This window comes from Oncorhynchus gorbuscha, linkage group LG19, assembly GCF_021184085.1.
Source record: "Oncorhynchus gorbuscha isolate QuinsamMale2020 ecotype Even-year linkage group LG19, OgorEven_v1.0, whole genome shotgun sequence".
NCBI classification, from domain to species: Eukaryota; Metazoa; Chordata; class Actinopteri; order Salmoniformes; family Salmonidae; genus Oncorhynchus; species Oncorhynchus gorbuscha.
This window is the reverse complement of record NC_060191.1, coordinates 25354183-25498361: the sequence shown is the minus strand read 5'-3', so window position 1 is coordinate 25498361 and position 144179 is coordinate 25354183. Positions and strand designations below refer to the sequence as shown.

Here is a 144179-nt window from a genome sequence, read left to right as displayed (position 1 = left end):
ATAGAGTCAGATGAACACATGAATACCATTTTTATGTCACTGTATCCAGTATGAAGGAAATTAGAGGTAGTTTCGCAAGCCAATGCTAACTAGCGTTAGCGCAATGACTGGACATCTATGGTATCTACTTGCATGCTAGCAGTTACTATAGACTTCCAGTCATTGTGCTAACGCTAGTTTGCAATTGTGCAAACGCTAGTAAGAATTCTGCACGCAGAACATAAAAATGGTATCCACAAGTTCATCTGACTCTGGGTAAGTAAATAAAGGGCTTATTTGCCAAAATCCTGAACTCTCCCTTTAAGAATGTATTCCTATTAACACAGAGTAATGTAGGTACAGTCAATCTAACCTATGGTAATGTAAATATGCTTTCTGATTATAAAGGAACAATACTGTAGGCCGTCCTTGGTCCCTCAGAAGGTTGCTCCATTAGATTTGAATACAGTGACACCCAGTGACACCCTGGCCAGGAGAAATGTGAGCTCCTTGGCTCAGCAAGCGTTCACATCCTTGGTTTCATATCATCTTCAATTTGAATTCCATTACCTGCTTTGCCACATTTCAAATAACGGTAAGCCTTATTAATTACCAAAGTATGGGTCTAGGGTAAAGGTGAACGTGCAATTACAGAATTAAATCAAGCCGCCGTTTAGCTTGTCAGTCCTGACAGAAATAATTTGGGTGAATTATTAAATGCCTCTGCTGGTCTACTTAGCTTTATCGTCAGACATCCCCACACTGCACGAGTCAAAGCAAAGTATTTTCTTCCCTTTAATGAAATAAAATGAATCATGTTTTTTTTCTCCTATTAGATTTATACAGTCTTCCGAAGTCGCTGAAGTAACACCAAAACAAGGCTTTAATGTGACTTATTTGAAAAAATGTATTTTTTTACTGACCAAATATATCTTGCAAAGGGGGTTCGGTCATCTGTCGTTCATTTCATCTGAGGCGATTGTGGGCCTTTAAGTCTAATATTTTTCCAAATGGCAGATTGTCATGATTTTCTGTCCATTTAATTGCTAAATGCAATTACTGCATCTACACAAGGTACTACCATAGGAAAGCACTGTCATAGGAAGCTTGTGGATCACATCACATTTGGTAACAAAACAAAAAAAATGGTGTATATTTGGGAATTATGAAAATTGTGCGCACCTATGATTACTCAGCTTTTTACCTCATTCTTACCCATTCGAATATGAAAGTCAGGGCCCGTATTCACATTATTCATTCTGAAATTAAAAGCTAAACTGATCCTCTTTCAACTGAGATGCTTTGGCTGCAGTTAGACAGGCAGCCCAATTCTTATATTTTGTTCCACAAATTGGCCTTTTGACCAATCAGATCAGCTCTGAAAAAGCTCTTATGTGAAAAGAGCTGATGTGATTGGTCAAAAGACCAATTAGTGGAAAAATATCATAATTGGGCTCCCTGTGTAAACACAGCCATAGTCTGTAATGATGATCATTTTTATCATATTCCTTTTATCATTTTTATCCTGCATATGTAAAGATTGTAACATTCCACATTCAAAAGACCTGTTCAATTCAAATCATACTTTACAGCTTACTTGCATGTAAAAAAAATGGACGGTTAAAGCACATATATATAGAACACTGTTTAATATCGATGGGTTAAACCACCACAATACTGCCGCTGAGCACACATTTCTATCTAATCAGCTGGTGTAATGAAGCAATTTGCCTAATGGTTGAGTAAATGAAATGTTTGGGTTCGGTCTCCATGACAACCAGCTGTCCATAATTAGTTCATCAAGACAGGCAGAGTTGAGGCTAGAGTGGCTGCATGTCAAGAGGTCGTAAGGTGCTTGAATCATTTGGTCATCAGGTAGTTTGGGTCCATACCACTGAAACAATGCATCGAGCTCTGCCCATTTATCTAAGGTAATGTTTGTGGCTCTTTAAAAATGCTTATCTTACTAGATCATGCATTTGTATTGAATTTCTTTTCTCTTGCAGTTCTCTTTTGATTGGCTCTGTCTTTGCTGGAGGCTCCTGGTGTGCCAACACAGCAAGAGGTACCCTGTGCATTTCCTCCATGTTGTTCCTTCATGTCATTTTTGCGTAAGATACTTACACTAACATTTCTGTTTTGTTGCTGTCTTTTCACTAGCCCGAGCAGCTGCCCTGGGTTTGGTTCTCCCTAGGACCCAGTTTGTCCCATACAGCCTTCAACCAACACACCATAGGAGTTTTGATCCCAGAAAAACCCACTATGAAAATAATGATGGGCCCAAAGAGGCTGAGTTTGAGCCTAGCCTTCTGCGCAACAGTAAAATCCAAGGGGATGGCTATCCAACTGACTGGGCCTATGGACAAGTCTTCGCCAGAGGCTTTCAACCCAAACCGTATTCACCAAACTATCACGGTTCTGATCCCAGTGTGGCTGACTCCTCTGTCAGCCATTCTGTCTACACTCCCAAGGGAGAACTTGTTAGCAGCCACAAGCCCGACTTTGAGCAAGTCAAGAATTCTGCGCCTCGATCAAATGTAATGGTAGCCCCTGGTCAGTTTGAGTACTCAGACAAAGTGCACATTCGTAATTACTATAAGCCTGTTGTAGTTCAGCCTTTCCCCAGCAGACGTAGAACAACCCAGAGTGTGGTTCCACGACCCCAGAGCAGAGGTGCTGTACCCTATGGAAAAAGTATCCTATGGTCCTGGCCACAGTAGAGACTTATCCTCTCCACCATCCCAGAGTGGACTCATCAGCCTCCGAGCTAAAGAAAAATGTTGCCAGACCCTGGTGTTGTCCATTCAGTGATCAAAGAGACAAAAATGAAGTGTCAGAAAAAAACAGATCCTGTTGGTTAATAAGCTCCTAATGGACAAACTCTCCTTTGCAAACCACCTTTGGCTCCTCAGACATGCATACCAGTGGTGAGCAAATCCGTGACCTTGTGCACTTTTAGGGGCAAAACATGTAAGCTGTGTTTGAAGTCATTACATTTACTTATCCATGACCTCACTGTTCCGAATCACTATTTGTTTATATAATATATAATAATATATGCCATTTAGCAGACGCTTTTATCCAAAGCGACTTACAGTCATGTGTGCATACATTCTACGTATGGGTGGTCCCGGGGATCGAACCCACTACCCTGGTGTTACAAGCGCCATGCTCTACCAACTGAGCTATGGCTCTTCCCCCACTGCCCAGTGTTTATCCTTCAAATAAAATGTCTGTTTTTCAGATTGTGTTATTTAAATGTATTACTAGACAAATCAACTGATAGACCAAGTAAAGATTAACAATGTGCTACGTTTATAGAATTTTGGTTTAAGACCAGTTATCCAGTAGCCACTCACCAGAAGTGTATTTTAAAAGATACACTTTCAACTGAAATGTCATTTTGATAAACTGTTCAGTTTGCTTTTGACCTACAACTTTTGATCACCTCTTGTGATTTTATGTCCCTGTAAACCAATTTGATAGAAACTTAACCGAAGGTTGTCTCCAAATAAATGTCACAACTACACCAAAGATTGTGGATGAATGAAGAATGGTTCACCTAAGTTGTTTAAATATATATTCCTGTAAGTGGGTGTTCCTCTTGCGTGAGCATGCTTTCCTAGATGAGCTTACAGTTTCTCCATATTAGAGCCCCACAATTGAGGTGTCATAATATCCATAAAACCTAGAGGTCAAACAAGGAATGGTTCCAATTGTTTTTCCATATTCATTTCTCCCATTTTGGATTTTAGAATTACTTAAAATAAGGGCTGTGTTTTGTGTAGGCTTACCCTGGTGTGACATTTTGATAACTATGTAAATCTCTCTCGGACAAGGTGACTTATCAATATATTTGACTATTTACTCTGGTTCGAAAATGCTAATTAGCATCAAAGTAAAGTAGACATGCAAAACTGCAAATCCCTGCAAGCTCATACACGTCATCTCTAGCCGGCATCTTTAGCTAACAGCTGTTGTGTTTAAAACTTGCACAAGATAGTTCATAGAATTGTCCATTTTAAAGAAATGTAGCCGATTTATTCATTGCTAAATTTAGCGAACAGATAGTGGTTGTAAAATAAGTAAGGAAAAATACTTTAAAGTACTACTTAAGTCCTGTTTTGGGAGATCTGTACTTTATATTTTAAACAACTTATTTTATTTCACTACATTTCTAAAGAAAATCATGTACTTTTTAATCCATTCCTTTTTCACTGACACCCAAAAGTGCTCGTTACATTTTGAATGCTTAGCAGATCAGGAAAATGGTCCAATTCACACACTTCCTCCTTTGATCTGGCAGACTCACTAATCACTGTTTTCTTTGTTTGTAAATTATGTCTGAGTGTTAGTGTGCCCCTGGCTATCTGTAAATGTAAACAAATCTAGAAAACTGTGGTGTCTGGATTGCATAATAAGGAATTAGAAATATTTTTACTTTTGATACATAAATCTATTTTAGCAATTACATTGACTCGTGATACTTAAGTATATTTAAAACCAAATACTTTTAGACTTTTACTCAAGTAGTATTTTACTGGATGACTTTCTATTTTACCTGAGTCATTTTCTTTTAAGGCATTTTTACTCAAGTATAGCAACTGGGTACTTTTTCCAACACTGATTAGATAGTTAATTCAGAGATTCTTACCTTTGCCCCGATTTTGCAGTCTCCTCCAGATCATCGTTGCATTTGTAGTTCTTTCTGATAGCCATATTTGCAGCTAATTAGGATTTCCATTTTTGGGGAATAAATACAGGTGAGTACATTGATAAAAGTCACCTTGCCCTAGACCTAGAGAGATTTACACGGTTATCAAAACTTCACGCCAGGGTAAGCCTACACGAAACACAGCCTTATTTTAAGTGTTTCTAAAATCCCCTATGGGAAAAATGAATGGTGGAGAAATGATTTGAACCATTTCCCTATTTGACCGCTAGGTTTTCTGGGTATTATGACTCATACTGTGGTACTCTATATCTGTGATGCTAACACGAGAGAAGGAACAGCTGGCTCTGGTCTACTTATTGTTCCCAAAGTGGCCAGAATATCATGTGCATCACACTTATACCTGTACACTCGTAACAAGCCAAGCAGTACAAAACGTATATTAAATCGAATAAGTGCCACGTATCAAAATAGCAATACATTATTATCTTGACTAAATTCAACACTCTCATTGGCCCACATACAAAAACTCCTCACTTGCTTAATAATTCATGATCTGCTTAATGTGGGCAGAATTTAAGCAGAGTACATCCTCTCTCTTAGCCTCTTCCTCTTTGCCTACACTTCATTAACCTCAAGATTATTTGCTGTAGGACTCACATGATCTACTGTCAAATGTGTCCAAGCTTACTGATCTCAGAAGGCTTGCTGCTACCAGAGTGCCATCTATTGGTGCAAGCAAGCTGGTGCCATATTGGATTGCAATGTTGTCCAACCAGTGCTGTGAATCAAACATATTATCCCCTGGCAAATACCATAATCTCAGCCTCTTGTTTTACCAACAGGATTATGATGTTAATTTCACCAAGTAGACTTGATCTTTCAAAGGCTCAATGTTTGTTTTCTGACATTTAACACTTGAACTAAGGCATACATTCATTTGCTTTGCAGAGGTCTTTGGAAATATCTTACGGTATTTCAAGATGTTTAGGCAGTTTACAACATGTTAAAGGGACATGACATTCCAAAATCAAACTTTGCCACTTTTTTTCAGACCTCAAATTTGGTCTTCTGTTGATGTAAGTCCACTTCCCACTGGCCAAGTGTTTAGTAGATCCTGGACAATATATAGTGACATTTAGGACAATATACAGTATGCACATTTCTTTCTGCCTTTTGAATGGAGAGCAGGCATGAGAAACCCAATTGAATGTGCCATTGGTGAAGATGAATTAAAGCAAGGCTTCCTTTGCCTTCAGTGAAAGGATCGCACATGTCACTCTCGGCTTTCATCTCTCCCTGAAAGGCAGTTTGAGGAGTGCAAAGAGGGAGAGAAGAATAAGGTTACACAGAACGCGCCATAAATCAATCTCAGACGCGCAAAGAGAGCCAGCTATGAACACTCGTCCAGAACGCAAATAGGAAAGTAAGTGACAGAGCAAAGTGAAGCAATTAACTGGGTTTTTAAAAGAGGTGTGGGCAGGAGAGTGTGGTGATACATCTACAGTCAAATGGGTGGTGTGTGGGCAGGCGTGAAGGGGGAGGGGCCTATCATCCACTAGTGGAATACACCTGGTGAAGGTTCACCTGGCTCAGAGTTACACGCTTTATCATCTCTGCACCCAGAAGCCAAATATTTTGTGTACGCTGGCCAGCTACCCCATGTTAAAGGAAGATTACATTCCTAATTATACCGACAGTATTTTGATGGCAAAAAAAATTATCAACCTCTTAATTGTTGTCACTCACAATATCATTTCATCAAGCTTTTGCATCTGTGCCTCTCATGTAATCCCAATTTATCAAGCATGTGGGGGCAGAGACTTAGACTTCACATTCTCTAATTGAAGTGTGACAACAGCTACACTGTCACAGAGAGTATCCCTGGAACAACACACAAGACACAGCAAAGAAAATGAATAATTAACTACAAATTGTCTAATCAATCTCACAGCAATATTAGCACCATACAGTATTTACTATCCGACACCACCGGTATGCTTCTGTTTCCTCTCGGTCAATGAATTAATGACCCGGGTTAAGCACACTTGTTTCACAAACACGACAAACACTCTTTGACTAATACTGCGACTCACTCTCACCCACCATGTGACTCATGCTTCAGGGGAGCCCTCCGTATTTGTGTGTGTGTGTGTGTGTGTGTGTGTGTGTGTGTGTGTGTGTGTGTGTGTGTGTGTGTGTGTGTGTGTGTGTGTGTGTGTGTGTGTGTGTGTGTGTGTGTGTGTGTGTGTGTGTGTGTGTGTGTGTGTGTGTGTGTGTGTGTGTGTGTGTGTGTGTGTGTGCACACTCGCTCTAGTGGGTGTTTGTGTGTATGCATTTCCAGAGAGGTGACAGGTTCTCCAAGCCCTCCAGTGGAGCACCTCTCATTCCCATAACTAGGGAAAGGAAAAGGTCAATATTATAGACCGAGCTTATTATGTAAAGGATGTTGTATTTTCTACTCTGGGCAGGCACACAAGTGGACATTGCCTGAGAAGGAGGCTACGTCCCAAATGGCATCCTATTCCTTATATAGTGCAATACTTTTGACCAGAGACTCATGGGCCCTGGTCAAAAGTATTGCATTATATAAAAAATCAGGTGCCATTTGGATGCTGGTGGAATTTAGATGGGCCATATACACTGAGTACACCAAACACTAGGAACACCTTCCTAAAATTGAGTTGCAACCCCTCCCCCACTTCCATCACCCTCTTTTGCCCTCAGAACAGCCTCATTTCCACAGGGCATGGACTCTACAAGGTGTCGAAAGCATTCCACAGGGATAATGGCACATGTTGACTCCAATGCTTACCACAGTTGTGTCAAGTTTGGCTTGATGTCGTTTAGGTGGTGGACCATTCTTGATACTCACGGGAAACTGTGAGAGTGAAAAACCCAGCAGCATTGCAATTTTTGAAACAAACCGGTGCGCCTGGCACCTGCTACCATACCCCATTCGAAGGTACTTACATTTTGCGTCTTGCCCATTCACCATCTGAATGACACACATATACAATCCATGTCTCAATTGTCTCAAGGCTTAAAAATCCATCTTTAACCTGTCTGAAAATCTGAAGTCAGTTTTGCGTTGTAATCAGTCATTGTTGCTCTGGTGTTGGGCAACATTCTCTGACATAGTTGACTCTTTGAATGCGCCTTATCTTTCCTGGATCATGTCGATAAACCCTCAAACACCTTTTCAAACGTAATTATCTTCTTAACACATAATCCCAGGAGGCACAGTGTGGTTAATGCGACTGTGGTTACCCCCTACCATCCATCCCTCACTCACTACCTCCCTCGTCCCCTCTCTCCTCCTCTTGTCCTCCCTCCCACAGCAGCCTCTCTCTGTGAGCCCACTAGGCTGCCAGTGCCACTGACCTGTGGTAAGAGGGAAATCAATAGTCAATTCCATTTTGCGGCCAGCGTTTGACAGGTACTAGATAGGAGTGGATTGGGTGCATGTACGGGAGCAGGAGCGTGAGTCTGAGCCTGTCTGACCCTCCCCCCCTCTCTCTCACCCTCCCCATTTCTATCCCCAAGCTTCTCACAGACAGCTATGAAGTGCATGCAGCCACAGTCCTATTTCCTTTAACTATTGCCAGTTCAAAAACACTATACCAGCCAAGCAGCAGGGGTCGGGGGGACAAACTGTGTTGATGTCAAACAAGTGATTCACATATTGTAGATGTTGTACAGTAAACATGTATAGGTAAATCCATGAGGGAAGCTTCAAATGTGTATGGGTTTATCTTGAATACGTTATGGGTACTTCACTAGTTGCAATAAGAGCTTTGACGTGTATCTATTACAATATACACTGAGTGTACAAAACATTAGGAATACTGTCCTCATATTGAGTTGGACCCCCTCAGAACAGCCTCAGTTCTTCAGGGCATGGACTCTACAAGGTGTCGAAAGCATTCCACAGGGATGTTTTGTACACTCTGTGTATTTCAGCAGAAAAGGGTCCTGGAAAAGATATGGTGCCGAATATTTACCCTGAAATGGTAAGTCTCTGTTAACTTGCGTAAGAAGCTAAAGGGGAGAGACCGTCAGTGAGCAGTACAATAGAGGATTCATACACAGGATTCCCAATCAAGCGAGGATGGTTCATCATCAGCCCGGGTTCACTCGGGGCCCCGAGCTAATTTTACTGAGATGTAACATGTAATACCCAATAGATTGAGAGCACGCCGTTCATTAACGCTGATTAAAGGAAATGATCAAGCAAAATATGTCAACTGCACGATAATCAGTTAATGCATTTTTTAATTAGTGTCTACTTCTCTTTTCTCTGTTGATTTTCACCCAATGACTTGGTTATGTATTCCTTTAATTCTCTCTCTGGCGCCCTCTGATTAACAGTTAGGTTTCATTATGGTTTGTGAGGACGCAGGAGAGTGGGAGAGTGGGGATATGGTAGTTAGATGAAAATTTGAGTGGGTGAGCCTCTATGTTTGAAACCGAGGCCTCCAAAACAAAATCATTTTACAACTTAATAAGCTAATAAATGTGACATGGCGACTGGCTCCGAGTGCCCTTGAGAGTCAAGGCACAGTTTAAAATCACATTTAAGAGCTGTTTCTATTAGCAAAGCAACAAAAGGTTAGACAGACAGAGAGGGGCAACTACACATTGGAGAAGACAGTGGTGTATATAGCTTAAAATGGAGGAAACTCAAAAACAGGAGGTCATATTCTTATGTTGTTCCTAGATAAGGGATCTGTAGATATGCAACATAGTCTCATGCACTATAAGTTCCATTTTAACGTATTTGCTAAATAGTTATTTATGAAAATGTGTGTTTTTTGTTTGCAGTAAAACTTTGCATATGAACAGATTTCAAAATGTATAGGTTTCTATCAGGGTTGAGATATTGTGTTCTGTACAATATTACTGGAATCTGAAGCCATGTTTCTTTATGAAAAATATAGTCTTAATGTGACGAAGAGGAAGAGCTTTAATGGCCAGTCAATAGTTCTAATACCTCATTCCTATTTGTCTTCAGATGTTTCTCTTTGGGAGCAAATATAGCAGCCTTTTACCAGGCCATTCCAGAGAGGAAGAGGCAAAGCGAGAGGATTGACTCCGGAGGCATTCGGGAGGAGGATTATACTGTAGCGTTAAGAAGACCAAGTGAAGTGTTATCATATACATTCGTAATGTTTATGTTGTCATTAGTGTATTGATATGTTTTCTACAAAAGATCATTGGTTAAATAAAGGTTACATTTTTTCAAAATCTAAATAAATTGACTAGAATTCTCCCATCTGATCTCACCTTCTCCCGCCTGCCCCGGCATGTGTGTGTGTGTGTGTGTGTGTGGGTGTGGCCATCTATTTCCATTGTTAGAGCTTTTCTATGAAAGAGCTCAGAACAGGTTTTTGGCTGTCATTTATAAGGGTTTGCTTGTAAGAAGTAGATAACAGGAAATGGCAGTTATTTCCACTGGATAAATCTAACAACCAAGCAACTGTGCTTTCACAGGTACTTGACCTGTTAATGACTGAGTTCACCAAAAGCTAACCAAAAACAGGGATACACAACCTATCTGACAAAAAAAGAGAGTGAAAACAGTCAGCCACTGCTTTGAAGCTGGTCCATTGTTAGGCCTGTCTAACATGTTATTTTTTTAGTCTAAATTATCATTATTTGGCTAATAATGGGGGCCTCAAGGGGGAAGAAAATGGGCTGGTGTGTTAGAAATGCCGGGTACGATTCTGTTTTCAGTCGCCACTTCTTTTAATTAAGCACATACAGTAGTATTGCAATTTGAATACACAACGGAAAACAATCACGTTTGGCTTAGGAAGACGGGATCAATATGATGCTTGGAGCACAAACAACATATCTTCTCAGAACACTCGATCAGACCTCAGTTATTTCTTCAAAAAGACTGCATGGAACCCAAAATGGTCGCCTTCAGAGAAAGCTTTAAGAAGTGCTTTTATATGCCTACATTTTACAGACTGTTCTATGAAAGAGCTCAAAACAAAACCATTCTTAAGTAATGCATGGTATCTGTAGATACCACACACTGATCTGTTTCACCTGTCCTTGTGATTGTCTCCACCCCCTCCAGGTGTCGCTTATTTTCCCTGGTGTATTTATCCCTGTGTTTCCTGTCTTTCTGTGCCAGTTTGTCTTGTATGTTTTCAAGTAAATCAGTGTGTTTTCCCATACCCTGTTTCTATTCTCTTTTTGCTTGTCCTCACGGTTTTGACCTTTTCTTATTTTCTGGACTCTATTCCCGCCTTCCTGACCATTCTGCTTGCCCTGACCTCGAGCCTGTCTGCCCTTTGGTACCTCCTACACCCTGAACTGGTTTTGAGTTTTTGCCTGTACACGACCATTTTTTGCCTACCTCTTTTTGGATTTAATAAACTTCAAAGACACTTATCATCTGCCTCCTGTGTCTGCATCTGGGTCTCGCCTTGTGCCCTTATAAGATAGCATAATAATCAATTTGACAGTCTTTAATTTACTTTCCAGCTCTCAAATGTCAAATTTGTCCTTCACAAGAGTTGGATTTAGTGTGCCTTTCTTTGAAGATGGCTGTGACAATTGACACCTGTGAAAATTCTAAATACTCAAACTTAAAATGTTTATTTCAAATAGCTTGACTAATTTATTAATCACGTGTGGACAAATGCACATAACATCGAGCATCTGACTCCATTACGTGAGATTTTTCCTCTGGGTTTCTCTCAAGGCATTTAACTTAACTTCCCTATCTCTCCTGTTATGTGCCCCACCACCCCACGTCATGTTAACTTTCCTGTATATGGTGAATTCAAAATAAGGATGTGGCTGGCTGTTCAACTCAAGTGGCCCTGGAACCGGAGTTCCATTTCGCCACTCTGTTCCATCTGATCCTGTCTACACCAGAGTCTAATGAAAGCCTTTCTGGGTGCTGAGGCTGTGTGGTGAGTGGTGTTGCTCTCTAATTGATTTTCTTTATCTCTGAATCATGCTACCTACCAAACCTTCTGATTCACTTGAATCTAACAGAGGAGAGGGGGCAAAACACTATCTGTTATTGGTGAGTGAGTGAGTGAGTGAGTGAGTGAGTGAGTGAGTGAGTGAGTGAGAAGCTCAGACAAGGACATTTAATCTCCCTGTTCAACTGTGTGGATATGTCAAATTATTTACTCATTGGTAATTTAATAGGATTTAGTGACATCATCAGTACATGTATCTAACTTGAAAAGTTTTGAATCCAACCTGACATGACCTTTTCAGTTTTAATGTGACAATTATACAACAATTTTGGCATCACTACTAGCTGATCACTATCTGCACTCATACTACTTACACTCTTTTGGAATATTAATGGGAAAAACAAAGTATATCTCTCATTCCTGGATAGGTATAAGATGTCTATGTGCTGTCAATATATGCAAAAGAGGATGTGAAAGAGTTTGTTTTTCTCTTTCTGCTCTTTTATTTTTATGACAAAGTATTAGTCATTGAGAGGTCTAGTGTCTCAGGTCACCTTCCAGCAAAGAGGAAATCTCTAATCGAAAATTAAAGGGCAGATTGTCAAATAGTGATTTGTACATATCTATGATTTGTACATATCTATGTTTACCAAATGAACTAGAAGTACAATTGAAGCTTTGCAGAGAAAGAGAAACAAAAGGAGAAATAGGCAAAGATTGAACTTTGTCAGCCTGTTGGAGGATATTGTTGGAGGATATTGCCTAATCGAGAAAGAGGGACTGTTGTAACATTTACCACAATGGCTTAAGAGAAGAACACGTTTAAGGGGAGCCAGAGGAACAAGGTATAGAACATGTTGAAATATTGTATCTTTGCGACACATCCATTACACAACAAAGGGTGTCAAAATCCCTCTGAAACAATAACATACTTTTGTGAGAATAATGTGCCATTATAGGTAGTTTGGGGAACAAACTTTTCGGGGAAAAAAAAGTCCACTCCATACTTGTAAATGACATTATAAAATCCAATCATTCCATGGAATGCCTGTAGACATGGCATCTAAAGGTACTCAAACATTTGACATAAATTAGGAATGTTTATTGACCATCCTGACATATTTGTATTACAATGATAAGTTAGCCTATAGAAGGAAAATATATCCTAACCCTGCTTTCCTGTAATCGAAAACAGGAAATTGGCATTCTCATTTGCGTTTACAAGCATACTAAATAATGACGCGAGAGAGCGACATGCTAGCCGGTGACAAAATAAATCACTCCAAATGTAATAACTTTTTTTCTGTCCGTCTCCCTCTGTCACTCTCTCGCTCTCTCTCCTGTCACGCTCTGTCTGTCAGTCTATCTCTCTGTCACTTTCTCTTTCTCTCTCTCAAGGCAGCAAGGGACATTTAGGAGCCATAGGCAATTAGCTCCCTGCAATAATAATAATAATAAGGTGAAACTCTGCATAGGGAGGAAGAGCGAAGTGGAGGCCTTTATGCAGACAGATGATAAGCAGTAAATAGAAGGAGACTTCAATGGCCTCACATCACACATCCACTACATTGGTTGCGTCCCAAATGTTGGGAATAGGGTGCCATTTGGAAAGCAGGCGTCTTTTCTGTCCCCTACTCTAGGCCAAAAATATACAGGTTAGGACAAGGGGATTCTAATATCCCATAAATCTTTGCATAATTGCGGAAAAAGTCAATACAATGGGATCAGCAATACGAGCAAAAAATGACTGGAAGTTAATGTTAGCAGTACAGAAAATGTGTCATCAAAGTGAAAAATAAACATAATTATAATGAATTTCATCTAACTACTCAGCAAACAACATGGCATAACTGTTTTACTGTCATTCTATTCATTTAAACATTTTTCAGATTATCCACAGACTATGTATTACATAATTTTCAGACCGCTGAATGGTAACCAAAGGGTAACCAAATTCAGAAACACATTTCAATTTCGACTGGTCTATCGCAGTTATTTCCCTATTTCAGTGATTTTTAATATTAATTGACGATAAATAATTTGTCAACGTTTCAGAACCTGCAGAGCCTTGGTAGACTGGCAGAGAGACAGGCATGTTTGAGAGAGGGAGGGAGGGAGGGAGATGGAGAAAGGAGAGAGAGGGAGAGATCTCAAGGATGTAATATAATAATAATAATAATAATATATGCCATTTAGCAGACGCTTTTATCCAAAGCGACTTACAGTCATGTGTGCATACATTCTACGAATGGGTGGTCCCGGGGATCGAACCCACTACCCTGGCGTTACAAGTGCCATGCTCTACCAACTGAGCTACAGAAGGACCATGTTACCGTCCTCAAATGAGCAATAATCGAATTCCCAACACACACTCTCATTGGTCATGGCATCCTCCATCTTAGCTATTAGGGCCTAGTTACATTTCACCTAGTTGGCATATGTATTCTAGCCAAATAACAGTAATGGGGGCAAGGCTGTGATTGGTCCATCGCCAGAGGGTTGCCAATACGTTTCACAAGGATGTCATTTTCTCAGTTATTTTCCTATTTCAGTGATTTTAGATATTAAGTGATACATTATTTGGCAACTGTTCAGAAACTGCAGAGCATGGCATTTTGAGTGGCGCAGTAGTCTAAGGCACTGCATCACAGTGCTAGCTGTGTCACTAGGCTCTGTCGCAGCCGTCCGCAACCGGGAGACCAATGGGGCGGCGCACAATTGGCCCAGTCTCGTCCGGGTTAAGGGAGAGTTGGGCCGGCAGGGATGTCCTTGTCACATCACTCACTAGCGACTCCTGTGGCGGGCCAGGTGCAGTGCACGCTGACACAGTCGCCAGGTGCACGGTGTTTCATCCGACACATTGGTGCTTCTGGGTTAAGTGGACATTCTGTCAAGAAGCAATGTGGCTTGGTTGGTTTGTGTTTCGGAGGACGCACGGCTCTCGACCTTCACCTCTCCCGTGTCCATACGGGAGTTGCAGTGATGGAACAAGACTGTAACTACCAATTGGATACCACAAAATTGGGGGTAAAATAAAATAAAATAAGAAACTGAAAGGCCTTGGTCCACTGGCAAAGAGACAGGCAGGTTGAGAGGCTTGCAACTGGAGAGAGAGCAAGAGAGAGAACGAGAGAGAGAGAAATCAAGGATGTACATGTCAACACCCTCAAACAAGCTATAATCTAATTCCGAACACACACACTATTTGGGCATGCCATTCTCCATCTTAGCCCTGAGGGCCTAGTTACATTTCACAAGAGGTTTCACAAGGATGTGGTTTTCAGTTGCCTGTCACCAGTATGTGCCTGCTCAGCATGGAGATAACACAGAGGTTTTAAAAACAAGAGTCATATTCATTAGGCACCAAACGGAAGAAAAAGAAGAGAGACAAGCTGATCTTGTCCAATAAGAAGCGCTCAAATTTCATTTTGCATTGTGTAGTGTTTTGCTACAGTGTACCTGAAGGGGACAGTCCCAAATGACAGAGAGGAAATAACCGACCTCTCTTTTTCCTCACAGAACATATAGAGACACAAGCATGACCTGAGTGAATCGGCTGATGGCCATCTCGCCATTGGTGATTGGTGCACTCTGATCTTTAGACTTTAGAATCAGTCGTTAAGTCATTAACAAATTTCCTATGACTGAGGAATTGTGAGTATCCCAAGTGTTTCTTTGTTTTTCAAAGACAGCTGTCTAATCTTTATTTCCCTCGTAATTTCCGTGTATCAGTTGTGGATGATGCATCTTCGCTCAAGTCAGCTTGTACTGTCAAACAGTATATTCATGAAAGGTTATAAAAATATATAGTCCTTATCATTTACATTACAATTTATACACTGCTGTCCATAAGAGCTCTGGAATTTCAAATGTTGTTTTGATTCCATTGAATGCAATGTACTTTCACCCGTTCTTCTTCAAAATCACTCGTTTCACATCTTCCCCTCTCACAGGTTTGTATCACCATGGCATCAGCCTGGATAACAATATTTGCCACGCTGCTGCTGGCTTTTGTGAACGGAACGAAAGATGGTGAGTGCTGTCTTTGTAATAAATAACCTTCTCTAAATGGCAACACCTTGCCAGCAGTAGCACAGATAATAGAATAGACACTTCACATACCACTGTCTTACAAATGTTGTTTTGAAATGTGAATCTTGAAGTGATCAGTGTCATTTGAGTTTCACTGAGACATGCGAATATACAATAGGCAAGAAATATGGAGCTGTATCTCACGATAAGTATTTTATTTGGTGGCTTAAAGAGCCCCTTTTCTACCTTCTCCCTCAATGTAGCTGATGCATTGATCTGCTCTTGGCTCTCTTTCCATTCCTGACAGAGGTTCACACGTCTCCATCTGTGCGGGTACACACTTCCACCCCTGTGGTGGCCTTGGGGTCACCGGTGACTGCCTCTTGCATCATCAGAGATGACTGCCCACTCATAAAGGGGGCAGTCTGGCACCTCAACCACATTGTCTGGCACCTCAACCAACGCCTTATTCCCAGCAGTCCTGCAGCAGCCAATGGGAGTGGTAGAACCTCTGCAGCGGCCAATGAAAGTGGCTGGATCTCCACCGTTTTATATTCTGTGGCCAATCAGAGTGGCTGGAACTCAACAGTGTTTATACCTAGCTTCACAGACACCAAGGGATATCTCACGTGCTGTGTCCTCCACACCATCCCATGTCAGATCGTAGGAGCAGTGGAGATAAGAGCTGGATGTGAGAGACGTTTTTTTCATTCTTTGTTTTATTTATGCCTGTTCAGTGGTGTGCTGTATGTGTGTTCTACCATAGCTCCATTGTCATTCATAGTAAGGGATATCCCTGACCCCACATAAAAAGATTACAGATGGGACCACGGTAAAGAATGGCATTTCTTCATTTTTTTTTAATGTTGGAATGAAAAAAAATGCAGGTTTGTCTTGTAGTGCCACACCTCCCTGGTTTCCCTCATGCCCAACATCTAGTACTGAACACGCTGTACTTTCATTTCAAAGAGCAGTTCTGGGAAATCTGAGCATAAAATAAGAATTCATTCTAATGTTTTTAAAGGTGGACTTGGCTCTCACACAGTCGCGCAGTGTCTGTGCATGTGCACGGCTTCGCCTCACAGCTGTTGCAGCGTGGTAGCCGCGCGACCGAAACAGCTGTGAAGTTGAGCCTCAGTGCTTCAACTCTCTTAGTTGTTGAGAGAATTGACACACTATACTGTTTACTTTCTGCGTCAACCTCATATCGCTGAGTCAACCTTTACATGTTTTAAACATACGTTTCACCTCAGATAAAGAATTAAAAACCTGAACTGATAATGAACAGTTCAGTAATGCAGTTCTGAAGACTTGATTATTTTCTGTTCCAAAATCAAATCAAAATCAAATCAAATGTAATTATCAAGCTCTTTTAACATCAGCAGATGTTACAAAGTCGTTATACAGAAACCCAGCCTAAAACCCCAAACAGCATGCAAGAAAGATGTAGAAGCAAGCTGGCTAGGAAAAACTCCCTCGAAAGGCAGGAACCCACCCAGGCTCTGAGTGGTGACTAAATTTGACACTGTTTTGCTCACCCCAATAATTGTTATTTTCATAGTTCCACCCACAGCACCACAGAACCTTAGCTGCCTGACTAACCTGACCAAGCCGGAAACCCTCTCATGCCAATGGGACCCAGGACAGGACACCCACCTGCCCACACAGTACACTCTCTACACTGAGATCAGGTAACAAGTGGCTATTGGTGGAGGACAAGTGCATCTGTTGTATTTTTAGATTTACATTTACATGTCAAATGTAAATGTATATTGTAATTACGATGCTATTTTTTAAATGCCTGCATATGTGTGGTGGTTATCCATAGAGAACCAGTTTAGATGCAACCTCCTAATATCACTGTGCATAGGTGTGGAGGTTATCCAAAGAGCTTAAAGGGGAAGATGCGTAACTGTGATTTGCTCAGGAAGTTGTATTATTTCTTCATCTTAACAGGGACTTACCAGAGAGCAACACGTACATGCTGCCGCCAGGGGTACATCACTACAAGATACCACGGACCGGCTTTGTTCTCTTCTCAGAGATAGAAATATATGTCAAGGCGGTGAACGCCTTGGGTCAAGCCACCTCAACACCTTTGCTTCTGGAGCCAATGGAGTCAGGTAAGGAAGTAGTGATTTGGGCCGTGATTTACGGAATATGGTTGTTCATATTAGGACAACCTCCGTCACACCGACTTGGTGTCACTTGTGACTCTGAAGCTGTCCTTATGCAGACACTGTAAAAAGATAGTCATTTTGAAGCTCACTGTATTCTTTAAACCTAAACACAGAACCGTATGCACAAGTACTTTGTGGCATGGTATTGAGATTAAGCTATTGACATCATAGGAGTTCTAATATAACTCTCATATTGCAGCCAAGTTTGACCCTCCAAAAGTTCTGAAGGTCCAAGCAGAGCCAAACAGGTATGGCTGCCTAAGTCTCAGCTGGGGTCTCTCTGAACAGCAAGCGTGGGTGACCACTGTGACCTTGGAGGTGCGACTGAAAACCGCAAACAGGAAGCAGTGGAGTGAAGAACCAGTAAGAGAATGTCCATTTCCTAAGTGTCCACATACTGCAACCGTTTGAACCAAAATTATTTTGATTAAACAGAAATAAAAGATCATACCAACTATACTAGGTAACCATAGAAATAATGACATTACTGTGAGTGTGTGTGTGTTTGTGTGTGTGTGTTTGCGTGTGCATGTATGTTTGTGTGTGCGTGCGTGCGCGTGCATGTGTGTTAGGTCCCAGTACAACGCTTAATGCGCCAGAGACCCATGGAGGTGTGTCGTCTGCTCCACGGGACAGAGTACCACATCCAGATACGGGTCAGGTATCAACAGAGTCCATGGAGCGAATGGAGTAACAGCAATACTGCAGTCACACTTGAGAGGGGTATGTCCTGCATCAATTCTGTTTTAATATAATGTCATTTATCACTCCCATGGTACAAATCTTTGAACCTATTTCTTATTTCTCCGTTCATTGGGCTTACTTTTCACTCTGTGCTAATGAAATGTCCTACATTTTCTATCCCTCTTTTTACAGCTCTGGTAGAATGTATGTATTGACAAACACTAGGCTCTTTGGAAGTGAATTTATAGCCTACACCTGCCTAGTCTGGAACAATTCTTTGCTTCCCCTCACAACTGAGAGGGACAAATGTGACGAGTTTCAAAATGGACACTTCTGTTTCTTTTCAGCTCCCACCGGACGACTCAACTCTTGGATGAAGGAATCTAGGGAGCAGAGGCATAAGTCTCTCAGTCTACACTTGTTTTGGAAGGTGAGAACGACACACAGAACACATTCAAATTTGACACATCACAAACTTTGTTTCCTGTGATAGCGGTCCACACAACTTGCCTTTCCTCATTCATCTCCTTTCTGCCTTTTGTAGCCATCGAAGCAGTTTCGTGCCAATGGCAAGATCCTGTCCTATGTTGTCTCGCGCCAGAGACAACCCCTGAAAAAGGGACAGCTGTGCATCACATTGGATAGCCACTGTGTTTTCCAGCTTCCCAGGGGCACAAGGAAAGTGTTCCTCAGCGCTGGGAACGCTGCAGGGACATCCAGCCCTACGGAGGTGGAGGTGTTTCAACACAGAGGTAAAGCTTTATTAATAGTTAGATTGTGTATAAAGGGATATTTTACTCAATCTTTTAGCATTTTGTGTATTAGTCCACTGTTAATAAAATCCCAATAAATAGTATGTCAGTAGTACATTTTTCAAGATAGAGCACTTCCAGTATAGAGCAAAAACGAAATATCCCTGTTGCTGAATTCAAAACCATCCCCATACATGGTAGGCACTCCTGTAGATCTGAGAGGATTGCATATATATCCGCATTATGGTAATAGCTTCCTCTGATTGGCTGGGTGGAAATGTCACCATATTTCGTCCACCTATGCAAACCTCTGATCTAGGCCTGGGGTCAATTTAGAAATCATAATATATGCATTAGCAGAAGGTGTTATGTGTGTTATGTCAGCATCCCTAACACCCACATAGTGCACTATTTTTGAGTCCTATGTGCACTATACAGGGAATATGGTGTCATTTGGGACTCAATCTATGGGTGTTTAAGCTTACCTGTGATATATTGTGTGGTAAAAATCTCTATCTGTCTCCAGCTCTGGCAGCAGTCTCTGACGTCAATGTCCTTCCTCATGATGAGAGATCTCTACTGGTCCAGTGGACAAGCATACATTCATCCAGTGTCACAGGCTATGTGGTGGTGTGGAGACCATTGTGGAAAATGGACCCTTCCCTCATCTTGTTTGACCACATTGACAGGAATCAATCCAGCGCTCTAATATCAGGTATGGTTTATGTCAGTTATAACGGTATACATTCATAATGTACACTATGTGGTTTCATTCACCTGTCATGTGTCTCCAGTTCTGTGTTAGAAGTTTGTGGGAGGACTATGTACTTCTTTGATGTACAATTCTCCTGGCTGCACAATTCATGTATCTGCAGGGACAATAACGTTTTCATTGGATTGCATCTACAGTATCAGCTTATGAGCGAGTGTGTTCTCTAGTTTGTTGTTTGAGTTGATTTGTGCAGACTTTTTCTTCGCAGGATTTATCCACATACTATGCATTTATGAACTTGGATCCACTGTTATCTCTTGTTATCTCACTGTTGTCTCTTTCACCGTCTACAGAGAGCATTGAGCCATACAATCCCTATGAGATCTCTGTGTATCCAAAGTATAAGAACGGGATTGGCCTTCCTCAAACTGTCGAGGCGTACTCTAGACAAAAGGGTAAGTCGGTAAACACTAACCCTTATACCTTGGACTTTGTAAGATCTTTACAAGATCAAGGGAGTTGTTGCAGGCTTCCTTTGACTCAATGGGGTGCGAATTAGCTACAAAACAAGCTGATGAAAGGTGTTACAATGCCTCCCTCTATTGGAGACATATAGCAAATTACACTTCCACATACTGCTACCACCATTACTATAAGCCTATTCTACTCTATTTATATCAAGCGCCTACGTTGTAGCTCTTTGTCAGCATGACAATACCCACAAATCAAAGCACCATTAGGTTTATGACATTATATCATTGATATGGTAATCACCACTACTTTCATTGCCTTTTAATCCATATAATCCTTAATGTTCTCCGTTGTTTATGGCAGCCCCATCTGCCGCCCCAGATCTGAGGGTGAGGGAGATTTTGCATTCTCGTATTGAGCTTACTTGGGAGGAGATTCCACTATGCCAGAGGAATGGGATCGTGCAGAGCTACCAGATCTTCTACTGGGATGAGCAGGGAAACACCAAAGGTGGAAAAATACTTATTGTGACGCTGTTGATGATTCACCGTTGATGATACAACTATAGATGACTGAAAGTTCATACAAAAGCCTTATTTTGCCAGACTGTCATTGTAAATAAGTATTTAGGTCACACTGTATTTGGATAGTCTAGATGCTCTACAGATGGTCATATGATCAACTACTTTCTAAGGTTATGGTTAGGTTTAGAATAAGGGTAAGGGTTAAGTTTAGGGTTAGGATGATGGTAATGGTTAAGGTTAGGTTTAGAGCTAGGGTTAGTAGGTAGTTAGTGGAGCATCTACAGATGGACTATCCAGATAAAGTGTTACCAGTAATTATTCCCAACTGACTCGCCTGGTTAAATAAATGAACATGTAAACTCATACTGCAGCTGCTGTGTCACTCTTTTACAGTTGTGACTGCTGAGCTGGAAAAGAGGAGGGTGGTTCTACGAGAGCTCGACCGTTCCTCCTCATACAAAGCCTTTATTATGGTTAGCACAGGTGGTGGGAGTCTGAACGGATCAGAGGTTACACTCAAAACTGAACCAATGGGTTGGTATTAGAATTTTGTCAAAAAGTAAAGTCAATCAGTGAAGTGCTTTTAAATAAAAGTAATGTGCGGTGTTATCTGAGGACTAGTCTCGCTTGCCAGGCTCATGGCGCTCCACCCTATGTGAGGTCAGATACTGTATCAGTAAATTGTCTAAAACATATGTCCTAAATCTAAATCTATATATTTTCAGACGACTTGGCTATCATCTTGATAGTTATTTCCTCTGGTGTTGGGCTGTCATTGCTTATCATTATCTCCGTTCTGGTCTGCTTCTCAACACATGAACGGTGAGAACTCAACATTGACTTCATGTCAGTAAATACTTGTATGTTTGTGCTATTTAAAAACAATACAAGTTTCTGTTCTTATCCAAAGGTTGAAGATGTGCTTTTGGCCCAAGATTCCCGACCCTGCCAACAGCAGCATCAAGAGGTGGAACACATTGGATTCAATGCAGGTGCAGTATTAGGATTATCATGACAAACCATGTATTCAGTGTTTTCAGTGTGTGTTGATAATCCCTAAACACAAGGGTTAGGCATTTATGCATTTATTCTATTCTATTTAATGTTTCTGTGGTTTGACAAAGGCGATACATGTTTATTTTTATTTTTGAAGGATACTCCCCCTGTTGAGGACATGCAGGAATCCAGCCTGGTCTATCTCTCAAATCTCAGCCTCCTGGACCTGCCCAACAAGGGTCTTGAGAAGAGGGGTGGCGAGATCACCGATGACCCCTGGTGCCGCTGCAGTGACACCAGTGATCTGGGCGAGTCCATATGTGGCTCCCCCCAAGCACTCAGCCCTAGCTACATAGGGTCACATCAACACTCTGTTCCGTATGCCACTGTGGTCTTTGATAGCCCGTACTCAATTCAGCCACCAAGCCAATCCCATGCCTACCTGCGCTCAGAGTCCACACAGCCACTCCTGGAGGAGGACCTCGAGGAGCCTTCGAGCCCAAAGGAGTACCAGAATGTTCCTGTCCACGGGACATCCGGGGAGCAAGTTTCCTTTAGAGAATGCCTGAATGACGGCCCAGGAAGGGGAGAGTTATGCATTCTTTGGGATGACTTTCCCTTGCTTAGGGCTTTGGCAATGAATGATGTTCGAAGTCAAACCTAATCAGTGGTATTGAGATTTTTAAATGTTTGCAAGTATTGTGAGATGTATGTCACAGAATGGCAGATACATGTTCAACACCAATGATGTTTTCAAGACAGGGACAACATGATTATCCAGTTTGGGAATGTTAGTGCTACAAAAAAGGGCACTGAAAAATAGCAATTAATAAAGTTCATGTGTGTTCATGTTGATCAATATTTTGTCTCTTCTGGTCTGACGTTAATCATAAAATAAATGTCTGATCAATACATACAACTCTGAACATATTGTAATTTATAATACTTTATAATGCAGTACATTCCCTCTTAAGTTTGATCGATTATTTACATTTTAGGATACCTTAGGTTGGATTTGGAACGTTGTTTGAGATGTTTGGACCAGGTTTACAGGTAACTTATTAGATCATTTTAGTCATATTGGGCGAGTTGGAACCGGTGTATTTCTGAATCAAACGTGCCAAATAAATTGACATTTTGAGGATATAAAGAAGGGCATTATCAAAAAAATGATGTTTCTGGGACATTTTGAAGTGCCAACAAAGTTAAGGCATTTATTATATCGTTATTTCTGACTTCTGTGTCGCCTTCTGCCTGGTTGAAAATTAATATTCATGTGTTTGTATGCGTGGCGCTGTCCTCAGATAATCGCATGGTCTGCTTTCGCCGTAAAGCATTTTTGAAATCTGACACTGCGGCTGGATTAACAAGAAGTTAAGTTCTTATGGCTACCCCTCGACAACATTCTGCTGAAAAGGCAGTGCGCAAAATTCTAAAATATTTTTTTGAAATATGTAACTTTCATACATTAACAAGTGCAATACACCAAATGAAAGAAACTTCTTATCTGATTTCAAAAAGGCTTTACTCGATAAAGTGCGTATTTATATCCAAAAATCTCAGTTTACATTGGCGCATTACATTCAGTAATGTTTTGCTTCCAAAACATCCGGCGCTCAGATAACAAATCAAGCAATACAGATATCTGCCATGTTGGAGTCAACAGAAGTCAGAAATAGCATTATAAATATTCACTTATCTTTGATCTTCATCAGAATGCACTCCCAGGAATCCCAGTTCCACAATAAATGTTTGATTTGTTTGATAAAGTACCTCTTTATGTCCAAATACCTCATTTTTGTTAGTCAAAAAGTTCCATTACTGTCTGTAGAAACATGTCAAACGAAGTATCGAATCAATCTTTAGGATGGTAACATAAATCTTCAATAATGTTCAAACCAGAGAATTCCTTTGTCTTCAGAAATGCAATGGAACTCAAGCTAACTCTCACGTGTACGTGCGTCACAAGCTCATGGCACTCTAAGAAAGAACTTGTCACAAACCCAGCCATGGTCCCAGCAATTTTGAGCCCTACAGGCAATATCAAATGAGCAAAAATTAAGAAATAGTTTAAATTACCAGAAGTTCTCACATGGCCCTTACAGTGCCTTGCAAAAGTATTCATCCCCTTTGGCTTTTGTCCTATTTTGTTGCATTATAAACTGGAATTTTAATGAATTTTTATTTGGATTTCGTGTAATAGACATACAAAAAATAGTCCAAATTGGTGAAGTGAAAAAAATTAAATAAAAACTTCAATAAAATGTCAAACGGAAAAGGTGTGCATGCATATGTATTAACACCCTTCGCTAGGAGGCCCCTAATTAAGATCTGGTGCAACCAATTACCTTCAGAAGTCACACAATTACTTCAATAAAGTCCACCTGTGTGCAATCTAAGTGTCACATGATCTCAGTATATATACACCTGCTCTGAAAGGCCCCAGAGTCTGCAACACCACAAAGTAAGAGGCACCATGAAGACCAAAGAGCTCACCAACCAGGTCAGGGACAAAGTTGAGTAGAAGTACAGATCAGGGTTGGGTTATAAAAGAATATCCGAAAGTTAGAACATCCCAAGGAGCACCATTAAATCCATTATTAAAACATTTTAAGAATATGGCACCACAACAAACCTGCCAAGAGAGGGCCGCCCACCAAAATCCACAGACAAGGCAAGGAGGGCAAGTGTAATTTCTTCAGTGTTGTCACATGAAAAGATATACTCAAATATTTACAAAACTGTGAGGGGTGTACTCACTTTTGTGATATACTGTATGTCCATAGGACCACTTTAAGCCATACACACCATAGAGCTGGGCTTTACAGAAGAGTTACAAGATTAAAGCCATTGCTTGAAGGAATAAAAATAAGGAAACATGTTTGGTGTTCACCAAAATGCATGTGGGAGACTCCCCAAACATATGGAAGAAGGTACTCTGGTCAGATGAGAATAAATTTAGCATTTTAGCCATCAAGAAAAACTCTGTGTCTAGCACAAATGCTCGGCTATTACACAGAACCCAAACCTGCTGCATGTGTGTGCCATCGTGCGCAAATGTATTTTGTCCCCATACACCAATAAGACACCAGGTTAAAATATCAAAACATCAAAACAAACTCTGAACCAATTGCATTGATTTGGGAATAGGTCTAAAAACATTAAACATTTATGGCAATTTAGTTAGTTAGCTTGCACTTTCTAGCTAATTTGTCCTATTTAGCTAGCTAATTTGCCCTGGGATATAAACATTGATTTGTTATTTTACCTGAAATGCACAAGGTCCTCTAGTCCGACAATTAATCCACACATAAAACGGTCAACCGACTCGTTTCAGGTTCTCTCCTCCTGCCAGGCTTTTTCATCTTTCAACTTATATGTTGATTGGCATCTAAACTTTCATAGTATTACTACACCGACCGGCAACACAGTTCGTCTTTCAATCACCCTCATGGGTATAACCAATGAGGAGATTGGAGAGGCAGGACTTGCAGCATCGATCTGCGTCAGAAATAGAATGGAGTTCTATTTTAGCCCATGGCAATGTAGACGCTCGCGAGCAGTGTGGGTGCACTAACTGAATAACACGGATTTCTAAATTTATTTTGCAACTCTCGCGCATGCGAAATGAGCGGTGTGGTCAGCTGATTAAACTATTCTTTAGTAAAGGTTGAATAGTCTATTGTTCAGCTATTAACCCTCCCCAAATTTTAACAAATTGCTGTTCCCATCTCATTCCTTTCCCTCTTTCATGTGTCATCATTCTGCTCCTGAGTGGCTCGCTTGTGGGTGTTCTGGCAGGATATGGCAGCATCTTCAGGTGTGCATCAAGAATTCTGCATACAGTAGCACGTTTGTATGAAGGTATGGTTATTAACAGTTCAATTGTTATATGATATGGAGGTACATTTGTATCTTTTTGTCGAGAGCCAAACCTTTTTTATTTTCAATCAAAAATAATTATTCTGAAAGCAACTCTTTTTCAGACACAAAGGAAGTCAAAGCGGACAACTACGAAGACGGCATCTCAGGTAAAGCAGCACCGGGCTGTATTGACGTATCCTAAAAATGACATCGGCTGCTTTAAATTGAACGGTCTTTCAGAGAGCGAGCTGATCAAGGGGTCAAATGCAGATATTGCCAGATGTTCACTGTCCGAGGAACAGGCTGTGAAAGCTTTATTGCTGGCAAAAGTCTCCATAACCAGAGGTAATTAAACTGTTCTGTGTTCTTTTTCTCCAAATCTGCCGGTCTTCTTGTACATGGAACCTGTCTCGCATGCATGCATTTTTTTTTTAAACTCAAGATGTCAGCTGCTAATTTTCAGATTTACACCACATAGTCCAGTGAAAATGTCTGTGTTTATCTGTTGCTGCCAAGTCATGATTTCCCTGGGGGTTACCCTTGTAATAACCAAGTGGTGAGACACATAGCCCTCTGTATTTAAATGTTTCAGGTACACTCCGATAGGTGTCTGCATATTGTCTTGTATTGACATTATCTTCTATTGTTTGTCCTAATGTGTCTGTTTTGTGCTCTGTAGCCACTTAGTGTGGAGACCACACACACTAAGTCACTTCACTTCATCTCTCTCCTCCTTCTTCCTAAATCCTCTAGGTTATATCAGCTGTTTTGGTGAACCCCTCCAGCATCTGAAATGGCTGAAACAGAGGGCACAGCATGATCATAGGTGAGATGTCACTTGGTCGGGTCAACAGGAAGTATTACTAAAGATATGCTTTACATTGAAATACAGACCAAGTTGTAGTAGTCCCAGAGTTAATGATCCAAGGTCAGTTTTGCATTTCACCTCCTGATTTGAGGTGACTGATTGTGGTAGAACAAAAAAAAACAAGGCTTAATCATGCTCTCTCTCTATCCATCTGTCACTCGTCTGCAGGTATGTTTTGATGTGAGAGGAAGCCAGTCCCGTCATCGCCACCTCATAAACTCTTCCACGCCTTCTGGGGGCCCAAGGCTGGTTAGGAGACACCGCAATTGTGATGAACTGAGAATTTTAGGGTAGCACTGTAATTCATGAATCGTATGTTGTCTGCTGCTGTTCTTACCTCTTTCCCTTTGTCTTCTACACCTCTCTCCCCACCTTGACTTTCCTCCTCATTTTATAATGCACACCATACAGTTTGAACTTGTATTTATAATATTACAATTATCATAATTATAATGAATTTATGAGACCTGGATAATGAACTTCTTTCAATAGTGTTTCACATTCTCCACTGGTTGAATTTAAGTATCTCATTGAAATACTATCCTGTGTCCTCAGATTAATGCAGATGAAGGGAGTTAGATATGCATAGTTTTTTTCAGTATATATGAATTACAAATCAATTATGTTTCTAGTCTATTGCATAGTTACAATGTGTAATCATTGATGTTCCAGGAGCGGGAGTGGTAAATGCATACATGCAGACACGGCATCATTCAAATAATGCATTTTGATATGACAAAGAATGTCTCAGATTCATACCTGAACCGCACCTTTATTTGCCAAGGAAGAGTACATGATCAGTGAATATATTCAATGTACAGGCTACAATGTGGGAATGTCATGTGTGGTAATAACTACAGTACTTGCATCCTTGGCACAATACAGTTATATTCTACTCTATCCATATGCTTCATAATGCCATTCAGATTTGAAGTTGATACAACTATGATAGCTGAGGTTCATAGGTTCCAAACTAATATTCATTCCAAACGTTTTAGGGTAGCTATAGCTAGCTACACATCCATAGGCATACAGTTATTTTTACCCTCCACTACACAATAAGTAGATAGTTAGCTAGCTATGTTACTTCAGTAGCATTGCAAGGCAAGCTTACACAATTGTACATTCAAGTTACAGTAAATGCTTTAGCTAGCTAGATTTTTACATCCTGTTTCACAAGACGACTGCCTGGTTCTCAGGAGTCCCTAAAACATTAAACAACCCTTATTACAAATATATTCTCCTAACACTAGCTAGCTGGCAATGTTAGCTAGTCAGAATATGCTAAATTTACATTTACATTTAAGTCATTTAGCAGACGCTAGCAGACGCTCTTATCCAGAGCGACTTACAAATTGGTGCATTCACCTTATGACATCCACTAAATAGTGATTTGTGTAAATTAACTTTAACAAAAAAATATGCACAAATGTTTGTTTCTACATTAACTAACATATTCCTCTCAATTGTAAATGTTTTGCTTGACTCGTTATGACCTAACTTACATTTAGTTCCGCCGTAATGTTTTGTCAGCACTCTTTGTTGAATGCCACAAGGCAAGGGTGGCTCGCATCAAAATTTGTCATTGGAACAACTCGATGTGATTGGTTGTATAAAGAACTTGGGATCCAAATGCATAATGAGTGCTGTAACTCCCCCTTGTGGTGGTCTGGAGCGATGAAGCCGTAACGCTGGATACATTTAAGTCCCGCGTTGCTCGTAACTTTTATAGGAGGAACCACTGTAGGCATGTTGTGTAAATCAACTGATACAATCCCCCAAAAAATAGATTTTAATATCAGGTTGTAAGTCAACAAAATAAGGAAAATGCCAAGGGGGGTGAAGACTTTCGCAAACTATATTGTATTACTAGGATATGCCAGCCAATATGCTAGATGTAGTTAGAAGAGAGACGAGTTGGAGAGACTTTCAATTTCTCTTGAGCTATTTTTGTAGCCTACCTTTTAGGACATTGGAAGATTTTCAGACGAAGAAATATGGGCAATCAATATTTAGGCCAATTTATAGGCTATGTAGTAAACTACAAATCAAAGGCCTATTTAGGAGGTACATCTCCTTGGAAGGATAACTGCTCCATGCTTCTTTGCCCATGCATAGGCTATAGCCTATTCTCTTCAATTGAGACCACACGCACACCTGATCTCGCAGGTATGGCTACTGAACTGAAAGCAGCAAGAATGGCAAAGCGACACTTGCTACGTTTTGCATAGGTCTATTGGATATTGCCTATCTTTTAGAGGGACAATTTGCAGGCAAAGACAAATAAATGGGTAATAAATACTTATTGACAATGAAAAGACACAACGCTCGCTCCCCATAGTAGCCTAACCTATATGCACCTTGCGCCCTTTTCAATTATTATTTTAAAAAATACAGTTGAAGTCTGAAGTTTACATACACCTTTGCCAAATACATTTAAAGTATTTAAATACTTAAAGTATTCAGTTTTTCACAATTCCTGACATTTATTCCGAGTAAAAATTCCCTATCTTAGGTCAGTTAGGATCACCACTTTATTTTAAGAATGTGAAATGTCAGAATAATAGTGTTAGGAATTTTATGAATAATGACTAAACAATATCTACATTTAAATTTAACTATAACTAATTAAACTCTACCCTGTTTTATTATATCTGATTAATAATGTTAATTCATAAGGAAGGGATTATGTAGCATGAACAAGGATTAATTAAAATGTAATAAACACCATTCCAACTTAGTTGGAGAGGTATGTGTTGTGGGTTTTTAAGTAAGCAAAAAGGATCGTTAACCTATGGTTGAACCGACTCAACTTAGCTCTGGGATGTTTAGATAAGGCAGTGAGTGCCTCCCTAGGTTTTCCATTATCTGGAACTGTCTTCTAAATAGTGATGGATGAAGGTGAGACTTCAGGAGTTAAATTTTGATATAGTGTGTGTCTGGAGTGAGCTAGGAGGTTGGAATAAACTTTTGAACCTGTTTTGTCTTGGTCGAGAGGAGGAGATTCATTCTATAACCAATGACGTCATATTTTGTATACAAACTGTTTTTGGTTCCATGGCAGCGAGTTCTGAGAATAAATACTATTATCTAATTTTGATAACATTTACATTACATTTAAGTCATTTAGCAGACGCTCTTATCCAGAGCGACTTACAAATTGGTAAGACTGGTCTCTGTCTATTTTATGCAAATAATAATTTTACAAATTCTTACAAATAAGACAGTGATTTAATTAATGTACACATATAGGAATTTTGAAATTCCGATGACTTAGAGATAATTATTTATTTCAGATCTTATTTCTTTCATCAGATTGCCAATGGGTCAGAAGTTTACATACACTGAATTAGCATTTGGAAGCATTGCCTTTAACTTGTTTAACTTGGGTCAAGCGTTTTAGGTAGCCTTCCACAAGCTTCCCACAATAAGTTGGGTAAATACATTTTGGCCCATTCCTCCTGACAGAGCTGGTGTAACTGAGTCAGGTTTGTAGGCCTCCTTGCTCGCACACACTTTTCAGTTTTGCCACAACTTTGGAAGTATGCTTGGGGTCATTGTCCTTTTGGAAGAACCATTTGCGACCAAGCTTTAACTTCCTGACTGATGTCTTGAGATGTTGCTTCAATATACCCACATTATTTTCCATCCTCATGATGCCATGTATTTTGTGAAGAGCACCAGTCCCTCCTGCAGCAAAGCACCCCCACAACATGATGCTGCCACCCCTGAGCCACCCCTTTTTCCTCCAAACATAACGATGGTCATTATGTTCAAACAGTTCTATTTTTTTTCATCAGACCAGAGGATATTTCTCCAAAAAGTACAATATTTGTCCCCATGTGCAGTTGCAAACCGTAGTATGGCTTTTTTGTGGCGGTTTTGGAGCAGTGGTTTCTTCCTTGCTGAGCGGCCTTTCAGGTAATGTCGATATAGGACTTGTTTTACTGTGGATATAGATACTTTTGTACCTGTTTCCTCCAGCATCTTCACAAGGTCCTTTGCTGTTGATCTGGGATTGATTTGCACTTTTTTCACCAATGTACGTTAATCTTCTAGGAGACAGAAGGTGTCTCCTTCCTGAGTGGTATGATGGCTGCGTCATCCTATGGTGTTTATACTTGCATACTATTGTTTGTACAGATGAACGTGGTACCTTCAGGCATTGGAAATGGCTCCCAAGGATGAACCAGACTTGTGGAGGTCTACAATTTGCTGTCTGAGGCCTTGGCTGATTTCTTTTGATTTTCCCATGATGTCAAGCAAAGAGGCACTGAGTTTGAAGGTAGGCCTTGAAATACATCCACAGGTACACCTCCAATTGACTCAAATGATGTCAATTAGCCTATCAGAAGCTTCTAAAGCCATGACAATATTTTCTGGAATTTTCCAAGCTGTTTAAAGGCACAGTCAACTTAGTGTATTTAAACTGACCCACTGGAATTGTGATACAGTGAATTGTAAGTGAAATAATCTGTCTGTAAACAATTGTTGGAACAATTACTTGTGTCATGCACAAAGTAGATGTCCTAACCAACTTGCCAAAACTATAGTTTGTTAACAAGAAATGTGTGGAGTGGTTGAAAAATTAGTTTTAATGACTCCAACCTAAGTGTATGTAAACTTTCAACTTCAACTGTATATTTTTCTTCGGCTCACGTTGGTTGATCGCCCTCCACTTCATTCCATTATCAATATTTATTTACAGACACTGTAGTAAACTAGTCTAATCATATTTAAGTTAATTTCATATTCAAGTTAAGTGCAACGTGATTCTCCGCCCATGTAGGCAGCCTACTCTATTCAAACAGACCACACATAATAGGCATACTTGATCTCTCATGCCCAACTTGGAGAGGTCGGCTACTGAAGTTGAAGCAGCAAATTCTAAGTGTGTGAAAAATGCAAAAATGTGTCCTTTTAATACAGTAGGTAGGCTAACGCATACAAAGCAGACAATATTTTCATCCCAAAGTCGTCTGTCTGACCTCCTGCTCCTGTCTGCAGCATGAAAAATGCCGCCCGCGCCGCAATGATCTGTTGGGGCCGCAGTTCCCGCGGGATGCAGCCCTCTAGTGCAGTCAGTACACAACACTATCCTCATCATGTCTAAGCAGGATCAGATGGTGATAGGGGTCCCAGCCGGATCAGACAGCCAGAGAAGACCAATCTACGGAGCTCGGGTGAATTTTGCAGTATATTAACAATATCAGTGAATGATACAAAGTTCCATCTGGAATTGGTGGGTAGACCTACAGTAGCTACAGGACAGCATCTTAAAGCTACACTCTGGGATCTGGGAATAATGGTCATTTTAATGATTGAACCATTGATTCTATTCTTGGATAATATAATGTTGAAATGTACACCAAGGTCATTCTTTGTCATACCTCATTGTAAGGGGATCAGATGGTGACAGGGGTCTCAGCAGGGTCAGGCAGACAGGGAAGACCAGTATGTTACGGAGGTGAGGTACATTTTTGCAGATGCAAAACTTTATTCTCTGTGCAGCAAACACTGGACAAGCCAGATGCTATTTTTAGGCAGTCTAACAAACCTCCAATGTTGATTTCCAAACTGTATCAAGAGTTGATAGAGGTTTATCTCGATGACACAAAACATGTCAAACAAAAATGTGAGGAAACCAGGTAGAAGCTATTGATGATAATGAATGGATAAACACATGTTTGAATACCCAGTCATGTTCATATCATCTCAGACAAAAAATTGCTGCAGTTACTGAACATACTATATGCCAGTGAAACTGATTTACATGCACTAAGAAATGTAAGTCCTCTGCTGGAGGTGTAAAACACAAAAGGGGACATGTTTGCATTGGTTATGGTCTTGTGAAGGCTGGCTGAATTCTGGCAAATAGTATCTCAGCATGTGTACAGATGGTCCCTTCTCCCTGTTTTTAGTTTGCTTAGAAATGTTGATACTGCAAACTGTTATCTGAGGAGACTGTGTAACCAAGCATTTATAGTGGCTAAGAAATGCAATAATTAACGTTTCACTAAGATCTAAAAGCTGAGTAGGGTGTGTTGGGTTGGGGCGCTGCAGGGTGGTGGACTTCTAGGGACAGGACAGGCGATACAGATATATTGTGTGCAAGTAAAAAGTGTTCTTCAGTACTATTAGTCCTATGAGATTAATTATATGGAGGATTTGCTGATCATGTTATTGAATGTATATTTGAGGTATGTGTTTTTTAAATTTGTTTTTGTTTCCAAATCTTTTCTTTTTTTTGAGTGAACTGGGAAGGAAATTGTGTTGGGAGAGAGAGTTGAGTAATTGACTAGACGGGTGGGGGTCTGGCGTACTGGTGGCGTGTGTGAGCAAGGAGGCCTACAAACCTGACTCAGTTACAACAGTTCTGTCAGGAGGAATGGGCCAAAATTCACCCAACTTATTGTGGGAAGCTTGTGGAAGTCTACCCGAAACATTTGACCCAAGATTGTTATGCAGGTGAGTGAGGACCCAAAAGCGGTTTTAACAGAAACAGAGTCTTTTAATGTTCAAACACAGGGAAAACATAAATCCTCTTCAGATGTATCGGTTGACTAGTCCCCTTCTAGCAGCAGAGGAGAATAGCAGGGCTAGCGGCAACAGACTGCAGGTCCCTCCGGGTAGGCGCGGGCCTTAGAGGACAGAGGCACCTGATCAAACGCAGCATCTAATGAAGAGGCAGATTACGACAGGACAGAACAAGGGCGAAGCAAACGAGAATCCGACAAAGACAGAAGCAGAAACAGAGAGAGAAATAGAGACCTAATCAGAGGGAAAAAAGGGAACAGGTGTGAGAGAGTAAACGAGGTCGTTAGAGGAGAATGAGGGACAGCTGGGAGAAGGAAAGGGAGAGAGAGAGAGAGAGAGATAGAGAGAGAGAGATAGAGGGAGAGAAGGTAACCTAATACGACCAGCAGGGGGAAACGAAGAGAAAGAACAGGAACAAGACATAACATGACAATACATGACAGTACCCCCCCACTCACCGAGCGCCTCCTGGCGCACTCGAGGAGGAAACCTGGCGGCAACGGAGGAAATCATCGATCAGCGAACGGTCCAGCACGTCCCGAGATAGAACCCAACTCCTTTCCTCAGGACCGTACCCCTCCCAATCCACTAGGTACTGATGACCACGGCCCCGAGGATGCATGTCCAAAATCTTTCGGACCCTGTAGATAGGTGCGCCCTCGACAAGGATGGGGGGGGAGACGAACGGGGGCGCGAAGAAAGGGCTTGACACAGGAGACATGGAAGACCGGGTGGACGCGACGAAGATGTCGCGGAAGAAGAAGTCGCACTGCGACAGGATTAATGACCTGAGAAATACGGAACGGACCAATGAACCACGGGGTCAACTTGCGAGAAGCTGTCATAAGGGGAATGTTACGAGTGGAGAGCCATACTCTCTGACCGCGACAATATCTAGGACTCTTAGTCCTACGCTTATTAGCGGCTCTCACAGTCTGCACCCTATAACGGCAAAGTGCAGACCTGACCTGACCCTCTTCCAGGTGCGCTCACAACGTTGGACAAAAGCCTGAGCGGAGGGAACGCTGGACTCGGCGAGCTGGGATGAGAACAGAGGAGGCTGGTACCCGAGGCTACTCTGAAAAGGAGATAGCCCGGTCGCAGACGAAGGAAGCGAGTTGTGAGCGTATTCTGCCCAGGGGAGCTGTTCTGCCCAAGACGCAGGGTTACGAAAGGAAAGACTGCGTAAGATGTGACCAATAGTCTGATTGGCCTGTTCTGCTTGATCGTTAGACTGGGGGTGAAAACCGGAAGAGAGACTGACGGAAGCCCCAATCAAATGGCAAAACTCCCTCCAAAATTAAGACGTGAATTGCGGACCCCTGTCCGAAACGGCGTCTGACGGAAGGCCATGAATTCTGAAAACATTCTCAATGATGATTTGTGCCGTCTCTTTAGCAGAAGGAAGCTTAGCGAGGGGAATAAAATGAGCCGCCTTAGAGAACCTATCGACAACCGTTAGAATAACAGTCTTCCCCGCTGATGAAGGCAGACTGGTAATAAAGTCTAAGGCGATGTGAGACCACGGTCGAGAGGGAATGGAAAGCGGTCTGAGATGGCCGGCAGGAGGAGAGTTACCGGACTTAGTCTGCGCGCAGTCCGAACAAGCAGCCACGAAACGACGCGTGTCACGCTCCTGAGTGGGCCACCAAAAACGCTGGCGAATAGAAGCAAGCGTACCCCGAACGCCAGGGTGGCCGGCTAACTTGGCAGAGTGAGCCCACTGAAGAACGGCCAGACGAGTAGGAAGGAGGAAAGGAGTGCTTGCTTTACCTGCCTCTCAATTCCCCAGACAGTCAACTCGACAACACGCCCCTCAGGGAAAATCCCCTCGGGGTCGGTGGAGGCTACTGAAGAACTGAAGAGACGGGATAAAACATCAGGCTTGGTGTTCTTAGAGCCCGGACGATAAGAAATAACGAACTCGAAACGAGTGAAAAACAACGCCCAACGAGCCTGACGCGCATTATGTCGTTTGGCAGAACGGATGTACTCAAGGTTCCTATAGTCAGTCCAAACGACAAAAGGAACGGTCGCCCCCTCCAACCACTGTCGCCATTCGCCTAGGGCTAAGCGGATGGCGAGCAGTTCGCGGTTTCCCACATCATAGTTACGTTCCGACGGCGACAGGCGATGAGAAAAATACGTGCAAGGGTGGACCTTGTCGTCAGAATGGGAGCGCTGGGAAAGGATGGCTCCCACGCCCACCTCTGACGCGTCAAACTCGACAATGAACTGTCTAGAGACGTCAGGTGTAACAAGGATAGGTGCGGATGTAAAACGCTTCTTGAGGAGATCAAAAGCTCCCTGGGCGGAAACGGACCACTTAAAGCACGACTTGACAGAAGTAAGGGCTGTGAGAGGAGCTGCCACCTGACCGAAATTACGGATGAAACGACGATAGAAATTCGCGAAGCCGAGAAAGCGCTGCAGCTCGACACGTGACTTAGGGACGGGCCAATCGCTGACAGCTTGGACCTTAGCGGGATCCATCTTAACCTGTTAGTCCTACCCACACCGTATTCGGTAGCGTAATCATAGCCTCAATCTCATTACCATAACGCAACGTTAGCGATTTCTAAAAATCGCAAATGAAATTAAATAAATATGCCTATCCTCAAGCTTATCCTTTTCTTAACAATCCTGTCGTCTCAGATTTTCAAAATATGCTTTAGAACCAGAGAAAATCAATAATTTGTGTAAGAGTGGTGATAGCTAGCTTAGCATTTAGCGTTAGCATTTAGCACGCAACATATTCACAAAAACCAGCAAAGGGATCAAATAAAATAATTTACCTTTGAAGAACTTCAGATGTTTCAATGAGGAGACTCTCAGTTACATAGCAGATGTCCAGTTTTTCCTGAAAGATGCTTGTGTAGGACACAACGTTCCGTTTTGTTACTATGCATTTGGCTACCGAAACTAACCGAAAATTCAGTCACCTACACGTCAAACTTTTTTCCGAATTAACTCCATAATATCGACTGAAACATGGAAAACGTTGTTTGAATCCATCCTCAAGGTGTTTTGTCATATATCTCTTCATTGAAATGCCATTCCTGGAAGCCTGCATTGTTCTCAGATTCGGATGGAAAAATACTGGTAGGTGACTTTTGCGCACCAATTTCCACGCAGACACCGTGCGGGACCCCTGGTAAATGTAGTCTCTTATGGTCAATCTTCCAATGATATGCCTACAAATACGTCACAATGCTGCAGACACCTTGGGAAACGATAGGAAGTGTCCGTTCATTCCTGTCGCATTCACAGCCATATAAGGCGATCATGGAAAACGTGCCATCAGAAATCCTGTTGATTTCCTGGTCGCTCAAATATCTTGGTTTTGCCTGTAGGTTTTGTTCTAAGGCACTCACAGTAAAAATCTTTGCAGTTCTGGAAACGTCAGAGTGTCTTCTTTCCAAAACTATCAATTCCAAGCATAGTCGAGCATCTTTTCGTGACAAAATATTGCGCTAAAACGGGCACGTCTTTTTATCCAAAAATGAAATACTGCCCCTAGAGTCTTAACCGGTTAATGCCTTCAGCGGAAATAACAGAACCGAGAAATGTGACGGAGGAGACATGAAAAGCGCACTTCTCAGCCTTCACATACAGACAATTCTCTAAAAGGCGCTGGAGAACACGTCGAACGTGCTGAACATGAATCTGGAGTGACGGTGAAAAGAATCAGGATATCGTCAAGGTAAACGAAAACAAAGATGTTCAGCATGTCTCTCAGTACATCATTCACTAATGCCTGAAAGACAGCTGGAGCGTTAGCGAGGCCGAACGGCAGAACCCGGTATTCAAAGTGCCCTAACGGAGTGTTAAACGCCGTTTTCCATTCGTCCCCCTCCCTGATGCGCACGAGATGGAAAGCGTTACGAAGGTCCAACTTAGTGAAAAACCTGGCTCCCTGCAGGATCTCGAAGGCTGAAGACATAAGGGGAAGCGGATAACGATTCTTAACCGTTATGTCATTCAGCCCTCGATAATCCACGCAGGGTCGCAGGGTCCCGTCCTTTTTCTTAACAAAGAAAAACCCCGCTCCGGCGGGAGAGGAGGAAGGGACAACGGTACCGGCGTCGAGAGCTACAGACAAATAATCTTCGAGAGCCTTACGTTCGGGAGCCGACAGAGAGTATAGTCTACCCCGGGGGGGAGTGGTACCTGGAAGGAGATCAATACTACAATCATACGACCGGTGCGGAGGAAGGGAGGTGGCCCTGGACCGACTGAACACCGTGCGCAGATCGTGATATTCCTCCGGCACCCCTGTCAAATCACCAGGCTCCTCCTGTGAAGAAGGGACAGAGGAAACAGGAGGGATAGCAGACACTAAACACTTCACATGACAAGAGACGTTCCAGGAGAGGATAGAATTACTAGACCAATTAATAGAAGGATTATGACACACTAGCCAGGGATGGCCCAAAACAACAGGTGTAAAAGGTGAACGAAAAATTAAAAAATAAATGGTTTCGCTATGATTACCAGAGACAGTGAGGGTTAAAGGTAGCGTTTCACGCTGAATCCTGGGGAGAGGACTACCATCCAAGGCGAACAAGGCCGTGGGCTCCCCTAACTGTCTGAGAGGAATGCCATGTTCCCGAGCCCAGGCTTCGTCCATAAAACAGCCCTCCGCCCCAGAGTCTATCAAGGCATTGCAGGAAGCTGCCGAACCGGTCCAGCGTAGATGGACCGACAAGGTAGTACAGGATCTTGAAGGAGAGACCTGAGCCTGAGTAGTTGCGCTCACCAGTAGCCCTCCGCTTACTGATGAGCACTGGCCCTTTACTGGACATGAAATGACAAAATGACCAGCGGAACCGCAATAGAGACAGAGGCGGTTGGTGATTCTCCGTTCCCTCACCTTAGTCGAGATGCGAATACCCCCCAGCTGCATAGGCTCAGCACCTGAGCCAGTGGGGGAAGATGGTAGTGATGCGGAGAGAGGGGCAACGGATAACGCGAGCTCCCTTCCACGAGCTCGGTGACGAAAATCAACCCGTTGTTCTATGCGAATAGCGAGTTCAATCAAGGAATCCACGCTGGAAGGAACCTCCCGGGAGAGAATCTCATCCTTTACCTCCGCGCGGCGACCCTCCAGAAAACGAGCGAGCAAAGCCGGCTCGTTCCAGTCACTGGAGGCAGCAAGAGTGCGAAACTCTATAGAGTAATCAGTTATGGATCGATTACCTTGACATAGGGAAGACAGGGCCCTGGAAGCTTCTTCCCCAAAAACAGAACGATCAAAAACCCGTATCATCTCCTCCTTAAAGTTCTGATACTGGTTAGTACACTCAGCCCTCGCCTCCCAGATTGCCGTGCCCCACTCACGAGCCCGTCCAGTAAGGAGAGATATGACGTAGGCGATACGAGCTGTGCCCCTGGAGTACGTGTTGGGCTGGAGAGAAAACACAATATCACACTGGGTGAGAAACGAGCGGCATTCAGTGGGCTCCCCAGAGTAACACGGCGGGTTATTAATTCTGGGCTCCGGAGACTCGGAAGCCCTGGAAGTAGCCAGTGGATCGAGGCGGAGATGGTGAATATGTTTCAAGAGGTCGGAGACTTGGGCAGCCAGGGTCTCAACGGCATGTCGTGCAACAGACAATTCCTGCTCGTGTCTGCCTAGCATCGTTCCCTGGATCTCGACGGCTGAGTGGAGAGGATCCGAAGTCGCTGGGTCCATTCTTGGTCGGATTCTTCTGTTATGCAGGTGAGTGAGGACTCAAAAGCGGTTTAACAGAAACAGAGTCTTTTAATGTTCAAACACAGGGAAAACATAAATCCTCTTCAGATGTATCGGTTGACTAGTCCCCTTCTAGCAGCAGAGGAGAATAGCAGGGCTAGCAGCAACAGACTGCAGGTCCCTCCGGGTAGGCGCGGGCCGTAGAGGACAGAGGCACCTGATCAAACGCAGCATCTAATGAAGAGGCAGATTACGACAGGACAGAACAAGGGCGAAGCAAACGAGAATCCGACAAAGACAGAAGCAGAAACAGAGAGAGAAATAGAGACCTAATCAGAGGGAAAAAAGGGAACAGGTGTGAGAGAGTAAACGAGGTCGTTAGAGGAGAATGAGGGACAGCTGGGAGAAGGAAAGGGACCATAGAGAGAGAGAGAGATAGAGGGAGAGAAGGTAACCTAATACGACCAGCAGGGGGAAACGAAGAGAAGAGAAAGAACAGGAACAAGACATAACATGACAATACATGACAAAGATAAACAATTTAAAGGCAATGCTACCAAATACTAATTTGTTTGTAAACTTCTGACCAACTGGGAATGTGATAATAGAAATAAAAGCTGAAATAAATCACTCTCTACTATTATTCTGACATTTCATATTCTTAAAATTAAGTGGTGATCCCAACTGACCTAAGACAGGGGATTTTTACTAGGAATACATGTCAGGAATTGTGAGGGGAAGAATTAGTTTAAATGTATTTGGCTGAGGTGTATGTAAACTTCCAACTTCAACTGCATGTGTATGGAGTCTAATGTATTTACAGTTTTATTCACGATTTCAAGTACTGGTGACAAATAATGCATTCCGATTATTGCAAAGATTGTAATGGACACCTATGGTGTGTGTAAAATACTTTTTTGAAGGTTGTATTGACTATGATGAGCTAATGCTAAGCTATTTGCCAGTGGCACCATGTTTGTTGACATTATACAATGCATTCTGGGTGTCACGCAAATATAACATATACGCTGGGAGTCAGGTGCAGAAGGTAAAGAAACGATACAGATAAACAGAAATGAGAAGCATACAGAACGTGAAAGAAAACAATACTACTTCATGACTGATGTCAACTGAGGGCTATATAAAGGGGGAGTAATCACAGACAAAATTATGACCAGGTGTGCGTAAAAATAGTTGCCAGGACCAGTGGTTAGTAGACCGGTGACATCAAGTGCCGGAGGGAGGAAGCAGGATTAGACATGACAGTTGTGGGATTCTGTGTTTTACATTATAGCCATTACCATATATATGATTACATATCTGATGTTGGCTGTGTGAGGTATCTGCATTTGTGCACTTGAGCATCATCATGAGATTAAACAACTGCTTGCTACATCTGCTTGCCTGTGTGTGTGTGTGAAAAGAACTGAGCAACATGGTGTGACTTGCATGTTGCAAAGCGGTGTACTGTTTGCCACATTTGTCTTGCCTGTCTGTGTGTGACAATATTGAGCACATGGTGTGATTTGCTGCATGTTACAAAGTTGTGGTTAATCAGGTACAGGGAAGGGAGGCTCATCACGAGGTTTGATTGAAATGGAAAAATACTGAATAACACAATAACAGATAATAGGACCTAAGTAGTTGCAGTAACTAGGGTGTGATACCTGAACAGTGAGAATCTATACATCGACAGAGGGTGAACTCCAAGAAGCGCCAAGAGGCTAGGACTAGTCTGAGCGCCTGCGATAGGCTGAGGAAGTCTAAACCACGCTCAGCCTCTACTGTGATAGGCCAACAGACGGGTTGGAACTATGTTATCACAGTATAAGAACAGCTGTTTATGTACATCCTGTCAGTTCTCTGTTTGCCCTGCGAGGTGGGACAGTGAACCCGTATATACGAAAATTGCATTTACCATTTATTGCTTGAATTAATTCAAGATAATTAATGACAGATTCTGACTTTTATTCTTCCTGATAACGGATTTGAAAGACGCAGCCCTATCACAGTCAATGTCTGTCAGACCAAATATGTTATAATTAAGTAGAGGAATGGTTCACTCATCTTTTGAGTAAACTAAGTGAATGAAGGGAAGTGAATGATTGTAGAGGACACACCCCCCTTCAACATGCACAAGGCAAACAGACCAAACTTATCTTGTCTCCTCTTATTATCTTAGGTTGACTCGAAGAAAAAAACATGGTGGCGTGCACAAACTACCCATCTTCGGATTACTTACAATTTTTAGAAAGTGTTTTATTCATTTATTTTTATCAATGGTGAGCTCACCCGTAATGTGATGAATTGTAAATAATTGCCATTCGATAATTCATATTGTGCTTTCTGTCAGCTGAGAGTTATCTTTATGTTTGAAGCCTGAAATGTGGAAAAAGGTCGCAAAGTTCAAGGGGGCCGAATACTTTCGCAAGGCACTGTAACTTTGTAAGGACTGTGTTTGTGCAAAATGTTTACGTGAAAAAACAGTGCGGCCAGCTCAAACGCTCACTGTTGTGTCAATCGAAACTGGACATTCTAAATAAGCAATCTTATCACACCGGTTTGAGCGTAGAGCTGTACGGACCACTATAGCATGATTACACCCATTTGTTGGTACGTGTCAAAGGGTTAAACATATTTAATAATGATCTCTTACCTAGCTTGATGACTGGACATTTTTTCTTACTTTTTGTTCTAAAGAGAGACGCCATATTGGATTGTGTAGAAATGCAGGAAATTAGCTTAATGCACCAAAAACTTTCCCTCCCCAAGACCCCTGCCAAGTTATGTTCTCCCCACTTCTAAAACCAAAATAATGCCACAGACAATGCATAATATAGAGACATGTAATTGTATAAAATGTTAGTAAGGCTTGAAATGATTATGTTTTATGTATGGCTTCTTGCTGTCAATGTTTTGTCAACAAATGATTTGTAATTATGTTCCAGCCCCCCAACCATCCGCTCAAGAAACAAATTGGCCCGTGGCTGAATATAGTTGATCCCTGTTCTATGCTGACTCAGGCTTGAATAATTATTGTGAAGAAGTGCATCATTGAACTAACTGTATTCTGTAGTTAGTTACAAAACAATGGAAATGCAATCGTGTATTGCTGTTTGTCTGATATCCAACAATCCATGATCAGCAACGCTGACCATGAGAACATTTTGCAGAGATAATGGGTTGAGACAATCTCTGCAAACATCACCACCTTGAACTTCGCAAGACGGAGCTGCTCTTCCTCCCGGGGAAGGACTGCCCGTTCCATGATCTCGCCATCACGGTTGATCCATTGTGTCCTCCTCCCAGTTTGGCGTGATCCTGGACAACACCCTGCTTCTCAACTAACATCAGGCTTGAATGCTCTAAACATCCGCAGATTGCCTCACACAGGAAGCGGCACAGGTCCTAATCCAGGCATTGTCATCTCCCGTCTGGATTACTGCAACTGTATTCTGGGCTCCCTGCCTGTGCCATTAAACCCCTTCATCCAGAACGCCGCAGCCCGTCTGGTGTTCAAAAGTTCTCTCACGTCACCCCGCTCCTCCGCTCTCTCCACTGGCTTCCAGTTGAATGCAATGGTGCTTGCCTACGGAGCTGTGAGGGGAACTGTTACCTCCAGGCTCTGATCAGGCCCTACACCCAAATAAGGGCAATCCACCTCTGGCCTGCTCGCCTCCCTACCATTGAGGAAGTACAGTTCCCGCTCAGCCCAGTCAAAACTGTTCGCTGCTCTGGCTCCCCAATGGTGGAACAAACTCCCTCACGACGCCAGGACAGCGGAGTCAATCACCACCTTCCGGAGACACCTGAAACCCCATCTTTAAGGAATACCTAGGAGATAATCCTTCTCACCCCCCTTAAAATATGTAGATGGTTGAGACAAAGGTGAATGCTTTGTAAGTTTGGATAAGGCTCAAATGACTTAAATGTTAAATGTATGTAAATGAGACAAACTATTTAGGCTCAGAATTACATGTGGTCCATTGTTTACCTTGTCATCAATGACGTGTGGCCCATTGTTTACCTTGTTACTTGGCAACGAGCACAAGGGTGTTTCAAAGAGCTGTCAGTTTCAAGTTTTACTGTCACATGCACAAGTACAGTGAAATGCCTTTCTTGCAAACTCAAAACCCAACAATGCAATAATAACAATGTATTACAAGAAAAGAAAAACAAATTGAAATACACAATAAAGTAAGTAAGTAAGAAAGAATACAATATACAGGATTTAAAAAAAAAAGTCAGTTCCAATACCATATTTACATGTGCTAGTCAGCAGTAGCAGTGTGAAATTAATAAAACACAAATGTAAAGAGATGCCCTGGTGGCCGCAGTGCAATTTAGAATTAGCTCAAAAACCTACAACCCGCGACCAATACATACATTTTCACCAGCAGCATAGTTTTCAATGTTGCCCAATTACCTGAAAACTGCAGACATAGCAACCCGGCTCTGCTCCCTGCCCACTCAACCTATTTTTTTCCCGGCTTCCTGATAGTTTAAGATGATTTCTTAAATTCTGAACATTTTAATAGCATGAAAATATTATGGTTGATGTTTTGGTCATTCAAAGGCTATTGTTACTTGGGAAATAGGATGAGTGTGCAATACCTTTAATGTATTGGTATTGGCCCTATACAGTTTACTATTTTTCACTCTTGCATAAATAAAGGATTATGTAAAAATGTAACTCGTTCACGTTAATAAAATAAATACTGTAAATACCAAGGATAAAAACGCTAGAGTCTGTTTTGAATATACCGGTACGATTATTCAAGCATCCTTCTCATTTCCTGAATTGACTTCTCCGTCTGATTGGTTATGTCTAATCAAAATGGCGATCCTCATGTGAGGGACGAATGCTGTTTACTCGTTACATTTTGACCATTAATACCGGACATATATCAAATCATCTCTGAATCAGCCATGTTATCAAGCATGGCTTTAAGAAGTGCTTTTAAATCGACATCTGTCGTTCTGCGAGAATGTGGTGTTTTATCCAGGCTGAAAGGAACCTATGCGTCTCTCCAATTGAAACATGGGGCATTCACCTCTGTCACCACAGGGCCTTCACACAGCCACAATGAGACTGCATTGACAGGTAAATAAATATATACGTATACTCCTAATTTCACAGAGTAGACATGTGTGCTTGCGATATGTTAGTTAGCTAAGGAGGCCGTATAAGTCAATGCAACAATGAAACGTCTTGTCGATGCGCGCGGCTGTTAATTTTCTACAATTGCTCGCATGCATGTCAACTAGCTAGCTGCACACGCCGAGCAAGAATCAAGGAACCATTACTGAAAAATACGGAATAGGTAGATTTTGTGTGAAACCCCACTTAACATCATCATCATCATCATCATCATCAGAACACCTCGTAAAAATGTGTTTTTCCATTAGTCATGTAGTGAGTACAATTCTTCCTTGGGTAGGCCAGGAGAGGGCACTGCAGCAATTAGCTAGGATATCTAGTGCACATATAGCTAATCACAACAGCAGCAAACATGATAGACAGGGACACGAGTTATTCTCTTTGTGTACACAGTGACACAGGCTTTCTATTTGGATAGGGGCTTTAAGAAGATTCACTACCCCATTGTCCTTATCATCCTGTGTACTAACTAGGCTAGCTATATGGTTTCATTATAAAAATAGTTTACAGAAAATGTATCCTTATTGTATACTAATGTAGTGATAACTATAGCTAGTAGCTACCTATCTAACCAGCTGAAATGAAAGGAATATTTTTTTAACCAGACTGGTGCGAAGGTAATGCCATTTTAACCCAGACATATGACTAATACATTTCCTATCATTTAATCAGTCGGTCTACTATTAAGTGTTTTTTATGAAAAGGATGTGGGAACCAGAGTTATTTTCCCCACAGGCCCCCTGCAATGTGTTTGCAGCAGCTTTTCTCTTCTCACTCCATCACTCTTGGTCATGTATGTAGAACATGACACTCAACTCTTGTTTCTATTATCTCAGCACTACAGTTCACCAAATGTAGGCGTACATCAAAACAGGTACTACTACAGTAAGATATCCCAACTCTTACTGCAAGCCATGTTGCTGCTGAACATGCTTACAGATGCTTTCTCATGCAGACACATACACCGAGTGTACAAAACATTAAGAACACCTTCCTAATATTGAGTAGACCACCCCCCCCCCCATTTCCCCTGAGAATAGCCTCAATTCGTCAGTGCATAGACCGTGTCGAAAAGCATTCCACCGGAATGCTGGTCATTGTTGAGTCCAATGCTTCCCACAGTTGTACCACGTTGTCTGGATGTTCTTGGGGTGGTGGAGTGCACAAAATGTTTTGTGCACTCAGTGTAGTTGCAGGCAAAAATCTGGCACCATCCTATGGTTCATAAAGCAATGGACTATGAGTAAGTATGTATTGTTTGATCATTTGTTTAATTCTTACCAGGTATTGGGAGTTTCGCCATTCAGTCTGTGAGAAACTATGCCCGTGTCGTAAGAAAGAAGAAGCCAGGTATGGAGGACCAGGGTCAACTATTTGATCTAAGACCACTTGGATGTTTGATATTTACTGTCTAAGTTTTTTTCCATCAGTGATGACAAGTCAGTTGAGTGATCTTCCTCCGACAATGCTGAAAATGGAATATGCCGCTGTTCCACTCGCTCAAACGTATGTACATTTAATTTGTCCAAACTTAAATTAAATGTATTTTATGTCATGCAGACATGGCTCATGTATGTTCAACTCTCCCATGTCCAAACAACTACAGCATTGAGATGATGTTGTTTTAAAATAGTTATTCTGTCTTTATTTGTACAATATATAGGCCTACTCTGCCTTTGTACTATACCTCTACTATACAGTACATCTCTTCCTAATGCTGATCTATTATTATGTGTTTACAGAGCTGATGACCTTGTCAAAAGACTTCTGACACTGGAACTAGCAAGCCATGTATGTTCTTTTCACCTTGTTACTACGTTCTATTCATCTAGTCTTTCTCTTTGCGCTCATAAGAATAACTACAATAGAGTAACGACAGTTTGTGTATACCTCTGTTCGTTGCTATAGTTTACATTAATGATACGACCATTTTTCTATACCTATGCTGGATATTGCATAAACAAAACACCATGTTGTGTGTCACCAGAGCGAGAAGTTGAAATTAAAAACGGAGCAGCTGATTGCAAAAGTCCAGAGGGATGAAGCTGACCGCAGCTCTTCAGAAGTCAAGGGTAGGTTCCCGTTTTGGGACTAGTGAACAACCGTGCTTTTTCTCTGAGGAACCACCTTATTTCAGCAATCGTTTGTTCATTCCTTAACCCCTTTCTTGACCTTTTAGTGGCCATTTTGACCTCCAAAATCCGAAACTACCAGGAGCACCTGCACAAACATACAAAGGTGTGTATGGGCGACGGGTAAATGCAAGACTGTAATTTTAAGGCCCTATAGTAACAGTGACGTGAATGCATATTATTTCCACACGTGTAATTTCCTATCCGCTCCCTATCTGGTGTGAGGTTTGTCAACAGGATTTCCTGTGAAGTGCATACACCCAACATGAAATTTGACAGAGTAGTAGAGGTGGTGCTGTTGCTGCATGCTGGGAATTTAAACTGTCACAACGTATACACGTAACATTGAATCAAACATTTTTGCAGACATATTGCAAAATATAACTCATTTAGCACAGCTAAAATGTTAAAGCCAAGGTTAGGCAGTCTGTCACTATACTGTGTCTCACTTTTGTATCTCACTCCCCCCACGCTTTTTTTAGTTTGGTTTTGAAAATCTCAAAATCACTATGCTATTTTTAATTAGAAAATAAACCTTCTCTATTATGTAAAATACATGTTCCCAGACTAGAGGTTTGACTCGATCTGTAGCCATGAAGAGCTGCGTTACAGCACAATATACATTTAAAGGCAATATTCTTGCGGAGACATCATTCACGGTGGTCAGCTCAATGAGATATTACCTTTACATTTCAATCGCCCTACAGTGCTCTTCAGCGCTATGGATTGAATCTAGCCTTAAATAATGTTATCTCTTTAAGCTTATTTTTTCTCCATTTGACCTCTGACTCTGTGTTTCGGCCCCCTATCTTTGTATCAGGACAAAGCGAACAAGCGATGGATGCTCATGGCCATTGACCGCAGGAAGAAGCTGCTCAAGCACCTCAGGGTAACGCGCTACGACGCCTTTGAACATGTCTGCCAGCAGCTGGGCATCACCTACACTTTCCCTCCGGAGTACTACAGACATGCCACCCGACGCTGGCTGGCCAAGAAGGCCCTGTGCATAAAGGTACACAACAAAACTCTATTCACTTTATTTAGTGCAATTTTCTAGCTTGGTTCCAGAGTGGTTTGTACTGTATGGTTGGCAAGACAGCACAAACAGATCTGGGACCAGACTAGCAATTTTCTTGTTACTATTTCTGCTGTATGCAGGCTGTTGAACCATGGCTTTTACCATTAGTCTAATGCATGACTTAATCTAAAAGTCAAAGCAAAGCTTTTTTATTTTATCTATATTTAACTAGGCAAGTCAGTTAAGAACAAATTCTTATTTTCAATGACGGCCTAGGAACAGTGGGTTAACTACCTTGTTCAGTGGCAGAATTACAGGTTTTTGTCTTGTCAGCTCAGGGATTCGATCTTGCAACCTTTCGGTTACTAGTCCAACGCTCTAACCACTAGGCTGTTTGCCGCCCCAAATGAAGACATTTATAATTTGGTTGTTGTCATTGTTGTTGGGTGTTTTTCTGTAGGTTTATCTGACTGTGTCCTTTCTTAGGTCTTCAAAGAGGTGCAGAAACAGAAACTGGAGCAAAGGAAGAAAATTAAACAGACCCCTCCCCCCACTTTGGCAGAACCAGCCAGGACAGCAGCTACAGGAACCCAATAAACTGCCACAGTATCCAATGTCTGTCTTACTCTATGCATTCAGTCTTGCTCTCAATGGACAAATTAGTTTTGCATGGCCCAGTGAGCGGGGTTTGCTCCTTTTCGACCATTCCATTTGTCCTAAGGAGAAATCTCCACCCACCCATGCCACCAGTTCATGTAAAATTAATTACATTTACATTTACATTTAAGTCATTTAGCAGACGCTCTTATCCAGAGCGACTTATAAATTGGTGCATTCACCTTATGACATCCAGTGGAATAATACATAATTGTCCCATGTATTGTTATACTGTAATAAGCAACATGAATAACTTATTGTCTGTAGTACACCAAGTCTTCATTCTTCTTGTCCCTTCTGCAAGTAGATGCATCATCAAATAAATGCAGTGACGCAGATATGTGGTTTTGGTGTGGGCAATGTCTATGTGCTCTGCATATGTGACCTGAGAGTGTCAAATAAACCCACAATGAATAATTTAATAAAATGTATTGTATAATCCATTTGTTTGCTCTCTTTAAAAAAAAAACACTTTTATCTCATATAGTCACTTGTGTATGGTGATATGTAACTACCCCAATTGAGAGATAAAACACTTCTACTTGATGCTGATTAAAATGCTAATGAAAGATGAGAAAAGAGAACATTACGCCCTATGGTTGAACTGTGGTTGAAACTGAAGTGTAAGATTAATCATATGATGACTTTCCTGAACATAGCTTGTAATCGTGTTTACGAGAACTGAAAGAACATCAGATATCTGGTGTTTATCGACCGACTTATGTTAAACCAAGGTTATACTCATGATCTGTCACCTGTGAATTGACCTTAAAACCTATAATACTGTGGAATGGTGAGGTCATTAAACAACTTAACTGTCCTACTGTGAATTTGGTGTTTTCACTGCTGTTGAGAGTTGTCTTGAGAAACATTGTAGGAGTGTGTAACCAGCGCTTGTTCACAGCTTTAGTAACTTCCTGTTAGTGTATTGACTCAGATCAGGAGAGGCTCAGAGCTGCAGACAAGATAGGTAAGTGACATGCTCTTTCCTCTTCTCACATATGTAGAAAAAGCTACAATAGAGTAACTACTTATCAATAACTACCTAAAATGTTTCTGAGGAACAGTTGAAAGTGGTGTACATGTATGACATTTGGTATATTTCTATACTAGAGTATACAAAGTATTTGAAGTGGTTTCCCAGAGATTGAACACCATGTCTTGTCCTGTTGATGATACATGACAGTTATACAACAGTTATTATTAGTCTTTGTTTAATGAAATGGCAATACAACAATATCCCATTTTACATATGTAATTATATTAAAACATTGCAATACATGAGAGGGTTGTAGTATATGACGTAAGATGGTGGTTCAGGGTATGAATGGACCTGTGTATAAACTTGAGTACCAAATCAATTACTTGAGTACCAGTGTATGGAACCTTTCTTTGAACTTTCCTAAGAGCAATTATCCCGAAGGAATAACATGCTGCTAGTGTTGTTTTATTACTTTATTGGGGAAATGATCAAAATTCAACCACTGTGCTAACTGTTGGATGTGGTTAGTTTTTAGGTGACTGAAGCTGACCCCATTTGATTGACATGTCAAACCCAGTCATCACCCACCAGCCAGGAGCAGGCTCTTATGGGACAAATGTGCAGACGGGCAAGTGGAGCACTGGGCTGTGCTCCTGCTGCAGTGACATCCTAGTCTGTGAGTATTGAGACAAATAATAAGACCTTAAGTATCATCACTAAGTAGGCCTACCTCGTACCATACCATAGGGTTTAATGGTTGTCAAGTGTTTCAAGTAAAAAGTGTTTCCTATTTTCTGGATTTTACAATAAGGTCAAATGTTGTCATACAGGTGCCTTGGGCTTCATCTGCCCAATAGCATTAAGTTGCTACACAGCTGACAAGTACGGTGAGAATGTGTGCCTGGCCTGTGTTCCAGGAGGCATGACGGCCATGAGGACCCACATGAGATTGACCTATGGGATTCAGGTATGTTACCCTTAGGAGCCTAAAGAAATTAGGGATAGTGATGCATTCATGCATTGAGTATGTCATTTTATAGCATACTAGGGAGAACTGCAACTCATTCTTGTCTGAGCCAGTCTCACCCTTTTATTATGAAAGACAGGAATGGAGTGTTTCATCAGTACACATACTGACAAATAAATTGGCCTCATGATTTTCCCTAGTTGGAGGAACTTGAACTGTCAAATATTTGGTGGATTCATTCTCATCATATTTGAATATATTTTCTTACAGGGGACAATATGCAATGATGCATTGATGACCTGTTGCTGTGGATTCCTTGAGACGTGCAGGATGGCCCGTGAAATTCGCATCAGAAATGGAGACGTTTGACTTGTACAGTCACTTGAAGACATTTTCAAGTGGAAGTTAAATTAACCTTGTGTCACATATTGTTGATACATATTGTCAATGTTATACTATGTACAGTTTTACTTTTGTATTGTTTAAATTTGACCCCTACCCTCAAACAGTACTGCTTAAAGAATTCATGTATGAACATAAGATGCACAATAAAGTTATGTTTTTTTCTTGTTTTCAATGGCATTTGGGTTCTTTTTCAGGATGATTTACAGGCTGCTGTCCCAGTGTCTCAGGGCCGTTCACAACACAGGTATAAATGAACATAAACGGTTGAGCCTTCACAAATACGTCTCAATTTATGATTTGCACAAAACAAAACATATTTGCACGTTAGCCTACGTGCTACCTGATTGGTCCTTTTTCTTTGTGACCTGGCAACCAAGTGGAAGCTTAAACAAGGCAGAAGGGACATTTCGCTAACTAGCTATCCAGCACAATACGACAAATATGTCTTCGAGGACGCTACCCCTGCTTTTTATTAATCTCGGTGGAGAAATGCTATACATCTTGGATCAACGTTTAAGAGCTCAGAATATTCCCGCTGACAAAGCCAAGAAAGGTAACATTATAGTTAGCTAGCAAAACTGTCTGGTTGCATTAGGCTAGATTTCAACTAGCTACAGGTGAATCACTGACCTTGTCATGTCCACAAACTGGTTGCCATAAATTGGAGCACATTCATTTGTCTCCCTGCCTGTGTTTTAACCTGCAAATTCTTCATTGTACTTGTAGCTGATTGGATAGAGGATGACAGAAGGAGAGGTATTTTGATATTTCTCATGCAATGCATCACTAGGCCTACATGCTCTGCTTTGAGGCCTTCGAGGAAACCAACAGAGTGTTCTACAAATGCAATAATCTGGATGAAATCTTTGCCCAGAGATATTCATTCACTCTGCCTCCAAGATTGTAGAGATTTCAGCCATGGGCTTCATTAAGAAGAGATCCGGTTTCTACCTCCCAATCAAATAACTTTGCTAGCTGATAATGCTGCTGATGGTTTAAAAGGCTGTTGCTTTCTTAGAGCAATTGGGAATAGGTGGACGTTAAACCTTGCCTATAGAATGCATATCTGCTTGCTTAAAGGTAGACTCCTTTGAGCACGGAATTTATTGATTTTAAAGATAGACTCTGCCAGGGGTGTAATCATTACGCCGATTCTGTTGCAAAACATTTCGTCTGTTGCGAAACGTTATGTAACATAAACCGTTTACTCCCTAACTGAAAACGCAAACGAGAGTTTCTATGAGTGGGTATAATTTGTGGAACGTTCCAACAGGAATATGTTACAAAAACTTCGTAAATAACACGGTTGCCAACAAACAACGCATACAAAGTTGTATAGCGGCAGAATAGAATACCGGGTAGGGAGTGGGCTATTTAATTCCGTTCTTCGGAAGCTAGTTAGCTAGGTGACCTGATCGTGCTACTTTGTATGCGTTGTTTGTTGGCAACCTTGTACTTTACGAAGTTTTTGGAACAGATTCCTGTTGGAACGTTCCACAAATTACACCTACCCAGTTTCTATTGGACACATTCAGGTAGGTCCCTCCCCGTTTCGTTCTGTTTGCTCAGTTTGTTTCTGTTTGGTTCTTTAACGGTTTCCGTAATGAATACACCCAGTTGTACAAATCATAAACAAGGGGGCGACTTCACATCTACAAACATCAACAGTTAAATCCAGGGCTTGAATTCATAATACATTTGAGTATGAGTGCTGATCCAGGATCCGTTTTGCCCTTTATATTATAATTAATGGTAATATAATAAATAATAATATATGCCATTTAGCAGACGCTTTTATCCAAAGCGACTTACAGTCATGTGTGCATACATTCTACGTATGGGTGGTCCCGGGGATCGAACCCACTACCCTGGCGTTACAAGCACCATGCTCTACCAACTGAGCTACACAGGACCACAATGGTGGTCAGGTCAAGGGGACCTGATCCTAGATCAGTACTCTTACTCAGACACTTATTGAATATGGGCCCAGTTCTATCAAGACTGCATTATATCATGGGCTCTTTACAATTTGCACGCCTACATTAGAAAGCAACAATAATAACAATTTTAGCAGATTTGGTTGTTTGCGAAAGTTGGAAAGACACCCCAATGTTTATGTTGAAGATGTCATCTTGATGAGTCTAACTTTACAGACTGACATTATTCCAGTCCCCACTTGTGACCTGACATCAACCTTGTGTCCCGTGCCCTCACTCTGCCAGTTATGAATGACATCATCACCACCATGTTCAATAAAAAGTTTTTGGAGGAGCTGTTCAAGCCACAGGAGCTGTACTCTAAGAAGGCCCTCAGGACTGTGTTTGACCGACTGGCCCACGCCTCCATCATGAGACTCAACCAGGCCAGCATGGACAAGGTATGGATGGAATCGTGTCACCTGGTTCATGTTCAGGGCACGCTGTACCAAAACATTTCAAAATGTTTTGCACCAGAAAACAAAACTAGGCTTTCCTTATTGGACAAGGATGTGTAATCCCTCTGTGCTTCAGTCTGTTTTCTTCTGTTTCATCCCTGATTAAAAGGACCCTTTATTGGAAGTGAAAGGCCATCGAGTTATCTCTTTTCTGAGAAAGATAGAAGTTTTTAGATAAATCTCTATCATTCACATCATTTTGGAGTCAGCTGAGAAGCTGTCATGGTGACGTTACCACTTTTATCACATTCTCAGAATCACGTCCTCTTTACCAAGTGACCCTTTAATACCCTTTAATTCTAGGTACTTGGGGAAATTGCCCAAGTCACTGAAAACCCTATGTAGACCTATAATTTTCAAAGCTTTCATCATTTATTGCACCATCATTGCTTGACTATTTTGAAGAGTTATATCTGTTGTGTTTAAAAAGTGGTTTTTATGTAGGCTATCAAACAGAATATCTTCAGCATTTTGACGTATTAATCCTGATTATAAGTTTAATGTTGCATAAATCCACCTGCAGAGCATGATCCTAGTTTGTTCAAATATGCTGACGGCTCCATCTGGTGTACATTATGAACTGGCAGCAGCTATTTTTGAGCATAACAATAACCCCTCATCATCCATATGACTGTTGTTCATGCACACAGCTGTATGACTTGATGACCATGGCCTTCAAGTACCAGGTGCTCCTCTGCCCGCGGGCCAAAGATATCCTCCTTGTCTCCTTCAACCATATGGATGCCATCAAGGATTTTGTGAAGGACACCCCAAGTGTTCTCAGCCAGGTTGACGAGACATACAGACAGCTCATAGAGGTACAATAAACTTCCCTTCAATTGCTCAAACCTCAGCTAAGTGTTCAGTATGATCTCTTTTTCATTGCATGTTTTGTGCTCTTATTTCTAGATGTACACACCCTTGTCTAGTGGTGAATTTCAGCTCATCCGGCAAACGCTCCTCATCTTCTTTCAAGACATGCACATAAGGGTGAGTTCAGGATCTCGCAGAAGTTTGTCAAATTTTTTCGACAGATGATGAGCGTGTTGGGAAGGGGGAGTGTGGCATATTTTGTTGGGTTTCAGAGATTGACAGAGTTCTGGTACTATTAACATTTTTAAACGCTAAAACGTTAGCATTTGAAAACCGTGCCAGGGAAGCTAAACCAAAGCATGAATTGCTGTCATAACTTGTCCGTAAACTGTTTACAAAGTAAGGAAGCCAGTATTTAATTTTGTAATTTTGGTGATTTATCCCTTTACAATGCATTATAACTCCATCATAAGGAATTATACACATTGTAATCTCGGTTAACCCAGAACTAAAGTCTTGCGTAATTGGTCAGATGCTAACACCTGCGAAATCTTGATTTGTCCAAAGCACCGGAACTAATGCTGCTCGCTATCTCACTCATCCCGTTGTATCAGGACAGATCTACAGTATAATTTATGTTTTAGTAGTCTGTCCACGAGAGATTACACAAAGTGTTACACAATTATCACTATGTTTTGCTCATCTGTCTTTGCAGGTGTCCATCTTCCTCAAAGACAAAGTGCAGAATTCCCAATGGACGTTTTGTCCTCCCGATCTCGGGTCCTGTGCCCCATGGAACACACATCCCAGGACTTATCAGGTACCACCGCTATAATTGTCCATGCCCACATAACATGGAATCTCACCAATCCAACCAAGCCAAGTTTGTTGCATTAGAGTAAAATCTCAATTTTATTAGATGCATTGAATATGGCTGTATCCATAGTTACATTTTTTTTTACTGTTTTGTTGTGCTTTTTGATGGCAACTATTTGCTCTCCTTTCACAGATGCTGTCGGCTTAATTTAGACCAGCATATCTGCAGCTAATTGCATTACTGAGGGTGTTGAACGAGCAGCTGCCTAAATTTAGAAAAGCTTACTTTTAGCACAGTTGTATTTGCCAAGGGATTGAGTGCAGCCGGGGCTTAAAACTCATTTATTGCGTCTTAGGAACTTAAGCTCACGTGGCGAACTTGAGATTGAACAATGTGAAAGTGTAGACAGATGAAATCAAACTAGTGACCACTCTGTTACAAGTACATTGCAACCGCTTAGCTAAACGTCTTTGCATTGTTAGAAGTGTCTTCTGGGAAACAGGAGAAGTGTCAAATTATCTTTAGGAAATGATTGGTTGCCTCATATGATGTTAAAAGTGTTTTTGCTGAATATTGTGTGTGTGTGTGTATTTTTGTTACCATCAGAATGTTCAGCTGCAATGGCGAAGAGGTGAAGAGACTGCAGTTCCGCAACGGTGGGAACTACACCGGTGTTCTCCGCGAGGGTTCCTTTGAGATGTTTGGAGAGCGGGTCATCAAGCTGGGCACCAACATGTATGTGCTGCTCCACACTTACCCCCACTGAGACTACTACATTCTCTACTATTTCCTCTACTGTCGTCAATGGTCATATACTGTAGGCCTAAATCAACATGGTAGCTAAAAGTCACTGCAAATTGTTTAGTAATTTACACAGTGACATGTTTATTTGCCTCCCCCGTGATGCGTGATGTATTTCAGCTTGTCAAGTGCTTGGCTTCTGTTTACCCACAGGTACAGTGTAAGCCGTCCGGTAGAAACACACATGTCAGGGACGTCCAAAAACTCTACACAGAAAAAGTCGGTGAGTTGAAATTATGCTTAACCACTACGCTGTACTATTTCTCTCACAGGCATGTATCCTGCAAGGCCTTGCATTTTTGCTTATAAATGTCATTTTACAGTATGTCCTATAATATATTTTTGACAGAGGGTCGAAATTGTATTGATATCTGTGTTTATTTCATCATTGATTAGGCTACAGAAAGGACAATCTGTCCAAGTCAGACTAAGCTTAATGTGTAATTAAGCCTTAAATGTAATGGAAACCAGCCTTAAATTAAATGAAAAATGCCCTAATCAGCTAAATCATGCAATTCATGCGTTGTGTTAATTAATGATTATGCGCACCTTCACTGTGTATACAGGTCAACACAGCTCCAAACCCCCTGGCAAAAGAGGAGCTGAACATGTTGGCCAGGTTAATGGGGGGTATGGAAGTCCAGAAACCAGGAAATGCAGACAGTGGCTTCCGAGTCAACCTCTTTGCCACAGATGAGGAAGAAGAGTAAGTCCTCTTATGTTATGAGCATTGTTTTGTTGTATTTTTGTGTCATTGTGGTTAAATTAAATATGGAATTACAACCGTACCGTGCCTCCCATGTGACGCAGTGGTCTCAGGCAGTGCTAGTGGCATCACTACAGATCCGGGTTCGATACCGGGGTATGTCACAGCTGGCTACAACCGGGAGACCCATTGTCCCAGCGTCGTCCGTGTTAAGGGAGGGTTTGACAGTCTGGGTTGTCCTTGTCCCATCGCGCTCTAGCGACTCCTGTGGTGAGCCTTGCGCACGCACGATGACACGGTTGCTAGGTGTACAGTGTTTCCTCTGACACATTGGTGCGGCTCGCTTCCAGGTTAAGCGAGTAGTGTGTCAAGAAGCAGTGTGTCTTGGCGGGTCGTGTTTCGGAGGACACATGGCTCTCGACCTTCGCCTCTCCCAAGTCCGTATGGGAGTTGCAGTGATGGGACAAGACTGTACCTATCAATTGGATATCACGAAATTGGTACTCCTCACAACATGATGAAACGAACTGAGCCTGATTTTTGAATTATGTTAAGTTAGTGTTAAAAATCACTGTCAGTGTTAAGAGTCAGTATCAGCATTAAAGGTCCAGTGCAGCCATTTTCATCTCATTATCAAATAGTTTAAATGACAATTAAGTACCTTACTTAAAGGTAGAACTAAGTACCTTACAGTTAAGTACCTTACTGTGATTGTTTCCAATAAAAATGGTCAGAAAGAAACAACTAGCTTCTAAGCAGAGCAAATTCTCAACTAAGAATTTTGCTAGGACTGTCTGGGAGTGGTCTGAGTGGGGAGGGGAAGCTGAAAACTAGCTATTATTGGCAGAGAGGTTTTCAATTGGCTTTCTTAGTGGTCTATTAACTAATTTATTGCTTGATGTCACCAGGCAAGCCAAAACTCCATCCCACCAAAACAGGCTGATATTTTAGTCTTTTAAAATGGCTCTTACACAAAAAGGGCATTATCGTAATTTTCACAGTGTTATTCCAACCTCATTGTGTGGAAATATATACTAATGTATGTGGACGCCCTTACAATTAGTGGATTAGGCTATTTCGGCCACCCCCGTTGCTGACAGGTGTACAAAATTGAGTACACCTCCATGCAATCTCCATAGAAAAAACATTGGCAGTAGACTGGCCTTACTGAAGAGCTCAGTGACATTTAATGTGGCACCGTCATAGGATGCCACCTTTCCAACAAGTCAGTTAGTCAAATTTCTGCCCTGCTAGAGCTTCCCTGGTCAACTGCAAGTGCTCACACAGTGAAGTGGAAACGTGTAGGAGCAACAACGATTCAGCCACGAAGTAATCGGCCACACAACCTCACAGAACGGGACCACTAAGTTCTGAAGCGCGTAGCACGTAAAAATCGTACGTCCTCGGTCGCAACACTCACTACCGAGATCGAAACTGCCACTGGAAGCAACGTCAGCACAAGAACTGTTCTTCGGGAGCTTCATGAAATTGGGTTCCTTGGCCGAGCAGCTGCACACAAGCCTAAGGTCACCATGTGCAATGCCAAGCATCAGCTGGAGTGGTGTAAAGCTCGCCGCCGTTGGACTCTGGAGTAGTGGAAACGCGTTCCTTGGCGTGATGAGTCATGCTTCACAATCTGGCAGTCTGTCGGACGAATTTGGGTTTGGCTGCTGGCAGTAGAACGCTACCTGCCCCAATGCATAGTGCCAACTGTAAAGTTTGGTGGAGAAGGAATAATAGTCTGGTGCTGTTTTTCATTCAGGCTTGGCCCCTTAGTACCATTGAAGGGACATCTTAACGCTGCAGCATACAATGACATCATAGCTGCTTCTGTGCTTCCAACTTTGTAGCAACAGTTTAGGGAAGGCCCTTTCCTGTTTCAGCATGACAATGCCCCCTTGCACAAAGCGAGGTCCATACAGAAATTATTTGTCGAGCCCGGTGTGGAAGAACTTGAATGGTCTGCACAGAGTCCTGATGTCAACCCCATTGAACACCTTTGTGATGAATTGGAATGCCGGCTGCGAGCAAGGACTAATCGCCGAACATCGGTGCCCGACTTCAGTGCCCCGCTGCAATGTTCCAACATCTAGTGGAAAGCCTTCCCATAAGACTGTTATAGCAGCAAAGGGGGGACAAACACCATATTAATGCCCATGATTTTGGAATGAGTTGTTAGATGAGCAGGTATCCACGCACCTTTGGTCATATAGTGTATAAAACACAGAAATCAAGTTTTTCACTGCACTGGGCCTTTAACAATAATGTGGATTTATCTTCCTCTTAGGGAGGCCTTGATATCGAGACCAGACGAGTTTTCATATGACGTCATAAAAATCCAAGCGACTAAGGTAAAGCTCATTCTAACCTATATTATTTCTGTCACAGAGGCTAGATAAATATTCAACCATATAACATGCTTTTATGTAACTTGAAGGGATGATATGGAAGCATTTTGTAGATTGAGATTGTCTTACTGTACATGCTGTGGTGTAACCGTCAAACCGGTCCCCCATGAAAACCTGTCACATGCAGTCATCTCTTAGCACTTACAGAATAGCTTCTGTAATTGACAGGCTAAGGATTGTAGGTTGACAGGCTAAGGATTGTAGGTTATCTGAGCTGCACTACGATCAGGATAGGCCAGTCTAACAAGATGTACTATAATCAAATGTAAGCCCCTCCCCAATCGAGACCTTTCAGATCTACCATTGGTGGCTTGATTTCTTTTTCAGAACCAGCAAGCCAATGCGGAGCTGGCTAAGATCATGGGGGACTTCACGGAGGAGGCTGGTGAGCCGTGCTCATCAAGTGCCAACAGTAAAGGGGATGACCTTCTGGCCATGATGGACGGGCTGTGACAGTGTTACCATGGTGACCAGAATCCAAGGGCGGGGCTCAAGGCTGAGTTGGTTAGGAACGGTGTGTTCTACTGTAGGACAGTGTCTTGTCTGCTCTGCTGTGCTTAGCCGTCTCTCACTCTGCAAATATGGCAGCTGTCTAACAAAAGCACACACAACACCAACCTCATCTTTGTTCGTTTGTCGAGCTTTTCGATGCTGATGTGACGTGAACAGGTTAATTCATTTGTTCAGCAAGGACCGACTGTTCATTTTGCAAAATTGCGAAAACTTTACGCTTACACTCAGTGGCCCGTTTATTAGGTACACCCATCTTGTACCGGTTTGGACCCCCCAGTAGCCATGAAGGGATGGTCAGCAACTATGTTTAGTTGCGCTGTGGCATTCAAACGTTGATCAACTGGTATCAAGGGACCTAACCTGTGCCAGGAAAATATTCCCAACACCATTACACCACCGCCACCACCTTGTATGGTTGACACTTGGCAGGATGGGGCCATGGACTCATGCTGCTTATGCCAAATCCTGACTGCCATCAACATGACGCAATAGGATCCAGGATTCGTCGGACCAGACAATGTTTTTCCTCTCCTCAATTGTCAGTGTTGGTGATCGCGTGCCCACTGGAGCCGCTTCTTTTTGTTTTTAGCTGGTAGGAGTGGAACCCGGTGTTATCGTCTGCTGCAATAGCCTATCCGTGATGAGTTGTGCGTTGTGCACAGAGATGCCAATCGGCGTTCAGAGATGCCGTTCGGCATATCACTGTTGTACTGCTCTGTTATTTGTCTGTTTGTGGCCCGCCTGTTACCTTGCACAATTCTTGCCATTCTCCTTCGGCCCCCTCATCAACAAGCTGTTTTTTTTTACCCCAGGACTGCTGTTTTTAATTTGTTGCACCTTTCTCGGGTATTCCCTAGACATTGTCGTGTATGAAAAGCCCAGGAGGGTGGCCGTTTCTGAGATACTGGATACAGCGCAGCTGGCACCGATAATCATACCACGCTCAAAGTCGCGTAGGTCACTCATTTTGCCCATTCTAACATTCAATCGAACAGTAACTCAATGCCTTGAAGCCTGTCTGTCTGCTTTACATAACAGGCCACATGACTCATTGTCTGTAAGAGCGATTCATTTTTTGTGAACTGGGTGGTGTACCTAATAAACTGGCCGTTGATTGTATTTTGTGCTATTATGGTGGTAATCTCGAGAGTTTTTAAAAGTTACAGATGCAACAGTTCTGTACTAGTTAGTCGCCCTGAAATGTCAAATGGGACATTTGTTCCACTTCAATCAATGATTTCTGCTCTGCTGATCCCGCTTCAATCAATGTATTTCAAGTTGACATTCCATGGATGTCACATTTAAACAATATTTCTTTTGCCTATTTATCTGGAAGGAAAAGTAAGTTCCTCTTTCATTTGTTATCACGGCATGATGTTAAGATAACGCTGTTTTCTCTCACATACCTGCTGTAATACAGTATTTATATTTTTGCTGACTTTCCTAATCTGATTTACTCTGACTGAGTAATGAACAGGACCTAAACTAGAGGGTGTCAAACTCAATTCCTGGAGTGCCTTGTGTCTGCGGGTTTTCGCTCCTCTCATCTAGTTCTCTAGGCCTTAATTTGACATAAATTACAAAAAACAGCAAGCACACAACCTTCCAGGGATTTATTTTGACACCCCTGACCTAAAGAGACTGGTGGAAATGAAAGAAACACAAGTGCACTTGTCATTGTAATTCAAAAACATGAATCCCAAAAATATTTTGAGAAATTTCTACTGTACCTTGATTTTTGTTTTGGTATCGGATAAATATATACTGTATGTTTAGGGTGACCTTTAGTGTCTTCAAATAAAGAGAGACAAATTATTTGTAAATATATTATATTGCAATAATTCCCGTCACCAAATGGGATGGTAATAGATTAATGGATTAAGTGTGACACAACACTAATGTATCGAAGCAGCTGATCCTTTGATGCAATATGACAGATGGTCCAAAATGTATATTTATGGAATTATTTATTTTATTTATTAATTAGCATGGTGTACATGTTTATGTATTTTGTCGGGTGAAATATTAACGATTGTTAAAAATGAAAGTTTTTATAGAAATGTCGTAATGCATAGATTGAAAAGTAAATAAAATATGGAGCTCTCATTAGCTTTTATTTATGTACTGTGTTCATTTATATTTAAAGGGGCAATCTGAGGTTGCTACATACATTTTTGGACTAAATTAATTATATATACCCATTGATTCTTGAAGAATATAACTAAAGGGGCTCCCAGGTGGTGCAGCAGTCTAAGGCGCTGCATCACAGTGCACAACCGGCCGTTGTATAGGAGTCCTGTCACTAGAGGGCGCTGTTGCTTTAACTTTTTGTATTTAGTCATGTCTATACTGCTTGACTGGCAGTATGAGAGTGCAGAAATATTATTATTTTTCTCTCAGGAGTTTTCGTTACATTCAGAGTACAAACACATTGCCTTGAGGCAACCATGATTCATTCAGCACATTCATTCAATCCCTCCATGTAATTTTCAAGGGGAGAATATTGCTCCTCATTTCTTGTCGTCTAGTTTATTCTCGCCCACACGATCACCTCCTTGCCCACACACTGCTCAGACATTTCATTTTTAATGAGTTTTTGAATCGAGCAATATTGGAAAAAGTTGTGTTCTTATTACAGGGGTGACAAGTCTACTCCCACTCCCTGGGTTGTGACTTTAGCACTCATTTACCTTTGCATAAAGACACTCACATTGCCCATCTAATGTCAGTCAACTCATATTGGCACCTAGAAACAAATCTGTCATGAAAAACTATAGTCAACTCATCTCTATATAAACATCACAGGATTGTATGGAACATGGGATTAGCCATCATAACATACAAACCTAATATCTGACACAAACACTATGTCCAAATAAATCTCACCCATCCCGAATTTGGCCTCAACTCCCTCCTTGCCTGCGCCAACAATTCAGATTGCAGTGGAAATAGCACAATGCTGTACCTGCATTTGGTACCTCCTCAAATCAAGTCAAAGAGAACTGGATAGTCTGGGCATGTCTCTGAAGAACCCTCTCTCCCAGTCAACCATTCATCCACACATTCTCGCTTTCACTCACTCTCTCACACACACACAGACACAAGATCTGTGCATACCAAGCAGTCAAAACATGCTGAAACATGGCTGTGCTGAATGGACCTGTGGTGGAGGATTCAGGTGAGGCCTTCCTGACAGTCTGCTGGGGAGAGAGAGATGTCAGACCAGCGCCTTACCCAAGGGCATGGTTTATTTGGAAAACAAAGTCACTGCAGCACTGCAGCACCCTTCTCTCCTCTGCTACTCATCTCCAGGTTGTTCCCGTAAAGGAGAATTCTCAGTCTGCTTATTTTCTTAAACAAGGGTTAAAAAACAAACAAACCAACAAAAAGAGACATTCTATTCCTAAACCAATCATCCAACATGTTTCATGTTTGAATTAAAGCATGTAAAGAGGGAATGTGCCTTATCCATGGATGCAAATTGATGACTCTTACAAGGCTGGGTCACTTCCCACAGAATTAAATAGGACACTTTAGAATGATATTGTATGTCCCTCTGTACCTCTAAGCTCTCTTGAGGTATGATTCACAGTTTCCTCATCAAAAGCTGTGGGCTGGAACAATGTTAACCACACAGGCTGACAAGTGTTTCATGTGGCCAGGGGCATACAGTGTGCTGAGTCAACACAGGAAGACTAGTGCAACCCAAATCACTTTGTGCCCTTTATATCCCCCTATACCCACCCACTGGATCGAAACTAGTAGGTGGGGGCGGGATTATTGTTCCATAAGAGGGATGCTAAATTTGAATCAGCATGGGAGGGTCTGCTTGTAGAAGGATTCATTTTTTTTGGAGCCAAAAGACATGTTAGTCAGCATAACAGGTCAGGGAGGAAAGGGAGCACATTTCAGACACATTTTTTATTCAGAGTGAATCTACACCTTTCATTTATTTCTAATTTCTAATCAATCAAATACATGTACTGGATGTATAACTGTATAATACTCAAATTGTCTCGTACAATATGTACGATATGTACGACAGGCATTCATTTGAATGAAGGTGTAGATATGTTTGGGAGTTAAACCAAAATACTGTTATCCATCTGAGTAGAGATGAGGATAAGGATAGGAGTATAAAGTTATTGTAGCCAATTTAATTCTCAATGGGCTTTCCTCTCACTTGCTAGACCCTGAATGGAGGAATTGTTAGCAATCAAGAAAATAATGTTAGAATTTTTCTAAAGCACAAATCTATCACAGCATGTGAATGGAGAATGGAGTGTAATGCTGGACCTTTTGTTGCCACTGATTAGTTGAATGGATACAATATTTTCCTCCAAGCTCATAATTTACTTTTTCATCTTTGTATAACAGTGTTGTAGAATCACGTGTGCATTTTGAAACTATATCGAATTGAATTGGACACATAGTTGGGCACTGCACCTCTGCTCAACGTTATGTTGTTCCTAGTCCTATTATCAAAAACATTTAATCAAATTCTTAAACAATCAGCTGTATCTGCTAGACAAAATTACTCAATCAAATGATGTTTCTCTTTTTATTGGCTGGGCAAGTCTGTCAGTCATTCAATTTGCGTCATTTCCGTTGTCAGGTGGCGCTGCTATGGAAAGATGCGATCAGAAAGCTGACGAATGGAAGCTGTTGCTGAGTGGTCATTTCGGTAATAGTGGCTAAAACAAACACAGCGCGATATCAATCCTCCATATACGGTCTCCTTTCGTTGGGTATAACCAACTTCGTATGCACCGAACAAATACGTTTAAAGAAATGTTCATGCTGTAGTAATACAACGCAGACTTTCCTCGGCGTTTTCAGCTCGAGGTAAGTTGTTGATAAAGAAAAAAAAAAGACCTGAGTGAGCGAGGTGGCGAATGAGTTTGCTCTAGCGGTAGTAACGTTTAGTAGTAGTACTAGTAGTAGTAGCAGCAGCAGCTATCTAGCTAGCATGTACTTTATTTAAATGGCCTCCCCGCTCTGCGCAATGTGTATTGTTTAGCAGACAATTGGTAACTTCAAACTGAACAAATGTGTTTCCACAAATACCATGCATATTTGTCATTGGGGTTGCTCCTATGTGTGAGAACGGCGTGTATTGTTGTAGTTCGCTAGCTTTGGGTTGTTCGTGACAAATGGAACGTGTCCGATTAAGCTAAGGTTACCTAGCGTAGCTTTAATGACGCCGATTATCGTACATGGGTTTTGTAATTAACATAACCACTGTTCCCATACACCGTACATGCGCGGTTTTTAACTAATTCCTATTCATTTACAAACTTATTTTGCTTCAACATTGCGTTTGGGCGTGGGGCTCGTTTAGTTTGGAAACGCTTCTGGGTTGTCGGTCAGTCGGTACTATAAATGGTACCTAGTTAGATTTTACTCATGACATAAGAACAGGATGGCTTGAGGACAAGTGGTGATGGTCGGCACTAGTGTCTGTTGTAGGAGTCAAAAGGGTTCGTGTACACTACTTGCGGGATTGCATCCCTGCGATGCGTGCTCCTTTTCATTTGTCTTAAATGATACCCTAAACCTGATACAATGTTGCAACTAACACCACCTTGCAACATTCTGTCGTCATTCCGCTCTATTTAATTTTGGTGACCTTGTATGGCTAAGGGTATTCAAAATGTAACAATAGGCAGCCAGCTGCAAGATGGTAGGTAGCTAGAGCGCAGAAGGCTGAGCTTTCATCCAGGTACATCAAAAAACCTAGCAAGCTCGTAATGGGCATCTTTATCATGATGGTGCAACCTATAAATCATCTCCTCTGACAACATTGTGATAGCTTGGACTATTATGTATTCGGATGTAGCCTCGGTTCCAGGTATGCATGTGTAAAGATGACATTTGGATCCGTAAGATGTATTTAGGGTTGGCTCCTTAACTAGTGCTTTTAGCTAATTATTTTGTTTTGCAACAGAACACTGTGGAATGCATGATTCATGCCGCTATAATAGGACGTGGGTGGTTCTCTGGTCACCTATCGCGGCCGTGCGCGCGCTCTAGCTATTTAAAGAGCGCATGTTCCCGTGGATGGCGTGGGATATTGTCTCTGGTGCCTTTTGTCTGATATGATTCAGTAGGCTGTGTTCCTAATCTTGCCAATCATTGTGCTTTCCTCGGGTGGTTTGACCTTTTGGTTCTTGAACTATTGGTAATTTGCTTACATTCATCAAATGCCAAACTAATCTGCAGTCAAGTTGTGAGCTGCCCATTTCAGGCAAGCCTAAGGTGCATGCATTACAGAAAGGTAATTGTTTTGTCACATGGTTTTAGGGCAGTACAGTGCTCTTGTAGAAATCTGAATCAGAGCCGACAGGTGCTGTTTGTAATAGTTGTTGGACAGTCATTTTAGCAGCATACCCTGTGTACTATTCCATCTTTGCAAATTGCAATGTCTAACATTTAGTTTAGATGACTTGTGTAAATAAATAGTGTGGTAATTGATTATATGTTGCTCTCCTACAGTTGCACATTTGACTGGGAGTCATATGAAAAGCACTGTTCATAAGCCTGCCTCCCTTGGTGATTGATGACTGGTTGAGATGGCGACAAACAGGCGAGAGACATGATTTCGACACTGTATGCTGTTTGAGATTTGAGAAAATCCTCACAGAAGTGAGAATTTGTGTAGGCCCGCTGACTTCTGCAACCTGTCCTGTCCTCACCAGAGCCAAACTGTGTGGCCCATGGCGGAAGTTTCAAAATGGAAAGTTTTCTTGTTTTCCTTGGGTTCACTGTTTGCTAATGTGTGAGCATTTTGACGAGTGTTGCCTGCACTGTATACTTTGAGTCTTTTGGTGGTGTCAGTTTCCAATATCGACTCTCATGCAGGTTGTTCAAATGTGTTGTTGCTCTCTGCTGCCACTTTTATCAGCACGAATCATCTCTTTGGAATGTCTCTAGTAGGGTTGAGCTTGTACTCTCATGTGTCCACTAAAGATCTACGGTCACCACAATGCTGTCTTTAGGCACATTGACCTACCATCTTTGTGCTGCAGTTTCACTACAGAAATTCACACGTGTTTTCGCTCTGATACGATGCCCCCCTTTTACACCCTGGGACATGTTTCAGTTTACACTCTTATTGGTGTCATCCCTCTGACATTTTTAGCATTTCTGACAAATCCTAGTCCATGGTAACCCTGGGGCGACTGAACCGAGTGATTCACTCTCCTCCAGTTGGTTCTGAGCATTACTTTCCTGTTACGGGAACCAGAGCGCGTTTCATCACTTAAGGACTCCTTATCAGCAGGCAGCAAACAAAGCATATACCCCTCAAAGATAGAGTACCCTAGGTTTTTATAGAGGTTGGCATGTTACTGTAGGTAGATGTCACACAGGTTCCCCTGGCACGTGCCTTCACTTCCTTATCGGAAATGGTAGGGTTGCTATTTATTTTTCGGTCATGAAAAAAAGCCATGAGCCCAACCTTTTATGGGAAACTGTCTTCTGAGACAAAGTCGTAGCATTTTACTGTCAATGGTTATAACTCGCCACAGACTTAGAGAACCACGAACCAGTGCAGGTTGCGTTTCAAGTTTATGTCACATGCACTAGTACAGTGAAATGCGTTTGGTTAGCTGTAAACCCAACAATGCAGTAATCAATATTAATGTAGTACTAATAAGAACACAAAGTAAGAAACTACATAGAAACCACACAGGTAGCCTAGTGGTTAGATCTTTGGGCCTGTAACCGTAAGGTTGCTGGATCGAATCCCCGAGCTAACAAGGTGAAAATCTGTAATTTTGCCCCTGAACAAGGCAATTAACCCACTGTTCCACAGTAGGCAGTCATTGTAAATAAGAATTTGTTCTTAACTGACTTGCCTGTTAAATGTAAAAATATAGATACATGCATACATAGTCAGTTCCAATATCATATTTACAATGTGCAGGGATACTGGAGTGATAGTTAGATATGTACAGGGGTAAGGTGATTAGGCATCAGGATATATGATTAACAGAGTAGCAGTAGCATAAATGAGTGCATGTGTGTGGTGTCAGTATGAATGTGAGTGTGCATAGACAGTGTAAAAAATGAAAGGGTCAGCCCTTGTAGCCATTCTGCTAGCTATTTAGCAGTCTTGTGGCTTGGGTATAGAAGCTGTTCAGGAGCCTGTTGGTGTCAGACTTGATGCACCGGTACCACTTGCCGTGTGGAAACAGAGCGAACGGTGGGGTGAGTCTTTAACGATTTTCCGGGCCTTCCTTTCACACAGCCTGATGGAGGTCCTAAATGCCGCGGCAGGATTTTCAGAAAGTAATTGCTAAGGATCAAATGAAACCAGCATGAAAAAGCATCTATGCACAAAATGGCATTTGGCCTAATACATGTTTTGCCACCTTTAGCATTTCACCAGAATTCCACCCTTGCAGGATTTGATGTTGCAGTCATCTTACTGCATTCTGCATCAAGGCATTTGTCATTCAATGTGAGCACATGGATGTTTCGTTTGCATGCCACATTGAGGATTAAAGCTGAGGCGTCATCTTTCTCACCAGAGACAACATCTGAATGAGCCTATAATGGCTAGCCATTCACACTGTGTTGTTACATTTGTGGGAGGAGTTTTCTAAAGTGGTTGGGCGGGGTTAAACCCTCTCCTCTCTCATACCACAAGACAGACAGTCTGCTGCATTAGTCAAGTCTGAAACTTTCAGAGAGACCCCATGTATGCAGTGCCAGGTATTATTGAGAACTAATGTATTTTCTACTGTATGACACATTGGTAGAATTTTGGTCATTTTAGCGGTTTAATTATGCAACTCAAGATGGATATTTTGCTAGTGGCCTGGAGGAACATCAAGATTATCAGTTAGTTTGAGAGTTTTGCTTCCTTGTGGTCACATTTCTGTCCTACACCACTTAATGTACCTATCTTGATCTGATGTTATCTGATTTGCTTTTTGCTGCTGTGTTCTTCCTGCAGAGCTCCAGCATGTCTAAGCGGCGCTCTTTGGAGAGGGGGGCTGGAGAGACTTCAGGCAGGGCCAGCAAGCTCCTCTGTCCTGGAATTGCTGGGAGCAATCCGAAGAGGGCAGGTCCCTTCATCCTGGGTAAGAGATGGTGGTACCCGGGGGCAAAAAGGGGAAAGGTTGGCCTCTTACAACTGTTTGCGCAGGAAACTAGGAAAGCGGTGGGGGGGATTCAGTTAGCTTGAGGCAAGAATGTGAACTATTTGACATTGGGTAGATGGCTCAGAATCTATTCTGCAAAGTTTCTTCAATCTTTTCAGCAAATGTATACTGTAAACTTTGAAATGTTAGCATAAGGCTTCTGCTGTCTACTAGATTATGTTAGGGGTGTTGAAGTTTGCATGCCTCCTAATTGTTTGCATTAGGGCACACTCTCCTTACCTTTTGGTCATGCAGCTGTTGCCACTTCTTCCTTGCAGGGCCTCGTTTGGGGAACTCGCCTGTGCCAAGTATAGTGCAGTGTCTGGCCAGGAAGGATGGGACGGATGACTTCTACCAGCTAAAAGTGAGTGGACACTATCTGTTTCTTTTGAATTATCTATTTTCACTGTTTGATGGAGATGAATTAGTGTCTTCAAACAATGACTAGTTAGCTACAGTCTCCCAATAGCCTTTTGAACCTTTGACCTTCCTAAACAGACGTCTTTGTTGGTGTTCAGTTATGCCTTTACGGCCCTATTTCAGTGCAGCAGCCTGCGCTTGCTTAGGCTGAAGACAAACTGTAGAGGCTATTTGTTTATTGGGGCAATCCAATAATCTGTTTTACACACGAGGTGTTTTTAGGAGGAAGAGCGAAAAGGTGGCACCCTGCCTCGACCCCAGTGCAAAGTCTCTCTACCCCCCCCCCCCCCCCCTCAGTGTCTCCTGAGTGTGACCGTGGCATGTCGGGACATTTTTTTGCAAAGGATGAAATGAGCATGAAAAACACGTTTTATTTTCGTCAATACTTAACACTTTTTTTTTCTGAAAACTGCATTGTTGGTCAAGGGCTTGTAAGTAAGCATTTCACTGTTGTATTCGGCATGTGACAAATACAATTTGATTTGATGTGCCAAAAATGCAGGCCTTGTCCCCTCTGGCTCTCAACCCCTCCCCCCTCCCCTCCTTTCCTAAGTTCTTTCCCAAGGCCTAGATCAGCTGCTGGCGTCAGCTGTTAATGGTACATCTTTAGGCATTGTTGTAGGGGTGAGGACTCCATGTGGTTCAGAGATTTCTCCCCAGTCCCAGAGCTTGTGTTCTCGGTGTCGAATTCATTAGGCGACACTGTAGCAAGATGTTTTGCAATGGGAAACAAAAACCAAGCATTTCTTATTGGACAAATCTAGGTAGGCCCTGCCTGTTCCAGTCAGTTTTCTGTTTTTTGGTGCCTAATGAACACAACCTTGCTGCTGCTTTCTGTTGTAGATCCTGACGCTGGAGGAGCGGGCAGACGCGGCCGCAGAGACCCAGGAAGAGAGGCAGGGGAAGATGCTGCTGCACACAGAGTACTCCCTCCTCTCGCTGCTCCATAACCAGGACGGAGTGGTGCACCACCATGGCCTGTTCCAGGTAAATGGCAATAGTTTACTTGATGCGTCACAAACTTTCAGGTACATCGCTTGGTGCTGCAGCCCTTTGTAATGTCTTTCAATGATGAGAACTTCACAGACCTGTACTGAATTACTGTGATTGTACATTATTCTTTCTGATGAGAGAATTGCATAGTTTTTTACTTGCCTCCCAAAGACACCCATTCAGGGAAAACAATATATTCACATCCCCTACCAACCACACTGCACAGTCCCAGTCCAGTTGAGCTTAGAGACACTTCCATAGAAATATTGAAGGACCTTTTTCTTCAAGCCATCACTTTCCTAGTCGACCACTCGCACAGTGACTCAGCCCTTCCCATTTCTTTATAACTTTGTTATTGTTCCCTCTGCCGCCTCTCGCTTTCACAACCCTATTCCTCCTCAACGAGCTCTTCCTAGAATAGCTTACATTGAGCCGTGCGGCATGATTCATTCAAGGCTACAACGCTATTGATTGGTTTATTATAGTTCCGTCTCCAAGAGGGCCAGTTAATAATGATTTCTCAGGAAAGCCTTGAGGCCCAGCCATCTAAATCTGGACAAACCAATACCAATGGGGATCAGCTGGGGACGGTGGCTCGCTCTGAGGTGAATAGAGAAGAATGACCTTTGTTATTCATCTCATCCCCCCCAGGCTCAGTAGAGGTGAATGTGTCCTATTCACATTGGAGATGGGATGGTTGTGCACAGATCATTGAGCCCTGTCATCTCCTCCACTGTTCTCTCTCATAGCTGATCGTCAGACTGCAATTTCACTCGACAATGGAAGCCGTACAATTGTCATGTCTTTAGTCCGAATTTGTTCTTTCTTACAATATTCTAAAGAGATGCCCCAGAGCTGTATTGTTTAGGGCACACATGGCAAAATGTTTTGCAATTAAAAAAACTTAAAGGTTTTATTGGACAAGCACATTTTAATTCTGTTTTTTGGCCTTTTGTTTGTGCTTACTGAACACTACCCATAACAACAGATTGAAAAGCGTGCTAATAAAGGATACGGTTTCCTCTTTAATCACCCTAACCAATCCGCTCTCTCTCCCCTGTCCACTTTAGGACCGGGCGTATGAGATTGTGGAGGACCCGGAGGCCAACAATGGCAAGGTACGCCGGATGAAGAAGCGGATCTGCCTAGTGCTGGACTGCCTCTGTGCGCACGATTTCAGCGACAAGACTGCGGACCTCATCAACCTGCAGCACTACGTCATCAAGGAGAAGCGGCTGAGCGAGCGCGAGGCCATCGTCATCTTCTACGACGTGGTGCGTGTGGTGGAGGCCCTGCACAAGGTGAGTCCGACCAACAAAACATGTACAGCACGTTTTTGAGGAAGACAAGGTGCGGAAACGCTAATCTTGATCACAATGCGTATGCCTAATTATTTGGAACACGAGGCAATTTGTAGATCAGTAATTCAACTCAGTCCGACTACAATGTAGCTGTTTGGATTTAGGCTGTTTCGAACACGTCCATCTGCTTCTCGACTAGGGTTCAGTCTGTGCTTTGCAGATTGACCAGGCTTTAAATTATCTGTTGATGGCCAGTTGTTGGGAAATTGTATGTCAGATTATCTGGTCACTGCCTAGTGCCTTCACAGGCTGACCTTCATGATCAAGTAATTGGTCACGGACTTGACTATATAGTCATCTATGACCCATAGCTTTGACGATTATGTTCTTGAAAATATTTATGTATTAAAGTATTTTCTTTACGGTCTCCAACTTAAGTCTTGGGCGGGTTCAGACAAATCAAAATGTTACGCTTTTTTATGTAGCCCCTCCGTTGAGTCGTCCAAGCTAAACCGCTCCTATAGTGCAGTAACAGCATTGACTTGAGTTGCTTTTGTTCCAGTGCTTCATTCAACAACCGTCTGACAATCTCATCCGTCTCTACCTTTCACCCTGCAGAAAAACATTGTGCACCGAGACCTGAAGCTTGGAAACATGGTGCTGAACAAACGGTAAGGACACAGTCATGCTTTCATATTTGGTTTAGCCATGCGAGAGGCCCCATCCAGTGTGTATCCGGTGTGCAACTGGGCTTCAACCTGAGCAGGGTCAAGTCCTCGCAGCCTCGAGGAGACAATCTCCCAGCCCAGTCCCTTCACCCCTCTTTCTTTCTCTCTCTAGTACGAGTCAGTGACTCATTCCCTGTGGTCATATTTTGGAAGGCAGTGATGGGAACCTAGTGCGAAAGAGGTTTAAGAACATGCCCTCTTACTTTGTGCTCTGAGGGGGGTGGTGGAACCGCACAGGGTTGGAACCGCACAGGGTTGGAACCGCACAGGGTTGGAACCGCACAGGGTTGGAACCGCACAGGGTTGGAACCGCACAGGGTTGGAACCGCACAGGGTTGGAACCGCACAGGGTTGGAACCGCACAGGGTTGGAACCGCACAGGGTTGGAACCGCACAGGGTTGGAACCGCACAGGGTTGGAACCGCACAGGGTTGGAACCGCACAGGGTTGGAACCGCACAGGGTTGGAACCGCACAGGGTTGGAACCGCACAGGGTTGGAACCGCACAGGGTTGGAACCGCACAGGGTTGGAACCGGACAGGGTTGGAACCGCACAGGGTTGGAACCGCACAGGGTTGGAACTCTGGCTCAGGTGCACATCAGGGGACAGTGCTGTGCTGCCATTAATCTGATGGGCCCTGCAGAATTCAGCCAGCTCCTTATCCATAAAGCCCCCCCCAAAAAATATATATTTTCAGTCTTATGTTCCATTATTTGATTTTGTTTTACATTGGGTAAAAGTACAGACTCAGAGCTTCAAAATGGTACATCATACACTGTAGTTGGAGAAAACATGGAAGTAATGCTGCTTTTAAAAGTTAATAAACTTATCCCATTTAAGAGAAGGGCATTCAAACATTTAGCTGTGATTTTTCACACGTGCTCCACATTAATCCTTGGGAAACGTATATTTAGAAAAGGAATACTTTCACCAAATTGCCAAAATGATTTCTCTGTACATTCTCACTAAGTTCACACATTAGGCAAACCATTAACCATATTAAATTGCCTATTGTATCATAAAGAGAACCTTTCACATTGAAGAACTACAGTGTTGCTCTTTGTTTACACCCGTTAAGCCTTAGACCCAACCATCTCTTAAAGAAGTCACGTGAACACGTGACTGAATGTTTCAAGATTAAAACACTAACTTCCAAGTGCTAAAGGTAGTAGCCTAAAATTAGAAATTTAACACAAGGGTGTCGTTAAAACACTACCTAGGCTTTTATCATGAGATCCTTTGAGTGACTTTGGTTCAGGTTATGATATGAGCAAACTGAAAATATTTTTGTCTTGCCCTTTGGAGCAGGGCATGTAATGTCCATGGCCTTTGTCATTGCAATAGTCCTGATCTTATGTGTTTGCTGGGTTGTGTCCAGTCCAATGGATGCTTGCTCATCTCTGGGAGGAAGGACATCATCGTTGCGCAGCAGCTGATGGCTAGTTCCATCAGTGTGAAAGGTCCTTGGCCAGAACACCAGGCTCCAGACAATTTAAGCTGTGAAGGAGAAAGGCAGACAAAAGTAGACAATACATTAAAACCTTGCATTTAAGTACCAAGAAAAATACCTGTCGTGCTGTTTGTTCATCTCCTTACACTTGTGGGGAGAGCAGGTTTCTGCTGAAAGACAAATTCCAGATCAATAGGTAAAGAAAATGTGTGAATTCCTATAGCTTGTTACTATAGGATGCTCTGTTACTAAAATGCCATGTATACACAACTTGTATCCAGCCAAACAATGCAGACATTATAAGATAACTAGCTAATAATTAGCAAACATTTAACTTCATCATTACCAGCAGGCTAGATGTACATGGTAGTCATCTTGCCTAAATGCCATGGTTACTCCTTGGAATTATTTGGGGGTTAACAGAAGTCACACTAAAAAACAATGTAATATTCTCTACAAGCCAGTATATTGAATGAAATTGTATTTCCACTTTACCGGTTGTACATGCTGTTGATGGGAGGTAGAGATGGGGTATCCACAGGATAGTGCTGTTTACCTGACTCTTTGCAGTGCCGGTAGTTTGTTGCTTGTATTAATAGCCGAATGTAACCGAAATGTCGCCTGACACACGTTTCCTTGCAATAAGCTGGAAGTGTTTGCCTTTTAGTTAGGCTTGGCCATATTTTTCAAGTGTTTTGTCATGTGCAAATTGCATCAGTATTGAAAATAACAACTGGAAATACAGACCAGTGTACTAAAGGTTGGGTTGGTAACACTTCCCTGTGGATATTATCAAATTACCTCCGACATAGATTACCGGTTGTCAACCCATGTCCTTAAATTGAAATGAAGTTAATATTCTGACTGTTTGGGAATGCTGAGCCTACATGTTAGAGATAAGTGTAACTATTTCACTGTCCGATTTCTTTACGAGCCTAGTATTAATCTAGCTGGTCAGCTAGTTGAACATGTCGATGTCTAGCTATTTCATCTGTGCCTGTCACTTAACTTGGTTTGATTAGCTTGCTCCAGTGGCTATTTCCGTTAGTTAGCTAGTTAAACATAACAAACTGACAAACATATCGTCCTGGCTTTGTACATCAGCAATCAACATTAACCGCAGAATGCAACTGGCCATCTCAGCTAGCTGGCTATAATATTACCTGGATGCAACTGTCTAGCTAGCCAACAAGATAATTAACCCTTGTGCTTTTCTGGAAAAAAATTGTCCATTGTGGTATGGGTCAGGTTGACCTGGACAGTTTAAACAAAGAATCAAGTGAAAACAACTTTTTTTTTCTTGTCAGATCTTTCAGAAAGAAATACAATAAAATTTGATTTAAAAAACTCTAAGAACTATTTGTTGAAAATATTTCTCACAAACTATAATTTTGTGTTTCCCCAGGTAGGCTTTTTCCCCCTGGTGTTTTCTATTAACACTTAGGTGTGATTTGACTATTGGTCAAGCATCCCTTCAGTCTTTCTCTCAACATGTTGAACGCAATGTACGTGTGCTTTCTGCAGATGTATTTATCGCATTCTACACAAGTGGTGTTGGTTTTACTGTCTTGGCGAGGATGGCAGAGCAAATTGTGTAGTTACTGGAACAATTTTGAGTACGTTGGAAGCTGACAGTCTACCTTGACTTTGTCGTGTGGTGACAGTGACCATTCTATATTACTGTCTTTGGACTTCCGTGTCCTCATCTCTGGATGATGGTTGTTGCATGCACTCTCATCTGAAGGAGATGGTATGGCAGACCCCTCTGAAACCTCTTCAACCAAAGCAAATTCACAAAAGCAAATTCACAATCAGGAGGACAATGCTGTCGATGATCCATTCTCTGAAACCTCTTCTATTTCGCAGTCCAGAATTTGTGATGAGGCTTCATTGATTGAATCTTTTGGAGCTCATTTTGGAGCTCATTTTTGACTGTCTCTGTCAGATCTGCTGCTCTCGCACTGGGAAGGTTGGGCAAGTCCTTTTCGCCCATAATTATAAAAGTGCAACCAGAACCAGTCAAAGCCGACTCCATCAAAGAAACTTGGTTTATTTTGGACCCGTGCGAATATCTATACACATGAAATTCTCCAGGTCAAAATGACCCCATGTTTGTATACAAAATCTGCAGACATTCCCCAACACATCACTATGTGCACATTTTGAAGTTAGGTTCATGACCCTAAATGAGAAAAGTCATTGAGAAAGAGGTTAACTAGTATTTTTGACAACTCAAAAGTAGAAATGGGTCAAATTGACCCACAACAATGCCCGAGGGTTAAACAACGGGAAAGTGGCATATTCATGGGTCTGAATGGGTTTCATTCATGCATACACATTCATATCTAATTACTATTGCCCATACATCTGTTTCTCAAACTAGACACTAATGTACTTGACCTGTTGCTCACCGGGGCCTCCCACTCTTTCTATTCTAGTTGGAGACAGTTTGCACTGTTCTGTGAAGGGAGTAGTACACAGCATTGTATGAGATCTTCAGTTTCTTGGCAATTTCTCGCATGGGATAGCCTTCATTTCTCAGAACAATAATAGACTGACGAGTTTCAGAAGAAAGTTATTTGTTTCTGGTCATTTTGAGCTTGTAATCAAACCCACAAATGCTGATGTTCCAGATACTCAACTAGTCTGAAGAAGGCCAGTTTTATTGCTGCTTTTAATCAGAACAATAGTTTTCAGCTGTGCTAACATAATTGCAAAAGGGTTTTCGAATGATTAACTTGCCTTTTAAAATGATCTACTTAGATTATCAAACATGATGTGCCATTGAACAGAGGACTGATGGTTGCTGATATTGGGCCTCTCTGTATGTATATGTAGATATTACATTAAACATCTGCTATTTCCAGCTACAATAGTAATTTACAACATTAACAATGTCCTTTTTTCTGATCAATTTGATATTTTAATGGACAAATGTGCTTTTCTTTCAAAAACAAGGACAATTCTTAATGACCCCAAACTTCTGAACAGTAGTGTACATTTTGCACAATGAGCACTTGTCTCTCAAATACATTGTTAGTTATTGGTTAGCTAGCTAGTGAATTTTTGCCTTACTAGCATTGACATGAAATCAGTCAACACCTCAAGGCATTGTATCAATAATATGTAACGAGCCACTTATGATTCCCCACATGGCAGTTTCTTGTCAGCTCTTTCTAGCAAAATTTGGCCATCCAGAATCTCAACACGCTGACTTGTGCGCGCTTCCATGGTGCAGATCATTTTCCTGACATGGTCAGCTAACCCATCTATAGTGGATCTAGAATGATATCGCAGCCTCTTGCGATATAGATATTGTGGATGTCAGTATTGCAATCTTATATCAAAAGTAGATTAATCGTGCATCCCTAGTGAGCACCATTCGGCCGCCGTAGTGGTGATGAAACAAAGTGTTTTGTTGTGGCCGGTTGGGCTGCTGCACAGAACAGAGCAGACGAGTAGAACACTCTGTCCCAGCTGGAGACAAAAGGAGAGGCCTGCCAAAGGCCCTTCATAGCTCAGGGCTGACTCACCATCGACACACGTCTCACACTCTCAGCCCTCTATTTACTTGCCCTCCCTCCCTCTGCTCTGTCTGTCAGAAGCTCTTTTTTCTCAAACTCTTTGCTCCTTACTCCTTTCTGTTTTCTCATGCTTCCTTTCTTCCATTCCCTCATTGTCTTCCTTTTTTGGCTTTTGCCTTTGCTCTCTGTGGTTTCATGTGTCCTCGCTGAATGTGAATGCATACAGTATGGGGGGGAGGGATGGATGGAGAAAGGCCTCTCCCAGATTTGGGGTATGCAAAAAACAATTTTACACCAGACACTTGTACATGTGAAGCAGGACAAATGTAAACACCCCCGATTTTGATATTCGATCTCTGTGCACTTTCACCACCCTGTGAAGTTCATAACTTATTTAATCTGCTTAATAAACTACATGCTTTTCCCAGTCCTAGTGGTGGGCTATGTTATGTGGTCTTATCATCGAATGAGTCCCAAGTTTACTTCGATATGATTGCTATTATATAACTATTTGTGCATAAAGGCGTTTACACGGTTATTTCTCGTGTAATTTTTGACAAACATTGCTTGCCGACAAAGGTACCTGAATTTCCTGTTTCCATCATGGTTCAGGTCATTAATCCACAGGAGATGGATGGAAATTAGGCTATTGCATTTAGCCAGCAAGTTGTTTTAAATAGCTGGTGTTTGTAGGCTAGTAATACTTAAATAACCGAGGGTGTACTTTAGGGTTGTAAGATGTTTGGTTGATTGCTAACTAGACTTGAGCCTCCTTGTCAGGTAATCGGTCTTTGGACTGCGAGGTGCTTGTTTCTCATCATGCTTCTGTCAGCTGCCACTGACGGTGACATCAGCCGCTGCATATATTCCCACTGACTGTGCTGTACAGGTGTAAACTAATCTTCAATCTTCCCTTCACCAACTTCCTGTCCTGCAAAGCTGTGTGCTGTATCATTGTCAGGAGTTTGCTTATGCTGGAAATAAACATTGCAAACCAAATTTAAAAAGATTGGTGCAGGGTTCACAAATAAGTAACTTTGCCACATTCTCCTCCCTCCTGAATCCTCCCCCCCCTCCTCCCTCTCTGCAGATGACTTCGTCAACCATTTTGAAAAGAAGATCGACGACATCCGATCCTCGTTTGCTAAGTCAAACAACACCGCTGGTTCTGCTCACACTGCCCTACCCTGTGCTCTGACCTCTTTCTCCCCTCTCTCTCCAGATGAAATCTCGCGTCTTGTGACGGCCGGCCGCCCAACAACCTGCCCGCTCGACCCTATCCCCTCTCTTCTCCAGACCATTTCCGGAGACCTTCTCCCTTACCTCACCTCGCTCATCAACTTATCCCTGACCGCTGGCTACGTCCCTTCCGTCTTCAAGAGAGCGAGAGTTGCACCCCTTCTGAAAAAACCTACACTCGATCCCTCCGATGTCAATAACTACAGACCAGTATCCCTTCTTTCTTTTCTCTCCAACTCTTGAACGTGCCGTCCTTGGTCAGCTCTCCCGCTATCTCTCTCAGAATGACCTTCTTGATCCAAATCAGTCAGGTTTCAAGACTAGTCATTCAACTGAGACTGCTCTTCTCTGTATCACGGAGGCGCTCCGCACCGCTAAAGCTAACTCTCTCTCCTCTGCTCTCATCCTTCTAGACCTATCGGCTGCCTTCGATACTGTGAACCATCAGATCCTCCTCTCCACCCTCTCCGAGTTGGGCATCTCCGGCGCGGCCCACGCTTGGATTGCGTCCTACCTGACAGGTCGCTCCTACCAGGTGGCGTGGCGAGAATCTGTCTCCTCACCACGCGCTCTCACCACTGGTGTCCCCCAGGGCTCTTTTCTAGGCCCTCTCCTATTCTCGCTATACACCAAGTCACTTGGCTCTGTCATAACCTCACATGGTCTCTCCTATCATTGCTATGCAGACGACACACAATTAATCTTCTCCTTTCCCCCTTCTGATGACCAGGTGGCGAATCGCATCTCTGCATGTCTGGCAGACATATCAGTGTGGGTGACGGATCACCACCTCAAGCTGAACTTCGGCAAGACGGAGCTGCTCTTCCTCCCGGGGAAGGACTGCCCGTTCCATGATCTCGCCATCACGGTTGACAACTCCATTGTGTCCTCCTCCCAGAGCGCTAAGAACCTTGGCGTGATCCTGGACAACAAACTGTCGTTCTCAACTAACATCAAGGCGGTGGCCCGTTCCTGTAGGTTCATGCTCTACAACATCCGCAGAGTACGACCCTGCCTCACACAGGAAGCGGCGCAGGTCCTAATCCAGGCACTTGTCATCTCCCGTCTGGATTACTGCAACTCGCTGTTGGCTGGGCTCCCTGCCTGTGCCATTAAACCCCTACAACTCATCCAGAACGCCGCAGCCCGTCTAGTGTTCAACCTTCCCAAGTTCTCTCACGTCACCCCGCTCCTCCGCGCTCTCCACTGGCTTCCAGTTGAAGCTCACATCCGCTACAAGACCATGGTGCTTGCCTACGGAGCTGTGAGGGGAACGGCACCTCAGTACCTCCAGGCTCTGATCAGGCCCTACACCCAAATAAGGGCACTGCGTTCATCCACCTCTGGCCTGCTCGCCTCCCTACCACTGAGGAAGTACAGTTCCCGCTCAGCTCAGTCAAAACTGTTCGCTGCTCTGGCTCCCCAATGGTGGAACAAACTCCCTCACGACGCCAGGACAGCGGAGTCAATCACCACCTTCCGGAGACACCTGAAACCCCACCTCTTTAAGGAATACCTAGGATAGGATAAAGTAATCCTTCTCACCCCCTCCCCCCTTAAAATATTTAGATGCACTATTGTAAAGTGGTTGTTCCACTGGATGTCATAAGGTGAATGCACCAATTTGTAAGTCGCTCTGGATAAGAGCGTCTGCTAAATGACTTAAATGTAAATGTAAATGTAAAAAAAGGCAACATTTCAAAAATAGGAGCAGCTTTTAGTAGCATTTCAAAGTCCATCTGTGTTTAAAACTGGAACGCAAAGTTTACCTTTTTTTTATATTGTAAATTGTGTTTATTGGACACTAGTCACACACAGGTAAATCCCAAAATGTTTGAGGGAAATCCTTGACATCACCACACTGATTCAATTTTTTTTTTTAATCTCTCAAATATAGCTTCAATTTTAGGGACACTCCTGCTGAAATGGGTTTTAAAATAATTGTACATTTTTTGGTGCGATTTGAGCTTCATGTAGAGCCAGAAGATGCCATGTTCAACCCCTTTCCCATCAGTCTGGTTATTTTGGGCAGGATGGGGGGGGGGGTCACAAGGGATGTGGAGGTTTCTGGTTTCCTGTCTCCTGGGGTCACGTGACCAGAAAGCGGAGACGGTGTGGTTCTTTTGGTCAACCCAGTCCTAAAATGTCCCTCTCACGAGGCGAACACGCTATCTCTTTCATGGAGAGGATACAGAGTAAGAATAGCAACCGCAGTTGTGTGATGCATGCAGGCAAAAGAAAGGCCCCCTTCATAAAGCAGCTTTTTATCTAGAGCCCTTCAAGCGCAGCTTCCTGTCATTGAAGTTCAAAAGGCTACTGCATTATAGACAATTCATGCTCACAAATTTTGAACAGCCTCCTCAGACAGAATTGTTTCATCTTTAAAAATGTTTTTACAATGTGGCATTTTTAGCAAGCATGTTTTCACAGGAATTAACCTTAGCCTAAATGTGGCCTTCTGTCTGTGTGAGCAGAATGTGAACCGCATACAGTGTGAAAGTGAGAGCATAGGGGAAGCTGCATTGACCTCGGTCCTTGGAGAAAGGGGTGAGAACGTGAACTTGAGTGGACTAAGGCGCTAAATTTCAGTTGTGATTTGAGTAGCCTGTGCATGCGTTGTATGGGTGGACTTAAGGAAAAGTGCACACAAGCTTATTACTGCATACACGTTTGTCAATTCAATTCCATGCAGGATTTGTCATTGAGATAATTAGCCCAAACTACAGGTTGACTCACATGTTTGTCAAAGTGCAGCCTTTTTTATTTCCTCTTTCTCTCTACATGTTTCTCTCTACTGTATGAAGGCCTACCATTAAACCCTGCACCCCCCCCCCCACCCCCCACACACACACACACACACACTGTTTATCTATGATGACTCATGCAAACATCTGATAGGCCTATGTTTCTACAGAAACCAATATGATGTCTCTAGCAACGGCGCTTGAGTGCCAGACTGTCTGGAGTTTACCCTGTCTCTAGATATCACTGTCCTCCTGGTTGAGTTGTCCCTTCTGCTGCTTGTGATCATGTAGTCTTGTGTTTCTTTGTAACCTCTTAGCATAAAAAAAGAAACTATGAGTCGAATGCTTTGCTCAGTTAAATGTGCTGCAGTCAAATTAATTAGTGAGTTACCTACGCCTCACAAGTCAGTCTGCATCCATTTAGTTTCATGAAGCATTGTGTATCACACAGGCCTACCAAACACTTATTTTTTTTTTGTGATGACGAGGCAGACCATTAGTCAGGAAGTGGAGTACAGTTTCCTTGGGTCATATTCATTAGGGCATACTGTGGTGCATTTCTTTCATGCAGTTTCTGACAGTACTTCTGTTTTGTATCTACTGAATATGACCCGTGTGTGTGTGTGTGTGTGTGTGTGTGTGTGTGTTGGTGTACCCTAGGACTCACCGGATTACCATCACCAACTTCTGCCTGGGCAAGCACCTGGTGAGCGAGGACGACCTGCTGAAGGACCAGCGAGGAAGTCCAGCCTACATCAGCCCTGACGTACTGAGTGGTGAGAGGACATGCGCGCGCGCGCGCGCGCACACACAGATGCCATGAGAGGGGAAAGGAGAAGGAAGTTCTGTCAGTTTGTCACAAATGCTACTGACCGATGCCAAACACAATATAACAGTTCAATTGAAACTTCCATATCTCCATGCTTACTTTATGTAACAAGTGGACACAAATCATGTAGGCCTATTGATTTTTAAGGGTAACTCTCATGTTATATGTGTTGAAGGTTTGACTGATAAGCTCCTGTTATATCTTTGACTGTTCTGTTGAAAGGGTCAGCCAAGTTTAATCTGGGTCGAGCTGGGAAACTGCGAGTCAGTCAGTAGGCTTGCGTAATGTTTGGCAGGCCACTGTTGCGTTGGATATTTCCGGTTATTAGGCAAAGCCTATTTTGCAAACTTGAACATTAGTGAAGGCTGAATCTCAAGGTATTTTGTTTGTTCATTTATTGACTTGATCATCTCCATTGCATGATGTTCTCTCGTGATAAGCTACGTGTTAGGGTATGTGGTGTTGATTGCAAACGTATACTGTGCTACATTTTGCTATTAGTTTAATCGCTTGCTGCATGAGACTGCACACAATATTCCATCACTCGGTAGTTTGTGCACGCACTTCGTGCACACAGTTTGCAAAGTATTCTTAGCCCTTCAGTCTAGACACGATTGTCAGGGAAACGTGTGAAACTATCAGATTTGGATGGTGTCTTCTTCCCCGCTCCATTTTAAAACGCAGAACCCAGGCCTATATGAGCGGAACATGACAAGTTGGAGACAGAACAATGAAACTGAGCTCCGGTGAGTCACCCTGATGACTCACCGAGAGGGAAACTACTCCCCCCCCCACCTCTTTATAACACTTTTCTCTGGTTCTAAAGAAGAGCACTATGCTCATTTGTCCTCCCATACATCATTGTCTTCTGACTCCTCGTGCCTTTAATGTTTGATATAGGTTTAAGCATAATGGAGATGGGATTGCGGTTGGGAATTTCTTGGAAGACGAGTCTAGAGCTGCAGTTGGAGAGTGTTGAGTCACATTGTCTTCTTCTGTGTCCAATTGGTTAATTATTCATTCTGAGGTTGATTAATGAGATATTATGGGTGGTTCTGGAGGAGGACAGTGGGTTGAAGAGTAAAGACAAACAATGTTTGTGGTTGAATTAAGATTCGATAGTGTGATTGTACTGGTGCATGTATGTACATGATGTGAAAGCCTCATATATGCAAAACATGTTTTTTAAAGAAGTGTCATTTTCTCAGTCGCAAAATGTCACATTAACCTGTTTTCCCTCCACACTTTTCATGCGTGTATATATCGGATACAAAATGTAATGACGGGAAATAATGGAAACGGTACATTTTCATATTGTCAACGTTTTTTTTGGTCAACTTTCAGAATGTCGACATTTAAACTTCGTCAGTGAAATGCTGGTGCAAATGCTTTTATGCTCATGAATATAATATCGTATCAAACTTGTGAGTCAGGTGAAGACGTGTTGTCTTCCCACTATGACTTGTCACAAAAGCATGCAGTTTAGGCTACAGATGAAATAAATGATGCACTTCACAGAGTGGTGAAAGTGCGTGGTGATGAGCTTGATACTGCTTTCCAATAAATATCAAGGGTCTTATTCTGGTGACAGGATAGACTATGCTTGGCTGCCGTTAGACAAAAATGCACTTTTTTGTTGTCCATAACGATAATCTCATGTTGGCTATACGTGTGCTCTAGCCAACAGTGCCCATGCCAGCATAGATTTTTTTATCCGGTACATGGGAATTTAACTGCAAAAGGTATTTTAATGTGCATTACGTCATCACTTACAGCCTTTTATCTGTTCAAGTCCAGTTGATGGAAACGCATCTTTGGTGGGAAAATTCACTTATTGTAATAACCTAGTACCTGAAACATTTTTTAAATGAATCTATTGTCTTCCTTTGCAGGCCGGCCGTACCACGGTAAGCCCAGTGACATGTGGGCCCTTGGCGTGGTGCTGTTCACCATGCTCTACGGCCAGTTCCCCTTCTACGACAGCATACCTCAGGAGCTATTCCGCAAGATCAAGGCTGCAGAGTACTCCATCCCAGAGTAGGTCAACATACAAACCCCCCCCCCACCAATACAGTGCCACACATCCCATACTAGACCACACAAGCATTATTACTCCAAGCATGCTACAATGATGCATGTCATGACAGTTGGTCTACTCAAGGACTTGGTGCAAGTGCCAATATCAATTAATTTCTGAGCCATACACTATTCAAATCAAATCAAATTTTATTTGTCACATACACATGGTTAGCAGATGTTAATGCGAGTGTAGCGAAATGCTTGTGCTTCTAGTTCCGACAATGCAGTAATAACCAAGTAATCTAACTAACAATTCCAAAACTACTACCTTATAGACACAAGTGTAAGGGGATAAAGAATATGTACATAAAGATATATGAATGAGTGATGGTACAGAGCGGTATGGGCAAGATACAGTAGATGGTATTGAGTGCAGTATATACATATGAGATGAGTATGTAAACAAAGTGGCTAGTGATACATGTATTACATAAAGATGCAGTAGATGATATAGAGTACAGTATATACATACGAGATGAATAATGTAGGGTATGTAAACATATTAGGTAGCATTGTTTAAAGTGGCTAGTGATATATTTTACATCCATTCCCATTATTAAAGTGGCTGGAGTTGAGTCAGTGTGTTGGCAGCAGCCACTCAATGTTAGTGGTGGCTGTTTAACAGTCTGATGGCCTTGAGATAGAAGCTGTTTTTCAGTCTCTTGGTCCCAGCTTTGATGCACCTGTACTGACCTCGCCTTCTGGATGATAGCGGGGTGAACAGGCAGTGGCTCGGGTGGTTGTTGTCCTTGATGATCTTTATGGACTTCCTGTGACATCGGGTGGTGTAGGTGTCCTGGAGGGCAGGTAGTTTGCCCCCGGTGATGTGTTGTGCAGACCTCACTAGCCTCTGGAGAGCCTTACGGTTGTGGGCGGAGCAGTCGCCATACCAGGCGGCGATACAGCCCGACAGGATGCTCTCGATTGTGCATCTGTAGAAGTTTGTGTGCTTTTGGTGACAAGCCAAATTTCTTCAGCCTCCTGAGGTTGAAGAGGCGCTGCTGCACCTTCACGATGCTGTCTGTGTGGGTGGACCAATTCAGTTTGTCTGTGTTGTGTACGTCGAGGAACTTAAAACTTACTACCCTCCCCACTACTGTTCCATCAATGTGGATAGGGGGGTGTTCCCTCTGCTGTTTCCTGAAGTCCACAATCATCTCCTTTGTTGTTGGTAATCAAGCCTAACACTGTTGTGTCGTCCGCAAACTTGATGATTGAGTTGGAGGCGTGCGTGGCCACGCAGTCGTGGGTGAACAGGGACTACAGGAGAGGGCTCAGAACGCACCCTTGTGGGGCCCCAGTGTCTGAGGATCAGCGGGGTGGAGATGTTGTTGCCTACCCTCACTACCTGGGGTGGCCCGTCAGGAAGTCCAGTACCCAGTTGCATATTTGTCAATGTTGTTGTTTGATGCAATAAGAAACATATCCCAGTCCATGTGATGGAAGCAGTCTTGGAGTGTGGAATCAGATTGGTCGGACCAGCGTTGAATAGACCTTCTGTCTGTAGGCAGGGATCAACAAAATGGAGTAGTGGTCAGCTTTTCCGAAAGGAGAGTGGGCCAGGGCCTTATATGCGTCGCGGAAGTTAGAATAGCAATGATCCAAGGTTTTCCAGCCCTGGTTGCGCAATCGATATGCTGATAAAATTTAGGGAGTCTTGTTTTCAGATTAGCGTTGTTAAAATCCCCAGCTACAATGAATGCAGCCTCCGGATATATGGATTCCAGTTTGCAAAGAGTCAAATAAAGTTTGTTCAAAGCCATCGATGTGTCTGCTTGTGGGGGAATATATACGGCTGTGATTATAATTGAAGAGAACTCCCTTGATAGATAATGCGGTCGACATTTGATTGTGAGGAATTCTAAATCAGGTGAACAGAAGGACTTGAGTTCCTGTATGTTGTTGTGGCCACACTACGTCACGTTAACCATGAAGCATACACCCCCGCCCCTCTTACCAGAAAGATGTTTGTTTCTGTCGGCGCGATGCGTGGAGAAACCAGCTGGCTGCACTGACTCCGATAGCGTCTCTCCAGTGAGCCATGTTTCCGTCAAGCAAAAAACGTTAGTCTCTGATGTCCCTCTGGAATGCTACCCTTGCTCGGATTTCATCAACCTTGTTGTCAAGAGACTGGACATTGGCGAGAAGAGTGCTAGGGAGTGGTGCACGATGTGCCCGTTTCCGGAGTCTGACCAGAAGACCGCTCAGTTTCCCCCTTTTACGAAGTCGTTTTTTTGGGTCGCCGGCTGGGATCCATTCCGTTGTCCTGGGTGAAAGGCAGAACACAGGATCCGCTTCGCGAAAGTCATATTCTTGGTCGTACTGATGGTGAGTTGACACTGCTCTTGTGTTCAGTAGTTCTTCTCGACTGTATGTAATGAAACCTAAGATGACCTGGGGTACGAATGTAAGAAATAACACGTAAAAAAAACTAAACTGCATAGTTTCCTAGGAACGCGAAGCGGCCATCTCTGTCGGCGCCGGAAGTCATAACTAATAGTAATGTATGCTGTTTAGCAGATGCTTTTATCCAAAGTGACTTAGTCATGCATGCATTTTACATAAAGGTGGTCCTGGGAATCGAACCCACTATCCTGGCTTTGCAAACGCTATGCTATACCAACTGAGCTACTGAGGACCGTGCTCTTATTGGTTCCTCCTATGTATTATGCAACAGTTTCTCCTTCTGTATTTTGCTGGCCATAAATATAACTATTCCCCCTCTATCCTTTCCTCCCTCTCTCCCCTCAGGGACGGGCGTGTGTCGGAGAACACTGTGTGTCTTATACGGAAGCTGCTGGTGCTGGACCCCCAGCAGAGGCTGACCGCTGCCGAGGTCCTGGAGTCTCTCAGCGGCATTATTGCCTCATGGTGAGTCACGCCCTCTGGTGGACAGGGAGAGAACTGTAAATATTTCCAGTTGTGGTTTAAAAAGTGCATAACAACCATGCATTCTCATCTGTTTTGAGAATATCATGTTTAACTTGGTGGCATTAATATAATCATCAGTCAACCCTTGCTGTGTCTATAAACTGCCTTTTGTGTGTGCGCTTTGCAGGCAGTCAGTATCCTCTTTGACCGGACCTCTTCAGGTTGTACCGGACATTGATGACCAGGTCAGCCACCCAGAGCATCTCCAGGAGGTGAGATCCCTGTGGTCAACAGCCCCTTGATCCTCCTTTAGCATTAGCACATTGCAAATCCTCAGAACTTCAGCTCACCCAAAGCCTTCTGGGGAATAGAGCCAAATGGTCCTCTCTTACTGACTGGTGCCTTGGTGTTTGATGTTCTCACTGCGCCACCATGAGGCTAGCACTTTCATTACATTTGAATCCAATCTTCTGAAATCTAAAGGTGTTGTAAGAAATACAGAAGTGTGTATAGTATAGCTTGACATGCAGTGAGGGGGGGGGAAGTATTTGATTTTGTACGTTTGTCCACTGACAAAGAAATGATCAGTCTAATGTTAATGTTAGGTTTATTTGAAAGTTGAGAGAGAGAATAACAACTAAAAAATCCAGAAAACCCATGTCAATTTTTATAAAATGTCCTAATCTCAGTTTTTACCTGTATAAAAGAAACCTGTCCACAAAACAATCAATCAGATTCCAAACTCTCCACCATGGCCAAGACCAAAGAGCTCTCCAAGGATGTCAGGGACAAGATTGTAGACCTACACAAGGCTGGAGTGGGCTACAAGACCACCCCCAAGCAGCTTAGTGAGAAGGTGACAACAGTTGGTGTGATTATTTGCAAATGGAAGAAACACAATAACTGTCACTCTCCCTCGGCCTGGGGCTCCATGCAAGATCTCACCCCGTGGAGTTGAGATGATCATGAGAACTGTGAGGAATCAGCCCAGAAATTCACGGGAGGATCTTGTCAATGATCTCAAGGCAGCTGGGACCATAGTCACCAAGAAAACAGTTGGTAACACACTATGCCGTGAAGGACTGAAACCCTGCAGCGCCAGCAAGGTCCCCCTGCTCAAGGAAGCACATATACATGCCCGTTTGAAGTTTGCCAACATCTGAATGATTCAGAGGACAACTGGGTGAAGTGTTGTGATCAGATGAGACCAAAATGGAGCTCTTTGGCATCAACTGAACTCGCCGTGTTTGGAGGAGGAGGAATGCTGCCTATGGCCCCAAGAACACCATCCCCACTGTCAAACATGGAGGTGGAAACATTATGCTTTGGGGGTATTTTTCTGCTAAGGGGACAGGACAACTTCACCGCATCAAATGGACGATGGACGGGGCCATGTACCGTCAAATCTTGGGTGAGAACCTCATTCCCTCAGCCAGGGCATTGAAAATGGGTCGTGGACGGGTATTCCAGCATGACAATGACTCCAAACACATGGCCAATGCAACAAAGGAGTTGCTCAAGAAGAAGCACATGAAGTTCTCGGAGTGGCCTAGCCAGTCTCTAGACCTTAATCCCATAGAAAATCTGTGGAGGGAGCTGAAGGTTTGAGTTGCCAAACTTCAGCCTCAACCTTAATGCCTTGGAGAAGATCTGCAAAGAGGAGTGGGATAAAATCCCTCCTGAGATGTGTGCAAACCTGGTGACCAACTAAAAGAAACGTCTGACCTCTGATTGCCAACAAGGGTTTTGCCACCAAGTACTAAGTCATGTTTTGCAGAGGGGTCAAATACTTATTTCCCTTCATTAAAATGCAAATCAATTTATAACATTTTTGAAGTGTTTTTTCTGGATTTTTTTTCTGCCTCACTTCTCAAATAAACCTACCATTAAAAGTATAGACTGATCATTTCTTTCAGTGGGCAAATGTACAAAATCAGCAGGAGAAAATACGTTTTTTCCCTCACTGCACATTCTCAGTTATAAAGCTGTAGATTCAAATCAAATCCATATCAAATTTGATTTTGTCACATGCGCTGAATACAGCAGGTGTAGGTAGACTTTACAGTGAAATGCTTACTTACAAGCAATGCTAACCAACACTGCAGTTAAAGTAAATGATAAGAAATAAAATTAACAAATTAAAAGAGCAAAAGTAAAATAACAATAGCGAGGCCATATACAGGGGGTACCGGTACAGAGTCTGTGCTGGGGCACAGGTTAGTCGAGGTAATATGTACGTAGAGTTATTAAAGTGACTGCATAGATAATAACAGAGTAGCAGTATTGTAAAAAAAGGGGGGGGGGGGACGACAGGCAATGCATATTGTCTGGGTAGCCATTTGATTAGATGTCATGAGTCTTATGGGTTGGGGGGGTAGAAGCTGTTTAGAAGCCTCTTGGACCTAGACTTGGCACTCTGGTACCGCTTGCCATGCGGCAGCAGAGAGAACAGTCTATGACCAGGGTGGCTAGAATTTTTTTTGACCATTTTTAGGGCTTTCCTCTGACACCACCTGGTATAGAGGTCCTGGTTGGCAGGAAGCTTGTCCCCAATGATGTACTGGGCCATACGCGCTACTCTGTAGTGCCTTGCGGTTGGAGGCAGTTGCCATGCCAGGCAGCGATGCTCTCGATGGTGCAGCTGTAGAACCTTTTGAGGATCTGAGGACCCATGCCAAATCTTTTCACTCTCCTGAGGGGGAATTGGATTTGTCGTGCCCTCATCATGAGTGTCTGTGTGCTTGGACCCTTTAAAAAATACACTGCTCAAAAAAATAGTGAACACTAAAATAACACATCCTAGATCTGAATGAATGAAATATTCTTATTAAATACTTTTTTCTTTACATTTTTATGTCATTTTTGCTGACAATCACACAAATTATCAATGGAAATCAAACTTATCAGCCCATGGCTGTCTGGATTTGGAGTGACACTCAAAATTAAAGTGGAAAACCACACTACAGCGCCTGGGCATGCTCCTGATGAGGTGGCGAATGGTCTCCTGAGGGATCTCCTCCCAGACCTGGACTAAAGCATCCGCCAACACCTCGACAGTCTGTGGTGCATGGAGCGAGACATGATGTCCCAGATGTGCTCAATTGGATTCAGGTCTGGGGAACGGGCGGGCCAGTCCATAGCATCAATGCCTTCCTCTTGCAGGAACTGCTGACACACTCCAGACACATGAGGTCTAGCAAACCGGTCATGCTGGAGGATGTTGTAGGCAGCAGAACATTCTCCACGGCGTCTTCAAACTCTGTCACGTGCTCAGTGTGAACCTGCTTTCATCTGTGAAGAGCACAGGGCACCAGTGGCGAATTTGCCGATCTTGGTGTTCTCTGGCAATTGCCAACTGTCCTGCACGATGTTGGGCTGTAAGCACAACCCCCACCTGTGGACGTCGGGCCCTCATACCACCCTCATGGAGTCTGTTTCTGACCGTTTGAGCAGACGCATGTACATTTGTGACCTGCTGGAGGTCATTTTGCAGGACTCTGGCAGTGCTCCTCCTTGCACAAAGGTGGAGGTAGCGGTCCTGCTGCTGTGTTGTTGCCCTCCTACGGCCTCCTCCACATCTCCTGATGTACTGGCCTGGCTCCTGGTAGTGCCTCCATGATCTGACACACAGCAAACCTTCTTGCCACAGCTCGCATTGATGTCCCATCCTGGATGAGCTGCACTTCCTGAGCCACTTGTGTGGGTTGTAGACTCCGTCTCTTGCTACCACTAGAGTGAAAGCACCGCCAGCATTCAAAAGTGACCAAAACATCAGCCAGGAAGCATAGGAACTGAAAAGTGGTCTGTGGTCACCACCTGCTGAACCACTCCGTTATCGGGGGTGTCTTGCTAATTGCCTATAATTTCCACCTGTTGTCTATTCCATTTGCACAACCGCATGTGACATTTCCACCATTTGCAAATAAATTCATTAAAAATCCTACAATGTGATTTCCTGGATTTTTTTTCTAATTTCGTGTGTCATAGTTGAAGTGTACCTATGGTGAAAAAGACAGGCCTCATCTTTTTAAGTGGGAGAACTTGCACAATTGGTGGCTGACTAAATACTTTTTTTGCCCCACTGTAGGTCTATAACAGTTTGGGTCTAGTGTCACCCTCTTTTGAAGAGCTCTGCAGCCTCTGCAGCTTTCCAATTTTTAGGTATCTCGGACAATACGAAAGATGTTGAACACGCTGGTAATAGGGGTTGCAACAATGGCGGTGGATAATTTGAGGGTCCAGATTGTCTAGCCCAGCTGATTTGTACAGGTCCAAGTTTTGCAGCTCTTTCAGAACATCTGCCCTTTGGGTGAAGGAGAAGCTGGGGAGGCTTGGGCAAGTTGCAGTGATGGGTGTGGGGCTGTTGGCCGGGTTTGGGGTAGCCAGGAGGAAAGCATGGCCAGCCCCAGAGATGCTTCTTGAAATTCTCGATTGTCGTGGATTTATTGGTGGTGACAGTGTTACCTAGTCTCTGCAGTGGGTGGCTGGGCGGAGCTGCTCTTATTCTCCATGGACTTTAGTGTCCCAAAACTTTTGAGTTAGAGCTACAGGATGCAAATTGTTGGCGTGTTGATGTGGAAGCTCTCAACCTGCTCTGCTACAGCCCTGTCAATGAGCTTGGTGGCGTAGGTTCATCAGCTCGGTTTTGACAAGGATGCTGATCTCTTGATCATTAACCTTGCCTCTCTAACTTGTGTTCATTGTGTAACAGTATCTCTGTGTAACAGCAGGGTCGTGTTCAGGAGGCACCAAATGGAAAACGAACAAACTGGGAAGGGACTATGTGGACTTGGTAGACCTGGTCCAATAAGAAACCCAGTTTTCTGTTTCTAGAACTTTTCCATGATGTGCCCTAATTCAGGAGTCTTCAAACCTTTCCTCAGGGACCTCTAGACGTTCCATGTATTTGAACTATACCAGATCTAGTACACTTGAGTCAACTAATCAATAACAAAATTGTAAACTGTCTGGGGGTTACTGAGAAGTGGTTTGAAAATCAATGCCCTGATGAACACGACCCAGTGTGTAACTAACTAATAAGCATCTCTGTCTCTATCCCAGGTGAAAATGACAGAGGAGTCGTCGCAGTACGAGTTTGAGAACTACATGCGCCAGCAGCTGCTTCTGGCCGAGGAGAAGAACACTAGTCACGAGGCCAAGGCCAGCTTCCTCACCAAGCGCCAGTTCGGCGCCATCCCGCCCGTGCGGCGCCTGGGCCACGATGCCACACCCGTCAGCCCTCTGGATGCCGCCATCCTGGCCCAGCGCTTTCTCCGGAAGTAGCCCCTTCATTCATCGCCTTGACAAGTGGCGTGAGGGACACAAGGGTGGGGTCGGGAAGGTACCCTAAAACTGAGAATATCTGTGGGAGCTTAGCCCCAGCTCGACCCTCCCTTGGGTAGAGAGGCCCCTAGCTGTGGTAAGTTAGGTGGTGTGGGAACAGACATGGGGGGAGGGGGCACCAGAACTGATCACTCACCTGACAACCTCTCATAGTTTTCACACGTCAAGTCTAGGTGTTGGCAGTGTCCACAGGAATGGCAAGGCTGGAGGATCTGAACCAAAGGCTCCCACTGATCTTGAACACCCGGTTCTCTCAGCCAGCAATGGGCACTTATGGAGTCTTGCAGGCCAGGGGGATACCAGACACGGTTGTATGTGTGTTTGGACATGGAAAGCTCCCCCATTGTTTCCATCTGCTGAGACCTGGTCATCGCCCTCCTACCTACCCCCATTTCTTCTTGAAAAACCCTGAGCAATACAGGGCCAAAAGAATCATGTAGCAACCTTCCTCTAACCTCCCTCCCTCAACTCTCCAAACTGGGATCACTTGATCATGGACATCACTCACGTGCCCACCCGCTCCACTCTTTAGTTTCCTCATAACCAAAATGATCTGGACTAGTCCTGTCTCTAAACTACGACTTCAAATCTACCTCTCGCAATCTTTTTTTTATAATCTTTTTTTTTAGTACATTCACCATGTCCACCATTCTCAAAAAACAAGGAATTGTTGGTAGTGTTGTCACCGTAGACAGAAAGCATTACTATGTTTTGGCACGTAAAGGTTTGGAATGTGGAATATGAATAAGCTTTTTTCTCTATGAATAATAAGTAGCATTTTACCCATCTTACATTGAATATGCTAACTATCAAAGGGTGGCCAAATCGCCTACTTCTGTCTACGTCTAGCCGATTGCTTTGCTTTCTTGCTTTCGCTCACCCCCTGTGGAACTCTTTTTCCCATTTAGGCATCTAGTGTCAAATACCTGGAGGTTGTGACGCCGAGAGCTGGATGGGGGATGTTTTTTTAGATGTTTAAGGTTGATCCTCTCTCGTTATTGTTGTTCTAATTGGCATCTTTGATTATTAATCACGACGTGGATGCTATAATTGTCTGGGGGGGGTGAAAAATCATGTAGAGTCTTAACGGATTGTTAGCCAAGGAAATGATACCTCCCCCTCGTTCACCACTGAACAACTTCCAGGTATTCAACTTCCCATTTATTCTGTGTGACATCATCATTGTGGGACAAGTATTGGGCATGAATGTGAATGATTGGTAATGCCAGTGATTGTCAGTGTGTAGATAAGTGTGATTTTGGGGGGGGCTGTATTGGACAAAGCCATGTCCTTTTCAGTGGTAGGTGTCGACTAGAGCCACGTTATTTAAGCCCAGTGAGTCAGTGCACACCCTTAAACTAGCCATCCTCTCAATCTCTTTATCTTGCCTGCCTCAGTTGCTTGCACACACTGAGAATATATAGGCTTTTCTAAGACTGTCTGGACTGAATGTGTCCGCCATGAAAGATGGGCATCCCTCATGTTGGCACTGTCTTAGTCGTGAATCCTCTAGTGCGTAGCAATGTCTTAAGTTTAAAATCAAACAAAACTGTAATGATCACAGTAGCTCTCAAGCCCATTTAGCTGTTTGTAAGTGATATTGTAGTAGCTGATCATGAAAGACTTACTATGATGTTGATAATGATGATTGAATAGATAGTGTGATATTTTAGAGAAACTCAACAATGAGGTTGCGTCTCAATCACTCGGTCATGCCATTATTATGCACTTTCTCAAGCCTCCCTCTGCTGGCGGTGCCATAGTGGTGCCAAACGTCATGATCAATCCAATCATTCTCCACAGAGGCTAACGGCTGTTTCGTCTAAATTAAACCAGTGTCCTGGAAATACAATTGCATTGCCTAAAGTAGGTAGATATTTAGTAGGAAACAACTTTGCTGTCAAATTTACTTTAGGCAGATGGCAATGTCATAAGTTAGCTTTTTTGGACAAACTTTGCTATCTATGTTGCTAAGCTACTAACTTGTGAACGATATTAGGCATCTGTTCACATTGGCTTGCTCATCTTTATGGGTATCCGCATTGCTTAGACGTTCACCCTATTTTTATATCCAAATTGATCACATGAGTAGAAACTCGAGTCAGTTTCCTCTCATTTCTTTGTATAGTCTTTTTCCTCAATTTCATGTTTGTTGATTTTGTTATTTATTCACTGTCCATTTTCAGGCATCAAATCTCTGCCATTTAGCTTTAAGCAAGAGGTCTTCTGGTTCCATTTGTTTCTCCAAACATTCAAACTTGAGCCACCATTGCAGTTTTTTTTTTCTCTAAAAATCTTTTTATTATTCTTTTACCATTGCCACACTCGTGGTCAATTTAAGCTACACTACTAATAATGAGACTGACTGCATAATAGTTCTATTTTTTACACAGAAAATCGCACATTATAATGATTTATGGTAGTGATGTTTATTAGCCTGGTCACAGTTCTGTTTGTGCTGTCTTGCCAACTGTTGCCTTGACAGTGACAAACAGATCTGGGACCAGGCCAACTGTTTATTGCCCCATACCAGACTTTTGGTCAGTATGTAAATATAATCCCATCATGGCAGCGACAACACCAGTAGAGCTTCCATCTAGTGGAACGAATCCAGCTCTGATCAGGGGTACATTCAGTGAGGTGAAATGTTGCAGATACGAATGTGTTGAATAGAACTGACAAGATTTCCTGTCATGTTGAATTCAGAATCCTATCTTAATTTCTATCTGAAAGTTTTGTAACATTGCACACTCCTGAACAGCCCGCTGTAACACAAATTATATATAGACATGCATTAGAGGCAGTACTAGCCACCCCATTTGAATGAAATAATATTTAAATTAGATTTTGAGGAATGTACGCCCCCCCCGCCTCAATGTGAATCTCTGGGTATAAAAGCAGTATTGTAGTTGATAGTGTCAGTAGTTCATGAGAAAAAGGTATTTTGTGAACATTACAGCCCTTGCTGAAGTTGAAGGCAAATTTCTCATCCCATCTTACTTGAGGGTGACCATAACCCACTATTGGATATAAATATGTAGGTTTATTGGATAAGACCCTTATAGTAATGTATTACCTGTAGCATTATCAAGATAGTGTTCACATTTAGCTGTTGGAATTGTCCCATTTGTCTATGAATGTTGTCTCCTTCAGACGGTCTGTGGACTGAAAGCACCATACGAAGCATGATGTTGAGCTCTTTGCATGAATTTTTTTTACTTGCAAGGTGGTCCCACAATATAATTCCCTGTAATCCACCAACTGAGAAGAATTGGGAATTTGAGTCTTAAGGAAAAACCTAATGTTTTTCATAATACAACTGATTTTCATTTAATGAACATTCAACATAATTTTTCATTTTTACCATAATTCTAAAATGGAGGAAATGTCTGTCAGTTTAATGATGTATTTGATTTGCTGAATATTTGAACTGGAAAATAGATAATGGTGTATATGTGGTGGTAAAAATGGTTGAAAACCAGCAGGATTTGTTGTAAGCTGCTTGGTTGGATATGGGCATCTAATACAAAAACCTGGCTAATTGTACAGAGATGGAAGAAAATTAAAGTTTGTATAAAATACATTATTTTTGTACTTCATCAAATCTCTACATGCATGTCAGCAATAAACTTTGATATGGAAAAATTCTCTATATTCCTACTGTTTATTTCATGTGATACTTTGAATGTTGACAATACTTCCTATCATTTCCAGTAGGTGGAGTACTGTGTCAAAGAATAGAAATGCATTTGCTATATGTATAACCAAGAACACCAGATATTCTGTAGTAATGATAATGACCCCAAGTGTTTAATCCTATATCAATGAAACACTATATTCAGTTCACAAAATGGAAAGGAATGGTTATCTTCCTATAGTTTCTACTCTCTTGGGTCTGTCTCATGCCATTACAGAATGTGTATAGACTCCCTGCAGCGAGTGATTGTGTGTCTTAAATACTCAATTGAAATGTTGTGGGGTTTTCTTTTCTCTCTGAGGGAGTACTAGACCATGGGCCAAGGTAGATCTGCTCCAACAGGAAGGCCCCTGCTGGTTCCCCCTGCACTGCGGTCATGTGCCCCTACGCCGCTGCCTCACCTCAGCCTTTTAAACCCACACCCCCTGTTCTGGTGGGGGATTCATTTCTTAACGAGTCTTTGCATTTGCTAACAAACACAAGTTCCTGATCGGTCCTGTAACATGGATTCCTGTGAGATAATTTAGAGTTCTGGATGTGCCTTTTTTTTACATTTCATTATTCATATTGGTGGCTGAGCTGGAAGAGATTGGTCTCATGGAACATGGCACAAGCTGTGACTAAAGATTGTTACTGCCTTATGTCCCCCCTGAGATGAAGAGGACTAAAGTAAAGTGTTAAGTGTTAATACAGTGTGATTGGATAGCTATTTCGTATGTACATTCAGGACCTGAAAAACAAGAACTCTGCCATGATGCTGCTTTGCTTACAACTTTCTCTGATGACCAGAGTTCACCAAACAGCGCATCACTTAGTGACATAGCGGTCTCTGTAACGGCACAAATGTGTGGACGGACAAGGGGTTTGACACGCTACAGCGCTTTTGACCATCCCTCAGACTCCTACAACTAGAGTATTTCATGGTTGGCTGGACCTTGGCCACTGGAGGCCTGGCTCGCTTGGCTGTACCCCACCCTTTCATCCTCAGCTGGGGGAGAAGAGTGGTGGTCTCCATGAGGGTCGCCTCCAACCATGTTACTAGAATGGTCATCCCCATTCAAGCAGACATTCTGAGTGTGCAGCCAAATTGATGCTGCATGAAGATCTTTTTTTTCCCCTCAGTCATAGAAATTCTAGAAACAGCTGGAGGTTGAGGGTCCATCTAGAATTCCTGTGTGTTTCAAGTTGGGATGCTTCATTAAAGGCAAACACTTTATTACATTGGAGCATTACATAGTTTTCAATTGAGAAAGCAGGACATTTTCTCAATCTGGCCACTGATGAGGACATTGAGAGTGCGCTAGATCCCCAGATGTGTGTGTTGTACATTTTGTAATGTTTCACTATGCAGATATGTTTAAAGTGTGCGTGAGTTTCAGCTGTGTGTCCTGTTGGGCTGACACGTTCTCTGGCAGGCTCCGAACAAAAGACAACACTGCACTTTGGCTTCACCATTGTCATGATGTCCCGATTCGCTCATAAGGGTTAGTCTTTCATGCAACTCCATGTCAACAAAGAGTATCTCATTTTGCAGAGCCAAAAAAAAAAAAGATTCCACAACTGATCATGTTGAAGTCTATTGTAAACACTTCAGTGTCCAAGGTTGGAAATAAATGTTCAAATAGTTGAGATTGGGTTCCTACCCTTCAGTTATTGTTCAAACAACCATCCATCTACTTTGATAATATGGGTGTAATTTTTGTTGTCCCACTCTAGTAAATACAGGAAATAAACCCAAAGATCGAAGAATGGATTAAGATGCAATAAACTGAAGGATTCATTGACCACAGGGTAATTTGGTTGTACAGTCACTGCCGTGACTGAGTGACTATGTACGTCTTTATTTTAATTTGTTTGGTGATGCAGTTTATAGCCACGGAATTCCTGTTGACTTTAGTTGATTTAATCAGACTTCAATCAGATGGACACAGATCAAGTCATCGCTGCTGAACTTGATACAACTAACGGAGTTCTGAATTCCACGTTAATTAAGACTTATAAATCCAGCTGGGTCTCGTCCAAACCACAAGGAATTATGTCTGTGCCCACATTAAAGGGGACAGACAAATCCAACGATGGTTACTGACTTTCGACACAGTTGTAAAGCTGGTGCTAGCTAAAATGAATACTTTTTGTGGCATTGGAGTCAGTTATGGGATGTACACATGGGGAGTGTCCATTCTAAATGGATTAAGACAACTGCACAGGCCCATGTTCAGAACACATCACTGCTCTCAGTGAAAGACTTGTTCTGCACAAGACATGACAAGTAGGAGTGGAAAATTTTTTGACATGTAAAGGTGTGATTTTCGTTGCCTGGCTACCCAAACTCTTTACTCCGGCCACACCAAGCTAGGTTCTTCTCTGCAATGAGTCTGGATCTGAGTACCTCCCCGACAATTTCTAAAATGCAAACGCAACATTCTGATTGATCCCAGAACCATTGGGTTCGGCCAGAGCCAGAACATACAGTTGAAGTCAGAAGATTACATACACATTTACATTTACATTTAAGTCATTTAGCAGACGCTCTTATCCAGAGCGACTTACAAATTGGTGCATTCACCTTATGACATCCAGTGGGACAGTCACTTAACAATAGTGCATCTAAAACTTAGGGGGGGGGTGGGGTGAGAGGGATTACTTAACCTATCCTAGGTATTCCTTAAAGAGGTGGGGTTTCAGGTGTCTCCGGAAGGTGGTGATTGACTCCGCTGTCCTGGCGTCGTGAGGGAGTTTGTTCCACCATTGGGGGGGCCAGGGCAGCGAACAGTTTTGACTGGGCTGAGCGGGAGCTGTACTTCCTCAGTGGTAGGGAGGCGAGCAGGCCAGAGGTGGATGAACGCAGTGCCCTTGTTTGGGTGTAGGGCCTGATCAGAGCCTGGAGGTACTGAGGTGCCGTTCCCCTCACAGCTCCGTAGGCAAGCACCATGGTCTTGTAGCGGATGCGAGCTTCAACTGGAAGCCAGTGGAGTGAACGGAGGAGCGGGGTGACGTGAGAGAACTTGGGAAGGTTGAACACCAGACGGGCTGCGGCGTTCTGGATGAGTTGAAGGGGTTTAATGGCACAGGCAGGGAGCCCAGCCAACAGCGAGTTGCAGTAATCCAGACGGGAGATGACAAGTGCCTGGATTAGGACCTGCGCCGCTTCCTGTGTGAGGCAGGGTCGTACTCTGCGGATGTTGTAGAGCATGAACCTACAGGAACGGGCCACCGCCTTGATGTTAGTAGAGAACGACAGGGTGTTGTCCAGGATCACGCCAAGGTTCTTGGCGCTCTGGGAGGAGGACACAATGGAGTTGTCGACCGTGATGGCGAGATCATGGAACGGGGCAGTCCTTCCCCGGGAGGAAGAGCAGCTCCGTCTTGCCGAGGTTCAGCTTGAGGTGGTGATCCGTCATCCACACTGATATGTCTGCCAGACATGCAGAGATGCGATTCGCCACCTGGTCATCAGAAGGGGGAAAGGAGAAGATTAATTGTGTGTCGTCTGCATAGCAATGATAAGAGAGACCATGTGAGGTTATGACAGAGCCAAGTGACTTGGTGTATAGCGAGAATAGGAGAGGGCCAAGAACAGAGCCCTGGGGGACACCAGTGGTGAGAGCGCGTGGTGAGGAGACAGATTCTCGCCACGCCACCTGGTAGGAGCGACCTGTCAGGTAGGACGCAATCCAAGCGTGGGCCGCGCCGGAGATGCCCAACTCGGAGAGGGTGGAGAGGAGGATCTGATGGTTCACAGTATCGAAGGCAGCCGATAGATCTAGAAGGATGAGAGCAGAGGAGAGAGAGTTAGCTTTAGCAGTGCGGAGCGCCTCCGTGATACAGAGGAGAGCAGTCTCAGTTGAATGACTAGTCTTGAAACCTGACTGATTTGGATCAAGAAGGTCATTCAGAGAGAGATAGCGGGAGAGCTGGCCAAGGACGGCACGTTCAAGAGTTTTGGAGAGAAAAGAAAGAAGGGATACTGGTCTGTAATTGTTGACATCGGAGGGATCGAGTGTAGGTTTTTTCAGAAGGGGTGCAACTCTCGCTCTCTTGAAGACGGAAGGGACGTAGCCAACGGTCAGGGATGAGTTGATGAGCGAGGTGAGGTAAGGGAGAAGGTCTCCGGAAATGGTCTGGAGAAGAGAGGAGGGGATAGGGTCAAGCGGGCAGGTTGTTGGGCGGCCGGCCGTCACAAGACGCGAGATTTCATCTGGAGAGAGAGGGAGAAAGAGGTCAGAGCACAGGGTAGGGCAGTGTGAGCAGAACCAGCGGTGTCGTTTGACTTAGCAAACGAGGATCGGATGTCGTCGACCTTCTTTTCAAAATGGTTGACGAAGTCATCTGCAGAGAGGGAGGAGGGGGGAGGGGGCGGAGGATTCAGGAGGGAGGAGAAGGTGGCAAAGAGCTTCCTAGGGTTAGAGGCAGATGCTTGGAATTTAGCGTGGTAGAAAGTGGCTTTAGCAGCAGAGACAGAGGAGGAAAATGTAGAGAGGAGGGAGAGAAAGGATGCCAGGTCCGCAGGGAGGCGAGTTTTCCTCCATTTCCGCTCGGCTGCCCGGAGCCCTGTTCTGTGAGCTCGCAATGAGTCATCGAGCCACGGAGCGGGAGGGGAGGACCGAGCCGGCCTGGAGGATAGGGGACATAGAGAGTCAAGGGATGCAGAGAGGGAGGAGATGAGGGTTGAGGAGGCAGAATCAGGAGATAGGTGGGAGAAGGTTTGAGCGGAGGGAAGAGATGATAGGATGGAAGAGGAGAGAGTAGCGGGGGAGAGAGAGCGAAGGTTGGGACGGCGCGATACCATCCGAGTAGGGGCAGTGTGGGAGGTGTTGGATGAGAGCGAGAGGGAAAAGGATACAAGGCAGTGGTCGGAGACTTGGAGGGGAGTTGCAGTGAGGTTAGTGGAAGAACAGCATCTAGTAAAGATGAGGTCGAGCGTATTGCCTGCCTTGTGAGTAGGGGGGAAGGTGAGAGGGTGAGGTCAAAAGAGGAGAGGAGTGGAAAGAAGGAGGCAGAGAGGAAAGAGTCAAAGGTAGACGTGGGGAGGTTAAAGTCGCCCAGAACTGTGAGAGGTGAGCCGTCCTCAGGAAAGGAGCTTATCAAGGCATCAAGCTCATTGATGAACTCTCCGAGGGAACCTGGAGGGCGATAAATGATAAGGATGTTAAGCTTGAAAGGGCTAGTAACTGTGACAGCATGGAATTCAAAGGAGGCGATAGACAGATGGGTAAGGGGAGAAAGAGAGAATGACCACTTGGGAGAGATGAGGATCCCGGTGCCACCACCCCGCTGACCAGACGCTCTCGGGGTGTGCGAGAACACGTGGGCGGACGAAGAGAGAGCAGTAGGAGTAGCAGTGTTGTCTGTGGTGATCCATGTTTCCGTCAGTGCCAAGAAGTCGAGGGACTGGAGGGAGGCATAGGCTGAGATGAACTCTGCCTTGTTGACCGCAGATTGGCAGTTCCAGAGGCTACCGGAGACCTGGAACTCCACGTGGGTCGTGCGCTGGGACGACCAGAGTAGGGTGGCCGCGGCCACGCGGTGTGGAGCGTTTGTATGGTCTGTGCAGAGAGGAGAGAACAGGGATAAACAGACACATAGTTGACAGGCTACAGAAGAGGCTACGCTAATGCAAAGGAGATTGGAATGACAAGTGGACTAAACGTCTCGAATGTTCAGAAAGTTAAGCTACATAGCAAGAATCTTATTGACTAAAATGATTAAAATGATACAGTACTGCTGAAGTAGGCCAGCTGGCAGTGGGTGCGTTGTTGACACTACACTAATCAAGTCGTTCCGTTGAGTGTAATAGTTTCTGCAGTGTTGCTATTCGGGGCTAGCAGGCTAGCTAGCAGTGTTGTTTACGTTACGTTGCGTTAAAAGAACGACAATAGATGGCTAGCGAACCTAGAAAATCGCTCTAGACTACACAATTATCTTTGATACAAAGACGGCTATGTAGCTAGCTAAGTAGCTAGCTACGATCAAACAAATCAAACCGTTGTACTGTAATGAAATGAAGTGAAAAAGTGATACAACCTGTGAATGCGACCGGGTAGTTGAGTTCTATACAGAAGACGTTGGCTAGCGTTGGCTAGCTGTTGGCTAGCTAGCAGAGTTGGCTAGCTAGCAGAGTCACCTACGTTAAGGACGACAAATAGCTGGCTAGCTAACCTCGGTAAATTAAGATAATCACTCTAAGACTACACACTCTAAACCTAAACAACACAATTATATTGGATACGATGATACGAAGACAGCAAAGACAGCTATGTAGGTAGCTGACACTAAACTAATCAAGTCGTTCAGTTGAGTGTAATAGTAATAGTTTCTCAGTGCAGCTAATCAGTGGACGTTAGCTAGCTGGCTAGTGAAGACTACGTTAGGACGGCGAAATACGATAATTACGCAATTATCTTTGATATTTTAGCCAAATACATTTAAACTCAGTTTTTCACAATTTCTGACATTTATTCCTAGTAAAAATTCCCTGTCTTAGGTCAGTCAGGATCAGCACTTTATTTTAAGAATGTGGAAAGTTAGAATAATGGTAAAGTGATTTATTTCAGCTTTTATTTCTTTTATCACATTCCCAGTGGGTCAGCAGTTTACATACATTCAATTCATTTTTGGTAGCATTGCCTTTAAATTGTTTAACTTGGGTCAAACGTTTTGTGTAGCCTTCCACAAGCTTCCCACAATAAGTTGAGTGAATTTTGGCCCATTCCTCTTGACAGCTGGTGTGACTGAGTCAGGTTTGTAGGTCTCCTTCCTCGCACACGCTTTTTCAGTTCTGCCAACACATTTTTCATGGGATTGAGGTCAGGGCTTTGTGATGGCCTCTCCAATACCTTGACCTTGTTGTCCTTAAGCCATTTTGCCACAACTTTGGAAGTATGCTTGGGGTCATTGTCCATTTGGAAGACCCACTTGCGACCAAGCTTTAACTTCCTGACTGATGTCTTGAGATGTTGCTTCAATATATCTACATACCTTTCCTCTTCCCTCATGATGCCATCTATTTTGTGAAGTGCACCAGTCCCTCCTGCAGCAAAGCACCCCCACAACATGATGCTGCCACCCCCTTTTTCCACGGTTGGGATGGTGTTCTTCGGCTTGCAAGCCTCCACCTTTTTCCTCCAAACATAACAATGGTCATTATGGCCAAACAGTTCTATTTTTGTTTCATCAGACCAGAGGACATTTCTCCAAAAATAACAATCTTTGTCCCCATGTGTAGTTGCTAACCGCAGTCTGGCTTTTTTATGGCGGTTTGGGAGCAGTGGCTTCTTCCTTGCTGAGTGGCCTTTCAGGTTATGTCGATATAATACTCGTTTTACTGTGGATATAGATACTTTTGTACATGTTTCCTCCAGCATCTTCACAATGTCCTTTGCTGTTGTTCTGGGATTGATTGGCACTTTTCGCACCAAAATACATTCATCTCTAGGATACAGATCGAGTCTCCTTCCTGAGCGGCATGATGGCTGCGTGGTCCCATGGGGTTTATACTTGCGTACCATTGTTTGTACAGATGAACATGGTACCTTCAGGCGTTTGGAAATTGCTCCCAAGGATGAACCAGACTTGTGTTGGTCTACAATTTGTTTTCTGAGGTCTTGGCTGATTTCTTCTGATTTTCCCATGATGTCAAACAGGCAGTGAGTTTGAAGGTAGGCCTTGAAATACATCCACAGGTACACCTCCAATTGACTCAAATGATGTCAATTAGCCTATCAGAAGCTTCTAAAGCCATGACATCGTTTTCTGGAATTTTCCAAGCTGTTTAAAGGTCAACTTAAAAGTCAACTTTGTGATTTCTAAACTTGTGACGCACTGTAATTGTGATACAGTGAATTTTAAGTGAAATAATCTCTCTGTAAACAATTGTTGGAAAATTGCTTGTGTCATGCACAAAGTAGATGCCCCAACCAACTATCCAAAACTAAAGTTTGTTTACAAGAAATTTGTGGTGTGGTTGAAAAGTCTTAATGACTCCAACCTAAGTGTATGTAAACTTCTGACTTCAACTGTACGTGGGTAAAGCAGCATTTTACAAAAAAAATTGCCATTGGCTTTGATACCCTAAATGGTTAGAGATGATCCAATCGCTGATTACTTTGTTTTGTACAACACCCCTCATTTTGATGTCACACCAAACAACTTCAACAATGGCAGTCTCAGACTGAAGTGTGAAGCAAACATCGAGAAGAGGAAGAATTTAGTCATCAATTTGAGTCATCAGGCAATGGTTTTGAAGGTGAATTCCTAGGATTTTACATGATCAGTTTCAAGAGTACATTTTTACCTATTCCACCACTGATTATAACTGTCTCAATAACTGTGTAATTGACATAATGTGATACAACAACGTTTTAACCTCTCTAGGGTACGTGGGACGGTAGCGTCCCACCTCGTCAACAGCCAGTGAAACTACAGGGCGCTAAATTCAAAACAACAGAAATCGCATAATTTAAATCAAACATACATGTATTTTACACCATTTTAAAGATACATTTGTTGAAATCCAGCCACAGTGTCTGATTTCAAAAAGACTTTACGACGAAAGCAAACCAAACGATTATGTTAGGTCAGAGCCAAGTCACAGAAAAACACAGCCATTTTTCCAGCCAAAGAGAGGAGTCACAAAAAGCAGAAATATAGATAAAATTCATCACTAACCTTTGATCTTCATCAGATGACACTCATAGGACTTCATGTTACACAATACATCTATGTTTTGTTCGATAAAGTTCATATTTATATCCCAAAATCTGAGTTTTTATTGGCGCGTTATGTTCAGTAGTTCTAAAACATCTGGCGATTTTGCAGAGAGCCACATCAATTTACAGAAATACTCATAATAAACATTTCTAAAAGATACAAGTGTTATGCATGGAATTTTAGATCCACTTCTCCTTAATGCAACCGCTGTGTCAGATTTCAAATAAACTTTACGGAAAATGCACACCATGCAATAGTACGGCGCTCAGAGACCAAAACAACCCAAACAGATATCCGCCATGTTGTGTAGTCAACATAAGTCACAAATAGCATTATAAATATTCACTTACCTTTGGTGATCTTCATCAGAATGCACTCGCAGGAATCCCAGTTCCACAATAAACGTTTGTTTTGTTCGATAATGTCCAGCATTTATGTCCAAATACCTCCTTTTTGTTTGTGTGTTCAGTACACAATCCAAACGTGCGATCACTAGGAACAGGCGAAAAGTCAAAAAGTTCCGTTACAGTCCGTAGAAACATGTCAAACGATGTATGAATCAATCTTTAGGATGTTTTTAACATAAATCTTCAATAATGTTCCAACCGGAGAATTCCTTTCTCTGTAGAATTGCAATGGAACAGAGCTAACTATCACGTGAACGCGCAAGACTGAGCTCGTGGCTCTCTGGTAGACCTTTCTCGGAGCGGATCCTGTGTTCTGCCTTCCACCCAGGACAACGGAATGGATCCCAGCCTGCGACCCAAAACAACGACGTCATAAAAGAGGCAAACAAAGCAGTCTTCTGGTCAGGCTCCGGAGACGGGCACATCGCACGCCACTCCCTAGCATTCTACTCGCCAATGTCCAAACTCTTGACAACAAGGTTAATGTAATCCGAGCAAGGGTAGCATTCCAGAGGGACATCAGGGACTGTAACGTTCTTTGCTTCAAGGAAACATGGCTCACTGGAGAGACGCTATCGGAGGCGGTGCAGCCAGCTGGTTTCTCCACGCATCACGCCGACAGAAACAAACATCTTTCTGGTAAGAAGAGGGGCGGGGGCGTATGCTTCATGGTTAACGAGACGTGGTGTGGTCACAACAACATACAGGAACTCAAGTCCTTCTGTTCACCTGATTTAGAGTTCCTCACAATCAAATGTCGACTGCATTATCTACCAAGGGAATTCTCTTCGATTATAATCACAGCCGTATATATTCCCCCCCAAGCAGACACATCGATGGCTCTGAACGAACTTTATTTGACTCTTTGCAAACTGGAATCCACATATCCTGAGGTTGCATTCATTGTAGTTGGGGATTTTAACAAGGCTAATCTGAAAACAAGACTCCCTAAATTGTATCAGCATATCGATTGCGCAAGCAGGGCTGGTAAAACCTTGGATCATTGCTATTCTAACTTCCGCGATGCATATAAGGCCCTGCCCCGCCCTCCTTTCGGAAAAGCTGACCACGACTCCATTTTGTTGCTCCCTGCCTACAGACAAAAGCTAAAACAAGAAGCTCCCACGCTGAGGTCTGTTCAACGCTGGTCCGACCAATCTGATTCCACGCTCCAAGACTGCTTCCATCACGTGGACTGGGATATGTTTTGTGTTGCGTCAAACAACAACATTGACGAATACGCTGATTCGGTGAGCGAGTTCATTAGAACGTGCATTGAAGATGTCGTTCCCATAGCAACGATTAAAACCTTCCCAAACCAGAAACCGTGGATTGATGGCAGCATTCGTGTGAAACTGAAAGCGCGAACCACTGCTTTTAATCAGGGCAAGGTGACCGGAAACATGACCGAATACAAACAGTGTAGCTATTCCCTCCGCAAGGCAATCAAACAAGCTAAGCGTCAGTATAGAGACAAAGTAGAATCGCAATTCAACGGCTCAGACACAAGAGGTATGTGGCAGGGTCTACAATCAATCACAGATTACAAAAAGAAAACCAGCCCAGTCACGGACCAGGATGTCTTGCTCCCAGGCAGACTAAATAACTTTTTAGCCCGCTTTGAGGACAATACAGTGCCACTGACACAGCCCGCAACCAAAACATGCGGACTCTCCTTCACTGCAGCCGAGGTGGGTAAAACATTTAAACGTGTTAACCCTCGCAAGGCTGCAGGCCCAGATGGCATCCCTAGCCGCGCCCTCAGAGCATGCGCAGACCAGCTGGCTGGTGTGTTTATGGACATATTCAATCAATCCCTATCCCAGTCTGCTGTTCCCACATGCTTCAAGAGGGCCACCATTCTTCCTGTTCCCAAGAAAGCTAAGGTAACTGAGCTAAACGATGCAATCTCAACCACACTGCACAATGCCCTAACACATCTGGACTAGAGGAATACCTATGTGAGAATGCTGTTCATCGACTACAGCTCGGCATTTAACACCATAGTACCTTCCGAACTCGTCATCAAGCTCGAGACCCTGGGTCTCGACCCCACCCTGTGCAACTGGGTACTAGACTTCCTGACGGGCCGCCCCCAGGTGGTGAGGGTAGGTAACAACAGCTCCACCCCGCTGATCCTCAACACTGGGGCCCCACAAGGGTGCGTTCTGAGCCCGCTTCTGTACTCCCTGTTCACCCACGACTGCGTGGCCACTCACGCCTCCAACTCAATCATCAAGTTTGCGGATGACACAACAGTGGTAGGCTTGATTACCAACAACACCGAGATGGCCTACAGGGAAGAGGTGAGGGCCCTCAGAGTGTGGTGTCAGGAAAATAACCTCACACTCAACGTCAATAAAACTAAGGAGATGATTGTGGACTTCAGGAAACAGCAGAGGGAACACCCCCCTATCCACATCGATGGAACAGTAGTGGAGAGGGTAGTAAGTGTTAAGTTCCTCGGCGTACACATCACAGACAAACTGAATTGGTCCACCCACACAGACGGCATCGTGAAGAAGGCGCAGCAGCGCCTCTTCAACCTCAGGAGGCTGAAGAAATTTGGCTTGTCACCAAAAGCACTCACAAACTTCTACAGATGCACAATCGAGAGCATCCTGTCGGGCTGTATCACCGCCTGGTATGGCAACTGCTCCGCCCACAACCGTAAGGCTCTCCAAAGGGTAGTGAGGTCTGCACAACGCATCACCGGGGGCAAACTACCTGCCCTCCAGGACACCTACACCACCCGATGTCACAGGAAGGCCATAAAGATCATCAAGGACAACAACCACCTGAGCCCCTGCCTGTTCACCCTGCTATCGTCCAGAAGGCGAGGTCAGTACAGGTGCATCAAAGCAGGGACCGAGAGACTGAAAAACAGCTTCTATCTCAAGGCCATCAGACTGTTAAACAGCCACCACTAACATTAAGTGGCTGCTGCCAACACACTGACTCAACTCCAGCCACTTTAATGATGTGAATTGATGGGAATTGATGTAAAATATATCACTAGCCACTTTAAACAATGCTACTTAATATAATGTTTACATACCCTACATTATTTATCTCTTATGTATACGTATATACTGTACTCTATATCATCTACTGCATCTTTATGTAATACATGTATCACTAGCCACTTTAAACTATGCCACTTTGTTTACCTCATATGTATATACTGTACTCGATACCATCTACTGCATCTTGCCTATGCCGCTCTGTACCATCACTCATTCATATATCTTTATGTACATATTCTTTATCCCTTTACACTTATGTGTATAAGGTAGTAGTTTTGGAATTGTTTGCTAGATTACTCGTTGGTTATTACTGCATTGTCGGAACTAGAAGCACAAGCATTTCGCTACACTCACATTAACATCTGCTAACCATGTGTATGTGACAAATAAAATTTGATTTGATTTGACCTCTGACTCATTCCCCTCTCATTCACCCCCAATTCACAGTAGAAGCATCAAACAACATTCTAGTGGAAGCCTTAGGAAGTGCAATATGACCCCATAGGATTTCCCACTTCCTGGTTTGATTTTTTCTCAGGTTTATGCCTTCCATATGAGTTCTGATATACTCACAGACATCATTCAAACAGTTTTAGAAACTTCAGAGTGTTTTCTATCTAATTATATGCATATTCTAGTTTTTTTGGCTGAGTAGCAGGCAGTTTAATTTGGGCATGCTTTTCATCCAAAATGTCCAATGCTACCCCCTACCATAGAGAAGTTTTAGGTAGGAAAATGTCCAGAGACTATCCGGTGCATTCAATCCAAATCTCTGATCTATTTTAGCCTCTCATGTCCAATCATAGGCTGATTTTCTCTTCCTGACACGAGTACAGCATCATCCTACCCACCCACCTCTGAGCGAAACCAGGATCTTGTTTACTGGCAGGAAACGAAGGAAAATGGTCTGAAACTGAGTGATGCGGTAAGGTACTGTTCGAACATGCTCGTTTCCCGTTGCACAATGTTTTGAAACATTTTGCTATAGTGTGCCCTCATGAACTCAACGGATAATAGAGGCAATTTCTACTAAACCTTCACATACTGTACCTGCAAAATAACCTCTAAATCATAATCATCTGAAACACATCAGTAATGGCCTCTTCCCATAACAAATGGTTGCTTTCAGCTGCCCCCTCCTGCTCCCTGCCTCTCACTCTCCTCTCTCTCTCTCTCCTTCCCCTCTCTCTCTCTTTCCCTTTGTCTTTTTCTCTGTCTCTCACTCAATCTTGTGCTCTCTCTCTCTCTCTCTCTCTCTCTCTCTCTCTCTCTCTCTCTCTCTCTCTCTCTCTCTCTCTCCCACTCTCTGGCGTTGCAGTGAAGCTCCTGCAGCGGCCCTGTCTTTGGCCAACTTTGCACTGGTTCTTGTCTGTTTGGAGTGGGCATTAATGATTCTTTCTCATCCCGTTTTGTGCAGCACAGGCACACATTGTTCATGTTTGACATGTTGCAGGGCAATGGGGGTAAGATTGTCCATTCCTTTAATATTTCTCTCTGGACTCCACTCCGCTCTACGTGGAGAAATGTACTTCTTACATAACTCTCTGGGGTGAGAGATGAGATGAGCCAGTCCAGCTGAACTGGGCCACTCTAGGAATTAGGATAAACAACATGTTTGATTCTTCAAAGAATGACGCATCTGAGTCTGGTCACTGTGCTAGAGAAGAATGGAATTCGGGCAATAAAGAGACATGCTTTTTAGAGTCCTCTGAAGGGGCGAATACTTCCTGGACTGTTGTGCAGTCACTCTTCTGTACCATAGAGATTCATAGATGTCAAGTCATAGATGTGATCCCTGTGGGAATGAAACCCTTGACATTTCTAGCGCCACCAACTGAGCCAGACGAGACTATCCCATACATTTAGCATGTGAGGTATGCATGGTTTCTCTTCCTTCCTCTTTGCCTCTCTCCCTCTGTCCATGACATGTCTCAGGGTATTTGCGATATCTAAAATGGCGCGTGAGCGTCTGTCATTATCAAACTGCCCGCTAACTCTGAACATCTGCCATGGGGGAGTAGAAGAGTGAATGTTTCAATGGGAGTCCTTGTGCACCGCTGTCGACGCAGGATACCGACCTACCACAAGGTGAACAAGGAGGTGTGTGTGGCTGCGTGTGTGCACGCTCTGGCTGCCTGCCTGCGTATGTGGGTGTGTGTATGTGTGTTTGTGTCCCTGTGTGAACGTGCAAGCATGTGTGCACAAAACACGTGCAAGAGTATGCATGTTTGAGTTCCTGTACATGTATGTGGACACTGTGCAGAACAGTATTGAGTATGTTCATGTACATTTGTGGTGTTTTGTTGGTGTTTGCACTTTTACTAATAGTATGTCTTAGGAGTGGTAAAGTTAATCATACGGGTGTGGGCATGCCAAAGTTAACCTGCAGTTCAGGTAAAAACGTTTGCTTTAAAAAGGGACGCAATTGCACTGTCGGGTATATTTCAGAAATGTATTTAACTGCATAGGTTATTGTTAGATGATCGCTGATGGCGTTGCTGCTTGGCGTCACCCAGCAAGAGAGTTTGTCACAGTAACAACCGTTACTGCAACAGACATTTTGAAAAAATATTTAAAAAAATAAATAATAATATCCACAACTGTACTGTGTCCTTGGTGTCTTGTCTAATTTTTTGCTCCTCCTACCATACTGGGTTGTGTTTATTGGTGCACATCGTAGCAAAGCACTATGCAACAGGAAACAAAAATGAGTGTTTTTTATTCGACAAGTTCAGGTAGTGCCCTCCCTGTTTGGGTCCGTTTTATCCCAGTTGGTGCCTACTGAATATGACCCAGTTTTCTGTTCCACTTCAGGAATGTCTATCCTTGCCCTTACAGGAAGCCAGTGTTGGTTCCCAACTGTAAGTCTTGTATGACGCCTCACAAATGCAAGCACCATTCATATCTACTTTTCTTATTACAAACACTCATTCATGGATAGAGTTACCTGTATCCACTCACATATTAACACTGAATTCATACTGAGGCGCATTATGTGATGAATTGAAATAAGTTGTGGATGAAAATGACTTTACTAGAGTTTTCATTTGGAATGCATAACGAGACATCCAAGCCGATAGAAAGAGAACAAATTTACTTGAGTCTGACATGAAATAAAAGTGGTTTGAACAAATGGGCTTTTAATGTTTTCCAAACACCAAATGTTGAAATATGATGGTGTCCCGTCCAACCTTTCAGTCGTTTTGAAAAGGAAAACATTTTTGGTGCCATTTAGTTTGATATTACTCAAATACTCTAGCGGTCTTGCTGGATGGTAGATCCAAGTGCAGCCCAACTTAATGGATATAGACACACACACACACACACGGTCACCTATCCCACAGAGGTCTAGCGCCGGTCAAATGTGGGGAAAGTCTTAGTGATTACAACCCTAACAGCTGTCTGCATTCACACTGTCAAAAGGCACGCACGCACGCACGCACGCACGCACGCACGCACGCACGCACGCACGCACACACACACACACACACACACACACACACACACACACACACACACACACACACACACAGCTCCCAGGGGATGAGGAAACATTGGGCTGTGCTTCACTTTGGTTCCAGTCAGAGCATCGGGAATGTTCCAGGAAAGAAACACAGCTGTCTTTCTTTCCACACTTTCCCTTCCTCATGATGTGTAGAAGCATACTCCCTCAACCCCTCACTTCTTGCTCACAAATGAGATGACATGGATAATTCAATTACTGTACATTCACCGTGTTCGCCAGTGAAATATGTCATGTTTTCATTATGTTGCTGAGCTTCGACATTTTGAATGATGATGTCAATGGTTGACTACACTTGGTCCAGTCTTGCTTTGGTGATAGCTGTGCATACGATTGACATGAATGATAGTGGGCTTGTTTGACAGAAAGGCTAAAACAATTGACTGCTGAAACAGATTTAAAGTCTTCATTTTGTTATTTTATGCAAGGGCTCTCTTTGTCTTGGAGCTCCTACTTTTCACTTTCATACTCTGTTGTAGAAACCCCTAGTGAGGGTAGAACATTTCCATTCACATGAACCTCATTTGCAGGCACCCCATTTAAGGAAAGGTGATATGGGTCTGTTGAATAGGTTGAGCACTTTGAAGTGGCTAATACAGTAGCTTAGCCTACCATGTTACCTTCTCACCTTGGGTGACTGTGAGAAACAAAAGGGGAATGGAGACCATATCACAAGGGATTTACTGTAAGTATATACATTGCTGTATTACTTTCACTGGGATGAACATATACCATTAGCAGCAGCAGAAAACTGAAGGTGCGTGGATTTTCCAACCGTGCTGTTGAGGCTTTTCCAGGGCTACGGATACAAAAATAACCGGGGGTGGAATTGGGAGGAACGCTTAAGAACAGAGTTATACGACATATCAAAAGTGGTTTTTAAAGTGAATTTCTAGGATGTTGCATTGGAAGTTTCATGGAGTGACCCCCCCCCCCCCCCCATATCACCCCTGCAAGTAACCAACCTCCTCTTTTCTCCCCCTCTATCTAGTGATGGGAAACAGCCCTTGGACTTCCTCTGTCTCAATCCGCCCCTTCAAAAGGAGGCTTTGGTGTGGGTGGGCGGTGGTAGGAGCACATCTCCCTGTAACATGCAGTAAATAGTTTCTGTAATTAAAGCACCCAAACTTCAGAGCCCAGTTTAATCTGTTAAAGCCCATCGCTGCAGCTCTCATCAAAGAACAGAATGAGCTAGGCACAGGACTGCGTACACGAGTTAGCGTGTGTGGCCGACTGGCTGTGTATGTGTATGGTTTGTGAGGTACATCTTACTGCAACTCGGTTGGCTTACATAATGTGACTATTAATAAATGACATATTTGCCATACATCAACCTTACAGCTGTCGACACACAGTTATATGGGAATATTGTAATGGGCTTTACTTCAAGAATTCGGACTGCAATTGTACCGTAGGTCAATCTCCTGCACACTTACAACCCCTACACACAATACAAACAGGCTGTTCTGATTGCCTTTATGAACATGGGAAGAAGGAGAGAACCAGGGGGCGGGAGAGAACAACAACCAATGGAGCGCTGTGGCTGGAATAGCTACTATATTTAACGAGCTCTCTCTTTCTCTCTCAGTCGGTCCTCTTAGCCACAGAGAGGCCAACACAACTAGGTGGTCATTATGGGATTACGTGGGTAACGCTTAACTGACGACTCCCGTCTTCGGCAGTCTGATTCAGGCCCAATCTTAGAGGGTGGTGGTGGTTCTTAGAAGCAGTGTAGCGTCAAACAACCCTGCAGGGTGTAATTCTTGTGGCTGTCCCTTCGGCTACAATGGGACATGGGTGGAGTGCTGTCCTACCCACAAGCTAAGGGGAAAGGAGTGGAGTCTCCTGGGTAGTCTGGTAGCTCGATTATGCCCATGTTTGGAGCCTGTCTGAGCTGTGCGGGTCACCTGGTGCAGTATATGGTCTGTTATGAGGTCAAGCCGTCGCTGTCAATCATTTAAACAATCTGGCCGAGGAGAATGGGGCTCGGTCTGGTCGACATCATAACAAGCCTCCTCGACAGTGTCATCACCTCTCTAGCCAAAGTAAAGGAGTGTGTTTATGTTTTCATTCCAGGCGTGTGTAAAGGATGGTGTCTCTGTAGCATAAAATATGTGCTGTCTTACTTTGCTGAACTGCACTGTACCATTTTTAATATACTCTATAGTCATAGCTTTCCACATAACCTAGGGGTCTAATTATGGAAATATAGGAAATCTTCCAAATCCCAAATACAATCCCAAATAGTTTTAATGTAGATAATTAATTTGCAAATGTTCAGTCTATATCCAATGAGGAGTTACAAAATGATCCAACTTCCTGATAGCAGTATATCACAGTAAACGGGCGGTGTGCCACAGATTTGGAAACTAAAAACCTTTGAATTTGTCTGATTTAGACATTCTAAGAGCAGTAGAGTTTCATTTTAAATTTGAAGGAGTTTTTTTAGGCTGTTGAATTCCTGAAATGTGGTGGAAAGGTCATAACTTTGTTCTTTCTCTGGGTGGTGACGCAGTCTCAGACCGTTCCATGTTAAGAAACACTGAAATAACACGGAGAAATGAACTGTTTCAGTCAGAATCGCGGAATATTATGCCAATAGCGTCTCTTCCTGTGTTAATTGAATTCAGCTACCAAAGGGGGTATTTCAGCTTCAGCAAACATAAAACCCAATCTCTCTCTCTCTCTCTCTCTCTCTCTCTCTCTCTCTCTCTCTCTCTCTCTCTCTCTCTCTCTCTCTCTCTCTCTCTCTCTCTCTCTCTCTCTCTATATATATATATATATACACCAAAGAATAGTGTAAGCCAAGCCATAAACGCAAAACAATTAGTCAACACATTCCCTGAAGAAATGCAAGTAGAGGGCTCAGGACAGACTGAAATTCTGCACCTGAAAGAAAAACTTAAGCCTAGGATTTGAGGCACTTCAAATCTCCCCAAACAGTAATAAAATAAGCCTGTACTCCTGGTGTACGTCAGGGCAATATAACTATCTTCCATCTGTGGAAATGCTTTGGAGATCTTGGCACTGGGGGCGAGATTGTATTTTGTGCTGTAGTGCTATTGTTGAAAAATGAGAACCCACTGTAAAATGGCGCTTTAAAGGCAGCGCACGGTGCTTCTGTTATTTATTAGGCTACCCCACCAATCACCCTCCATCATCCACACAGTCACCTCTGTCCTTCACCACTGAGGTGTATGTGTGCGTTACGTAGAGGCCCTCATTCAAAACACCTGGCCCATCCAGACCAGGCCGGCTGATAAACATACTGTATCGGTACAGTAGGTCTGCAGACAGTGGATGACGTGGAAGGCTTTTGCAGGAGAGAGAGGAGAGGAGAACGAGGCACTGTGGTTTACTGCAAGACCTTCAGTTCGCTTTCAGGCACTTATGAGGATGGAGCATACCTGTGAATGGACTGTGTGTGTGGTTTGTATTCGTGTATGTGCGTGTGTGTGGCTGTCTTCATATGCCTGTGTGTGTTTCTTCATACGCCTGTGTGTGTGTGTGTGCGTGCATCCATCCAAGAGTTTTTTTTTTTTTTTTACTTCTCTTGACAAGATATCAGCTGTGTTTATGCTCTGATATAAACCACAGACAACCCCACATGGGGAGGAAAGATCTGAAGCTTATTTACTTATTGCCCCCACAAACAGCTTTTAGTTTCAAGGGAATTATTTGTGAGGCCATTTTCTTTTTGTCTGTGTCCTGGAGTGAACTCACCATGTCCACATTTCCAGATTATAGGTCTGACCTTCTGTACTTAGTTTTATTTTTGGTTAGAGATGATTCAACAACAATGATTCAAAAGTGACCAACACTTTGAGGCACAGTGATACTGTGTTGAATGGTTTGAAAACTGAGAACTGACGGAGTTTTGTCCGACAACTTCTAAATATGGATGCCGTACAACTAATTTCACAGAACATATTGGTGGTTGATCTGAAAATCAAATTTGTTTCAATTCTAGGCCAGATAAAAGGACAGTCAAACACACCTTTAATTTTAGGATGAGTAAAGCTTAGTTTAGATGAGGAGACACGGGAACGACAGTCCCAGACTATCGGGAACGACAGTCCCAGACTATCGGGAACGACAGTCCCAGATCTGAGGTCAGACACCTCAGTTTTTCTCAACATGGCATACACACAATTTATACCAGTGCATTAATGGTCAAATGTGGTGCGTACAATTGTAGTGATAGCACTTTGGGAGACAACTTCCAACAAGATTTTTCAGGAGAATCTGAATAAAGGGCATCTGACACGGTCTCACTGCTCCAAACTTAGAAACGGTTGGATGGTAGATAACCAAGTGGCTAAGAGTTGGACCTGTAGCTGGTTCGAATCCCGGACCTGGCGCTGGAAAAAGGGGATGTACTGACCTGGCAAGTGGAGGGCTGCTAGGCTCAGATCCTGACATTGTTTTCCTGAAATAAATCTATAAATAATAGTAATGTAATAAAGCAAATAACATTTTTTGGGGGGTCTCAATTTACTGTTGAGAGTGAGAATAGTAGAATACACAAGGTGTAATTTCAAAATGTAGTTGTGCATCAGCAGTTTCTCTTGTGTCAGTCACTGACAATTGGTTTGAATATTTAAAAAATCTGCATGAAAACAATATGCACAAATTCCCACCATAGATGTTTCCATATAATTGGCTTGTTGAGGATAAAAGGATGTGCACGATGACATAACGCACATAAATATTACTTTTGTGGTTAAATTCCAATCTATCCCAATAAAAATTTGAAGTTAAAGGAGTTTACGTCGCATTTTCAACTCTACAAATGGGTTTGTCCAAAAATACTTTTAGTTATGTTCTTGGTACATGCACTCTAGCCAACAGCTCACATATACAGTGTGTAAAGGCTTGCCTACATGATGACATTATTATGGACAAAATAGCTCAATTATTTTATTTGTCAAAAGGAAGCCAAGCATTGATCATCATGTCACCAGAATAAGAATTTAAGATCCTCAGTATTTCTTGGAAAGGAGCATCAAGTTCATTAACGTGCACTTTCACCACCCTGTGAAGCTCATCATTTATTTCATCTGTAGCCAATATACTTTATGCTTTCCCGAGTCGTAGTGGGAGGAACACACAACATCACGTGACTCCACGTTTATTTCGATATGATGGTTATTATATAAATATATGCTCATAAAGGTTATTTTCTCTCACATAATTAAGTTTACAGACACAAAAAGATCCCACCTTTTGTCGACATTTGGAAAGTTTACAAACAGATTTGCTGTTTCCATCAGGCCTGTCATCAGGCCTGTCATAAACCTGGTTAGAAACTCAATTAGCCATGTAATATTTCTTTAAATTTATTGGAAAATTAGTCTATTGGCCAGCTATCTAAACTTGTAGTAATCATGGTCAAATTACAGACCGGGGGGACTCCATTGATTTTGTTAGTCACTCGCACTCAGATATCATATAAAAAACTGCAAAAACGGATCTCCACCCTGTCACACCCTGAACATAGTTTGCTTTGTATGTTCTATGTTTTGTTTGGTCAGGGTGTGATCTGAGTGGGCATTCTATGTTGGATGTCTTGTTTGTCTGTTTCTGTGTTTGGGCCTGATATGGTTCTCAATCAGAGGCAGGTGTTAGTCATTGTCTCTGATTGGGAGCCATATTTAGGTAGCCTGTTTTGTGTTGGGTTTTGTGGGTGATTGTTCCTGTCTTTGTGTTTGTTACACCAGATATGGCTGTTTTTGGTTTTTCACGGTTCTTGTTTTTGTATATTGTTCTATTTTCATCTTTATTAAAGATGTATCAAAATAACCACGATGCGTTTTGGTCCACTTCCCCTTCAACAGAAGAAAGCCGTGAGACACCCTATGGCAAAATGTGTAGAATTTCAGGAAATTAGCTGTAAAACTGATTTTTTTTTCTCTCAGACCCATGGCAAAATTGGAAGAATTTCTAAATCTTCTCTCCACCCCATGGCAAAATGTATAGAATTGCAGCAAACTTCCTTTAGAACTGCAACAACATTTTTCTCAGGGCCCCCAAAATGCTACGGCTGGCTCTGACTATATGTGTGGGTATGGATGTGGGTACGCAGACCCGCAAGCCACTATGGCCTCTGATGATTATTTTAGAATTTTTTTGTGGTCTAGACTCTGGTTTGCCCCTTAGGGTCACCGTACTTAACCTACCAAGGATTAATCCTGGACTAACTCTCAAATCACATTTTGGCATTTCCAACCAATTTTCCATTTGATAGATTAGTCCAATTTAAAGGTCGAATGCAGCCGTTTTTTAGAATCTCAATATCAACTTATTTCTGGGGAACAATTAAGTACCTTACTATGATTGTTTTGAATTAAAATCGTCAAAGAAAAAATAGATGTATTCTTAGCAAAGAGCAATTTCTCAAGAAACAGTTTTGATAGGACTGTCTGAGTGGGAAGGAGGAAACTGATAATTAGTTGTTGTTGGCAGAGTGGTTTGGAATCCTTTCTTATTGGTCTATTAACTAAGTTACTTCATGGTGATGTCACCATGTAAGGCCAAAACTCCATCCCAGCACAACAGACTGAGATTTCAGGCAGTCTTTTCAAACAGCTCTTACATTAAAATGGCATTATCATAATTATTACAACTCCATTGTGTGGAAATATATATAAAACACAGGGATATCACGTTTTTGACTGCACTGGGCCTTTAATGACCTATCTCTAATAGAATTATCACCCTATTGCACCCTTGAGAAATATGGTGTTTAACTGATGGGGACATATGGACTTGTGCTACGTGCTGTTTCAGAAGGTGAATCATCTGCGAGCAGACCTGGGTTAAAAAAAACGATACAAAATCATTAAGCGTTTGCTTTGACCTGCCTTGGATGACAGATGGAAGGGGTTTGCACTTTCCATGACTAATCTATTGGTTCCATTGGGCCAGGCAAGCAAAATCAAGCCCAGCTGAAGTATTTTGAAAGTATTTCAAATAGTATTTGAAAACAGGTATGTTCGTGAGACTGGGTCACATATGCATCACTAAAGCCAGGCCTGCTTTGTAGATGGTGGCCACAGCTGCACGGATGGAATGCATGTGCGGTAACAGGAGATGTTTATTACATTTCACCCAGTGGAGCAACAGGAGATTTCTACGGATTGTGTGATTGAATGAATGCCATTGGGTTCATTGTACTGTATGCAGAGAGCAGACAATGCACTCTGGAGTTTCTGCATTCTTTAATAATAAAGAATCAAGGTGTGATATAGCCCATGCACAACACTCTCAAGACTCCATCTCATTGTTGAAAGAACTTTGTGATGATGGAACTATACTGAACAAAAATATAAAGCCAACATGCAATGATTTTACCGAGTTACAATTCATATAAGGAAAGTCGTCATTTGAAATGTATTTATTAGACCCTGATCTATGGATTTCACTTGACTGGGCAGGGGTGCAGCCATGGATGGGCCGGGGAGGACATAGGCCTACCCACTGGGGAGCCAGGCCCAGCCAATCAGAATAGGTTTTTCCCTACAAAAGGACTTTATTACAGACAGAAGTACTCCTCAGTTTCATCAGTTGTCCGGGTGGCTATTCTCAGACGATCCCACAGGCGAAGAAGCCTGATGTGGAGGTCCTGGGCTGGCGTGGTTACATGTGTCCTGCGGTTGTGAGACCGGTTGGAGGTGGCTTATGGTAGAGAAATGAACATAAAATTATCTGGTAACAGCTCTGGTGGACATTCCTCCAGTCTGCATGCCAATTGCAAGCTCACTCAAAACTTGAGACATTTGTGGCATTGTGTTGTGTGACAAAACTGCGCATTTTAGAGGGGCCTTTTATTGTCCCCAGCACAAGGTGCACCTGTGTAGCATTATGATCATGCTGTTTAATCAGCTTCTTGATATGCCACACCTGTCAGGTGGATGGATTATCTTGGCTAAGAAGAAATGCTCACTAACGGGGATGTAAACAAATTTGTGCACAACATTTGAGAGAAATAGAGTTGAGGTTGGAAGTTTACATACACTTAGGTTGGTAAAACACGTTTTTCAAACACTCCACAAATATCTTGTTAACAAAATATAGTTTTGGCAAGTCGGTTAGGACCTCTACTTTGTGCATGACACATGTAATTTTTCCAAGAATTGTTTACAGACATATTATTTCACTTATAATTCACTGTATCACAACTCCAGTGGGTCAGAAGTTTACATACACTAAGATGACGGTGCCTTTAAACATCTTGGAAAATTCTGGAAACTGATGTCATGGCTTTGGAAGCTTCTGATAGGCTAATTGACATCCTCTGAGTCAATTGAATGTGTACCTGTGGATGTATTTCAAAGCCTACCTTCAAACTCAATGCCTCTTTGCTTGACATCATGGGAAAATCAGAAGAAATCAGCCAAGACCTCAGAAAAAAAATGTAGACCTACACAAGTCTGGTTCATCTTTGGGAGCAATTTCCAAATGCCTGAAGGTACCACGTTCATCTGTACAAAAAATAATACCAAGTATAAACACCATGGGACCACGCAGCCGTCCTACCACTCAGGAAGGAGACTCGATCTGTCTCCTAGAGATGAATGCACTTTGGTGCGAAAAGTGCAAATCAATCCCAGAACAACAGCAAAGGACCTTGTGAAGATGCTGGAGGAAACAGGTACAAAATGATCTATATCCACAGTAAAACAAGTCCTATATTGACATAACCTGAAAGGCCGCTCAGCAAGGAAGAAGCCACTACTTCAAAACCGCCATAAAAAAAGCCCGACTACGGTTTCCAACTGCACATGGGGACAAAGATCGTACTTTTTGGAGAAATGTCCTCTGATCTGATGAAACAAAAATAGAACTGTTTGGCCATAATGACCATCGTTATGTTTGGAGGAAAAAGGAGGAGGCTTGCAAGTCGTAGAACACCATCCCAACTGTGAAGCACAGGGGTGGCAGCATGTTGAGATGCTTTGCTGCAGGAGGGACTGGTGCACTTCACAAAATAGATTGCATCATGAGGCAGGAAAATTTATGTGGATATATTGAAGCAACATCACAAGACATCAGTCAGGAAGTTAAAGCTTGGTCGCAAGTTGGTCTTCCAAATGGACAATGACCCCAATTATACTTCCAAAGTTGTGGCAAAATGGCTTAAGGACAACAAGGTCAAGGTATTGGAGTGGCCATCACAAAGCCCTGACCCCAATCCCATAGAAAATGTGTGGGCAGAACTGAAAAAGCATGTGAGAGCAAGGAGGCCTCCAAACCTGACTCAGTTACACCAGCTCTGTCAGGAGGAATGGGCCAAAATGTACCCAATTTATTGTGGAAAGCTTATGGAAGGCTATCTGAAACGTTTGACCCAAGTGACACCATTCAAAGGTAATGCTACAAAATACTAATTGAGTGTATGTAATCTTCTGACCCACTGGGAATGTGATGAAAGAAATAAAAGCTGAAATAAATAATTATCTTGTCACGTTCTGACCTTAGTTCTTTTGTTATGTCTTTGTTTTAGTATGGTCAGGGCGTGATTTGGATGGGTTGTCTATGTTTGTTTTTCTATGTTGTGTTTGGCCTGGTATGGTTCTCAATCAGAGGCAGGTGTCGTTAGTTGTCTCTGATTGAGAATCATACTTAGGTAGCCTTTTCCCACCTGTGTTTCGTGTTTCCTGTTTTGTTGTTTGTGTCACCATTCAGGACTGTTTCGGTTTTCATTCACTTTGTGACTTTTGTATTTTGTCGTGTTCAGTGATTATTAAAGTATCATGGACACTTACCACGCTGCGTATTGGTCCGATCCTTGCTACTCCTCCTCAGACGAAGAGGCGGAAATCCGTTACATCTCTCTACTATTATTCGGACATTTCACATTCTTAAAATAATGTGGCGCCGACAGAGATGGCCGCCTCGCTTCGCGTTCCTAGGAAACTATGCAGTTTTTTGTTTTTTTTTAGGTGTTATTTCTTCCCAGCCGGCGACCCCAAAAAACGAAAAAGGGGAAAACGAAGCGGTCTTCTGGTCAGACTCCGGAGACGGGCACATCATGCACCACTCCCCACTCCCTAGCATTCTCCTCGCCAATGTCCAGTCTTGACAACAAGGTTGATGAAATCCGAGCAAGGGTAGCATTCCAGAGGGACAACAGAGACTGTAACGTTCTTTGCTTCACGGAAACATGGCTCACTGGAGAGACGCTATCAGAGATGGTGCAGCCAGCTGGTTTCTCCATGCATCGCGCCGACAGAAACAAACATCTTTCTGGTAAGAAGAGGGGCGGGAGCGTATCCTTTATGGTTAACGGGAGGTGGTGTGGCCACAACAACATACAGGAACTCAAGTCCTTCTGTTCACCTGATTTAGAATTCCTCACAATCAAATGTAGACCACATTATCTACCAAGGGAATTCTCTTCGATTATAATCACAGCCGTATATATTCCCCCCCAAGCAGACACATCGATGGCTCTGAACGAACTTTATTTGACTCTTTCAAACTGGAATCCATATATCCCGAGGCTGCATTCATTGTAGCTGGGGATTTTAACAAGGCTAATATGAAAACAAGACTCCCTAAATTTGATCAGCATATCTATTGTGCAACCAGGGCGGGAAAAACCTTGGATCATTGCTATTCCAACTTCCGCGACGCATATAAGGCCCTGCCCCGCCCTCCTTTCGGAAAAACTGACCACGACTCCATTTTGTTGATCCCTGCCTACAGACAGAAACTAAAACAAGAAGCTCCCACGCTGAGGTCTGTTCAACGCTGGTCCGACCAATCTGATTCCACACTCCAAGACTGCTTCCATCACGTGGACTGGGATATGTTCCGTGTTGCGTCAGACGACAACATTGACAAATACGCTGATTCGGTGAGCAAATTCATTAGAACGTGCGTTGAAGATGTCGTTCCCTTAGCAACGATTAAAACATTCCCAAACCAGAAACCGTGGATTGATGGCAGCATTCGCGTGAAACTGAAAGCGTGAACCATTGCTTTTAATCAGGGCAAGGTGACTGGAAACATGACCGAATACAAACAGTGTAACTATTCCCTCCGCAAGGCAATCAAGCAAGCTAAGCGTCAGTAGACCGTATCACCTCCACCCTACCTGACACCCTAGACCCACTCCAATTTGCTTACCGCCCAAATAGGTCCACAGACGATGCAATCTCAACCACACTGCACACTGCCCTAACCCATCTGGACAAGAGGAATACCTATGTGAGAATGCTGTTCATCGACTACAGCTCGGCATTTAACACCATAGTGCCCTCCAAGCTCGTCATCAAGCTCGAGACCCTGGGTCTCGACTCCGCCCTATGCAACTGGGTACTGGACTTCCTGACGGGCCGCCCCCAGGTGGTGAGGGTAGGCAACAACATCTCCAGCCCGCTGATCCTCAACACTGGGGCCCCACAAGGGTGCGTTCTGAGCCCTCTCCTGTACTCCCTGTTCACCCAGGACTGCGTGGTCACGCACGCCTCCAACTCAATCATCAAGTTTGCGGACGACACAACAGTGGTAGGCTTGATTACCAACAACGACAAGTCGGCCTACAGGGAGGAGGTGAGGGCCCTCGGAGTGTGGTGTCAGGAAAATAACCTCACACTCAACGTCAACAAAACTAAGGAGATGATTGTGAACTTCAGGAAACAGCAGAGGGAACACCCCCCTATCCACATCGATGGAACAGTAGTGGAGAGTGTAGTAAGTTTTAAGTTCCTCAGCGTACACATCACAGACAAACTGAATTGGTCCACCCACACAGACAGCATCGTGAAGAAGGCGCAGCAGCGCCTCTTCAACCTCAGGAGGCTGAAGAAATTCGGCTTGTCACCAAAAGCACTCACAAACTTCTACAGATGCACAATTGAGAGCATCCTGTCGGGCTGTATCACCGCCTGGTATGGCAACTGCTCCGCCCACAACCATAAGGCTCTCCAGAGGGTAGTGAGGTCTGCACAACACATCACCGGGGGCAAACTATCTGACCTCCAGGACACCTACACCACCCGATGTCACAGGAAGTCCATAAAGATCATCAAGGACAGCAACCACCCGAGCCACTGCCTGTTCACCCCGCTATCATCCAGAAGGCGAGGTCAGTACAGGTGCATCAAAGCTGGAACCGAGAGACTGAAAAACAGCTTCTATCTCAAGGCCATCAGACTGTTAAACAGCCACCACTAACATTGAGTGGCTGCTGCCAACACACTGACTCAACTCCAACCACTTTAGTATTGGGAATTGATGGGAAATGATGTAAAATATATCACTAGCCACTTTAAACAATGCTACCTAATATAATGTTTACATACCCTACATTATTCATCTCATATGTATTCGTATATACTGTACTCTATATCATCTACTGCATCCTTATGTAATACATGTATCACTAGCCACTTTAACTATGCCACTTTGTTTACATACTCATCTCATATGTATATACTGCACTCAATACCATCTACTGTATCTTGCCTATGCCGCTCTGTACCATCACTCATTCATACATCTTTATGTACATATTCTTTATCCCCTTACACTTGTGTCTATAAGGTAGTAGTTTTGGAATTGTTAGTTAGATTACTTGTTGGTTATTACTGCATTGTCGGAACTAGAAGCACAAGCATTTCGCTACACTCGCACTAACATCTGCTAACCATGTGTATGTGACAAATAAAATTTGATTTGATTTGATCCTAACTAACCTAAAACAGGGAACATTTACGAGGATTAAATGTCAGGAATTGTGGAACTGAGTTTTAATGTATTTGGCTAAGTATGTGTAAACTTCTGACTTCAACTGTAAGCTTTTTGTGTGTTTGGAACATTTCAGGGATATTTTATTTCTGATCATGAATCATGGGACCAACACTCTACATTTATATTTTTGTTCAGTATAGATGCTGACATGCTAATAACAATGTATTTTTTCTTCTTCTTTTTTTTACAATGTATCATTCTATGAAATAATAACATCTTAGGTTATGTGTGTTCACATTTCCATCCACTATTGTAGATTTCATCTGATGTCATAAATTATATGGATTGGGAGTCTGATGTATTTTGACCCTCCACGGCAGTTAGAGGTGCCTATTAACAATTCAATGTTTCTGGGCAAAGCTCTCTGGCTTGAGCCTCGACATGAAGTCATTGCTGATAAGCAACATTAAGCATAGTTAGGGTGAATAACCTATGTGCCTGCATGCGTGTTTGTGTGTCTTCATACGCAGTGGTGTAAAGTTCTTAAGTAGAAATATTTTAAGTACTACTAAAGTCGTTTTTTGGGGTATCGGTACTTTATTTTACTATTTATATTTTTGATTACTTTTACTTTTACTTCACTACATTCCTAAAGAAAATGATGTACTTTTTTCTCCATACATTTTCCCTGACGCCCAAAAGTACTTGTCACCTTTTGAATGCTTAGCAGGACAGGAAAATGGTCCAATTCACACCCTTATCAAGAGAACTTCCCTGGTCATCTCTACTGCCTCTGATCTGACAGACTCACTAACACTAATGTATGTTTGTTTGTTTGTTAATTATGTCTGAGTGTTGGAGTGTGCCCCTGGCAATCTGTAAATACATTTTTTTTTCAACAAGAAAATAGTGCAGTCTGGTTTGCTTAATATAAGGAATTTGAAATGATTTATACTTTGACTTGATACTTAAGTATATTTTTGCAATTACATTTACTTTTGATACTTAAGAATATTTCAAACCAAATACTTTTAGACTTTTACTCAAGTAGTATTTTACTGGGTGAAATTCACTTTTTTACTTTGGTCATTTTCTATGAAGGTATCTTTACATATATATATTCAAGTATGACAATTGGGTACTTTTTCCACCACGGTTCATATCCATGTGTGTATGTGTATCTTCATAGGTCTGTGTGTGCGTGTGCGTGCGTGCGTGCATATGTCTGTATGTGCGTGTGCTCTGTGTGTGTCTTCATACGTCCTATGTGGAAATTGATTAATGGTGGAGTCTGAGGGTTTTTCAAACTGTTCGGTTTCACTGTAAACACTCTGACACGGCACAAGCCAATTACAAGTGAAGCAAATGGTTGGACTTCCAGGGAGTTGTGTTTTTGCATTCCACTGTCACGGGAGAGCTGAGAAATGCAATGCAACCCCCCCCCCCACACACACACACACACACAAACCCCACCGCAGTGCCGAAAATATTGCCTTCGTGTACTGTACTCCGAACTGGGACTCAGTTGATGTATTTGGTTTTCACACTGGAGACCTATATCTATCTGAGTTATATAATTATAGTTGTGCATTCCCTGGGGTGGATCAAGGAGATCGATCTCAGTAAATGTTGGCAGTGTGTACTACTTCTGTTATGAAGGGATTTGTTGCTAGGCACAGAGTGCTGGATGGTCTGGCCCTGGGGGAAAGTGCAGCACCAAACTCCATAATGGGTTGAAGAGTTGAGTTTCAAGTCCCAGGGTTTGGATGAAAGTTCTCAAATTGATATCCACATGCATGGGCTGTGAATAAGGCCTCTTAATGTCTTATAAGACCAACACTATCATTGCATGGACCCTCTGAACTCTTTACATTTCAGCCCTCCCTACTTTGATGCCCGGTGTCCTAATAGGGACACCGTATTGGCCAGTAATCAGTGGAGGCGGGTCCAGGTAGAGGATGGAATGTAGCTCCCTTGTAAATGTGATGGACAGTAATTAATAGGCGGTGTCTATTCTCAGCTGTGCCTGCAGGTAGAAGAGCCTATTCTAGAGTAGGCGCCATGTTTCGACATGTGCCAACTGTACACAAAGGGATGAGTGCGTGGAGCAGAGGAGATAATGACTAAATCCTTTTGATATTAATGCATTATTTGAGATCCATGCATTAATGATAAAGGTTCAAACAAAATGTGGCTATGATGGTGATGTGTATATTGCACTGTAACCCCCAGTGTGCTGTCATTACTAAAAACTTTTGAGGAAACCCGTTGCACTTCATATCTCTGAGTACAGTTACTTAAAGTGATTTTGTAGTCATTATTCTAACTGATAGTCACCGTGATGCTGTAGGGCAGAGGTGTCAAACTCTTTCCATGGAAGGCCTAATGTTTGCAGGTTTTGGGTTTTTCCTTTCAATTAAACCCTATACAACTACAGTTGAAGTTGGAAGTTTACATACGCTTAGGTTGGAGTCATTAAAACTTGTTTTTCAACCACTCCACAAGTATCTTGTTAACAAACTATAGATATGGCAAGTCGGTTAGGACATCTACTTTGTGCATGACATGTACATGACAAGTAACTTTTCCAACAATTGTTTACAGACAGATTATTTCAATTATAATTCACTGTATCACAGTTCCAGTGGGTCAGACGTTTACATACACTAAGTTGACTGTGCCTTTAAACAGCTTGGAAAATTCCAGAAAATTATGTCATGGCTTTAGAAGCTTCTGATAGGCTAATTGACATCATTTGAGTCAATTGGAGGTGTACCTGTGGATGTATTTATGTAACGCTCGTCAAAATGGGTAGACCAAGGCACAGCGTGATTTGGGTTCATCATAATTTATTAGAATGTGAACCAGCAACAAAACAATAAAAAGAAACAAACAAATGAACGTAGGCCCTGTAGGGCTCAAAAGCAACAATACAAAAACAAGATCCCACAAACAACAGGTGGGAAAAGGATACCTAAATATGATCCCCAATCAGAGACAACGATAGACAGCTGCCTCTGATTGGGAACCATACCAGGCCAACATAGAAATACAAAAACTAGACTACACATAGAAATAATAAACTAGAACACCCCCCAGTCACGCCCTGAACTACTCCACCATAGAAAATAAAGCATTTCTATGGTCAGGATGTGACAATTTCAAGGCCTACCACCTTTGCTTGACATCAAGGAAAATTTTTAAAAATCAGCCAAGACCTCAGAAAACAATTTGTAAAGTGCACCAGTCCCTCCTGCAGCAAACATGTGAGCATGTTTTGTTAAAACAAATTGTAGACCTACACAAGTCTGGTTCATCCTTAGGAGCAATTTCCAAACGCCTGAAGGTACCACGTTCATCTGTACAAACAATGGTACGCAAGTATAAACACCATGGGACCACGCAGCCATCATGCCGCTCAGGAAGGAGACTCGATCTGTATCCTAGAGATGAATGTATTTTGCTGTGAAATGTGCAAATCAATCCCAGAACAACAGCAAAGGACCTTGTGAAGATGCTGGAGGAAACAGGTACAAAAGTATCTATATCCACAGTAAAACGAGTCCTATATCTACAACCTGAAAGGCCGCTCAGCAAGGAGGAAGTCACTGCTCCAAAACGACCATAAAAAAAGCCAGACTACGGTTTGCAACTGCACATGGGGACAGAGATCATACTTTTTGGAGAAATGTCCTCTGGTCTGATGAAACAAAAATAGAACTGTTTGGCCATAATGACCATTGTTATATTTGGAGGAAAAGGGGGGAGGCTTGCAAGCCAAAAAAACACCGTCCCAACCGTGGAAAAAGGGGGTGGCAGCATCATGTTGTGGGGGTTCTTTGCTGCAGGAGGGACTGGTGCACTTCACAAAATAGATGGCATCATGAGGTTGGAAAATTATGTGGATATATTGAAGCAACATCTCAAGACATCAGTCAGGAAGTTAAAGCTTGGTCACAAATAGGTCTACCAAATGGACAATGACCCCAAGCACACTTTCAAAGTTGTGGCAAAATGGTTTAAGGACAACAAAGTCAAGGTATTGGAGTGGCCATTACAAAGCCCTGACATCAATCCCATAGAAGATTTGTTGACAGAACTGAAAAAGTGTGCACGAGCAAGGAGGCCTACAAACCTGACTCAGTTATACCAGCTCTGTCAGGAAGAATGGGCCAAAATTTACCCAACTTATTGTGAGAAGCTTGTGGAAGGCTACACGAAACGTTTCACCCAAGTTGAATAATTCAAAGGCAATGCTACCAAATACTAATTGAGTGTATGTAAACTTCTGACCCACTGGGAATGTGATGAAAGAAATAAAAGCTGAAATAAATCATTCTGTACTATTATTTTGACATTTCACATTCTTAAAATAAAGTGTTGATCCTAACTGACCTAAGACAGGGAATTTTTTCCAGGATTAAATGTCAGGAATTGTGAAAACTGAGTTTAAATGTATTTGGCTTAGGTGTATGTAAACTTCCGACTTCAACTGTATATCAATCAACAAAGAGGTAAGCATATGTAGGCTATAAGAACATGTTGAAGGCTGGCTGTATTGGGTGCAGATGACTGAACTGCTCACTTTTGTGTCTGTGTCTGCAGGTATACAGATGAGGAGGCAGACTAAGGTATGTCAATTGGTGTTGGTATGTTATGCCGATCACATGTACCATCCTCCTTTACCTCTGTAAAGAAAATCCCATAAGCCTCTACATTATGGACAAGGTATGTGTATCAAAACCATTATCAAAACATTTTTTTTCATTCACATTTACCACAAAAACCAAGGTATGGAAAATGTTGTGAGCATGTTTTGTTAAGCATCTGTATAATTACTACTTTTGGGATTCATAGACTTCACTCTCCCTACATCTCTGATGAATATGACAGGAAACCTGTTCAATCATCATGCAATTCGACAATGAAGGTGCCGTGGAAAATCACATAATTAGTCATGCTATCCCGTGTTTTTACTGCTTAAACAATAGTCCCTTGTTATATCCCAGTATTTTTTTCTAACCTGATACAAACTTATCTTGGTGTGACTTAGTCATAAGACTGGGCTTACAGCTAAGAGACGTTTGGCTGCAACTGCAGCAATGTGAAATCCCATGGGTTTTACTATCTACAGAACGTCACATGTATGGTACCTTGCAGAAAGGAGTCAAATATAGTGTTTGTTGTTGTGAATGCAATTAGACGATTGAGCCCTCGGGCTATCAACCTTGTGCTATCTTAAAGTCTGCACAGACAACTAATGACCTTTTACACATAATCTGCTGATTGCCACATATACAGAAAGGCGTTGTATTTTCTCTACAAAAGCAGAGACCTGGCTATGTTTGTTAAGCTTTCAACTCTGAACCATTCCTGGTGATGTTGACTACGTAATTTTTGAAAATCTTATAATAAAGCTGTTGTTGGAAAAATCTACAGTCTCTCTCTTCCTCTAGAATTTCCCTGACAAATTGGTGACAAATATGGACGGCTAACTCCGCTTGCTGATTACTCCCGATGGAGACGAGGTTAGATGCGCGCAGGGCATTCCGAACATGCAGAGTTAAGGGTGAGACTGATTTTCTTAAATGCAAACCTCCAATTGGGAGGTTAACTTTGTGTTAGAGATACCAGGAGAGAGCCCTGATGAAAGCGATTCCAGAATAAGATCTTGGGGTACTATAGAGATACCAGGACTAAGTCCTGAAGAAATATACCATGGGTTTCGATCAAAAAATGTAAATGCATGAGCTATGTGATTCCAGGACAGGGTCCTGAGGTTCAAGTCAAAAAATATTCCTGCAGCTTAGAAAATTTATAAAATTAATGAATCAGTGCACTGGTAAAACAGTTGTTTAGGATTGGGAAACCAGCTATAAATGTAAAACTTACATTGGGAATTTGCATAGGAGGAACTACCATATGGGTATAGCATTTAAAATTACATAGTATAATTAAATATATATATAATATATAAAACCCAGGAAAAAAGGGACATTTCACCAGAACATGTCGAAACAAACCAACCCAACAGGGGGCATCGGGGAGGAAAACCGGACCTTCACCGAAAACAACCCTTTACAACCCACATACCGTGGCTTGCAAAAGTATTCACACACCTTGGTTTTTTCCCTATTTTGTTGCATCACAACTTGTCATTTAAATTGATTTCTATTTGGATTTCATGTAATGGACATACACAAAATAGTCCAAATGGTGAAATAAAATGAATAAAATAATTTATTTAAAAAAAAACAGATAAGTGGTGTGTGCATATGTATTCAACCCATTTGATATGAAACCCCTAAATAAGATCTTGTGCAACCAACTACCTTCAGAAGTCACATAATTAGTTAAATAAAGTCCACGTGTGTGCAATCGAAGTGTCACATGATCTATCACATGATCTCAGTATATATACACCTGTTCTGAAAGGCCCCAGTATTTGCAACACCACAAAGCAAGGGGCACCAGCAAGCAAGCGGCACCACGAAGATCAAGAATCTCTCCAAACAGGTCAAGGACAAAGTTGTGGAGAAGTATAGATCAGTTTTGGGTTCTAAAAGAATATCCAAAACTTTGAACATCCCACGGAGCACCATTAAATCCATTATTAAAAAATGGAAAGAATATTCCACCACAACATACCTGCCAAGAGAGGGCCGCCCACCAAAACTCACGGATCAGGCAAGGAGGCCATTAGTCAGAGAGGCAACAAAGAGACCAAAGATAACCTAGCATCTGGTCCTGAGAAATAGGCTGTTTACTTTGGGAACGTTATTTTTCCAAACATAAAAATAGTGCCCCCTAGCTTCAAGCAATGGCTTTTTTTCTGGCAACTATTCCGTAAAGCCCAATGGCTTAAAGTGGTTCTATGGACAGATACTCCAATCTCCAGTGTGGAGCTTTGCAGCTCCTTTAGAGATTGGAGTATCTGTCCATAGAACCACTTTAAGCCATACACTCCACAGATTTGGGCTTTACGGAAGAGTTGCCTGAAAAAAAGCCATTGTTTAAAGAAAAAAATAAGCATGCACGTTTGGTGTTCACCAAAAGGCATGTGGGAAACTCCCCAAACATATGGAAGAAGGTAATCAGGTTAGATGAGACTAAAATTGAGCTTTTTGGCCATCAAGTAATACACTATGTCTGGCTTAAACCCAACACCTCTCACCACCCTGAGAACAGTGATGCTTGGTGGCAGCATCATGCCGTGGGTATGTTTTTCATCGGCAGGGACTGGGAAACTGGTCAGAATTGAAGGAATGATGAATGGTGCTAAATGCAGGGAAATTACTGAGGGAAACCTGTTTCATACTTCAAGAGATTTGAGACATGGACGGAGGTTCACCTTCCAGCAGGAGAATGACCCTAAGCATACTGCTAAAGCAACACTCGAGCGGTTTAAGGGGAAACATGTCTTGGAATGGCCTAGTCAGAGCCCAGACCTCAATCCAATTGAGAATCTGTGGTATGACTTAAAGGTGACTTAAACACCAGCGTAACCCATCCAACTTGAAGGAACTGGAGCAGTTTAACCTTGAAGAAAGGGCAAAAGTCCCCGTGGCTCGATGTGCCAAGCTTATAGAGACACCCCAAGAGACTTGCAGCTGTAATTGCTGAATAGTTATGCACGCTCAAGTTCAGTTTTTTGTCTTGTTTCTTGTTTGTGTCAGGGAAATTGCAAGATTATGTTATAATGCTTGTATTGCATTATAATGGTTGTTTTATTCGACAGAATAGAGTATTCTGTTAACTATTGTGTGTGTGTTCTAGTGAGGATGGGCCTCTATGAGAACACTGACAGAGGAGATTTACGATGTCTTTGGATGATAAAACCTAAAGAGCATTCCAGAGAACACGAGTTAATGTTTCTGCTCTATACCATACCAGGAAGAGATGGTTCCAGTTTGGAGTCTTAACCTTGTGGACATTCTATGTATCTGTTTTTCATCATGTAGGTTGAAAGTGGTGTATCTTGGCTATAAAAGACCTTTACACTTTTGTTTTATCACTCTCAACGGATCATTAGAAATGGTAAATCTTTAGTTTAGTTTAAGTATTACTGACTAAGTATTAGTTTAAGTATTACTGACTTGTGTGATAAGTTTGTCTCTCCTTATTTGATATTAAAGAAATTAACCACCACATTTGTTTCAAAATAAAAACTATTTAGCAACTTCTAAGTTGTAGGCATGCTGGGAAAATCATATGATACAAACCCCCAAATAATGAATCCATTCCAGGTTGTCAGGCAACAAAATAGGAAAAATGCCTTCGCAAGCCACTGTATGGACTCACACAAGGTAGAGACAATTGACAACCATTTTTTCAAACCCCCATGTGGAGGTTCGTCTCTTCGTCAATGGTGAGTCAATTGAATTTCTAGCATATACTGGCAACACTGCAATGTCTGTCATAAATTCAAAATCTATGTCCAATCCTCCCATGTCAAATGAATCAGATACCACTGTAGAAGCCTCGGGAGTGACTATGAAAGAATTGCTCACGATGCCCATACCTGTTAAAATTGATAACACATGCATAAACCATTAAAAAAATCTGCATGTTGTCCTGTACATTTGGCGGGAAGAGATCTTCTCTGTATATTGGGAATTCATATTCTTTGTAAAGGAAAAGGCCTCACTGTTGTACAGCCTCAGGAGATATGTCATCTCATGATGTTGTCAGACACAGTCTCAACATTTGATTGGTACTATGAATGGGACGACAGGATATTGATGTGCCACATTATGACCCTACTGACAAAATTTTCTCAACTGCTCGCAGTTGATGGAAACAGAGAGGCAGTTTTATGTTACAGACTGGCTTACATTGCACTGCACATTTCTCACTATTAACAATAGATTTAGATTATGAACTAAATTGGCTAACAGGAACCATACCCCATGAGAGCTTAATTTGCAGTGACATGTATAGTGGGCCCCAATTTTACACTTTAAGTGTTAATGTGTGAAAGTTACATATTTAACCAAAAATATTTTTTTTATTTTGCGCACTGTCTTTTCAGCGGAATGTTGTCAGAATGTTGCCGCTAGCGGAACCCCTGCCCTAGAAAGGTTAAATTGACTAAAGAACAGGCTTTGTTGTATGTATTTAGTGACAGGGTGACACATGTATCGGTAGCTAAAACAGTTTTGCTTGGGAGGATACTGGTATTTGGTTGAAGTCTCACTGACTGGTCACTGACTGGGAACTTATACATATACTTTGTGTGTTCCATTTTTGGGGGGCTGTACATGTACAATGAGGTGTACACGGCCTTGATAGCCCTAAACCAACTAAACAGATGATTTCTGATGAGAATGAGTCACCCGTGTTGATTAGTCTCCCGGACTCTCTATGGGCTAAAGATAAGTATGACATTGGGCAAATGAGGGGGGTTGAACCGTTGAACTGTCACACCTAAGGGCACACACAGAGCAAGCAGAACTCAGTATCCCCTAAATCAGGAAGCTGTCAAGGGGATTACACCTGTTTTTGCTTCATTGGTAGAAATAGAAGCTATTATGCCTTCTCCAGACTCTCCCTATAATACCCCCATTCTTCCTATCTGAAAAGCCACAGGTGATGGGCATTTTGTTCTAGATCTCAGACCTGTTAACGATGTAGTTTATGCAAGGGCTCCTGTTGTATCAAACCCCATTACGATTATATCTGCTGTGCCGACGTCAGCTAAATGGTTTTCAGTTGTTGATTTGGCTAATGTTTTCTTTTAGCAATCCCGTCACACCAGAATCACAGTTCTGGTTCATGTTTACGTTCTTAAACAAGTACTGGACTTGGACGTCTGCCCCCAGGGTTACTCGGAATCTCCAGCGGTATTTTCTGCTGCTTTGGCGCAACATTTAGAGGGGTTCACACCCCCCGGTGGGAGTATATTAATACAGTATGTCGACGACCTGTTAATGTGTTCTGAAACCCAACAAGCTTGCTCAGTTGACACCAGAGCTCTGTTAGTGTTTCTTGATGAAAATGGCCACAAAGTTTCTAAGAAAAAGTTACAACTTGTCTCCTAAATATCTTACATATCTGGGACATACATTATACCTAATAGTAGGAAATTGGGTTTGGATCATGTGGCTGTAATTCTCTCGATACTACTCCTTGATTAGGATTGCCAGACCACTCTAAACCATTTCATCTGTTTGATAGCATCAAAAATGGTTTCATGTCATCTGTCCTCACTCAGGACCATGGTGGAAAGCAACGGCTTGTTGCTTATTGTTCTAAAAGACATCACAGTGTGATAAGAGGTAAGAGAGAGTTGTCTCCGGGCTGTAGCGGCTGCTACAGAAGCAGTGTTGGCTTGTGCTAGCATTGTTGCACTGTGCTCATTAACCTTTCAAATTCCTCACGCTGTCCATGCTCTTATCTCACAGGCCCAGAGTGAGAAGTGGCCACAATGCAACTGAGGAATAAAACACCAGCAAAGTCCCACAGCGGGACTTAAATAACAGCCACACCTCCAGCTCAAGCCAACGGCAGGCTCAAGACGGGAGTCCAGCAAACAATAGCCGCTCCGATACCAGAAGAAGCAGGAGGTCGATGCATCCACTTAATGAGCGTCACGGCCGGAAACACTTGGTGGTCACTGCTTAACCTCTCTGGGCCAAAAGCCAGGCAAAATGCAGTGCACATTTCAAATAAATGTATATAAAAATCAAACTTTCATGAAATCACACATGTAAGATACCAAATGAAAGCTACACTTGTTGTGAATCCAGCCAACATGTCAGATTTCAAAAAGGATTTTCGGGGAAAGCAAACGATGTTATTATCTGAGGATAGCACCTCCGTAAACAAAAGAGAGAAAAATCATATTTCAACCCTGCAGGCGCGACACAAAACGCAGAAATAAAAATATAATTCATTCCTTACCATTGACAAGCTTCTTTTGTTGGCACTCCAATATGCCCCATAAACATCAAACATCAAACATTGTTTGATTAATTCCGTCCATATATATCCAAAGTGTCCATTTATTTGGCGCGTTTGATCCAGAAAAACACCGGTTCCAACTTGCGCAACGTGACTACAAAATACCTCAAAAGTTACCTGTAAACTTAACCAAAACATTTCAATCTACTTTTGTAATATACAACTTTAGGTATTTTTGTAACGTATATAATCGATACAATTGAAGACGGGATGATCTGTGTTCAATACAGGAGGGACACAAACTGTAGCTAGCTTTCTGGTCATGCGCCTCTATCTAACAGTACACTGCAAGTGACCCTGTTCTGAACAGGGCTACTTCTTCATAACACAAAGGAAAAAGCTCAACAGATTTCTAAAGACTGGTGACATCCAGTGGAAGCGGTAGGAACTACAAGAAGGTCCCTTAGAAATCTGGATTCCCAATGAAAATCCATTGAAAAGAGAGTTACCTAAAAAAAACAAAAATCTGAATGCTTTGTCTTCGAGGTTTCGCCTGCTAAATTAGTTCTGTTATACTCACAGACATGATTCAAACAGTTTTAGAAACTTTAGAGTTTTTTCTATTCAAATCTACTAATAATATGCATATCTTATCTTCTGGGGATGAGTAGCAGGCAGTTGAATTTGGGCATGCATTTCATCCGGATGTGAAAATACTGCCCCCTGTCACCAAGTTAATCATGCAGTAAAAACTGAACTGGTGGTAGAAAACACCTCCTGCTATGTATGTAGTCTTTTTCCACACTCAGCGATTTCACCATTCTTACAGTATTCAGTAGAGGCCAGCATTAATGACACTCTATATGCATTGGAAGTGATCTTATCAAATTAAACTTCATGGTGTAAACCTTCACAGGGTAAATCTTTGAGAGAAAATGCATTAATGGTGATTTGTCATTGACAAAAGATATGAGAGGCGAATTTGATTTGTAAAATTATTTTAGAACCCAGATACCGTGTACCAGAGCCTATTCTAATCCAACCCTGGTGAACCCCATTCTGAATCTGCCATTGTCACAACCCAAGTATATCTCCATACCACAATTCAATTAATCCTATCTGGAAATGTCAACATGTTAATTACAGTGTCTTACCAATAGGATATAGCTAGGATATAGCTGGATAAATGAAACATGCGCTTGTAGCATTCCCGTTAAACTGAATGTGGAGTACCCCACTATTCAAACAAAAACGACGATCCTCGAAACTTAATTCTTGGTTTGGGGCATTGGAAAATGGCCATGATTTACATCGAGTAGGATATAATTTAGAATCTTTAGGAAATTTAACCACTTCAGGATTTTCGATAATAATAATCAATCAATCAAATGTATTTATAAATTCCCTCTCTAAATACTGCTCAAAAGTTCTCAAACTCAAAAAAGTTCTGGGACACTGTAAAGTCCATGGAGAATAAGAGCACTTCCTCCCAGCTGCCCACTGCACTGAGGCTTAGAAACACTGTCACCATGATTAATCCACTATAATTGAGAATTTCAATAAGCATTTTTCTACGGCAGGCCATGCTTTCCACCTGGCTACCCCTACACCGGTCAACTCGCTGAAGCCGCCCCCATTTCTCCTTCACCCATATCCAGATAGCTAATGTTCTGAAAGAGTTGCAAAATCTGGACCCCTACAAATCAGCCGGGCTAGACAAACTAGACCCTCTCTTTCTAAAATGATCTGCAAAATTGTTCTAACCCCTATTGACTATGGTAGTGGAACATCTGAAGAGCTCAGCGGCAATCTTGCAAACGAACACCAACCAGACGACGATTGGAATCCGTTTGGATGGGTTCAGTCATTATTTGGTGTTCTGGGAGCAACAATATTTCAATGGTTGATTTATGACTTAGTTATTTGTTTTTTTACAATAATGCTTATTATAACTTGTGTGAAGACATTGTGCAGCAAAGCCATTGAGACTATTCTTGCCAATTCCATTACTAACCCCTGAAGGAGACAACTCAGAACCCTATTTACCTGATTTACATCCTGTGTCTGATTGCTTGTCTGATGAAGACTATGAAAATTCATAGCACCAAGATAAAAAAATTAAGTTAATGGTGGCCTACCGTCATGGTGAACCTGTGGCAATATGTGTGTGGTGATAACGTATTAATGGTGGTGTTAATATTCACATGTTCCTTTCCTCATTTCTTGCACTATGTGAACGTTTGAAACTCAATGACATCGGAGGTCATTTACAATTGTAATGCATTGTAATGTACTAAGTGTAAGAAGAGTTTTTACTTTCCTCTTTTTCCTTATGGTAATGCTTGTTTTATGAAAATGCTTGTAAGTCATTTTTTTATTAGTTTGAGACTTAGTCTCAAAAGGAAGGGAATGTCGTGGAAAATTACATAATTAGTCATGCTATCCTATGTTTTACTGCTTAAAGAATAGTCTCTTGTATATGCTAGTGCTATCAACCTCATGCTATCTTAAAGTCTGCACAGACAACTAATTACTTTTTATACACTATCTGCTGACTGCTACGTATACAGAAAGGGGTTGTATTTTCTATATAAAAGCAGAGATCTGGCTTTGTTTGCTAAGCTTTCAACTCTGAATCATTCTTGGTGATGTTGAGAGAATTCATATGTTGTTCCTCATGATGCTGATTGAGAGAATGCCAAGAGTGTGCAAAGAAGCCATCAAGGGTGGCTACTTTGAAGAGTCTCAAATATAAAATATATTTTTATTTGTTTAACACTCTTTTGTTTGCTACATAATTTCATATGTGTTATTTCATAGTTTTGATGTCTTCACTATTATTCTACAAGTAGAAAATAGTAAAAATATGAGTAGGTGTTTTCAAACTTTGACTGGTTGTCACGTTCTGACCTTAGTTCCTTTGTTATGTCTTTATTTTAGTTTGGTCAGGGCGTAAGTTGGGGTGGGTAGTCTTTGTTCTTTTTTATAAGTTGTGGTTTTGTGTTTGGCCTGGTATGGTTCTCAATCAGAGGCAGCTGTTGTTCATTGTCTCTGATTGAGACTCATACTTAGGTAGCCTTTTCCCACCTGTGTTTTGTGGGTGATTATTTCCTGTTTAGTGTTTTTTCCATTCACCTTACGGGACTGTTCGTTTGTCATTTATTGTTTTGTTCAGTGTTCAGTTATTGTATAAAAAAAATAGGAGGAGACCTGAGCCAACTCCCTCTGCTTACCGTGGAGAGAGGTGGACGTGAGGTGCACGGTGTCCCCAGTGCGCAGGCATAGCCCGGTGCGCAGGCATAGCCCGGTGCGCTACATCGCAGCGCCTCGTATGGCCGGGCTAGAGTGGGCATCGAGCCAGGTTCTATGAAGCCGGCTCAGCGTATCTGGTCTCCAGTGCGTCTCCTCGGCCCGGGGTATATGGCACCAGCCCTACGCATGGTGTTCCCGGTTCGCCAGCACAGCCCAATGCGGTCTGTTCCACCCCGCCGCACTGGCCGGGCTACGGGGAGTATCCAGCCAGGAAAGGTTGTGCAGGCTCGGTGCTCAAGTCCTCCAGTGCACCTCCACGGTCCAGTCCATCCGGTGCATCCTTGTCACACCCTGACCATAGTTTGCTTTGTATGTTTCTATGTTTTGTTTGGTCCGGGTGTGATCTGAGTGGGCATTGTATGTTGTGTGTCTAGTTCGTCTGTTTCTGTGTTTGGCCTGATATGGTTCTCAATCAGAGGCAGGTGCTAGTCATTGTCTCTGATTGGGAACCATATTTAGGTAGCCTGTTTGGTGTTGAGTTTTGGTGGGTGATTGTTCCTGTCTTTGTGTTTGTTACACCAGATAGGGCTGTTTTTGTTTTTTCACGGTTCTTGTTTTTGTATATTGTTCTATTTTCATCCTTATTGAAGATGTATCTAAATAACCACGCTGTGTTTTGGTCCGCCTCTCCTTCAACAGATGAATCCCGTGACACATATGTCTAAACCCCACTGATTAATGTGGAGTGTCAATCTTTGCCTTGTGGATGGACTGTGATGAAAAGCAGTGCTTCCTGTTGTCATTAGTGCGGGTGTCCTTTGAGCAGCACTCCTGGGTCGTTGAACTGGTCCAAATGGCTGAGCAGACACCACGCAGAAATGACTCCAGCCCAGGAGGATGCCACTAACTCAGTCTGTTTATTTGAATTAACTGTGAGTCAACAGTAACAGGCACAGGGAGAGGGAGGAAGGGGAGGGCCACAGTGATGAGGGATTGCATGGGGATTGAGTTAGCCAGCAGCCATCAGAAGTTGAAAGAAACACTAAGAGGAGATCTGAGTGATTCAGAAGACCAAAATGTATGAGTGTTGCAAATAATTTGGGAATTGGAGATGGAGACGGTTTAGGTTAAATATCTCAAATGTCTGGACTTGTTTATAGTGTATACAGTATGAATATTGAAATAAGAAGAATGTGCATATTGTCTGTCTAGCATGTAGATGTGTGGAATTACAACTAATGTAGACGACAGTGTGTGTGATAGAGACAGACAGAACATATAGTGGAGGAAATTCAGGATTGGCATGTCCTCTCTCTTCCCTCTCCCAGCCTGAGCTTGTTGGGTCCTGCACTGGGGGAAGAATGTGCATTGAACCTGGTGCTAACCTGCAGTAAATGTGCAGTGGGCCTGGCCTGTTAACCTGGCTCTGGTCTCCATTGCCTATCATCAGTATGTGTGTCACCCTGTCATTATACTGATTATACCCCTCTGCTCTAGCATGCTCCTGTAGGCCATCTTAATGAAAGGGAGATCACTGGTGCTAATGGATCTGTCCTACGTCATCATAATACACACACACACACACACACACACACACACACACACACACACACACACACACACACACACACACACACACACACACACACACACACACACACACACACACACACACACACACACACACACACACACACACACACACACACACACACACACACACACACACACACAAATGCCCCAACCACACACGCGCACACACATGCTGTAGAGTCTACATTCATTTATGTTATACATGCTAGAATGTGACCACATTTTTCTGTGTGGTAGTTCAATATTCATACTGTAAACACTATGCACAAGTCCAGATATTAAATTGTGGGAAGCGGATGACTGGAAAAAGATTGTTTGTTGTTGGAATCATATTGTTGCTGCCAGTTAGTTTCCATGTCAGTATGTGGACGGCTGTGTTTGTTGGTTTCCTCGGCTGTAGTGAGGCACGCATCCATCCAGACTTGGGTTCGAATACTATTTGAAATAATTTCAAATACTTTATCCGTGCTTGATTCAAATTGCCTTTTTGCAAAGGAACCAATAGAAGTGTCCCAAATGTGCAAACACGTCTACCTGGCACAGGCTAAAGCCAACGGTCAATAGTATTTTATCCCAGTTCTGGTCCTGTGAGATGATTGTTTCTCTCTGTGGCTTTGGCAAGGCATGCGTCTATTCCTTTATACAGTTTATAATCTGTATTGGGGTATTCCTTTATACAGTCTACAGTCTAAACCGGCATCCTTATTATTTATGCAACCCTCATCTGATGCATTTGGTTGCCTTTGGTTAACATTTCACCTCTTCATCTCTTTCCCGGAACAGACACGAGAAGCTCACAACAGAAAGAATTAAGAGCTTGTAATTATAGCTCACATCTGTGGGATAGTTCACAGAGTCACAGAGGTCCACGGGCTGTGAGTCTGTAAGTCTAGTTCTCTGTCTGTGTATATACAGTACAGTGTCTACAGGACTGGGTGAGGCAGTTATGTGTTTTTATAGGGAGGATGATGTTTGTAAGGACTTGAAACTTGCTGGGGCTCCAGGAAGTACAATATATCATTGGAGCATGGACACGTTCGTGAGAGGACAATGTGGATTTATCTAGCACCCGATTGGCCGATTTGGTCCCAAGGGAGTGCTCATTGGTTGGAGTGGGGTATTGGCAGGGTGAAATGGGAGGGGTGACAAAATAACTAGGTGGCTAGATGTTTGCAAAGCTACAGTAGTCTGCTGGTTAATGAACTTCTTACATTTTATCCCTGTGTGTGTGTGTGTGTGTGTGTGTGTGTGTGTGTGTGTGTGTGTGTGTGTGTGTGTGTGTGTGTGTGTGTGTGTGTGTGTGTGTGTGTGTGTGTGTGTGTGTGTGTGTGTGTGTGTGTGCGCACGTGCGCATGCGTTCCAGTGCCTGTGTGAACGTGTTTGTGTGTGTGAGTGTTATCCCAAGTCAAGAGAAATCTGTTTCACCATTAGTCTCATATCACAAGGCCTTTTCCCGATCCTTCAGGCCCAAGACACAAATGTAACAATATTGGCCATTTGCACTAGTTAAAGTGTTGCTTTGATTGGCCAAGTTTTTTTATTGGCCTTGCTACACGAGGGGTTTTCTCTTCCTGAGGCTTTTAGCTTTTCACTAATAAACAAGCCATTCGCCCTCATAAACCATTAATGTTTCGTGATGAGAACGCCTTGACCAAAAGACACCCTGTTCTAAATGAGCTCTATCAGCAAGGAAATCCTCCTTTGACAAACAAGGACGTTTGCCCACAGGTGAACGAAACTAACAGATTGCACAAGGTTTCACAGCCTTAAAGGCTTACTCTGATATTTATAGCCATGTTTTTTAAACAATTGAATGAATGATACCCATTGATTATCATGTATGTATAAATGCCTCATGATCTTAAATCATAATCCCACTATAGCATTTAACAGGATATAGTGTTAAGAAAAACACCAATTATTTTGTGGTAATTCTTTTTTAACATTCTCCTTTTTCTTACTTTGCCATAGACCAGGAATAGCTGGGAATAACTGGGAATTCAAAACATGCTTTGACTTGGTTTCCTGTTGGCAGGAACGCTTGTATACGTGTAAACCAAATTGCAGCCCGGAGTGCCACAAGGCACCCGCATGCCTTTCCTGGGGTTCCTGTCTGAGTGGAGGCAGTAGAGTAGAGGGACTCAGACTTGGTGACTCATTTACTGTATAGGACATCAACTAAGAGGAGGGGGCTTGGGGGATGACTTCGCCCGGAGCTGTATCCACTACTTCCACATTCTTTTCCTAGACAACCTACTCTACATTTTCCAAGTGGAAGAAAGTTATAGAACCTTTTCAAAATTCTTAGGGCAACATACACTGAGAATACAAAACATTAAGAACTCCTGTTCTTTCCATGACATATACTGACCAGTTGAATCCAGGTGAAAGCTACGATCCCTTATTGATGTCACTTGTTAAATCCACTTCAATCAGTGTTGATGAAGGGGAGGAGATGGGTTAAATAATCATTTTTAAGCCTTGAGATAATGGAGACATGGATTTTGTATGTGTGCCATTCAGAGGGTGAATGGGAAAGACAAAGGATTGAAGTGCCATTTAATGTGGTATGGTAGTAGGTGCTAGGAGCACCGGTTTTTGTCAAGAACTGCAACACTGCTGGGTTTTTCATGCTCAACAGTTTCCCGTGTGTATCAAGAATGGTCCACAACCCAAAGGTCATCCAGACAACTTGACACAACTGTGGTAAGCATTGGAGTCAACATGGGCCAGCAGCCCTGTGGAACGCTTTCGACGCCATGTTGAGCCCATGCCACGACGAATTGAGGGTGTTCAACTCAATATTAGAAAGGTATTCCTAATGTTTGACATTTCTCATGCTCATTCAATTTGGTTGGGAATCATTGCATCACAGTTATATTCAAACCAATATTCAAACCTACTCAACACCACTGGGAAAGACATTCTGGTGTGTCTTTGGCAGTAAAATGTCTGTAATTTTCTCACTGAAAAATAAAACTCCATTCTAGGGTTGGGTTTCAGAAGACTGAGGCAAGTTTTCCTCTTACTTTTTACCTGGGCTTTGCTCCATTCATATTTCATTTGATCTTAACAAACTCCCTAGTCCCTGTCAATTTTTATTTAACTAGGCAAGTCTGTTAAGGACAAATTCTTATTTACAATGATGGCCTAGGAACAGTGGGTTTAACTGCCTTGTTCAGGGGCAGAACGACAGATTTACCTTGTCAGCTTGGGGATTCGATCTAGCAACTTTTCAGTTACTAGCCCAACGCTCTAACCACTAGGCTACCTGCCGCCCCAATGACAAGCCCCAATGACAAGCATACCCACAATAACCCATAAAATAGAGAGATTTTCACTCTGTGTTGTTTTGTCTTGGATTTGACCCATCCCCGTAGTTTTTTTATTTGCAGTATTACAGTCTTGTTGTAAACAGAATGGATGATTTAACACATAATAGATTATTTAACACAGACTTCTTTCTTTCACTTTGTCATACAGGCCAGTAATATTGAGTGAATGCAATCTTGTTGATCCCTTTGTATTTTTAAGTATTGTGGTGGCAGCATCATGTTATGGGCATGCTTGTCACCGGCAGAGACTGGGGAGTTTGTTGAGATCAAAACAAACATGAAAGAAGCAAAGCCCAGGTAAAAAGTATTCTGTAAACCTAACCCTGGCATATGGTTATATTTTTCAATTACACACGTTTTTATGCAAAAGACACACCAAAATTGCTTTCCAAGTTGGGTTGAGTGTTCCTGAGTGGTCTAGTCTCAGTCCTGACTTAAAACTGCTTTTTTTTTTTAAATCGGAGACTAAGTTAAAATTCCACTGTCCATCAAAAATAACTTCCAAATTTACTGAGCCTGGGCATTTTTGACAAAAACTATGGACACATATACAGTGGGGCAAAAAAGTATTTAGTCAGCCACCAATTGTGCAAGTTCTCTCACGTAGAAAGATGAGACAGGCCTGTAATTTTCATCATAGCTACACTTCAACTATGAAAAATGAGGAAAGAAAATCCAGAAAATCACATTGTAGGATTTTTTTATGAATTTATTTGCAAATGATGGTGGAAAATAAGTATTTGGTCAATAACAAAACTTTACCTCAATACTTTGTTATATACCCTTTGTTGGCAATGACAGAGGTCAAACATTTTCTGTACGTCTTCACAAAGTTTTTTACACACTGTTGCTGGTATTTTGGCCCATTCCTCCATGCAGATCTCCTCTAGAGCAGTGATGTTTTGAGGCTGTTGCTGGGCAACACAGACTTTCAACTCCCTCCAAAGATTTTCTATGGAGTTGAGATCTGGAGACTGGCTAGGCCACTCCAGGACCTTGAAATGCTTCTTACGAAGCCACTCCTTCGTTGCCTGGGCGGTGTGTTTGGGATCATTGTCATGCTGAAAGACCCAGCCACGTTTCATCTTCAATGCCCTTGCTGATGGAAGGAGGTTTTCACTCAAAATCTCACGATACATGGCCCCATTCATTCTTTCCTTTACATGGATCAGTCGTCCTGGTCCCTTTGCAGAAAAACAACCCAAAAGCATGATGTTTCCACCCGATGCTGGTGTTCTTTGGATGCAACTCAGCATTCTTTGTCCTCCAAACACGACGAGTTGAGTTTTAGCAAAAATTTATATTTTGGTTTCATCTGACCATATGACATTCTCCCAATCTTCTTCTGGATCATCCAAATGCTCTCTAGCAAACTTCAGATGGGCCTGGACATGTACTGGCTTAAGCAGGGGGACACGTCTGGCACTGCAGGATTTGAGTCCCTGGCGGCATAGTGTGTTACTGATGGTAGGCTTTGTTACTTTGGTCCCAGCTCTCTGCAGGTCATTCACTAGGTCCCCCCGTGTGGTCCTGGGATTTTTGCTCACCGTTCTTGTAATCATTTTGACCCCACGGGGTGAGATCTTGCGTGGAGCCCCAGATCGAGGGAGATTATCAGTGGTCTTGTATGTCTTCCAT

The 144179-nt window shown here is 42.7% G+C and overlaps 6 protein-coding genes across 8 annotated transcripts; all 6 read left to right on the top strand.

Moving 5' to 3' along the window:
* Positions 1 to 1715: 1715 nt before the first annotated feature.
* On the top strand, positions 1716 to 3019 carry LOC124006124. The gene is made up of 3 exons (XM_046315914.1): positions 1716 to 1910; positions 1986 to 2044; positions 2140 to 3019. The coding sequence occupies exons 1-3, from the start codon at positions 1813 to 1815 to the stop codon at positions 2697 to 2699; spliced, it is 717 nt and encodes a 238-aa protein (XP_046171870.1). The 5' UTR covers positions 1716 to 1812; the 3' UTR covers positions 2700 to 3019.
* An 8424-nt stretch (positions 3020 to 11443) lies between these two features.
* On the top strand, positions 11444 to 22875 carry csf3r (colony stimulating factor 3 receptor (granulocyte)). 3 transcript variants are annotated; one of them, XM_046315208.1, is made up of 17 exons: positions 11444 to 11583; positions 15118 to 15252; positions 15552 to 15630; positions 15938 to 16321; positions 17192 to 17321; positions 17587 to 17753; positions 18010 to 18173; positions 18383 to 18533; positions 18842 to 18924; positions 19039 to 19246; positions 19773 to 19961; positions 20312 to 20413; positions 20793 to 20939; positions 21347 to 21487; positions 21679 to 21775; positions 21864 to 21945; positions 22107 to 22875. In XM_046315208.1, the coding sequence occupies exons 3-17, from the start codon at positions 15564 to 15566 to the stop codon at positions 22611 to 22613; spliced, it is 2619 nt and encodes an 872-aa protein (XP_046171164.1). In that variant the 5' UTR covers positions 11444 to 11583; positions 15118 to 15252; positions 15552 to 15563; the 3' UTR covers positions 22614 to 22875. The 3 variants fall into 3 exon arrangements, with proteins under 3 accessions (XP_046171164.1, XP_046171165.1, XP_046171166.1); XM_046315210.1 differs by lacking the exon at positions 11444 to 11583 and adding an exon at positions 11609 to 12443; XM_046315209.1 differs by lacking the exon at positions 15118 to 15252 and having other exon boundaries at positions 11485 to 11583.
* A 20853-nt stretch (positions 22876 to 43728) lies between these two features.
* On the top strand, positions 43729 to 48701 carry mrps15 (mitochondrial ribosomal protein S15). Its single transcript, XM_046316225.1, has 8 exons — positions 43729 to 44017; positions 45359 to 45424; positions 45505 to 45580; positions 45817 to 45865; positions 46062 to 46146; positions 46254 to 46312; positions 47027 to 47218; positions 47711 to 48701. The coding sequence occupies exons 1-8, from the start codon at positions 43843 to 43845 to the stop codon at positions 47819 to 47821; spliced, it is 813 nt and encodes a 270-aa protein (XP_046172181.1). The 5' UTR covers positions 43729 to 43842; the 3' UTR covers positions 47822 to 48701.
* A 28-nt stretch (positions 48702 to 48729) lies between these two features.
* LOC124006297 (cornifelin-like) lies at positions 48730 to 50407 on the top strand. The gene is made up of 4 exons (XM_046316226.1): positions 48730 to 48851; positions 49392 to 49539; positions 49694 to 49830; positions 50101 to 50407. The coding sequence occupies exons 2-4, from the start codon at positions 49428 to 49430 to the stop codon at positions 50197 to 50199; spliced, it is 348 nt and encodes a 115-aa protein (XP_046172182.1). The 5' UTR covers positions 48730 to 48851; positions 49392 to 49427; the 3' UTR covers positions 50200 to 50407.
* Positions 50408 to 50606: 199 nt separating this feature from the next.
* Positions 50607 to 60843, top strand: LOC124006083 (protein OSCP1-like). The gene is given in 12 exon segments (XM_046315845.1): positions 50607 to 50788; positions 50962 to 50991; positions 52458 to 52612; positions 53320 to 53487; positions 53579 to 53659; positions 54198 to 54233; positions 54235 to 54302; positions 54906 to 55034; positions 55254 to 55323; positions 55667 to 55806; positions 58094 to 58157; positions 58542 to 60843. Coding segments are annotated over 12 exon segments (1179 nt in total). The 5' UTR covers positions 50607 to 50676; the 3' UTR covers positions 58668 to 60843.
* Positions 60844 to 63347: 2504 nt separating this feature from the next.
* LOC124005226 (serine/threonine-protein kinase 40) lies at positions 63348 to 95048 on the top strand. Its single transcript, XM_046314269.1, has 11 exons — positions 63348 to 63572; positions 67690 to 67816; positions 68155 to 68240; positions 69140 to 69283; positions 70360 to 70590; positions 71209 to 71261; positions 80937 to 81052; positions 82998 to 83142; positions 85936 to 86055; positions 86243 to 86327; positions 91117 to 95048. The coding sequence occupies exons 2-11, from the start codon at positions 67699 to 67701 to the stop codon at positions 91336 to 91338; spliced, it is 1320 nt and encodes a 439-aa protein (XP_046170225.1). The 5' UTR covers positions 63348 to 63572; positions 67690 to 67698; the 3' UTR covers positions 91339 to 95048.
* The last annotated feature ends 49131 nt before the right edge of the window (positions 95049 to 144179 follow it).

Coding starts and splice junctions, on each gene's coding strand:
- LOC124006124 (XM_046315914.1), top strand. CDS start 1,813: ATGTCAAGAGGTCGTAAGGTGCTTGAATCATTTGGTCATCAGGTAGTT. Junction 1,911..1,985: donor GCTCTGCCCATTTATCTAAG/GTAATGTTTGTG, acceptor TTTCTCTTGCAG/TTCTCTTTTGATTGGCTCTG. Junction 2,045..2,139: donor GTGTGCCAACACAGCAAGAG/GTACCCTGTGCA, acceptor TCTTTTCACTAG/CCCGAGCAGCTGCCCTGGGT.
- csf3r (XM_046315208.1), top strand. CDS start 15,564: ATGGCATCAGCCTGGATAACAATATTTGCCACGCTGCTGCTGGCTTTT. Junction 17,754..18,009: donor TCTGGAGCCAATGGAGTCAG/GTAAGGAAGTAG, acceptor CTCATATTGCAG/CCAAGTTTGACCCTCCAAAA. Junction 20,940..21,346: donor TGAGCAGGGAAACACCAAAG/GTGGAAAAATAC, acceptor ACTCTTTTACAG/TTGTGACTGCTGAGCTGGAA.
- mrps15 (XM_046316225.1), top strand. CDS start 43,843: ATGTTATCAAGCATGGCTTTAAGAAGTGCTTTTAAATCGACATCTGTC. Junction 44,018..45,358: donor CAATGAGACTGCATTGACAG/GTAAATAAATAT, acceptor AATTCTTACCAG/GTATTGGGAGTTTCGCCATT. Junction 45,866..46,061: donor CACTGGAACTAGCAAGCCAT/GTATGTTCTTTT, acceptor GTGTGTCACCAG/AGCGAGAAGTTGAAATTAAA.
- LOC124006297 (XM_046316226.1), top strand. CDS start 49,428: ATGTCAAACCCAGTCATCACCCACCAGCCAGGAGCAGGCTCTTATGGG. Junction 49,540..49,693: donor CTGCAGTGACATCCTAGTCT/GTGAGTATTGAG, acceptor GTTGTCATACAG/GTGCCTTGGGCTTCATCTGC. Junction 49,831..50,100: donor GATTGACCTATGGGATTCAG/GTATGTTACCCT, acceptor ATTTTCTTACAG/GGGACAATATGCAATGATGC.
- LOC124005226 (XM_046314269.1), top strand. CDS start 67,699: ATGTCTAAGCGGCGCTCTTTGGAGAGGGGGGCTGGAGAGACTTCAGGC. Junction 83,143..85,935: donor GCAGAGTACTCCATCCCAGA/GTAGGTCAACAT, acceptor CTCTCCCCTCAG/GGACGGGCGTGTGTCGGAGA. Junction 86,056..86,242: donor AGCGGCATTATTGCCTCATG/GTGAGTCACGCC, acceptor TGCGCTTTGCAG/GCAGTCAGTATCCTCTTTGA.